Genomic DNA, 134,504 nt, shown 5'->3' on the forward strand with positions numbered 1-134,504 from the left:
ACTGCTCGAGGCCCCCAGTGGCCTTCCTCTGAGCCATGGCTGGATGGGCCCTGCCCACCCACCCACAGGCTCCGAACTCTGGCCATTCTGGGGGGCAGGGGCCTTAAGTCTTAAAGTTGAAGTCCAAGCAGACTCTGAGTGTATGCCCCAAATCAACAGTCTGCATTTTTTTTTTAATTATTTATGTGTCTGTATCGTGGCTTTGCCAGATACAGGAAGTGGCCCTGGGAACTAAGATTGGACCAAGGGAAGGAGAAATGGTGGGCGCTGTGGTGCAGCCGGGGTTAAGCGGCTGCCTGGCACCCTGCACCCCGTACCGATCCAGCCGTACCGATCCAGCCTCCTGCCGGTGCACTGGAAGACAGCAGCTGACGGCACACACGGAATTCCAGGTTCCTGGAACTGGGCTCTCGTGGCCGATGGAGTGGGAAGGGTGTCGGGAGGAAAGGTTCGGAGTACAGAACGCCCTGTTTCCCGTGCGTTTGTCCTGGTTTCTGCTTTCCCGGGTCGGCGTGGCTAGCCTGCGGTGCCCGGTGACTCAGCACTGTCATGTGGGCTGTGCCAAGTGTCCATCACCAGCTGACTGGAAGCTTGAAGGTCAGTGGGGTGGTCAGAGCGGGCCTGGAGCAGCCGCGGGACGGCCTGGGGAGCTGGGCCCGGGAGCTGCAGCTCCATCCTGCCCGCCGGGGGCTCCCGGGCTGCCCTTCCCGCCCGATCGCCAGCCTTCTGGGCTGTGGACCTGTCTACCAGCCCGTAGCTGCAGTCTGTCTCCTAACACCAGTCTTCACCCGGTCTGCTTCTCTGGTTAAATCCAGACGGGTAGATGAGGCTACCTGATTTTTTTTTTTAACCACCTGCATTGCTTAGGTAAACCATGCATGGAGGTCAAGCCAAGTGAAAGTTCAACCATTCGTGGAAAGAATGAGGGAGACCACGAGGCAGTGGCCGGGGAACGGAACGGAAGGAGAGGCCGTTGGCGCAGCTGCTCCGGGGCAGGACTGAGGGGTGCAGCCACAGGTCCCCACACCCGCCCCCTTTTTTTTTTTTATTTGACAGATAGAATTAAACAGTGAGAGAAACAGAGAGAAAGGCCTTCCTTCTGTTGGTTCACTCCCCAAATGGCCACTACGGCTGGAGCTATGCCTATCCGAAGCCAGGAGCCAGGTGCTTCTCCTGGTCTCCCATGGGGTGCAGGGCCCAAGCACCTGGGCCATCCTCCACTGCCCTCCCAGGCCACAGCAGAGAGCTGGACTGGAAGAGGAGCAACCGGGACTAGAACCCGGTGTCCATATGGGATGCCGGCACCGCAGGCGGAGGATTAACCAAATGAGCCACAGCGCCAGCCCCACACCTGCCCTTTTGTCCTGTTCCCATCAGGTACCAGCTTGCCATGAGACTTTCTTTCTTTGTTTCCAGAATATTCCTTTCATGAATCAGCGCCTACGGCAAGGGGGTGAGAAGTCAGGCCATGATGCCAAGCTGCCAGGGCTGTCACTCAGATCCTATCTCAGGGCTGCTGGGTGACCGCCTGCTGGCCCCACAGGGCACAGGTGCCGCAGCAGGCGCTGGTGGGAGGTCCCTGCTGCCGCACGTCAGAGTGGGTTCCACTGGGCGCCTGCCTTGACCAATACGGCAGGAGGGGATGTCGGGTGGGGGAGCCCCGAGTCATCTGCCTGCACCCAGTTCCAAGATGGCTGAGGAGGTCTGTCCTGGCTTCTCCCCTGAGTCATTCGGCAGAGACTCGCCACCCCGTCCACGGGAGCTTGTGCCTGGACACCCCGATGCACCCACGGGCCCAGGGACAGAGCAAGTCCTTGGGCTGCCACCTGGCCCAGCCGGATCCTTCAGGGTCTCTCGCTGGGACCCCGCATGTGGCTGCCAGGGAGCCGCTGGCTTCCAGGCCCCGCCTCCCCGCCTCCCTTTGATGTGAGCAGTGCCTCTCCCAGGGTGCCAACCTGCTGCCCTTGGGCAGGGACCGTCCCCCCCTGCCCACCCCATCCCAGGAGGGGGAGCTCACACCTGAGCTGAAGGGATTTGACCCCTGGGTGACCAGGTGCTGTCTTTCTCTTTGAGGTGGACTTGGGTTCTATAAAATGCACGTCTCAGGGAGGGTTTGCATTCACGCGAAGGCGCTGGCTGCTCGTGAAGCCCCTCCCCCAGCCCCGCCCCCAGTCCTCACTCGGCACATTTGTTCTGCCGGTGACTGAACTGGGTCAGGACGGAGCCCGAGGGGTGCCTGCTCTCTGCCCAACCGCCCGTGGACGATCTCCACTTGCTTGTTTGTTCTTTGTCTCTGGGTTCACAGCGACATGTACAGCAACTTAAAACAATACGAGAGCACCCTTCCCCTTCTGTCATCTGCAGAAAACACAAAAAAGCCGACTTGGAATGTCAGGAACGGCCCCAAATCAGTTTGTCCTCTCACAGAGTAAGGGAGCTCCGGGAGACTCATGGGAAGTGGGACGGGAAGTTTGGTTTGCTCTGTAGCACACAACGTCTGACACGCACTGCGTAGCTTTTCACACTGAGTGCTTTTCATAAACTTTTTGAAAACCCTGTTGTTGTATGTATGCATATCAAAAATTCTTTTGCAGGGCCGGCACTGTGGCGTAGCGGGCAAGGCTGCCGTCTGTAGTGCCAGCATCCCATAGAGGCACCAGTTTGATTCCTGGCTGCTCCACTTCCCATCCAGCTCCCTGCTAACGAGCCTGGGAAAGCACCAGGAGACAGCACAAATGCTGTGGGAGACCTGGAGGAAGCTCCTGGCTCCTGGCTTTGGTCTGGCCCAGCCCCAGCCGTTGTGGTCATTCGGGGAGTGACCCAGTGGATGGAAGACTTTTCTCTCTGTCTCTCCCTCTTTCTCTGTAACTCTGCCTTTCAAATAAATTAATTAAAAAAACTTTTTTTGCATCAAAATGAACTTATCTTTGAATTCTCCTTTGCATGAACGTTTTGATGCTCCTTGTGTGTAGACAGTAGGGTCACGGTGAGGGGGATGCGAGACCCCCTTGGCCTGGTGTCTGCTTCCTCCGGGCACCCCTGCCCCCCAGGTCCAGAATCCGGCAGGGCCAGCAGGGCCAGCTGGAGGGCTCAGCTGGGGCTGGTGCTGAGCACAGAGGCAGAGGGCTCCCTGTGCTTCTGGAGAGAACCTTACCTGGAGTCTGTGTGGCAGCCTGGGAGGGGCTGTGGTATGGGCGGAGCCAGCTGGAGGAGGAGGAGGAGGAGGGAGACGGGCTCAGGGTTTTCCAGCTTCCAGTTTAGCCTTGAGCTGCTGGTTATAAATTTGGCCCTGGGGGTTCAGGGACAGATCCCAGAGCTGAGACAGCGACAGTCGGGACAGCAGCATGCTGGCCAGGGGGCTCCCCTCCCGCTCAGTCTTCCTCAGAGGTTGCCAGGCCTCCCTGAGCACTGCCCAGGAGGGCCTGGGTCACCCGGGGGTGCCCACCCGTGAGGGAGTGGGCATGGCCACCCGCAGCCCTCGGCCCTACCACGAGATCCCCTCCCCTGGGGACAATGGCTGGCTGAACCTGTACCACTTCTGGCGGGAGAAGGGCACACACAGGGTCCATTATCGTCATGTGCAGAACTTCCAGAAGTATGGTCCCATTTACAGGTAAGCCTGGTGGAGGCTGGGGGCTCCGGCGCGGGGCAGGGGCAGGGAGGCCGGGGGCCTGCAGTCCGAGGTCTGTCCCGGCTGCTCCGCTCCCGCTGGCCTTCTGATCCACCTTCAGACATTCCTTAGAAAATGAGCATTATCCAGAAGCTGTGTGTGATTCCGTAACTGTTTTGCACCCAACAAAGCTTAGGTTTTCAAACCATTTTCCACCAATGTTTGGAGCCCCCTGCTATTTCTTCCAGGCCCTGGGGGTGGTGGTGGGGAGGAGGCAAAGGTTTCCAAAGGGAGCAAGCCCTGCCGAGTGCCTCCCTCCAGCTGCGACCCCCACCAGGGCGCCTGGGCAGGTGCCAAGTGGGGGATCCCTCGCTCAGCCCCTGGGGCCCTGGGGCAGCTGCTTCCCCCGAGGAGGACCCGGCGGATTGGGGTTTCAGCCCTGGAACCCCCAGAGCCTGGGTAGTGGAGTCCTGGGCGGGGCCTCTGGAGCCCACTTGGGTTCTCCCGCACCGCTGGGAGGTATGGGGGGGGGCAGTGCGGGAGGCAGTGGCTGGGGCACATCTCACTCTAATCAGTGGGTCTCTATCAACCCGCGAAGGCTCTCCCTTCCCCACCTTTCTTCTCTGACCCCCCCCCCGTTGGAGGAAGGGCACCCAGCCCACCCCCCACCCCCCAGGGAGCCGCTGCACCTTCCCACCTCTGCCCTCTCTTTCTCCCAGACCTGTCCTAACCTCCTTGCTCCTCCCGTGGGTCGCCAGCTCCTCCCTCCCCAGGGGAGCCCCTGGTTTTACGAGGCCCCTTTCTGGGTGCTGTGTCTTTGAGGGTGGTGTGTTTCTCCCCGTTTTATAGATGGAGGAAACCGAGGCTCAGGCGGGAGAGGGTCTTGCTGAAGTCGCACAGCTCGTCAGCGCACGGGCAGGGCTGGAGTCCGGCACCCCGCTCTGTGCGTCCTCCAGTGCGGTGGCCTGGGGCACAGCGGGAGGGCTCTAAAACCCCCAGTGGGGAGACGGCGCGCTTCCCACTCCTTGCTCAGCTGCTGAGGGCACACAAGCAGCAGACCCGACCTCAGCTCTGCCGATATCTTACAAGGTCTTAAGCTCCTGGAACCTGGAATTAAAGGATCAATTTCCTCTGGCACACAAGACTTTGAAATCATGCATGGGAGGGGGGTCATCAAAGACTTCACAAAAATTGCATATTATGCGAAAAATATGCACAGATTTCAAAGTTTTTTGCACCAAAATGTCTTCTCTTTTAATTCCATTTTCCACAACCTTTTTTTTTTAAAGAAGAGATTTATTAATTTATTTGAAAGGCAAAGAGAGAGAGAGAGAGAGAGAGAATGTGTCCGTCTACAAGTTTACTCTCCAAATGGCTGCAATGGCTGGGGCTGGGCCAGGCTGAAGCCAGGAGCCAGGAGCTCCTTCCAGGTCTCCCACGTGGGTGGCAGGGGCCCAAGGACTTGGGTCATCCTCTAGCTTTCCCAGGTTCATTATCAAGGAGCTGGATCAGAAGTGGAGCAGCCGGGACTCCAACCTGCACTCCTTAGGGATGCTGGTGCTGCCGGTGGCGGTTTTACCTGTGGCACCACGACGCCTGCGGGCCCCTTAAGCTCTATCTTCGATTTGCTCTCTAAGGTAGCTACCAGACAGCAAGAACGGGGTTTTCCTGTGGTTTCCTAGCTGTTGCATTTCCTCCGTCTCTGGCTTCAACAACAGAAATGCCTTTTTCACACGGGTCTGGAAGCTGGAGGCTGAGACCTTGGGCGTCTGCAGACTTGTTTGCATTCAGCCAAGCCAGCTCCGGTCTCCCTGTGGTCCTCCCGGCGGGGGTCTCTGAACCGCTGCCGCAGGGCCCTTCTGTCTGGCGCTACACCCGCGCCAACAGGTGTAGCCCTCAACTCCCAACACAGACCTCGGATAGACTTTCTAAGAGCAGGGAGGCCACTCCCAGAAGTTTGATCCTAAAGCGCAGTAGGGACCAGCCGGCTGGGAACATGGCCTAGTAGGGGTGGGCGGTGGGTGGGGAAGCCTTGCCAGGTGCCTCAGGGCGCGCCCTGAGGGATGCCTGCGCATGCGCTCTGTCCTGCGCTCTGCGCGAGGCTGGGGAGCGGCCGCGGGTGTGGACCCTAGGGGAGGGCTCTGGGTGAGGGTGTGGCCTGTCCAAGGCTGGCAGCTGCAGGGGTCATGCCACTGAACAGAGGTCAGCGTTATGCATTCCGTGTTGGCTCTACCTGCGCTTCAGAGAAGGGGCGGGGCCAGCAGGCAGCTGAGCCCTGCTGCAGACCTCAGCCCCTCCCCGACCCCACCCCCGTCCAGGGAGAAGCTGGGCAACGTGGAGTCCGTTTACATCATGGATCCCGAGGACGTGGCTCTGCTGTTCAAGTCGGAGGGCCCCAGCCCCGAGCGGTTCCTCATCCCGCCCTGGGTCGCCTATCACGAGTACTACCGGAGGCCGGTGGGCGTCCTGCTCAAGTGAGTCCTGGCCGGGTCCCCAGGGGCGCAGCGGGTGACAGTCTCCACGTCACCTCTCCTGTCCGGGCCTTTGCCGAGCCCTGCTTCGCTCATTAGGGCTGCGCCTTCCTGAGGCCCCACTGTGCGCAGGCCTCCTGCCAGGCGCCGGCGGGGGGCGGGGGCGTGGCAGCAGGGCCGGGCCGCCTGCGGGTGGGTAGCAGAAGCCGTTGTCTGCCAACCGCTCATCAAAGACTTCAAATACGGGGCGGGCCTCCGGAGCCATGGTTAAGATGCTGCCCAGGAGGCCTGCGGCCCTTGTCTGAGTTCCCGGGGTTCGAGTCCCGGCACTGCTCCTCTTCCAATTCCAGCTCTTAGCTTCCTGCCACCCATGTGGGTGGCTGGGATGGAGTTCCCAGCTCCTGGCCAACATGGAGGAGTGACTCAGTGGAGGGAAGGCCTCTGTCTGCCTTTCTGCCTTTCAAAAATGAAAAACAAAAAACCAAAAAAAAAAAAAAAACCAACAACAAAAAAACGCCAACAAACCAAAACTCAACAGGCGCTGAGACGGCGGGGCGGACGGACCTGCGCTGCTTTGCAAGTGGCTGGCCGTGCTCTGTGGGTGCGGGAGCCTCTCGTCCCCGTGATGCGGCTGCTGTGGAATCTGCGACGTCCTGACACGCGCCGGTGCTGCTCCGAGCAGCCGCCGCAGGCAGACAGCCCACAAGGGCCTTGCGGCGTGGAAGCACCGCCTCCCACCGTACCAGTGGGTCCGTGCAGGGAAGTCCCCCAGAGCTTGGCACTGTTTTTTTTTTTTTTTTTTTTTTAATAAAGATTTATTTATTTGAAAGGCAGAGTTAAAGAGAAAGAGATCTTCCATCCGCTGGTTCACTCCCTGAATGTCTGCCATGGCCAGGGCTGGACCAGGCCAGAGCCAGGAGCCAGGAGCTCCTTCTGGGTCTCCCATGTGGATGCAGGGGCCCAAGGACTCGGGCCATCTCATGCTGCTCTCCCAGGTGCATTAGCAGGAAGCTGGATTGGAAGTGGAGCAGCCGGGACTCCAACCGGTGCTCTCATATGGGGCGCTGGTGTCACAGGCAGCGTTTTAACCCACTGTGCCACAATGCCAGTCCCCAGATATGGACCGGGGCCATCTTCCTCTGCCTTCCCAGGTGCATTAGCAGGGAGCTGGGTCAGAAAAGGAGCAGCCAGGACTTGAACCGGCACCCAAATGGGATGCCAGTGGGCATTGCAGATGGTGGCTTTACCCACTACGCCATGGTGCTGGCCCTGTGTATATATATATATATTTTAACATTTTTCTGAAAGTACCTTTTAGAAAAGAATTGCACCTGGGCAGAACGATGCAGAAGAGAGGGGGAGGCCCGCAGGTCCCCTGGACAGCGAGGACGGCTGGGGGAGGGGCAGCTGTGACAGTCCCAGTGTCCCCCGGGGTGTGGGGGGTGTGGGTGGGGGTTTATAAGGACTCTCATCATCAAGCTCAGCTCCCAGAGCACAGGGGCACCTGCATGGGGGGGGGGGGTTTCCAGGCCCTGAGATCTGCCTCCTGCCCAGTGAATCCCAGGGTGCTCTGGGGTGCAGCAGAGGGGAGGCCGGGGCATTTGGTCTGGAAGAGTCAGGAAGGCCCCAGAATGGCAGCTGAGGCCCCGGGACAGGCGTGCGCACTGTAGGGTCTGCTTCCAGTGTGGGAAGAGTGGGGAGCAGGCGAGCCCAGGGTTTGTTCTCCTTCCTCCCTGCTCCCCCGGGCCAGGCAGGGCAGGGAGGGGGAGGAGGAGCGGGCGGGGGCCGCGAGCCCAGCTCTGTGCTCTGCGGCCGGGCCCAGGGTCTGTTATGTGCTGGGGGCAGCCCTGAGGGCCTGTGCTTTCGCAGGAAGGCCCAGGCCTGGAAGAGAGACCGCGTGGCCCTGAACCAGGAGGTGATGGCCCCCGATGCCATCAAGAACTTCGTGCCCCTCCTGGAGGCCGTGTCGCAGGACTTCGTCCGCATGCTGCACGGTCGCGTCCAGCAGGGGGTGTTCTCAGGCGACATCAGTGACGACCTGTTCCGCTTTGCCTTCGAGTGTAAGGGGCTGGCGCCTGCTGCCAGCTTGGGCTGGGAGCGTGGGGGGGCGGGGGGGGGGGCTGGGCAGGGAACCAGCACTCGACCTCTTACCCAAGACCCCGGCCAGACCCGGCCAGAGCTTCCACCCTCCACCTCCACCCGCAGGTTTGGGGGTCAGCCCTTCATTCTGGTCTGCTTCTCTAGGGCACCAGACTGTCCCCTGGAGGTCTGGCAGGGACACTCAGTCTGAGTTTTGGAGTCGCCGCAGGGGTCTGGCAGCACATGCAAAGGGCCTGTGGCTTGGTGGAGACCATATTGTCACTGTGGAGACTCTGGGGTGACCCCAGAGCTGGGACGAGATCAAATTCCTTACCTGCTGGCAGGGAATGCTTGAAGCTGTGGTGACCCCTCAGGTCCAGCCAGACTGGGCCCTGGACGGCTGCTTTCCCAGGGAGCACCCACCTGCCCTCTGCAGGAAGTACTGGGCCAACGCCGTCCACTACGGATGGGAACCGGCCGGGCGGAGGACAGCCCAGTCCGGGACCCTCTCTCCTGGCTCTTGGGAGCCCCTGCTTCCCAGAGACCCCTGCTGGGGGCCTTCCACTTGCCCCCTCCGAGGGCCCCTTGTCAGCCCTGCCTCAGCCCCGGGGAGCTCAGGCCTCTGTCTCTGCGGATGGCAGCTGAGGAGGGGTCCAGAGCTCCTGGCTGTGGTGGGAGGGGGCGCCGGGGCCCTCGGACGGCCCCGCTGGAAGGGCTCCCCCGCCCCCGCAGCCATCACCAACATCATGTTCGGGGAGCGCCTGGGGATGCTGGAGGAGACGGTGGACCCCGAGGCGCAGCGGTTCATCGACGCGGTCTACCAGATGTTCCACACCAGCGTCCCCATGCTCAGCCTGCCACCGAGCCTCTTCCGCCTCTTCCGCACCAGGACCTGGAGGGACCACGTGGCCGCGTGGGACGTGATCTTCACCAACGGTGAGGGGCAGGGTTGGAGGGCCCAGGCTGGAAGCCCCAGGCCTCGCCTGTGCCCGTGGGAACCCCAGCCCCCGGGGGTGGTGTTGGGGAGGCCCTGGGCGCCTGGCAGGCGGGGGCTGGGGTGGGCTGGGGGCTGGCAGTGGCCGGCAGTTCTAGATTTTTCTGGACAGAGAGGTTTGAAGACTGCTAAGGTGTGGGAGCCCACTCCTGTTGTTTCTCTACTCCCCCCCGCCCCACACAGCTGACAAATACACCCAGAGCTTCTACTGGGACCTGAGGCAGAAGCAGGACCTTGGGGGCAGCTACCGTGGTATCCTCTACAGCCTCCTGGGGACCAGCAAGCTGTCCTTCGAGGACATCAAGGCCAATGTCACCGAGATGCTGGCCGGAGGTGTGGACACGGTGAGGGGCCCAGGGCATCCCCTCCCCGATGTCCCAGGGCACCGAGGCCCCTGGCTCCAAGCTGGGCTCTGTTTGTGAGGAGGGGACAACCATCCCTCCCTTCCCCCCACCCCCAGCTCCATGGGGAAGACATGGCTCATGCAGGCAGGGCTGGGCGTTGCTGCGGTTGGAGGCGGGGTGCCCATGGCGCCTCCAGGCCTCGGCTGTGCCCGTCTCCCTCCCCCCATGCACCGTGCTGCCGACTCCATGCACCTTCTCATCCATTTCACAATGCGTAAGACGCCCCTTGCTGATGTGAGGGTGAGGGTGAATTATTGGGCCTGTTTGATGATCAGCTTTGTCCTTGGCTGGCCGGGAGGCGGGGCCGGTGCACACAGCCCAGGGCTGGGATCCCAGGAGCGGTGCTCCCTGTGGTGCTGGAAGCTGGAATTCCACATGGAGGGCTGGCATCCGCGCTGGCACCGGCACTAGGTGTCCCCGTGTGTGTACTCAGCTTTCATCTTTTCCTGGAAGGCACAGTGGGGTTAGATCCTTGCCCACTGCAGTTCCCGGACCTTGATGGCCTCATCCGAGTGCTATCTAGGTGTCTCTCATGCTCAGATGGGGGGGCTGGGTTCCCTCGCCAGTCTCAAGGGTACCACACAGCAGTTTGCTCTGAGCCCTGCACTCGGGTGATTCCGTGCCAGGGGGCGGGGCTTGGATCAGAGAAGGAGCGGCTGTGGAGGTGTGCAGGGCGGGGAGGGGCGGGCGGGAGACGCCTGTGCAGAAGCCCTGGGGGCTGTGGGCTTGCCTTCTCAGCTACTGTGTGTGCAGGTCTTGAACAAGTTCACGGAAAGACCAGTGTGATGGCAGGAGTGGGGTGGGGTGGGAAGACGGGGGATGACTCCACAAACTTTGAAAAAAGACTTCTTATATCATGGAGTGTCGCTCCCCCTCTTCATGGGGGAACGACACTAAACCCTGCCTAGGCTTCATATCCGAGTCACGGCACCATTATGTCGCTCCCCCTCTTCGTGGAGGAACGACACAGGACCCTGCGCTGTTCTTTTGTCTGCTCGGCCCTCCCCGGGTTTGCTGCTGGTTCTTCCCGGGTTGGCTACCGTCCCTTCCACCTCCGTGGAAGGGCAGTTCCCCCTGGCCACATTCCCCACTTCCGCAGGGGAGCGGCACACCGCCGGCCGGCTTTCTCGGGGGCTGCACAGGTGTTCCTTCAGCTAGATGTTCCCCTTAGATGTTCCTGGTGCATGCCGTCTCTCTCCTCCTTTATAGTCCTCCTCCGCCAATCCTAACTCGGCTGCCCACACGCCGAGTACGCTGCTCTCCAATCAGGAGCAAGTCCTACAGTTTATTGGTTGAACTGGAGGCAGCTGTGCGGAAGCTATTTACCTCTCTCCCAGCGCCATATTGTGGGAGAGCAGATGCATAGAATAAGTCTTAATTCCAGTAACTCAGTCTAGTCCGGTTTGCTCCCCACAATGGAGTTCATGATTTTTTTTTTAAAGGATTTATTTGAAAGAGTTAGAGAGAGAGAATCTTCCACTGCTGGTTCACTCCCCAAATGGCTGCAACAGCTGGGGCTGGGCAGAGCTGAATTCGGGGGCCAGGAGCTTCCTCTGGGTCTCCCACATGGGTGCAGGGGCTCAAGCACTTGGGCCACCTTCTACTGCTTTCCCATGTGCATTAGCAGGGAGCTGGATAAGAAGTGGAGCAGCCAGGATTCAAACCAGTGCTCATGTGGGTGCCGGTGTCGCAGGTGGCGGCTTAAACCACACCAGCCCCCGTTTCATGAAAATAAACTGATGGTTTAATTCCATTTCCCACGGAGCATGGCAGCACCCCTCGTGGGCACTTGTGCTTCCCAGGGAGGGAGGGGAAGCAGCAGGGGCGGAGTTCAGGCTGGAGCAGGAAGGGCAGGCGGGGGGGGCAGGCCAGGGCCTCTGCGCTTCAGCGGGGGCCCCCCCACTGCTGGGATGGGACCCGGTGAGGCTTTTTCCTGGCTGAAGGAGAGAGGAGGGTGTCCGAGCCTCTCCTTGGGGGGTCCCTGGCCCTGCAGCCGAGGGCTGAGGGTCCCAAGCTCTGGCTAGAATGGCGTTAGCCGGTCAAGTGGGAACCATTGCAGGAGAGGCAAGAAGGCAGGCTGGGCTGGTGCAGGGTCTAGGAGCTGGACTCCAGGCTCGGATGTGCAGGTGAAGGCTGAGGTTTGCAGGTCTCCTGGGATGGGGTGCGTGTGGTGTGTGTGCACGTGTGTGTGTGGTGTGTGCATGTGTGTGGTGTGCACACGTGTGTGGTGTGTGCACTTGTGTGTACGTGTGTGCACATGTGTGGCATGTGCGTGTGTGGTGCGCGCTCACATGTGTGGTGTGTGTACATGTGTGGTGTGTGCACGTGTGTGGTGTGTGCACATGTGTGGTGTGTGCATGTGTGTGGTGTGCGTGCACATGTATGCGGTGTGTGTGTGGTGTGTATGCATGCGCATGTGTGATATGTGTGCACGTGTGTGGTGTGTGTGCACGTGTGTGTGTGTGGTTGGGGGAGGGCTGACACTCAGAGGTTGGCCATCCCAGGAAGAGGAGTGGCCACCAACAGCCTCGGGAGTCTGGCAGTGCGGCTGGGCCCCCTGCAGGCAGACAGGCGGGGTCAGGGCAGGGCCGGGGTTTTCTCGCACATCTGCCCTTCCAGTTGTTGGCTTTTGTGGATGGCGGTCCTGGAGCCCGGGATGGGGGCCGGGGAGGAGGGGCAGGTCCTTGGCAGTGGGAAGTGTCGCCTGTCCTGGACCTTGGACCTTGGACCTTGGACCTGGACCTTGGACCTGGACCGGGAGTGACAGGCCCTCCCCTACAGACGTCCATGACCCTGCAGTGGCACCTGTATGAGATGGGGCGCTGCCCTAGGGTGCAGGAGATGCTGCGGGCGGAGGTCCTGGCTGCCCGGCGCCAGGCCCAGGGAGACATGACCGCGATGCTGCAGTCGGTGCCGCTCCTCAAGGCCAGCATCAAGGAGACGCTGAGGCAAGCACCCACCCACCTGTGCCCACTGCCCTGAACCCTGGGCGGGGCCGGGGGGCAAGGTCACGGGCCTGGGCTGGTGCAGGAGCAGCACCTGGACGCTGCCCCCAGGGCCCTCAGCAGGTGGGGCTGAGGCGGTGGGGGGCGTGGCCTGCGTCAGCTCCTGAGAACCCGCCTCCCGCAGGCTGCACCCCATCTCGGTGACTTTGCAGAGATACCTCGTAAATGACCTGGTCCTCCAGGATTACATGATACCTGCCAAGGTGGGTGAAGCCAGGGGCCCCGGGCTCTGCCAGGCACACAGGGAAGGCTGGGAGCTCTGCTCTGCCCTTGTACCTGGTGGGTGGGCTGGGGGGCCCGTGGGTGGCAGTGGCTGTCCAAGGCTGCATGAAGGGCTGCATGGACAGGACTGGCCCCTTGAAGGTCCCATGGCTGTGCGTCGTCTGGGGTCCCTGGGAGGTGGGCAAGGCTTGGGGACAGGCTGTCAGTGCGGGGCGGTGGGCAGCGCAGCCCATCCCGCCCGTCCGGCTGGGTACTGGGCTCGTGGCTGCAGGAGGGGCTCCCTCAGGCCTCCACCCCTCCCCCTTTGCCTAGACATTGGTGCAGGTGGCCAACTACGCCATGGGCCGGGAACCTAGCTTCTTTGCCAACCCAGAGAAGTTTGACCCCACCCGATGGCTGGACAAGGACAAGAACGCCACTCACTTCCGGAGCCTGGGCTTTGGCTGGGGTGTGCGGCAGTGCCTGGGCCGCAGGATCGCCGAGGTGGAGATGAGCATCTTCCTCATCCATGTAAGCATCTTCCTCCTCTTCATCATCATCGGGCCCAGGGCAGTGGAGGGAAGGGGCGGGGCTTGTGGACCAGTGAGGGTCAAGGCTACACCCAGGTTTGCAAGCACTGATGGTGTATTTGCGGGTGCCGTGTGCAGGGTTGAAGGAGGGGCTGGTGGTGACCCTCAAGTCACACCCAGCAGGCATTGCCTGCAGGTGCACAAGCCTGGGGCTACAGGAGTGTGGGGTGGGGGAGGACCTGCCCTGCCCCCACCGAAGCCCCCTCCCTCATCTCCCATCCTCAGATGCTGGAGAACTTCAGAATCGAAAGCCAACAGCTCAGCGACGTGGGTACCAAGTTCAACCTCATCCTGATGCCCGAAAAGCCCATCATCTTAACCTTCCGGCCTCTCCATCAGGACACGCCCCCCGCGTGATGGGAGGGGAAGGCCCCGCCCCACCAGTGAGGGGAGTCACGGCTGTCGGTTCATCTCTGGCCCCACCCCGCTCCTCTTCCCCACTCTGCCCCTTCCTCGCCCTCATCAGGACAATAAACGGCCGAACCGCACGGAGGGTCTTCCTTCCCCTGGAGCCCCTGGGGTGTTTGTCACCCAGTACAGAAGCCTCAGGGGCTCAGGCACCCACTTAGAGGCCCTCTCCGTGGAGACCTGCCTGCTGCTGGCAGCTCAGGAGCCAGCAGGGGGCTGGGGGCCAGGCAGAGCGTGTGTGTGGGGGTGCAGCTTCCCTGTGCCCGGGCAGCCAACAGAGGTGCAGGTGGAGCCCGGCTGTGGGAGCAGGGAGCCCGGCGCTGTGGGCTAGTCCTGCCCGCCTGGTGCGCCCACCTGGCTAGATGGAGACATAGCTCCTTGGCCGGCCCTGCTGCTAGCCCCGGGAGGCGGAGGCTGGCCCAAGGCCACGCCGCTCTAGGAAACGGGCCGACGCTCTTGGTGCTCCAATGTTTAATGAAGTCACAGGGTGGGCTGGGGCCGCGGGGAGACCCCCAGGACAGCGGGGGAGGCCTGCTCTGGAGCTCAGGTCTGCTGGGGGTCCGCGGGCTTGCCGAGCTTCGTGTCCGAGCCTGGCGGCAGGGGCTCCAGATCCGAGGGACGCTCGAGGTCCTTGGCGGGGGTCGAGGCTTTCCATGGCTGCAAGGCGAGGGGGGTGAGCGCCCCGTGTCCCGGGTGGGCCGGCCACAGCAGGCCTCCCAGGATCCAAAACCCAGGGGGCCAGCAGGTGCCCCCCACGGTGCCCAGGGGCGTCCCCTGTCGGTCCCCTAGTCCTTTGTGAGCCTCCCTCCCAACCCAGCCACCACGCCTCCGTACGTGAGCAGAGAGTGGACAGGCCGAGCGTGGGGGTTCTTGGGGAGACAGTGGCTGTGCCGTCTCCTGAGAAGGAGCCTGTGCCATCCCAGGCTGGGGGCCACAAGCTACCCATGGGGTGCAGGAAGCACCCGGCGTCTCCTGGTCACCTCCTCCAGGTGTCTCCTGGCCACCGCAAGGCCAGGGCGGCCTCGAAGGGTCTTCTCCGCTCAGCAGGGGCAGGAATGGGGCCAGAGCAAGGGTGGTGGGGACACAGCAGGACCCAGAGCCCAGGAGCGGCTCCGCCCAGTCTGTCTCAGTGACTTAAGGGGTGGGGTGGCTCCCAGCCCCAGCAGCTGCTCCCACGGAGGGGCCACTCACGGGGGCGTCTATGATGATGGAGTTTGAGGGGCGCCCAAAGCCGTGTTCCTGCTCCTGCAGGCGCATGGCCAAGTCCTGCTTCTCCCGCCCCCAGCGCCGAGCCGAGTCCTCCAACTGCGGGCACAGAGGGGGACAACTGGTGGGCAGTGGGCAGCAGGGCCTGTCCCTGAAAGCCAGGACAAGCAGGCCCGGGGGAAAGCAAAGCTCTGGGGAGTATGGCCTTGATCTTCCCATGACCCCAGGAGCAGCAGGGGAGGGGAGGGGGCCACCCAGTGAGACAATGCAGAGGGACCTCCCTGCATTCCTGCAGCGTGCTGAGCCCTGATCCTGGTCCCACACTGAGCCCCGACCCTGGTCACACCATGATTCTAGATCCTGGTCTCACACTGAGCCCTGATCCTGGACACCCCCTGAGCCCTGATCCTGGTCCCACACTGAGCCCCGACCCTGGTCAGACCGTGATCCTAGATCCTGGTCCCACACTGAGCCCTGATCCTGGTCCCACACTGAGCCCTGATCCTGGCCCCACACTGAGCCCTGACCCTGGACACCCCCTGAGCCCTGATCCTGGTCCCACACTGAGCCCTGACCCTGGCCCCACACTCAGCCCTGACCCTGGTCCCACACTGAGCCCTGACCTTGGTCCCACACTTGGTCCTGACCCTGGTCACCCCTTGAGTCCTGATCCTGGCCCCACACTGAGCCCTGATCCTGGACACACACTGAGCCCTGACCCTGGCCCCACACTGAGCCCTGATCCTGGCCCCACACTCAGCCCTGACCCTGGTCCCACACTGAGCCCTGACCTTGGTCCCACACTTGGTCCTGACCCTGGTCACCCCTTGAGTCCTGACCCTGGCCCCACACTGAGCCCTGATCCTGGCCCCACACTGAGCCCTGACCTTGGCCCCACACTGAGCCCTGATCCTGGACACCCCCTGAGCCCTGATCCTGGTCCCACACTGAGCCCTGACCCTGGTGCACACTGAGCCCTGACCCTGGACACACACTGAGCCCTGACCCTGGCCCCACACTGAGCCCTGATCCTGGACACACTGAGCCCTGATCCTGGTCCCACATTGAGCCCTGACCCTGGCCCCACACTGAGCCTGTCCCTTGACACACACTGAGCCCTGACCCTGGCCCCACACTGAGCCCTGACCTTGGTCCCACACTGAGCCCTGACCCTGGCCCCACACTGAGCCCTGACCTTGGTCCCACACTGAGCCCTGACCCTGGTCCCACACTGAGCCCTGACCCTGGCCCCACACTGAGCCCTGATCCTGGACACCCCTTGAGCCCTGATTCTGGACCCACACTGAGCCCTGATCCTGGTCCCACCACTGAGCCCTGATCCTGGTCCCACACTGAGCCCTGACCCTGGTCCCACACTGAGCCCTGATCCTGGTCCCACCACTGAGCCCTGACCCTGACCCCACACTGAGCCCTGACCCTGGCCCCACACTGAGCCCTGATCCTGGACACACCCTGAGCCCTGATCCTGGTCCCACACTGAGCCCTGACCCTGGACACCCCCTGAGCCCTGATCCCGGTCCCACACCGAGCCCCAACCCTGGTCACACCGTGATCCTAGATCCTGGTCTCACTGAGCCCTGACCTTGGTCCCACACTGAGCCCTGATCCTGGTCCCACACTGAGCCCTGATCCTGGACACCCCCTGAGCCCTGACCCTGGCCCCACACTGAGCCCTGATCCTGGACACACTGAGCCCTGATCCTGGTCCCACATTGAGCCCTGACCTTGGTCCCACACTGAGCCCTGATCCTGGTCCCACACTGAGCCCTGATCCTGGACACACACTGAGCCCTGACCCTGGCCCCACACTGAGCCCTGATCCTGGACACACTGAGCCCTGATCCTGGTCCCACATTGAGCCCTGACCTTGGTCCCACACTGAGCCCTGACCCTGGTCCCACACTGAGCCCTGACCCTGGCCCCACACTGAGCCCTGATCCTGGACACCCCTTGAGCCCTGATTCTGGACCCACACTGAGACCTGATCCTGATCCCACCACTGAGCCCTGATCCTGGTCCCACACTGAGCCCTGATCCTGGTCCCACCACTGAGCCCTGATCCTGGTCCCACACTGAGCCCTGACCCTGGCCCCACACTGAGCCCTGATCCTGGACACACCCTGAGCCCTGATCCTGGTCCCACACTGAGCCCTGATCCTGGACACACTGAGCCTGTCCCTTGACACACACTGAGCCCTGACCCTGGACACCCCCTGAGCCCTGATCCCGGTCCCACACTGAGCCCCGACCCTGGTCACACCGTGATCCTAGATCCTGGTCTCACTGAGCCCTGACCTTGGTCCCACACTGAGCCCTGATCCTGGTCCCACACTGAGCCCTGATCCTGGACACCCCCTGAGCCCTGATCCTGGTCCCACACTGAGCCCTGATCCTGGACACACACTGATCCCTGATCCTGGCCCCACACTGAGCCCTGATCCTGGACACACTGAGCCCTGATCCTGGTCACACACTGAGCCCTGACCCTGACCCCACACTGATCCCTGACCCTGGACACACACTGAGCCCTGACCCTGGCCCCACACTGAACCCTGATCCTGGCCCCACACTGAACCCTGATCCTGGCCCCACACTGAGCCCTGACCCTGGCCCCACACTGAGCCCTGATCCTGGACACACTGAGCCCTGATCCTGGTCCCACATTGAGCCCTAATCCTGGTCCCACACTGAGCCCTGACCCTGGCCCCACACTGAGCCCTGACCCTGGCCCCACACTGAGCCCTGATCCTGGACACACTGAGCCTGTCCCTTGACACACACTGAGCCCTGGCCTGGTTGAGTGCTGAGCCCCCTTTTGTTCATAGACTGAGCCTTGCTCCTGCCCACACTGAGCCCCAGCCCTCGCACGCCCTGGCGAGTCCCTGGGCTCACCCACCTGGCTCTCCAGGGCCAGGATCCGGCTCTGAGCGCGCTCCAACTTGGCCAGGAGGTTGAACTTGTCTGCACCGCCAGACAGGAGGTCCTGTGGGCAAAGCCGCAGCTCACGCAGGGCGGGGCCTGGAGGAGGGCAGCAGCCGCGGGAGCTGGGGCCGCCCTGGGCGGCAGCGGGAGAAGCCAGGCGGATCTGGGGGCCCAGGCCCAGGCTGCGCACCGATCCTGGCGTTCAGAACAGAGCTGTTTCCCCTGGGCCACCTGTCCTGTCCTGGAGCCCCCTTTCCCCGCCCCACACAGAGCGGCAGTGGAACCGGGAGTCCTGGCGGGGCGGGCCCCCTTCCCCGTCTTCACCTGGAGTCAGGTGCGCTCTCAAGTGGGAAGTGGGGCACCCACCTGTGCAGGCAGGGTCTCTGTGCCCCCGGGGTGGCCCGCACCATCCGTCCCTCGCAGCCTCTGTCCCACATCTCCTGCTCCCTGCTCCCCGGGGTCCACCTGGGATAGGGGAGAAGGGCTCCGTCCCAGGACATGATCCCAGGGGGCAAGGGGGGTGTCAGGGGCCTAGGGGTCAAGGGTCAGTTGGGGCCAGGAGAAAAAGCAAGGAGCTCAGGCCCCAGAGACCCCGGCCGCGGCTCTCACCGGCAGGGCCTGCTGCTGCAGGATGATGGGGGCCGACTGGTGCCGGCTCTTGTCCAGCTCTGCCCGCAGCCGCGAGTTTTCCGCCAGCAGCAGGGAGTACACGTCGGCGGGCAAGTTCTCTCCCTTGGAGCCCGGAGGGAGGCCGGGGGCAGAGGGCCCGGGGAGGCCTGTGATTGGCCACGGGTGTCTGTGAGATGGGTGCCTGCCGCTGGCCCCAGCGTTTTCCTCTGCTCTGCCCCCCGCGTGCTCCCGAGCCTGCAGTGGCTCCCCGCTGCCCAGGTGAACAGGTCCCCACCCCCTTCAGAGTCTGAGCCCAGCCTTCGCCCCGACCCGCTCCCCATTCCTGCTCGGCGGATCCCGCCCCCTCCTTGCCCGCCCCTTCTCGGCCCCTGAGCCTTTGCCAGGCTGTGCCCCTCCTGGGCTCCCTGTGCCCCTCTCACTCAGGCCCCTGGATGCTCTCAGGATCCAGCTTGCAGTATTTTCTGGAAGCGGTCAGAACCCCCGCCCCTCCCTCAGAGCCCAGCCCTGGGCCCTGGGGGGGGGGGGCGGCACAGGTGGCCTTTGCTTCCGCCTGCCCTGGTGCAGCGCCACCTGCTCCGAGTGCGGCTTGGCTGACACCCACGGAGAACAGGAGCCACCGATTTCATCAGGTGTTTGCTCTGTAGCGCAGAATCCTTAAAGGCACAGGGAGCTGGCGGCCGGGTTCCGGGGGTCCTGCTGGGGAAACTCCTGACCCCTGCCCTGCCTGTGTCCTAGGGTGCGGAGGAGCCGCAGGACGCCAGGGGCCCCGGACGCGCCCAGGGCCTTACTGGGCAGGGGAGCAGGCCACGCTGGGTCCCGCAGGTGCAACTCAGCCACGGTCCTGCGGTTGGAAGGCAAGGACCGGGGCGGGGGGTGAGTGCCAGGGACCCCCACCACTCACTCGCGCTGGGCTTCTCCTGCAGCCTGCTCGGCGCGGGGGCCTCGCTCCAGTCCCGCAGCATCCGCTCCATCTTCTGGATCACCTGCGGGCAGAGCACCGAGGCCGCGTTGGCCAGGGCTGTCCCCGGGCCGGCGCGGGGCGGGCCCCCGGCGGGCAGCCGGCACCTGCCTTCTCCTGGTGCCGCACGGTGTCTTCCAGCGCGCGCATCTGCTGCAGCTTGTCCTGGTAGCGCTTCAGCAGCGCGGCCTGCGGCGGCTGCGCCTGGTGCGAGAGCAGTAGCTCCTTCTCCCGGTCGTTCTTCTGCGGGTGCAGAAGAGAGACGCGTGGGTGCCCGGGAGCCAGCCTTGGCCCCGGGGTCCTCCCTGGCGGGGCCCCCGTCTCCGTCCCCGCTCACTCGAATCAGCTCGTTCTGCAGGTGCTGCACCTTGTCCCGCAGCTGGTTCACGTCCAGCTCTGCCAGCAGCAGCCTCTCCTTCATGGAGCCTGTTGGGGGCACAGGGGGTGGCTCAGGGAGGTGGGGGGGGGTCTCTCCCTGCTGAGTCAGCAAAGTCAGGGCCAGGAGGGCAGCGTGGACTCTGTCTTTCCCAGCAGCAGGGGCCGTGGGAGCGTCTGCGGGTGTGGGCGGAGCTCCTGCCCTCCCCTCCCACGTCTCCGTGCCTCAGCCCCCCCCCCCCCACCGGGTGAGCTCACCCAGGTTCTGCAACTCCTGGGCCTCGGCCTGCGCCTCCTCGGCCTCCCGCCGGGCCAGCCGGCTCCGCAGCCTGCGGTTCTCGCCGTCCAGGACGCTGGCCTGCTTCCGCAGCGACAGGATGTCCTCTGCCATCTTCTGCATGGCTCGCCTGTAGTTGTTCATCTCCTGGGAACCCCGGAGCCCAGGGCTGAGCCCCTGCACCACGGCTGCCCCCCGCCCGCATCGCCACCTCCACCTGGAAGTCCCGCGGGTCACCCCAAGCCCTAGGCTGTGCCTCCCAGGCTCAGTCCTCACCCCTGCTGGCCACCATGAGGCCGGCTGCTCTGATACGCTCTCACGCCCCCGACACCAGTTCTGGGCAGCAGGCCTCAGCATGGGCTACAGAGCCTGGGGAGATGCTGGACTGGCCGAATCACCACCATGTCCTGTCCTCGTCCCTCGTCCCTGACCCCTGGAGCCCAGGGGAGCCCCTGGCTGAAGCTGTTCAGCTGGCCCAGAGTGCAGAGGGGACACGGAGTATGCCTGGGGGAGACCCCGAGAAGGGCGCGGTGTTGAGGTCGGGACCCAGTGGTGAGGGGAGCGTGCCAGGGCAGGGAGCCAGACCCGGTCGCCAGGTTAGAGACGGCCCTCGTCCACCCTCCTGGTGGAGGACACCCCCTGAGAGTTTACCCCCTCTAAGTGGTATTTTTCGGTTTTATTTATTAGAGAGAGAGGAGAATTCCCACCCACTGGCTCACTCCCCCAAGGTCCAGAACAAGCAGGGCCAGGCCAGGCTGAAGCCAGGAGCCGGGAGCTCCATCCGGGTCTCCCAGGTGGGCAGCACTGGAGCTGTCACCTGCAACCTTCCAGGGTGCCCGTCAGCAGGAATGGGGGCAGGGCTGGGACTTGAACCCAGGCCCTGTGATACAGGGCATGGGCGTCCCGGGCAGGGTCTGAACCGCCACACCACACGTCCACTCCTCTCCGTGCTCAGGACAAGCCTGGGAGGGCAGATCTTGTCACCCCCCATTTTTCTGACGAGGGAAGCAGGGGCCGGAGAGGTGAGCGGTCTGCTCGGTGCCAGCACCAAGGCCTGGGGCAGCGGGGCCGGCGGGCGCCGTCTGGGCTCTGGTGCTCCGGGGGACCTCCACGGCGCAAACGCCAGCCTGGCTGCCCCCGGAGAGCCACGCCTCCCCAGGGGCTGGGAGGGAGGGACCTTGGCCAGGCGCCCCCTCCCCCCCACCGTGGGCCCCCAGCAGGACCTTGGGCCGAGCAGCTGGGCCGGGAGGCCGTAGCCTGCGGGCAGCAGCCCTGACCTCTCCCCACAGGGCCACGCTGTGCGTCACGGCCCAGTCTTGGACACCATGGCCCCAGATTCCTCCGCGCTCCTGGGCCCTCGGCCGCTGCTCCTGTTGGGGCGGGGCCAGGTTTCCCTTGGGGGATCGGCGGGGACCCCTCACAGCCCGGGTGAGTCTCGCCCCAGCCACGCTGAGAGCCTGGGGCACCCTGCAGACGACAAAGACGCAACTGTGGCTGGGGAGGCAGGCAGGGGGCGACTGTGGGACGCGGCGAGGAGGCTCACGTCTGCGGCGAGGTGGGGGTGTGTGGCTGGGGAGGGTCCACCCCCTGGCCCCCAGCGATGGATTCATGGGAGTTTGCTTTTCCCACAGTCGGTTCCCGTTCCTGTCGGTGGGTCGCCTTTTGCAGTTTATATGGTAAAAGGACTGAGCGCAATAGTTTCCAGTCTATAGAGACAGCCTCCAGGCCAGGGTGGAGAAGGGATGTGTGGGGGCTGGGGACGGAGGGGTATGTAGGGGAGGCGTGGGCATGAGCAGGGGCAGGGGTGGGGAGGGTTCTCCCAGGGGAGGGAAGGGGGCTAGGGGCAGGTGCAGACAAGGTGCCCACCTGAGGCAGGTGGGAGGCCCTGCAGGGGCTGCAGTAGGAGCATAGGGAGGGGCGGGGCCGGGCCGGGCACACCCTTCTCTCCTCCTTGGCCCTTCCCTGGGTGGCCACTCAACCTCAGAGTCCCCCCGGGGGTCCCCAGGGTCTGGCCCTGGCAGGCCAGGCCATCTGAATGTAGTTTGCCTTTTCCACCAGCAGGGGGCAGCAGTGTTGCGCAGACGCTCAGGCCACCCCCCACACCATGAAGCAGGAGCTAGGAAGGGTGTGTGCAGGGAGTCTTAGACTCATCCCCGAGCCCGGCACACATGGCCCTGCTCCAAGTGGTCCAGCTGCCTGCCCAGACCTGCTGTGCCCAGCTCTTCCCGTCTCAGAGACTCCGGTGGGCTGGCCACCTGTTCAGGGTCGCACAGAGAATCCGGATCTCAGCTGGGTCCTGTCCTGGGCAGGCGATGGGACTGAGTGGGGACAAGACCCAGCCTGAAGCTGCCCCAGCTCTTCCCACCGGCACAGCAGCGGCACCTGAGGCTCACCCACGTGCAGGGCAGTTGAGAGGGGCTTAGGAGCAGCTTGGGACGCATTTGATCACGCATGTGCACATGCACGCACACGCATGTACACGCCAGCCTAAACCACGCAGCATCCCCCTCTCACCCAGGACAGACCACGGGTGCTCAGCCCGGGGGGGGTCCTCACAAGGCCCTGTCTGCACCTCTCTGTCTAGTTGGAACTTGGGGTTTGAGGGGGAAGAGTCCAGCCCCGGTTTTCTGAGGGCGAGGTGGGGCCAGGTGCAGCGAGGGCTGCGTGATTTGGCCAAGGTCTCGTCCTCATACGGGGCAGAGCTGCCCTGGGATTTGGTTCTCTGGGGGCTGTTGGGAGTATGCGCCCCTCCCCCCGAGGCTCAGGGTGACGGTGCTGGAAGGGTCTGAGCTGGCCGAGATTCTGGGTCAGAGCAGAAACGTGCGGGCCCTGGCCTGGCCATCTGAGCCCTACAGCTTCCTCCTCCAGGAAGGCCCCCCAGCTGGGCGTCCTTCCTGCTGCCTCAAGACACAGCCTTCCGGGGGGCAGTGTGTGGCACTGGGGAGAGCCCCGCCCCATGGGAGCGCCCAGTCTGAGTTCTGGCTCCCTGCTAATGCACACCCCGGGAGGCAGCGGGTGAGGGCTCAAGTCCTTGGGCCCCTGCCGCCCACCCAGCAGGCCCACCCGACGTGGGAGACCCGGATGGAGCTCCAGGCTGCTGGCTTTGGCCTGGCCCAGCCCCTGCTGCACAGGCATTTGGGAAGAGTTATCTGTCTGCGACACTGCCTCTCTGTCTTTCAAATAAAATGGAAACAATAAATACGCAGGACCCACTGCCTCGCTCTCGGGTCGGTGATGGATGCTGGCGGTATCCCTACTCCCCACACGGAGAGGCGGGGCCTGGTTCCCTGCTCATGTCACCGGCCTCACGGGGGGCGGGATGCAGCAGAAGTGACCCCTGGGGACTGCCGAGGCCAGGCAGTAGGAGCCGTGTGGCACCCTCCCTCCCCCGGGACACCTGCCATCGCCCCACGGCCGCCATGCTGGGAGGAAGCCTGGGCCTACTTGCCCACCCCCAGCTGCGCCAGCGGCTGCCCCCAGGGCCTCCCAGCAGGGCCAGGCATCGTAACGACCCTTCTAATACTGAGGTGTGGGGGTGCTTTGCCCTGCTGCCATAGTGGCGAGAGCAGTCTCCCCGCCTCTCGGAGCCTGACTGTGGCTCCCACGGACAGGTCCAGCTTTCAAAGTCAAAGCCCTCTGTGCCAGCACAGACCCCACCCCTGTAAGATCTGAGCCCTGGCCACGCCAGGGTCCCTCTCGTTCCCTTTAAAGTTTTGTTTACTTGAAAGGCAGAGAGACAGAGAGACGGGGGGGGGGTTCTGTTCATTGGTTCGCTCCCCAAATGTCTGTAGCAACCAGGGCTGAGCTAGGCTGAAGCTGGGAGGCTGGCCGCCATCCAGGTCTGCCACGTGGGTGCCAGGGGCCCTCACCTGCTGCCTCCCAGGTGCGTCACCCGGGAGCTGCGGTGAGGAGCAGGCACGGGCTCCAGCCCAGGCGCTCCGAGGTGGAGGCAGTGCCCCACCTGGCGCCTTAACCACTATGCCCGCTGCCCGCCCTGGCGCCTTAACCACTATGCCCGCTGCCCGCCCTGGCGCCTTAACCACTATGCCGCTGCCCGCCCCTCCCTGGACGCCTTCTGTCCTCAAACCCTTGCCTACCTCTGCCAACAAGTCATCCCTGGCTCTCACCAGCCTGGCGCCCTCCACCTGCTCTCCTGGGGGACCCATTCCCAGGCGACCCTCTGACCACATCCTGGCTCCTGTCCAGCTCCTGCAGGTCCCCTAATGCCTGAGGCCTCTCTGGCTGACCGGACAGCTGTTAGCCCCATGTCTGTGAAATGCAGCTCCAGAGGTTGGGGCCACTTCCGAGGGGGCCAGCCGTGGGGGGGGGGGCGGAGGAGAGGGTGAGGTTGTGCCCAAGATGTGCCATGGGTATCTCCCCAGGGTTGGGGCTCCCTGCAGCCCCCTCTATTCCTGGGCACGCCCCTTGCGGCCCACTGTGGGACAATAGAACTACAGTGCCCGGCGGTCAGCGGCTGCCCAAGCCTCGTCCTCTCCCTGCACTCTCCAACCTCACCACCAGAGGGCAGGCAAGGGAGTCCGCAGGCCCCAGTGGCCAGGTGGGGACAGAGGCACAGAGCCGGCCCAGGCCAAGCAGGAGGGCGAGGCCACACTCCATGAGGCCATGAGGCCGGGGCCTTCACCCTGGGGACGGCCCCTGTGTCACCTGCCACCGCCCAGGGTGCCCTGAGCTTGCCAGGCCCATTCGGGGCTCAGCCTGGACGGCTCCCTTCCACCTGCTCCACCGTCTGTGCTCCTGCTGGGTTGGGGAGCAGCTCCGGAAGGAGGGAACAGCCTGCCTGGGACACCCTAGGAGGGAAGCCAGAGGCCAGAGGTGGGGGAGGCACTGGAGCTGGCCCTGGGCTGGGTGGGATTGGAGGGGTGGGGACAGCACGGACTTGGGCTGCTGTTGTGTGGCAGCAAGACACACAGGTCTGTCTGGCCGGAGAGCCGCAGCAGGCCTCGCTGGCCAGGCCAGCCAAGGAGGAGGTGCCAGGAACGTGCTTCTGAATGGAGGGTGGGCGGGAGCCACAGAAGATTCTAGAACCAGGGCTCTGCTCGCCCCGGCTCCCCCAAGAGAGTCAGCCTGGCTCTCCGCCACAGACCCGCTGTGTATAGCAGGTGCTCCTGCTCGCTGGACGCTGGACGCTGCCCTCTCGCGGGGCGGGGGCGGCAGGGCCTTTGTTCAGCCCCAAGGTCAATGCAAAGCCACAGCAGGAGTGCTTTTCTCTTCCTCTGGTTCTCCCCTCCCACTGCAGCAGAGCCGGGGCCCTGGGAAGCTTTTGTGCAGGGCTCGGTGCAGCGCTGAGGGGCGGCGGGGCCCTTGGCCGGCTGCTGACCCCGGCCAACGTAATAGCCCTCTGCGGGAGCCAGGAGGGCTAATTGGGCCAGGCAGGCACAAAGGGGCTGGGGCCGGGCTGGCGTGGGGGCGGGTCTTCCTGTCTTCTGGAACCCCGCCCACCTTCCAGGCTCCACCAGTCCCTCCTCCTCCAGGAAGCCCTCTGAGCCGTCCTGGCCTCCTCCTGGGGTGGGGACACCCTTGCCCCCGGCCCAGGGAAGTAAGGGCCTGGCACTCAGGGGCTGGTGCGGGCACGACACCCCAGCCTGTCCTCACAGGCCTAACTCTCCCACCAAGGCCCCTGCCCTGGGGGCCCCCTCCTGCCGGGATGCCCCTGGCTAGAGCTCTGTTGCCCACCTGTGCTGCATGGGGCCGAGCTTGGCCAGGTCCAGAACCCGGCTCCTAATGTAGCTGCGTCCCCCCTGCTGGCCGGGGCTGGCCCGTGGGTGCTAATGGGGACACTCTGGTCACTCCCCAGGCTGGCCTCGTCCCTGGCTGGGAGGCTCTGCTTCCCCCAGACACCCCCGCAGTACCCCCCACCCCGCGGTACCGCCCGCTCTTCCTCACCGCCCTGCACCGCTCACCCGCTGCCGGGGCAGCCCAGGCCCGGCCACTCTCTCCAGCTGGGGGCTGCCCCTCAGTTAGCTGGAGACCATGGTCACGGCTCTCTTCCCTCCCTGGGCACCTGTGGGTGCACGCGGGTGGCGGAAGCGGGGGCTGGGGGCTCGGCAGCCCCTGCCCTTCCCCCTCTGCTCCTCCTTGAACAGGCTCCCGGGCAGGTCCGCTGGTTGCCTGGCAACACACCCAACACACCTGCCCGCCAGGTGTGCCGCCCAGCCTCCCCCCCCACCCGCCCCCAGACTCACAGAGCAGCTGCCAGTGAGGATCAGGGCAGTCCTGGGGGCTGGCGGGGGCGAGGACCCTGCCTCCCCCATCTCTCCTGCCAGCAGGTCCTGCTCCCAGGGGTGGGTCCCCAGGGACCTGTTGCTACAACGGTGCCTGCCTGGTGACCAAGCCCAGCGGGCCCTGAGTGGGGTGCTGGCCGGCCCCTGGGGCCGTCTTGGGGGGGACACCTTTGGGGGGGGAGGGTTGAAGTCGGGTAGGTGCACACCTGCTCACTCAGGGCTGGGTGGGCTGTGGGGCTCCCCTGCCCCAGTCTCAGCATCCCTCACCCCCACCGTGACCTCCAGCTGCCCCTCACTCCCGCCCCCTCCCCGCCTCTCTCTGCTCCTCCATGGGCCTGGTCTCTGCGGGAAGCCCCGGCCCCTGCACAGGACCCCACGCTGCTGGCCCGGGCCTCCCACCCCTGCGCTCCTGGCAGCCTGGACAAATTCCTTTCCCTTTAGTTCAGCCAGCCGGGACGGATGTTTTCCAAAGACGCTCTGGGAAGCCGAGGGGAAAGAAACTCCCATAAACCAGCGCCCCACCCAGAGGCGTGTGCCCGAAGTGTCCAGCCGGGGCAGGGTGGGGTCTGTGTGCCTTTGTCCAGAGACGGGGTCGACAGGACCCCCATCCAGACCCGGTCAGAGCCTGCCCAGGCTGGGGCTCCAGAAACACCCCCCGACAGCAGGGAGTGATGACCACAGGGCTCTCTGGGGCCTCCGGGGGCGCGGGGCATAGGAGTGACCCCCGGCTGGAGGCTGCAAGACAGGCCCCTCCCCCTGACCTGTTACGAAATCTCTGCCCTGGGCCGATGCTGTGGCGCAGAGGGTGAAGCCGCCGGCTGTGACGCCGGGATCCCTGTGGGCACTGGTTTGAGTCCCGGCTGCTCCTCTTCCCACCCAGCTCCCTGCTAATGGCCTGGGAAGGCAGTGGAGGATGGCTGGGGCCCCAGCACCCATGTGGGAGACCCAGCTGGAGTTTGCTTTCTCCTCGCTCAGCGTAAGAGGAATAGGCCGGCGGTCGGGCAGGGTGCTCCCCACACGCCCTTCGGCTCCTGTTGGAGCTGCCAGGTAGAGGTGCAAGGCAGGGGCTCTGTGGCCGCTCAGCCCCGTGGCCTCGCTGGCTCTGGGTCCCTTCTCTACACAGAGCTGCCGGGCAATCCTGTGAGGTCGTCGTGGCCGCAGAGCCCCCGCCCAGGGGCCGCGCCCTCCCGAGGGGCCCCACAGGGGGCGTGCGGGTCCTGGCGGGGCCAGCCCCCTTCCTGACGATGACCTGGCCGGCACCCCAGGCACGGCCCCTCTTGCTTCTCCCAACAGACTTCCCACCTGGGGAATGGGCTCCCACCTCCCTCCGTGTGTGCCCCCTCCCAGCCCACAGACAGCGGGCCAGGGCGCTCCCCCCCCCCGCCTTCCCCCGCCGCCCGCCAGCCTGGCCTCCCGCGCCTGCCTGTGCGTGCTCCGATCGATCCATGGAATCTGCCGCATTCCCGGGCGCCATGAATTTTTCATCAAAGGTCTGTGGACTCTGGGAAGCACACAATTACCAGCACCATCACTTATGCAGGGCGCGGAGCCCGTGCCGGCGGGAGGCTGGAGCGGCGCCCCAGTGGCCCGCGGGTGTCAGCCATTGCCCGGAGAACAGGTGCCAGACATCCTCGGGCGGCCTGAGCCCCAGCCTTGAGGCTTGAAGGCGGCCCAGAGGTCGTGCCTGGCCTCAGGCGCTTCATCCATAGAATGGGCATTAAAGAGCCTGCGGTCCCTTCTTAGCTCCTTAAAATGCACCACGTCCACCCAGCTTGAATGTCAAGGTTCCCATGGCCCCAGCCCACGGGTCTCCAGCCTCACAGCCCAGCCTCTGTCCAGCGGCTGCCCCCACTCCCAGCCCCCGCAGCCTTAGAAGCCCCCTCCCGCCTCCACCAACAGGACTGGTCCCTGCGGCTCTGTCCGCCGTGCCCGGCTCCTGACCAAGGCCGAAACACCCAGGCGTGTTCAGGAGAGCCCACGACGGCTTGCCGTGCTTTCAACAGCCCCTTCCGATCACCCGAGGAGCTGCCACCCCTGTGCCCATTCCACAGAGGTGGAGAACGAGGCGCGAGGGGGTCCTGTCTTCGAGGGTCCCCATACATACTTCCAGGACAAGCCTGGGGCCGGCTCTCCTGTACCCAGCCGGCCTCGGCCTGCAGTCCACAAGGGCAGGGCCGTGCCTCCAGCTTCCCCCTCGGCATGGGGGGTCTCCCTTCGCAGGCCCCAGGCTCCGCCCACTGGGAGGACACTGATCCTCAGGCCCCGCCCCGCCGGCTCTGACGTCAACCTCGCCCGTGGCCCAGATGCCTGCCTGGTGCCCGTTGTGCCCTCCACTGGGCCCCACACCCTGTGCCCTGGAGCCCCCCTGCTGCTCTGCTCCCCCTGCCCCCCAAGTCTGGGTCTGAGCTGTCCCCCAAATGCTGTCACTCCTGCGCACGGGCTGGGGGGCATGTGGCGGCACCGTCTCTTTGGGCATTGCCTAGCTGGGGGCCTCCCCTGCAGCCGGGGAGCGACCTGGGGGCCCCTGGGCTCCTGTGCCCTGTCACACAGACGGGAGAGGCCAGCCCCTGAGGGGAGACCTGGGCGAGGGGCGGAGACACCTGTGCCAGTCTAGCTGCAGGCCTCTGGAGCTACTGCCCGCTGGGCGCTGTCTGTGGCAAAGCACCCTGCTCCTGGGTGCTCTGGGATGGGCCCAGGGCAGGCAGCTGCCCGGGGCAGGGCGAGCTGGGAACTTGGCTGAAGCCCCCTCCTCCTTGTGTGTGCCCCTCCCCCTCCTGGCCTGGCCCAGGCTGCCAGGACGGTATCAGGGGGAGCCGGGAGCAAGGGGTAGGGGTGCATGCTTGTCTTCTCTATGGGGGACACATGTTGGTAAGGGAAGCAGTTGGGGCCTCTCGGCCAGCTCCCACCCCACCCTCCTGGGGGGTGCAGGCACGCCAGGGCCACAGCTGAGCTCTGAGGGTAAGTAGCATCTGTCAGGGGGTGGGAAGGGGTGCAGTGCCTGCAGGGGCACAAAAGCACACGGGGATCACGAGATGGGGGCCATGAGGAGGGCTGGTGGGGGCGCGGCTGGAGCCCGGGGCCTCAGATGCCAGGCTGAGGCCCGAGCAAGGAGCCCGTGGCAGCAGGGACCCTCCCCAGCGGGAGGCCTGCTTGTCCCACGGTGGGCATGGCTGCCCGAGCATCCACACACACCTGCTGAGGGCTGGGAGCCTGGTGGAGCTGGGCAGGAGGCTAGAGAAGAGGAGGCGGGTGGGGTGCTGGGAGCGGGCAGGCAGCCTGGGGGAGGCGGCCTGGGGAAGCGTCCACCTGCCCGGTGCTGTCCAGGGTCGGACCCCTGCAGGGAAGCAGACCTGCAGGCGGTACCTCTCGGAGCATCAGGACGGCCACCCCGAGGGCTGCGGGCCAGAGCCCTGCCTCCCCACTCCCAGGGGCAGCCAGCCTCCCCGCCACGGCTAGGGCTGGGCTCCCGGGCTTGGCCTGCAGGCCGGAGGTCCTGCCTGCTGGGGCCAGGCTCAGAGGGGTTGAGCCATGCTTGGCTCACCAGGGCAAGGGGCTGGGGTAGGGAGGGGGACGGATGGCATGACGTGGCCTTGCCTTATGGGGCCTAGATAGAGCAGGGAGACAGTGCCCCACCCTGAGGAGCCCCAATCAGAGGGAGGAGGCCCTGCCGTGCCCTGAGACCCCTAGTCAGAGTGGGGAGGCACAGCCCTGGGAGCCCCAGTCGGAGGAGGGAGGCATGGCCCTGAGAGCACCAGTCAGAGGGGGGAGGCATGGCCCTGGGAGCACCAGTCAGAGGGGGGAGGCATAGCCCTGAGAGCACCAGTCAGAGGGGGGAGGCATAGCCCTGAGAGCCCCAGTCGGAGGAGGGAGGCACGGCCCTGAGAGCACCAGTCAGAGCCGGGAGGCACGGCCCTGGGAGCCCCAGTCAGAAGGGGGAGGCACGGCCCCGGGAGCCCCGTAGGTAGCAGGAGGGCTGTGTTGCCAGCTCAGGATCCCCTCTGAGGCGGAGGCAGACCCAGGAGCAGACAGATGGAGACAACAAGTGAAGTTAATCGAGCGAGGCCTGCGTGCACGCGAGGGTGGGAGGGCCGGATGAGGACAACGTATCGACGTCTCGCGGCTCTGCGGCCCCCGGCGGTTATCGACAAGGCTGTCTATAAATCTCCCGGCCACGTCTCCAGCAACCTTAATTACGGGCCCTCATTACCCCCCACACCTCTCGGCTGGCACAAGGGACCAGCCTGGGCTGGGGCGGCAGGTGACACCGCGGCTGGCAGGCTGGTGACAGCCAGGCCGAGCCTGGGGGAGAAGATGCCCTAGGGGCTGCAATCCAGGCCGGGAGCCCCCAGGGCTGGGGGAGCCTCTCGGCTGTGGGTGGTGAGGTTGGGAGGTGTGGAAGGGACTTTGGAGCCGGACATCTCTGGGTTTGCGGTCAGCTCTGAGGAGTGCTTTTCCTCGACCAGCCTCAGTTTCCCCATCTGTGCAACGGGGAGAAGGCTGAGAGAAGACTGAGTGAGCAAAGTCTATCTGGCGTCGAGCCCCAGGCCTGGCACCACCTGGAAAAGCAGAGCGAGGCCCTGCGGGCCACAGCGAGACCTGTCTCTCCTGTCCATCCCCGTCACCTGTCTCGGCACTGCCAGAACTGCCACAGAGGCCGGGCCTCCCCACTCCTGCCGCCCAAGCCATCACCGCAGCCCCCCGGGCCAGCCCGGTCCTCACTCCCGCCTGCCCTGACCACCCAGCCCCAGCCGGAATCTCACGTCCACCTCCGTTCCTGCCCATCAAAGGCCTTTGAGCTCCCACCACTCAGACGCCTGCTCGGGGCTCGGATTCCCACCCCCTGCTTTAGGTCCCTGTTTTCCTGAAGTGGGCGCCCACGGCTGCCCACCCAGCGCCCACCCCAGGCCTGGCGGGGAAGCCCTGGACACAGGCTGTGGACAGCAGAGAGGTCTCTGCCTAGGGGAAGGAGCCCTGGCCGGACACCGGGGCCTGGGGAGATCCGTGGGCCGAGGCAAGCCCTGAGGTGGTGGGGGGAGAGCCGAGGTGGTGGGGGGAGAGCCGAGGTGGGTGAGTGACAGCGCGGAGGCCTCCCCCAGCCCCGGTGAAGCCGGCCTGCGAGGCTGGTGGAGTGGGTACTGGCAGAGGCTGGAGCTGTGGGCCTACCCACTGGGGCCGGGTGTGGCTGGGATGTTGGGGGTTCAGGTGGGGGCTTGGGGTACAGGCTCCAGGGGTCCCTGCATGGCTCACCAGGCTGTGAACTGTGGACTGTCAGCTTAGGGGGAGCCGGCTTCTCCCCACACCAAGGAGGCGGAGAGAGGGTGTGGCCTGCGTGGGGGGGTCCCCAGGAGGAAGAGGGAGAGGCCCCAATCCCATCCCCACCCAGCCCCGTGGATGCGGGAGCCCCTTTTGTCTGCGGGAAGACAGACGGGCTAAGGGCAGGATAATTAGTCCCCCGAGGCGCGCGGCCCCTCCCGGCTTATTTAAAGGCACGGGGAGGGGGGTTTCCCGCAGCCCCCGCCAGCGCCTGCCCCAGCTCCACACGCACGGGGAGCCCGCGAATGGGCCTTTTATCTGATTAAACTGGGAGTGAACTGGCCGCTGTCTATTATCTGTGGGCTTGATTGGGTATTTAGCACCAACTGTGCGAGCGTGTGCGCGCATGCGCGCGGGGCCTGGGCTGCTCCAGTCCCAGGCGTCGGGAGGAAATTGGATCGCCTTGAAAAGCTTTTAATCAGGGCTGAACCCTAACCGAGTCCCGGGGCTGGGGTGGGGGCGGGGCGGGCGGGGCGGGGGCCCTTCTGTCCCCAGCCCTGCAGACGAGAGGGGCTCCTGCCTTGGGCACAAGCCTTCCCACGGGAGGGGAATGGGTCCTGTCCCCCCAACCGCCAGAACCTGCACCCCCCACCGTTTAGGGCGCCCCGAGGCGGCCGTGGCTGCCACAGCCCCGGGTGGAAGGCTGTGCAAGTGTTTGCCCAGGGCGGGGGGCAGAACAGGTGCCAACTGCGGCTGACTTTGGCAACTTTAGTTACTCGGAGGTTGGATGTGCCGCCTGCGGGGGCCCTCGCTGGCGATCACAGATGCCCTGGGAGGGGGCCTGGGAGGGGCCTGCAGCCTCATCAGCCTGATATGGGAGGGGGAAGGAAGGGGAGCAGCAAAGCACTGGGCATGCCCCGCGGACGGCGGCACACCTGGCACCATCACCTGGGGGCTCAGGAGGGGCGGGGCCTGGCTGCTCTCAGAGCTCCTGCTCCCCGGGTCTGGGGCCACCCCCACCCACTCGGGTCCATGCCTCCAGTCCTCAGTCTGTGTTTACTAACAGCCTCATGATGCCCACCCTTCCCTGGAGGGACGGGCCCAGAAGGGGGCGGGGCAGCCAGCAGCAGAGGCCGAACCAGCCGGTCTCCGGGTGTCGCTAGTGTCCAACTCTCCACCTGCTGCTCTTGTCCTGTGCCTGCGGTAGACCCTCTGCACCCTGGCCATTCCCTGGTTTATCCAACCCACTGCCCCACCCACCCCTCGGCTCCATCCTCCACGCCCTGCTAAATCATCCCATCCTTTGCTGGGGGGGGCATTCTCCCCACTTCCCAGACACAGAAACTGAGGCCCAGAGAAGAAGAGACTTGCCCGCTTGTCCCCTTTGAGGAGCCCCAGGCAAGGCCCAGGAGAGAGGTGCACACAGGAGCACAGGCGTGCACACACGCATGCACACAAACTCGTCTTCTGCCCAGGAGAAAGCTCTCCCACCCACACCCCCTCCCCGGCGTCAGGTCTGCGGGGGCTGCCACACCCACTCCCATGGGCACCCGCTGGGGTCCTCACTCCGCCCAGTGGCTTCTGTGGACTCCTGGCACTAGGAAAGACCACTCTGCCTGGGGCAGCTCCCCAGGCCTGGCCACCCCTTCTCCACCCATCCCCGGTGAGTCTCCCCTGCAGAGCTGAGCCTGGGCACAGGGCCCCTCGTGTGGAGCCGTGTGGACGGGGCTGCCACTTATCTGGGGGTGAGCTCCTAGCTGGGGGCCGGGGGGAGGGGGGGAGGGCTCTGGAGGAACTGGGCCTCGGTCTTCTTCTTCTTCTTTTTTTTTTTACAAAGATTATTTATTTGAAAGTCAGCGTTACACAGAAAGAGGAGAGGCAGAGAGAGATTGGTCTTCCATCCGCTGGTTCACTCCCAGTTGACCCCAATGGCCAGAACTGCGCTGATCCGAAGCCAGGAGCCAGGAGCTTCTTCCAGGTCTCCCATGCAGGTGCAGGGGCCCAAGGACTTGGGCCATCTTCCACTGCTTTCCCAGGCCACAGCAGAGAGCCAGATCGGAAGAGGAGCAGCCGGGACTAGAACCAGGGCCCATATGGGATGCCGGTGCTGCAGGCATCAGCTTTACCCACTATGCCACAGTGCCTGGGCCTCAGTCGTGAGGGAGCCCAGGGACACAAGCCCCTTCCCCATGGCACCTCCCTCTCAAGAGGAGGACTTGGCAACAGGGAGAGGGGATCAGAGAGGTGCAGTGACTGACCAGAGGTCACACAGCGCTGGCGTGGTGGAGGCGGGACTCCAGCCTGCTAGAGCTGCACCAGGGAGGGAAGGGGGGTCTGTGGGAAGAGGAAGGGAGGCTGGCACAGACAGACGCCTGAAAGCTGCCCTGTGAGGGAATGGAGGAGGGAGGGAGGGAGGGAGGGAGGGAGGGAGGGGTGCAGGCGCTGAGCGCAGGGTCGGCAGGGAAGAGCAGAGGCGGCCGGGGCCCACGTGGGGGGCTCAGGGCCAGGCCAAGCCGCCACTTCTGACGCCGGCAGCCTGTATGGGTGCTGGTTCGAGCCCCAGCTGCTCCACTTCCCATCCAGCTCCCTGCTAATGCACCTGGGAAAGCAGTGGAGGACGGCCCAAGTGCTTGGGCCCCTGCACCCACGTGGGAGACCCGGATGGAGCTCCCGGCTCCTCCTGGCTTTGGCCTGGCCCAGCCCTGGTTATTGCAGCCATGAGGGCAGTGAACCAGCGGATAGGAGATCTCTCTCTCTCTCTCTCTCTCTCTCTCTCTCTCTCTTTCACTTTCACACAAACACTACGAAGCGTGAGGCTCCTCGGTCCCCTGCTGGCTCCCTGGCTATGGCTGCTGTGGGTCCGAGTCCCCAGTCCCCCCCTCTCGGGGTCTCTGCAGGCTCCTCTTGTTGGGCTGGGTCCTTCTCCATGGGAGCTGCCTCCTCCCGGTGCAGCCTGGCACGAATGGGGCTCAGAGCCACAGCACAGATCGAGCCCTGGGCAGCGCCCCCAGCAGCCCGCGGCCCGGCCTGTGCCCCGGCAGCGGTCCTCTGGGCCTAGGGCGCAGCCCCTGCAGCGAGTCCCCTTGGGGTGGGCAGGGCTCCGGGAGAGGCCCGCACAGGCTCAGAAGCAGCCCGAGGCCCAGCAGGGTGGGGAATTCTGGGCCCAGAGTGGGGCCTGGAAGTACGAGGCAGGGGAGAGTCTCTGCAGGGGGAGGGAGGCAGGGGCCCTCCGAGTCAGCCTAGATATGCTGCTGTCCCATGCTGTGGCCTCGGGCCAAGGCCACCTGCCCACTGGGACAGGCAGTAGGGAAGACGAGGACCCTGGAGGCCAGTGTATGTCCCCAGCCACTGACTCCAGGGATGGGCAGGGTTGGGGGTGGGGGGAAGCCAGGAGGCTGTGTGGGGGCGGGGCGGGGCCCTGCCAGCAGGGGGCTGCTCACTCGCCAGCGCACACTGAGGGACAATAAATCGACAAACACTTAATCTCTGCAAATGGAACGGAGCCGTGAGTGTCGGCAGCCCGGGCGCTGAGTTATGGTCTCGTTTATTAATCTCTGTAGTCTCGTGATGGATGGAGGCGGAGCCGCCACCCAGGGTGTGGGGAGGGGGGTCTGGGGCAGGGTCTTGGGGAGGCTGCCGGCATTTGTGCTTTTATTCTCTCCCCTGCACAGAGCCCCCTCCCCCCTCCCCGCCTGTGGACCCTGCTAGACCGCTGTGTGAGGCGGGGTGGGTGGGACCCAGGTGCCTCCACTTATTGGGGAGAGGGCTCCCAAGAGGGGGAGTGACTGATCCGAGGTCACACAGCCAGGGACGGGCGGGGGGCAGAGACAGGGCTCAAACCTGCTCGAGGTGCACGGGTGGGAGGAGGGGTCTGCAGGTCTGTGTGGGGTGGGACCCTCGTTCCTTCCTTTCCACCTCTCTGCCCGCCCGCTTCCCTCCCTGGGGAGTGCGCTGTGTGAGTGTGTGTGGGAGCATGTGAGTGTGAGGGTATGGATGTGTGTGGGTGACTGTGTGTGTAACTGTATGCCTATGTGTGTGGGTGTGAGTGTGTGTATGACTGTGCCTGTGTGAGTGTAAGAGTGTGTGTGCATGTGTGTGTGTGTGAGCATGCGGGTGTGTGAGTGTGAGGATATGGATGTGTGTGGGTGTCAGTGTGTGACTGTGTGTGTGAGTGTATGTCTATGTGTGTGAGTGTGTGTATGACTGTGTGTCTGTGCCAGTGTGTGTATGGCTGTGAGTGTGAGTGTGTGTGTGCACTTGGGACCACTGCACCCTCACAGGTGTTCCTGTTCAGCCCCGCCAATCGCTTCTCCGCCTTGTGGCTAAGATCAAGTGCGGCCCCGCCCCGTGCCAGCATGCGGGGCTCCCAGCCTAGGGGCAGCAGGATTGCAGGGGCAGAGCTGGGAGGGGCTGGAGCCCTGGGGTGCTCCTGCTGCGGGGCTGGAAGTCCTCACCCGGACTTGGGGAAGGGGCTGGGGTGGTGGGGTCAGGGGAGGTGCTGGGTGACAGGGTGTCTGGGACCTGCCTGGCGGGCTGAGGGGCGCGGAGTCAGGGGCGTCCATTGTGCCTCACTTCCTCCTGCATTTTCTCTGCCTCTGCTGGCTCCCAGCACGGGGCTCCCCAGGGATCGTGGGCTCAGGGTCCCGCTTTGCCTCGGGGGCCAGCCCCAGGCTCCGGGCTCCTTGGGTGAGGGGTCCACCTCCTGCCACTGCTGGCCGCCGCTGCGGACTGTGGGTGCTCGGGCCCCGTCTGTGACAGCTTCCAGCAGCTGCGGGGGCTTCTGCGCAGGCCTCGTCCCTGCCACCAGGTGGCGCTGAGGGAGCTCAGGCCAGGCGGAGCCTCTGCCTCGTGGGGCCCCGACCTTGTCCTGGGGGTGGGCCTGGGGCGGGGCAGCACCAGGAGTCCCAGGGGACTTGGAAACAGCTGCCCTCCCCCTCTGGGGTCCAGGGAGCTGGAGTCCAAGATCGGCTAAGGAATAGCGGGGAGGGCGTGGGGGGCAGCACGGAGGGAACTGGGCGGGGCTCGCAGTGTGTGGCCGGGGCTGAGGACAGGGCTGAGGGTGTGGCTGGAGGGTGTGGGACAGGGCTGCGGGGCTGGGGCAGGGGAGGGGAGCCCGCTCAGGGTTTCCTGGGACATCTCAGCACCAACACGGGCTGTTGCCTATCTCGGGACCCGGGGCTTCTGGGCCGGCAGCCGCGGGCAGCCACCGGGCAGCCACCGAGGGCAGTGCCAGGAGGATGGGAGGGACCTGGCTTAAGGGGCGTCGCAGCCCCGCCGGCCTCCCCTCCCTCCCGAGTGCCCGGATGAGCACAGGGATGGGGCCAGCAGGGAGAGCAGCTCCACTGCAGGTGCAGGGACACAAAGGGCTCCCGGCCCCTGGGGGCGGGGTGTGCAGGGCTTGGGGCAGCACCTGCGAGGCCAGCCTGGGAGGGAAGGGGCCCCTTGGCTCGTGGACCTGAGCCCGCACCCCTGCAGCTGTGTGACCTGGGGGAGGCCCTGGCTTCCTTCCCTCTGCACCTGCGGGATTGGGGGTGGGGTGTGTGTGTGTCTCGGCCCCTGGAGTGGACGGCAAGGAAGTGGGGGTCCCAGGAAGCAGCCTGGGGTCCGGCAGGCCCAGGGCTGGGAGCAAGGCAGGGCAGGAGTGGGGGGGGCGAGGAGCAGGTGGGAGGGAGGGAGCGGCTTGCAAAGAAAGAGCGAAAGAAATGAGTTATTCAGTGCGGTGGGGCTGGGCAAACAGCACTGAATCTTTAAAGAGCCCTTGTCAATTATTCACCTCCTGGGGTGGGGCCTCTGGTCTGCCACAAATCTCTGAGCTCGGTGAAGAGGGGAGAGCGGGGAGCAGAGGCAGACAGACGAAATGCGGCCAATCAGAACAAGACAGAAGGGAGAGACGGAAAGAGGCGTGGGGCCATGTGCCATGTGGAGAGAGAGACAGGCAGGAGGGGACAGAGTGGGGGAGGGGAGCGCCCTGGGCTCCTCTGCCTGCTTATCCAAAGCATCAGAGGCCACCTCCTCCAGGAAGCCTTCCTTCCCTCCCCCACACTGGGGGCTCATTGGTGTGTCCTGCTCTGAATCCTGCCTGCCCCCACCCCTGCCACAGGCTCGCTCCTGCCTGCTGGGAACGTCCAGAGTTTGGAGCCTTGGCTGCTTCCTTCTCTCTGCACCCCCCGCCCCGCACAACTGGACACCAGGCGGTGGACGGGAGGACAGTTCCCAGTGGTAGGGGGAGCCCAGGCACCCCGGAAGTGTTTCGGGAGCCGTGGTTGGAGGGCCTGGAGCCGCTCAGTTCACTGCGGTCACCCTGAAGGTAGGGACAGGTCTGGCTCAGGGAGGGGGCAGTGTGCGGCAGGTGGCATGTTTGGGATGGCCGCTGCATGGCACCCTGGCCCCCGGGTGTCCATCAAGAGCACTTCTGGGCTACTCAGGGGGAGGCAAAGCTTCCTCCGGTTCTGTCTGGGCCCCTGCCCTTGACCCAAGACCACAGCAGGCCCTCCCAGGAACCGAGCTCTGCACCACAGGGAGCAAGTGACAGCAGACAGGCCTGTGTCCGCTTCCGATCCGGCTCCCTGCTACTGCACCTGGGAAAGCAGCAGGGGACGGCCCGAGTGCCTGGGCCCCGGCACCCGCGTGGGAGACCTGGAAGACGCTCCTGGCTTCAGCCTGGCCCAGCCCTGGCCATTGTGGGCATCTGGTGAATGAACCAACAGATGGAAGACCTTTCTCCGTCTCTTCCTCCCTCTCTCTCTCACTCTGCCTTGCAAATAAATAAATGAATCTTTACAAAATTGCGAACAACAGCTGTCCTGAGAGGTGTGTGAGTGTCTGGGTGCCTGGTGGTGATGGAGGAGGAGGAAACAGTGGGACAGGAGGCACCGGGGTGCTGTCTCCCCTCCCCCTCCCCCTGCTCCTCCCCCTTCTTCCCCCCCGCCCCCGCTCTTTTCTCCAGAAAATGCTCAATTTCCTATCAAGCCCAAGTAGGCTCTGGAGTCAAATCAGAGACAAAACAGCGTCCCGGGCTCTGGGGACTCCGCCACAGACCAGACAGAAATCAAGGCTGCCAGAGGCTCACGTCCCCGCCCGCGGGGCCTGGCACAAACCTGATCACGCCTGTGAGCCTGCCGTGGAGCCCAGGGCTCGTCAAACGCCCCACACGGCTCTCTGGTCCCGTCTGGCTGTGTGCTCCCGGTGCTAAGCACGGCTGTGTGACCGTTCTGCACCTGCACCTGCCCTGTGGCCTGTCCTGCTGCTCGGCCCGGAGCCCCTGGGTCGGTCGCACACGTCGCTCCATTGCTGTGTAACTCGGCCTGGTTGCCATGGAACGGTGACGCAGTGCTACACGGGTACCCGCAGCTGTCAAGGGGCTGGGGGCAGTTGCTACCCATGGCCCGGGACTGGGCCCAGGTGAGCCCCGCTGGGGCAGATCTGAGGCAGGGGCGCAGCGATTACGCTGGGAGTCAGGAACACAGAGGGCAGCCCACAGCCCCCTCCCCCTCGAGGGTGCCAGGCCTGGGAAGCTGTCTGGCAACAGCCAGGCAAGCAGGGGCTAGCAGCCAGTCCTGTGGCCTCACCCAGTGTCCAGCAGGAAGGAGTGGCGTGGGAACCAGGGGCCCCTGGGTAGGCCCCAGCTCAGCCCTGGGGTTGGTAGCCCAGCAGATCCCATGCTGGGGAGCCCCTGGCACACGCACAGGACCAGAGTGGGACCGGGCTGTGTCCCCTGCCCAGGAGGCTGCCGTGGGACGCCTGTGCAGCCCAACTGGGCATGAGGTCTCCCCGCTGGGTGAGCAGGGGCAGAGCCAGGTGGGACGGAGGCTGTGCAGGTGTGTGCGGGGGCGGGGGGCAGCGCCCTCACCTTGCCCCTTGCATCCTGCCCCCTCCCCATGTACCTTCCCTGTCTCCTTTTCCCCTGGCCTGCGGACCCTCGACTCTTCACTGCCTTTGCTCAGAGGTGCGAGAAGGGGGCACCGCATCGCCGGGCTTTGAGGTTTTTTCTTCAAAGCGCCGAAGGCAAGCACTCTGTCCTCATTTCCAGTGAGATTTACGGTCGGGCAGGAGGGCGGCCCCCGTGCGATTCTCCCTCCCCTGCCCTGCCCCTGGCTGGAGGGCGGAGAAGTTTGAGCCAGGGAGCCACGGACGACGCCAGGGCAGCCACGACACGGACGGCGGGGGGTGGGGTGGCGGGCGCCCCCCCCAGCGGGTGCCTCCCTTCCTATTCGTCGGGTGGCACTTGGTCCAGAAAGGTGCAGAAGTGCCAGGGGAAGATGAGGAGGCTGTCGGTGGACGGGGGCGGGGCCCGGGTCTTCCCTCGGGTCCGGGGGCCTCGCTGGGGGCCTCTTCTCAGGATCCTCTGGAGCAGTGCTCCCCACGGGATCCGCTGTGGAAGGGGGGCGGGCAGGAAGCCACAGGGAAGCCTCGTGGGCCAGGCGCCTCGGACGGGGACGCTAAGGAGCTGTCTTTCCGGGGCCAGCTCCCTAGCCCTCTGCACCAGGGTCTCAGCTCCCAGTCCCGCGGCCAAGGGCACCAGCTCCCTAGCCCTCTGCACCAGGGTCTCAGCTCCCAGTCCCGCGGCCAAGGGCACCGGCTCTGTCTGAACACGGCTCTGAACACCGTGCCTTGTTTCCCAAGCCCTGTTTCTCCTCCACGAGTTAAGACTCATCCCTTGGACAGGCTGAGGGAGGGGGAGCTCTCTGCAACCAGGGCAGAGTGGAATCTGCTCCCGGAACTCCCACAGGTGATGCAGTCGGCTGCAGACCCCTACCTGCCCCAGCTTGCGCGCACCGAGGACCTACAGAGGAGGTCGGCTCGGCCGGCACTGTGGCGTGGACGCCTGTGACGCCCCTGGCATCCCATGTGAGCGTCAGTTGGAGTCCTGGCCACTCTACTTCCCATCCAGCTCTCTGCTGTGGCCTGGGAAAGCAGCAGGGGACGGCCCAAGTGCTTGGGCCCCTGCACCCGCGTGGCAGACCCAGATGGAGCTCCTGACTCCTGGCTTAAGCCTGCCCTAACCCTGGCCATTGTGGCCATCTGGGGAGTGAACCAAGGTGGGCTCTCTCTCTCTCTCGATCTCGCTCTCTCTCTCTGTCTCCCAGTCCCTTCCCCACCCCGGCCGGGGAGATTACTCACTGCATCGCTGTACGACTCTGGTTCCAGAGGCTCCTCTTCTGCCCCCTGAGAGATGGACGAGCTGGAGTCCGCCGTTGGGCTGGCCGTGGCCTTGGACCAGGACTCACGGATGGTCCCCAGCTTCTCATCTAGGATCTTGGGGTCCAGGGTGGGCAGAGCCTTGCTGCTGTTTGGTGTCAGGAAGTTTTCTGGCCTCTGAGAAGAGAAGGCGCAGAGAAACGTGGTGCGGGCGGTTCCCTGGGACGCCCATCTCCCGCCTGCCCCGTGCTCACTGGGCCCCAGACATGCCGTGCTTACTGTTCCTCCTACATGCCCAGCTCGTTCCTGCCTCAGGGCCTTTGCATCTGCGGTTTCCTCCTCCTGGAGGGCCTCAGGGGTCTCCACAGCCCAGGTGTGACCCCCGCAGGGAGCTGTGCCTGCTCTACCTAAAGCCCCCCACTCCCACTCCCCATGGCCATTCCCTCGAGCCCACTGTGCTGTTTTCCTCACACCATGCCAGAAAACTAACTCCAGGAAGACGGTCTGTGGACCGCCCGCCTACTCCACAGCACCCCCAAGGCTGTGAGCCCCGGGTCAGACCCTCGGGGCCCTGCTTCCACCTGGTGTCTGGCTCACATGGCCTCCTCCTCCCTGCCCCCCTCCTCCCCTGGCGCAACTATCAGTCACTCTCACCTGACCCCACGCAGGGACCAGCCCCACCCCCCCCAGCATGTCCGGGCTCCCCAGCCCTGCCCCCACCCCCCAGGTGTGTCCGGGCTCCCCAGCCCCACTCCAACCCCAGCTGAGGTGTGTCCGGGCTCCCCAGCCCTGCCCCCACCCCACCGAGGTGTATCCGGGTCCCCCAGCCCTGCTCCCACCCCAGCTGAGGTGTGTCTGGGCTCCCCAGCCCTGCCCCCACCCCACCGAGGCGTGTCCGGGTCCCCCAGCCCTGCTCCCACCCCAGCTGAGGTGTGTCTGGGCTCCCAGCCCTGCCCCCGCCCCCCCAGGCATGTCCGGGCTCCCCAGCCACACTGCTCTCCAGCGCACACCGGCTACTCTGCCCTTCTAGCAGAACCTCGTGCTCCGTGGGCTTCCGGCTGCACCTGCACCCTCTTGGGGAGCGGTTATGGCAAAGCTCGTTTGCAGTCCCACAAAGTGCTCACTGCTCAAAGACTCATGGCTTGTGGGGGCCTCAAAGGCCCTCCAGGCTCAACCCATACCAGTGGTTGGCATCCCCTCTTGGCACAGGGCAGACCAATTGCTGTGCTAGGAGAGGGGGGAGAGAGAGAGAGAGAGAGAGAGAGAGAGAGAGAGAGAGAGAGCGCAGTGCCAGCCAGGACGGATGCACTTGGAGCTAGAGGTCCCTGCATCTCTGACCCTGAATGGCCACAGTGGACACAAGGGCAAGTGCCCAGGCCTCTTGGGTGTGTGCTCACTCACGTATGAGCCAGAGGAATTGGGACAAGGATCCTTCATCTCTGGGACCCTTTGATGATTCCTTTATGCCCTTCGCAAATAAGATTTGGTGCACAGAAGTTCCTTAACTCCTCGTGTCGCCACATGAGGGCAGGCCTGGCCCCACTTCCCCATCACCAAACGGGTGCAAACGTATTTAATTCCAATGAGAAAGCAGCTATAAAAAGACTTGGAGTGGGTGACCTTGAGGCTGACTTTGGCAGGTCACTCGCCCTTCATAACCAGGCTTCTGGGTCTGCTGTCTCTTCCTCCTGCCCCTCTCACAGCTGCGGTCCAGGGAGGGTGTGTGCACGGGGTGCTGCCCACGGCATGAAGCCTTCTGCCCAAGATACACTCAGTGCGGCTTCTGAATGGTATGGCATGGGGTTTTCTGGTTGTCTGAGTGTTTTAGGTAGAGAGAGGTACCACATTCACTTCCTGCTCAGAAAAGGTGGACACCAAAATGACTGCAGAATGCGTGTTAGATGATGGGTGGATGGGTGGGCGGTGATGGATAGGTGGGTGGATGGGTGCATAGGTGGGTGGATGGGTGGGTGAATGGACAGATGGGTGGATGTGGGTGGATGGGTGGATAGGTGGGTGGATGGATGCGTGCATAGGTGGGTGGATAAGTGGATAGGTGGTGGGTGGGTGGATGAGTAGGTAGGTGGGTAGATAAGTGGATAGGTGGTGGGTGGATAGGTGGGTGGGTGGATGAATGGACAGGTGGGTGTATGTGGGTGTATGGGTAGACGGTGGAGGAGTGAACGGCCAGATGGATGGCTGGATGCAGAAGAGAGGGAAGGAAAGAGTGATTACTCAGGGCAAAGACCACCTCCCCACGGACCAGGTGGCCCCGCGCTGGGTGAGACGCTGATTCAGGCCCTGTAATGACATTTCTCCTCATTTCCAGGCAGAAAGCCAGTCTGGATGCTCTGGATTTCATAGACTGCCCCCTAATCCAGTTAGGGGAGGAAGTGGGAGTAATGAAATCAGGAGAGAGGTCTCCAGGGTTGCCCCAGTGGCACTGAAAGCAGGCACAAGTGCCCAGGGAGCCCCTCCCCCACAGCCTGCCTCCCAGACGCACCAGCTGGGGCAACTCAGCGGCCCAGGACTGATGTGCACCTGGCCAGAGCGGGGCACTCACAGGTACTTTCGTACAGACGCTGGTATTCGCTACGCAAAATTAAGTCAATCTCATCACACAGCTAACATAAAAACGAGACCGACGCCTCGGGCCAGACGGTGCCTTCAGCTGCCAGTCTGGTGGGCCGGGGGCTGTTCTGAGGAGGAGGGGAGAGAGGGGGCCGAGGAGGAGGGGAGAGAGGGGGCCGAGCGGGGGTGGCTTTGGGTCTCAGCCCTTCCTGCGGTTCCTGCCAGGCTCAGGTGCTGCTCGGCCGGGATCCGCCAGGCCTGGGGTTTGGTGGCTTTTATGAAAAAACCATTAGACCTCCAAGGATGACAGGCCCTTCGCGGGAGGCTGGAGGCAGTGGCTTTTGTTAGGTGAGGGAAGGGGCACTAGGATGGCGGCTCGCCTCGGCTCCAGTCCGCCCACGTCCACTTCTCCTGGAAGAAAGCGCGCCTGAGACCCTGCGGAGGGAGCGGACGCAGCGTGGAGAAGGGCTCCCCCTCCTCCAGCCCAGCCTTGCCCCCGCTTTCTTCCAGGCAGGCTAAGGGCTTATTTGCTTTTCTCCTTGGCAGGTGTGGCCCTGCCTGCTGGGGCGTGTTGGGGCTGACAAGTGGCCCTTCGATCCCAGGCTCCGTGGCTGCGGCGCGTCCTGCCTCATTAAGGGCTGTAATTGCGGGCAGACTTTGAAAGCTCACAGGGATGCGTGGCCACGCAGTTGCTGCCCACGCCACAGGCAAGCACCACCCCTCCCTCCCTCACGCCTCCCAGCCCTCGCCGCAGCCTGCAGAGCCCAGTCTGTGGAGGCCCCAGCAGGTCAAGGGCATCCTGGCCTTGAGGCTCCCTAGCTCCTCCCGCCAGCGCCCTCTGCCTCCCTCCTGCCCTCCTCCATCCCCAGCTCCCCAGTCATGCAAAATGCAAGCCTTCCAGCCGGCCTGGGCCATTACAGAGCGGCCGGGCTGCAGCTGCCGTCCCCCGTGCTGTAAGCGCCCGCCTTCCGGCCGGCCCGCCTCTCAACCCACCTCGCGCCTTCTCCAAGCAGTGCCCAAGCTCTTAATTCAATTAGCTTGGCCCTGAACCCTCCCCGGGGAGCCGGGAGCGGAAACTGACAAACTCTGTTTAACAAAGACATTTGTTCCCCCCCTGCCCCACCGGCTCAGGGCTCTGCCTGCCTGTATTCCGCTCATTAGGAATCTAACAAAGTGCGTCCCGAGAAATCTGCTTCCAATCGCTAGTAATTCAGGAGGCCTGATGCAATTCTCTCCCTGATAAGGGTGTCTCGGCCGCTGGCGAGCGCGTAATGAGCCCCGTGCAGCGGCTCCCCGATCAGTCACTGCTTTGTCATTTCCTGCGGCCGCCTAGTACATTCTTATCTCTTCAGCTGTAGGGCAGGGCTCAGACAACACAGCAGCCCAGGGCCCCTGCGAGAGGGGCGAGAGGGGCGAGGGCTTGCTGCCTCCCCTACACATCACGGTCCTTATTTCGTGGCAGCTGCAGTGGGGTTTGAAGCTCCCAGTCTGTCTCCCAGCCAGAAAAGGCCTGTGGACTCACTCTTGTTGGTGAGGAACCTGCTGCTTCTCTCTCTCTCTCTCCCATTTATTTGAAAGACAGACAGAGAGCAAGCGTGACCTCACACTCTCATCTGTTGGTTTCACTCCCCAAATGCCCCCAGCAGCCACAGCTGGGCCAGGCCAAAGCCAGGAGCCTGGAACTCCATCCGGGTCTCCCATGAGGATGGCAGGGACCCAGCCCCTTGCGCGATCACTACTGCATTAGCAGGAAGCTGGAGCTGGACCCGAACACACGCAGTGGGCATCCGAGCGGCGTGTTGACCACCTTGCCAAATGCCCGGCCCTCAGCCCTATTTTCTGCATCTGATTTCCCCTCTGGGATCCGCCATTCACATCGAGAGAGACCTTGGTCATCGCCCCCTGACAGAGACTGAGCCCTGCACCCTGGAGCCCAGGCCCTCGACCACCCAGGCTCTGCTCACTGGCTGAGCCTCACTGCCCACGGCAGCCCCCACGTGTCCCATTCTCCGTGACCCTGTACACGCAGGTCTGGTTCATTTCCAAGCTGCTGTTAGAGACTGACCTCTGACCTGTGTGTGCTCAGTGCACAGCCTTAGCCGGGAGCCTTAGCGAGACGGCGGTGTGATGCCGTGCTGGGCACACGTGGGGAGCCGCACGTCCTCGGCTGGGCCAGGCATACACTCAGTGTGGCCGAAGGCAGCTGTGGGCTGGGTGGTCTGGCTTTGGAGGAGGAGTTCCAAGCATAGCCTGCGTGTTTTAAGAGGTTTGGTCATGAAGCTTCTGCCTTCTCTCTCTCTGCCTCCCCTGCTGCTTCTTCACTCTACCCATGACGCCCTGGGCTCACAGGGGAAAGGAGGGTCCTCGTATCCGGCGTACTGCGCCGTCCCTGTGTCCATTTCTGGCTGGGAGTCTCAGCAGCACAGTGGCCCGTAGTGGGGGAGGCCTTCAGGACGGGCCTGCACCAGGCCTCCTGGCTTGTCAGCACGGGGCAGCTCCCCTGGGGCCATCAGCAAAGCCATGTCTGCTCTCACCCCTCCCCCACCCGTTCCTTCTTGCTCTGACAGTTTGCTGGGAGACCACGAGGGCTGCTGGTGGCCTCCTGATGTCTCAGAGGGACGCGAGGCTGACGGAGCAGCTGTCAGGAGGGGTGGGTGCTGAGTGACGGATGAGCAGGGCTCTGGTGCTCCGCCCACCCCCCACCAGGAGCCATGCTGCCACCCTGATGAGGTCCCTGTGTTTGCCGGCAATGTGAGTGGATGACGGCGGAGTCCCCTGCAGCAGCGTGTGACTGCAGGACACTGTGCTGGTGTCACCGGCTGGGTGCCAGCTGCCGGGCAGGGGCTATACTGGCTACAGAAGAGGCCAGGGAGGCCAGGGAGGCTGGAGCCACAGGGAAGAGCCGGGCTTCGAACCCATGGCTGAGGCTGCACACTGTGCACAGCGCAGCCCCACGTATTCTGACCGCTTCTTGGGCCACCTGCAGCTTGGGGGGTGGGCAGGGGTGGGACTGTGAGTGTGTTGGACAAAATCAGCATCCAGAGTGATCATCAGCCTAGCGGATGAGCAGAGACAAAGCAAGCGAAATAGCTCAGGGAAGAGAAGCCTTGCCCAAGTCAGGCAGAGCGATCGGGCGAGGACCAGAGACGGGGCCCTCGCTGCCTGGGACGAGCTGGAACCAAACCAGCCAAACAAGGAGACTGCACTGCGGGGGGTGGGGGTGGGGGTGCTGTCCCACTGGCCAGTGCTGACTGCGCCCACGGGGGAAGAGGACACTCAGGGACGGACCCGGCGCGCTCAGAGGCAGGAGAGTGGGTTCAGGGCTGCCGTGGGAGCTGGGCTCAGGAAGGGCAGGCAGGAAGCTGAACCAGAGGCAAGGAAGTGGCTGGAGAGGGCTTCCTGGAGGCAGCGTCCTCCGTGTCACTGGCTGTGGAGGCCAGACCCCTCTCTCCCAGGCAGGAAGCAACCCAGAGACTGTGGGAGCCACCGCTGTCTCCAAGGCTGGCACACGCCTGGGAGGGGTGCAGGCTTTGTGAAAAGTGGGGTGGCAGCCCTTTAAGCTGGTGGGGGTGAGCCCTGTCTCCCCAACACACACGCACATACACTGAGCACCTGTCCCAAGTGCCAGGCTGGCCCTGGGGAAGCCCCGCCCTAATTCTCACCCAAGTGGATAGGAAGAGGTCCCCAGACTGGGTGGGGAGGGGACAGGGCTGTCTGCTCTGCTGTCTGCTGCGGGTCTGGGCTTAGAAGACAGGGTTGGGGGTTGGGGGGCATTGGGTAGAAGGGAGACGGGGGGTGTGCTGTGAGATGGGCCTCCCTTGCTGCATCCATCGCCATCCTCACAATGGTCAGAGCGAGGACAGAGTCAGCCGAGGACAGAGCCGGCTGAGGGTCTGGTGGTGCTGTCCGGGACACCGCGCGGCCGCCTAGGGCACGTGCACGGTGCAGGCTCTCTAAGGGAAGCTGGCCAGCACGTGTGGCTTTTCAAAAGCTTCATCAGAATTCACCAGCGGCCAGCATGATTCTGCCCGTCCCCTGCCCCCATTAGCTGGACAGCCACGGCCCTGCCCTGGGCAGCTCTCCAGAGACAGCTCTGTAAGGACACGGAGGAGAAAGCGCCCGGGCGGCCCCTTCCTGGCTTCAAAGGCTCGCCCTGCCCCCACCGCTTCCCTCGGTGGGTGCCGGCCGCGGCCACACAGGGAGGGCCGCCCTCTGAGAAGCCGCGTCTGGGCAAGACACTGAATCCCAGATGCCAGCCCCACGTGAGCGTGCGAGCCTGTGGGCAGACATGCAGAAGTGCGTGGTGTGGACCTACTGCGTGTGCCGCGCTAGCCGCCGCCGGTCAGCCCGCGAGGCCGCACTTCAAAGAGGCTGTGGCACACTCTGGATGCCAGTTCATTAAAGAGAGCCAGGCTGCTTTGCTCGGAGAAGTGGGGACTCCCGGGGGTCCACGTTGTGCTTTTCAAAGAGGACAGTCCAGAGCAGAGCAGGCGGGGGATGGTGGTGAACCAGCGTTCATCCGTGCCTGTGTGTGTGTGTGTGAGGGGGTGGCACAGGCTCCTGGGTCCTCAGAGCCTGGGGGTCTCCAAGGCCCACCCCAGTGGCTGCACTAACAGCAGGCACCTGTACAGGAGCAGGTGTCTGGTTCTCACGGGCCTGTGCCTGTGTACACACACTCACCTACACACCCCCCTCCAGCCCAAGGACGGTTGCCTTGAGCCAAAGGTACCCATGGTGAAGACCCACTACCAGGCAAACAGCACCCGTCTCCCACAATCCACCGTGAACCGCTGCCTGGCAGCATCTGCAGACAGCTCGGTGCCATCCGTGCCGGGGGCTTGCCGGGGTTTCAGCCGCTGATCCGTGGGACGGGCAGCTCCCGCAGGGAGTGAGCTCTCCGTCACGGCAGTGCAGTAGGGCCGGCACGACCCCCCGCGGTAGATGTGGAGAGGCGACTCCCTTCCCAGGCTCTAGTTCTGAGAGCTCGGAGAGGGAGACAAGGAGACAGGAAGGCTGCGGAGGGTGCGTTGATGGAGATGTCCCACAACGCGGCTGCTCCGTACCCGAGCCTTGCTGCACACCGGGGCTCGTGGGAAAGGGGCGTACGCATCTCTCCCGAGCGCTGCCCCTCTGAGCATTCGGATGGGGCCGACAGCCGCCCCAAACCCTCCTGCAGCTGCAGCTGTCTTCGTCAACACGCTGTCCCCAACCCCAGACGGTGGCGGCTCTGCAGCAGGCACTCCGAACGCGCGCAGTGGCTGGAGGGCAATGCCGCATCATGGCCAAGATGGTGAGGCGGCGTGCAGAAGGCGGCGGCCCCGCAGGCGCTCCCCTGCGCCTGAGGGAGGGGTGCCCAGACACCAGCCGAGGGTCGTGTCCACGCCAGGCGGAGCTGAGCTCCAAGGCACATGGGCTCCAGGGCTGCCGGCTCCACTTCCGGCCATTTGAGTTCACAGCAGCTGCCTAAATTCTACTTCCTGCCAGACACCAGGGACCACCTCTCGAATCTGAGCCTCTCCCCGAGAGCCCACCCACAGGGGCTCCTTCCACTTGGGCCCCCGAGACGGGTCTCCACGACTACAGAATCAGAGCGACTCGGCTACTGGCCAGCTCCCATTCCCACCACCACCAAGAAGCGATTCAGCTCCCAAGCGAGACAGCCTCTGTGTGCATGTGCCAGTGCAGTGCGGTCGGCGTCGGCTGCAGGCGAGCAGCTCGGAGCCCACGGGACGCGGGCGCCCGGGTCGGCCGGAGCATCTGAATTCTGGATCGCACAAAACGACTCTGCACGGGCCCTGTTTGCCTGCTGCACACCCGTCTCTGCCCCCTCTCTTTTCCTTTCTTCTCAGAAATCCATTGCTAAAAGGTTTATTACCGGCCTCCGGGGTGGGGGGTCTGGGGGAGGCGGCGGCTAAAACCGCGAGGCCCAGATCAAAACACTCGGCAGTGATTTCCCGCATGACTTGGAGGGATAATTTAGTGAGCCCGCCAGCTGGAAGGAAAGGGATTAATTCTGCACTTAGCACAGCTCCGGTGAATAATTCATCACTGGGGACCTTTGTGCCCAGCCCCTGGGCGACTGGGGAAGTGCTCTGCCCGCCTGCCTGTTGCCTGCCCGGCTCCACCAGTCTCCTAGCCGGGGGGCACTTGACAGGACAGGAGAAGCCCCCGTGGAGGGAATGCGAGGTGGAGGGAGGTGAGCAGGGGCCGGCGGGGGCGCCTGGGAGACTCGAGGCCCCGGAGGGCCCCTGTGACATTTTCCCGAGGACTGTACTTCCCCCTTGCTTGGGGGTCTTCTCTTTCCTCCTCTGGTGGTTTGGGGGTGCTTTCGGGGGTCTATGACAGATGCTTCCCCAAACAGGAGTCAGGGGCGATGCTGAGTACTCACAGCAGGGGGCGCTGGTGGGACCCTGCAAACCCTCACCAGGGGCCCTGTGAGGAGAGGGTCCCAGGCTGGCCCCTACCCCTTCCCTGACCCACCGCGTGACCCCTCGGGTAGGGTCTCAGGGCCACGGACCACCCCAGAGATGGCGGCTCTTTTCTCCGTTATGGGGCATTGTCGGTCTGGGCTGGAGCAGACGCTGGCACCTGCAACACGGGCTGGGCCCCCGTCCTAATGTGCCCGGGTCCCAGCACCAGCAGGTCCAACGAGCGGGGTCCGTGCTGGACTCTGACCCCAGGCCTAGCCATTGGAGGGTTCAGTGCCACATGGCTCCCCCTTGGACAGAGCCAACGTGGCTGGCAGAATCCCAGACAATTCCAAGCGTCCCCACCCAGTTCTTGGAGCAGGGATTGTGCTGTGCCAGCCTCCTGTGACTCTGTGCTGTCACCCGGCACCCAGGAGGTTCCCTCGGCTGGGGTCCGAGCAGCCCTGCTGGCTTCAGGGAGGAGGCGCTGTGTGAGAGGGAGTGTGGGTGGTCTTTGGGACCAACTGGGGCATCAGACCCTCTGGCCGGGGACCCCTCTGGAACTCCGGAAGGGGCAGCCCTGCACTGTCTGCATCTCAGCCACACTGGGGAGGGCCGTCTGCCTGCAGGACGCCAGCTAACCAAGGGTGCGTGCGCAGCAGCCGCCCCACCAGGTGGCTCGCGGAGGGCCATGAGGCCGGCACCTTACCTCGGAGGAGCACAGCTGGAGGGAGATGTCCACCGTGGGCGCCTCCCCGCCTATGGTTTTCAGGCTCGTGTCCTGGGGAGGAGACAGGAGCTGTGTCACTGCCTGCGCAGTGCCAGCCACGGTTCTGGGCTCCCCAGGAAAGGGTCTGCAGGGGCTGTGCCCAGAAGGAGGGACCTAGCCCCTCCCTCCTGGACTCCAGCAGACTGGGGGACCCTCTCTGAGCAGGAGGGGGAACCCCATGGGTCGAGTCTGTGAGGTCGGTGTAGTAATGGGTGACGGTGACAGAAATGGGGCAGCCCCTTCCTGGGGACGTCTCACTGCACTTCATGGCAGCCCTACTCTGCACGCATTTCACATGCTAGGAGACTGAGGCAGGGAGACTGGAGGCCATGTGAGCTGAGGTCATGTGAGTGGTGGTCCCAGGCAGCCACCCCAGGGAAGCAGGGAACCGAGGCGGGGCACAGAGCTACAGGGTTCACAGGGGGTGAGGACACAATGAGGACAGGGGCAACCCAGGTTTCGGCTCAGGCCTGGCCCTGGCCTCTCCCTCCAGGGTCCCTGGGGCTTGGGGGCAATGCCCGAGGCTTCCTTCCCGGTTGTTCAGAGGCTGCGCTGGGTTTTGGTGGCTGCGGGCGGTGGCGGGAGTGGGGGGCCCTCTCCTAGCTGGTCCCGGGTGGGAGACCTCAGAGGACTTGTGGGGGGCGGAGCCGGGCCAGCGGCGAGCAGCCGGGGGCGGGGCTCACCGTGATGGGAAGCCGCTCCACACGCAGCCCTCTCAAACCTTGCCCGGCCAGCATCTTGCGGTACAGACGGCTCTTCAGCGGCAACACGGAGACGCCCAGGGGCTGGCCCAGGTTCCAGGGCTCACTGCCCTTCCCTAAGGGGAGGGACCAGGCGGGCTTGCAGACCCCAGTGTTTGCCTCCCGCCCCCAACATCACCTGCCTGTCTTCCTGGCTTCACCTGAGCCTCTGCCCCTCCCTCCTCAGTGGCAGGTGCGCAGCAGGAAGCAGCCCACCGGCTCTGCCTGGGCCACAGTGCCCTCACTTGGGCCAGGAAGCCGCTCACCTCCGAGGCTGCCCGGACACCTGGGGGCCCTTGGGCAGAGGCGGCTAGCGAGCGGCTGTGCTGGCCTGGTGCGGGGCACACGCACCTGAAGCCGAGGAGTAGTACTCCAGCACCAGGGCGGCGTCTTCCGTGAAGTTGGTGGCTCCGTCCCGGCCTTGGAAGAGGAAGGGCTGGTTCCACAGGGGCTGCTCTGGGGGGCTGCCAGGCTGGGACAGCTGGAGGGAGAGGCGGGGGCGGGGGGTGGGGCTGGGGCTTCTCCCACACCGATGCACGTCTGCAGACTTGGCAGTGTGTCTACCCACACCACAGGTGCACATCACAATTGTAAAGACAATACATGTTCAGCGAATAAACGCTGGGAAAGGCACACAGGAGGGCAGGGACTGGCCCCTTGTTCCCACAGTAAAGATAACCGCCTCTGGGGTGGTTCGAGTCCCGGCTGCTCCATTTCCCATCCAGCTCACTGCTAACGCCCCTGAGAAAGCAGTGAAAGATGCCCCAAGTCCTTGGGCCCCTGCACCCATGTCGGAGACCTGGAGGAAGCTCCCGGCTCCTGGCTTCAGATCGGCCACAGCTCCAGCTGTTGCAGCCATTTGGGGAGTGAACCATCGGATGGAAACCTTTCTCTCTGTCTCTGTCTGCCTGTCTCTCTGTAACTCTGATTTTCAAACAAGCAAACAAATAACTCTTTTTAAAAAAAGATGGCCACCTCACTTTCTAATTTCTTTCCTGTGCCTGCTTTGTGTATAATTGTCACTCTAGTATCCTGTCTTTTTTTTTTTTTAAGTATGTATTTATTTGAAAGGTAGAGACAGAGGCCGGCGCCACGGCTCAGTAGGCTAATCCTCCGCCTAGCGGCGCCGGCACACCGGGTTCTAGTCCCGGTCGGGGCGCCGGATTCTGTCCCGGTTGCCCCTCTTCCAGGCCAGCCCTCTGCTGTGGCCAGGGAGTGCAGTGGAGGATGGCCCAGGTGCTTGGGCCCTGCACCCCATGGGAGACCAGGAAAAGCACCTGGCTCCTGGCTCCTGCCATCGGATCAGCGCGGTGCGCCGGCCGCAGCGCGCCGGCCGCGGCGGCCATTGGAGGGTGAACCAACGGCAAAAGGAAGACCTTTCTCTCTGTCTCTCTCTCTGTCCACTCTGCCTGTCAAAAAAAAAAAAAAAAAAAAAAAAAAAAAAAAAAAAAGGTAGAGACAGAGAGAGAGAGACAGGGAGGGAAGGGAGGGGTGGAGAGAGAGAGAGAGAGAGAGAGAGAGAGAGAGACAGGGAGGGAAGGGAGGGGTGGAGAGAGAGGTCTCCCATCTGCAGGTTCACTCCCCAGTGCCTGCAGTAACAGCTGGAGCTGGGCCAGGCCAAGGCCAGCAGCCAGGAGCCTGTCTGGGTCTCCAGGTGAGTGGCAGAGACCCGAGCTCTCCAGCGGTCACCGCTGCTCCCAGGGTGTGCGGGAGCAGGCCCCAGGCATGGGGAGCAGAGCCGGGACCGGAACCTAGGCCTTCCGACGTGGACACGGTCGTCCCAGGCTGTATCTCTGTTTCACCAGGGAAACCGGGCCCTGGCCCAGACACAAGGACTTTTCGCTGCCCGCGACCCCAGTGACCACGGGACATCCTGCCACATCCAGGAGCCCTGGCGTCCCCTCCCTCTTTGTCCCCAGGGTCGTTGTCTGAGCTGCTCTGGGGGACTTTGTGGCTAAGCCAAGGGGGGCTCCAGGGAAAGGTGGGGACGGGGAGGTGGGAGGCGTGGGCCCGGCATGGGGAGGGGCTGCAGGTCCTGGGGCAGACTCTCCAGGGGGCACAGAGTCTGCGTGTTGTCAGCCTCCATGGCCGGTCCTCCCACCCCCCGCTCCCTCCCCCTGCGGGAATCAGGCAGCTTTGGATGGAAAAGGTCAGCATGGATGTGTCGCAGGCTGCAGGAGCTGTGGGCGCAGTGGCGGGGGTGTGGGGAGGGGAGGGGCACGTCACGTGGCAGAATGTCACACTGACACGCCTGTCCCGGGTGGTCCCCCGACGCCCGTCACTGCAGGGCCAGGGTGTCTTAGCAGCGAGACAGTGACTGGGATGGCAGGGAGGATCTGTGCCCCCGCCCCTGCTGCCCCCCAGCCCACCTGGGTCAGACTGGGTCAAGCTGCTCTCTGGGACCAATAATGTAAGAGGCAGTGCGTGGCTGTGAGCTCCAAAGGGACAGCGGAGGCCCCCGGGCAGGGCCCCCACAGACCTAGACTGAGGGAGGAGGCTGTCCCCTGTGCTGGGGGGAGGGAGGACTCAGGTTTAAGGGACCTGGGAGTCTGATGCCAAGACTGTGGTGCAGGTGCAGGTGGCTGGTGTTGGGGTGGGGGTGGACACTGCCTGCAGGGACCGACGGGAAAGCCATGGTGGCTTGGAGCTAAGGGATGTGGTTAACCCTCGGCTGTGCTCCTCAGAAAAGCCATCAGCCGCAGCCACACAGGCAGACCTGGCCTCCTGGGGGCACAGCCTCACCCCATGGCTCCTGGGCCCTCCTGCCCTCCCCCCGGGGGCTGCCCACTCCCACCAGGTCCAGGACTGCCATGCCGCAGTGGGAACCCCAGGAGCTGGGCCCCGGGTCCGCCTCCGCCTGGCTGTGGGACCCTCCCTGCTCTGCGCCCCGGGAGAGGGCCTGGGGCTGCCTGTCTCGCAAGCCTATGGCGCGGTCAGAGGGGACAACAGAGACGTCACTGTTCCGATGAAGGTTCAAGTAAATCCAGCCGGTGCTGACCGGGTCACCTCCTGGCCCTGCCCCCAGGAGCTCATGGCCTTCCAGGGGAACAGGACACTCGCACACACGATGGGAAACACATGCACTAAACACGCGTGACAGGACCCACGCGTGACAGAATGTGCATGCCGGGACACACATGACAGGACATGCATTGTGTGACAGAGCACGGACATGTGAGAGATGTACATGGGGGGACACGTGCACGATAGGACACACTCGGGCCCCTGACACATATCAAGGGACAGGCCCTGTGGGCGTGGCTGAGAGTGGAGGCTTCATCCCGTGGGCAATGGGGGAAGGCCCAGCCCTGGGTGGGGACGGGGGGTGCGTGTGCCCTGGCTGCTTCTCGAGGGACAGAGGAGGAGGGCCAGGAGGTGTCGCTCCCCCTCTTCATGGAGGAACGACACTAAACCCTGCCTAGGCTTCATATCCGAGTCACGGCACCATTATGTCGCTCCCCCTCTTCGTGGAGGAACGACACAGGACCCTGCGCTGTTCTTTTGTCTGCTCGGCCCTCCCCGGGTTTGCTGCTGGTTCTTCCCGGGTTGGCTACCGACCCTTCCACCTCCGTGGAAGGGCGGTTCCCCCTGGCCACTTTCCCCACTTCCGCGGGGGAGCAGCACACCGCCGGCCGGCTCTCTTGGGGGCTGCACAGGTGTTCCTTCAGATAGATGTTCCCCTTAGATGTTCCTGGTGCATGTTGTCTCTCTCCTCCTTTATAGTCCTCTTCCACCAATCCCAACTCTGCTACCCACACGCCGAGTACGCTGCTCTCCTCCAATCAGGAGCAGGTCCTACAGTTTATTGGTTGAACTGGAGGCAGCTGTGTAGAAGCTGTTTCCTCCTCTCTCAGCGCCATATTGTGGGAGAGCAGATGCACAGAATAAGTCTTAATTCCAGTAACTTAGTCTAGTCCGAGTTGCTCCCCACAAGGAGGCTGCTGGGACACAGGTGCAGGCCCTGCAGGAGCACGGAGCCGGCCCAGGAGCCCACGGGGCTTGTGCTTCAGCTCCTGGGGGCCCCCCTTGGCTCTGGGACCCCGCCCCTGCCTGTGCTAGGGGCAGCCTGCTGGGTGGGCAAGAGTCTCCTGTGAGGGTCAAGGGCAGCGTGGGAGTCACCCGTCCCTGCCTGGGGCAGGTCCAGCAGGGGGCTCAGGCCTGACCGCCTGCCTGTCCCTGAACTCACGGGAGTGCAGGGCCCTGAGACAGGTGAGGAGACAGGGCCCTCCCCTCCCTGCCTCCCAGCCTACAGGGCGGCTCCGCCTCAGGTGGCCACGCCCCTCCTCAGTGATTGGCTCAGGAGAGGGCAGGTGATCCCACTCTGGCCAATGAGCCGAGGGGGGTGGAGTCTGCAAAGGGATTGCTGGGTGGGGCTGGTCTTGGGGCCTGGTAAACTCACCTGGATGAGATGCCCAGAAGGGTTTGCCCATGTGAGCTGCAGACCCCGACAGTGGCAACTCTGGGACGTGGGAGAGAGCCCCAGGCCTCCAGGCTGAGCTGAGGGGGTGGGTCAGCCTGACCCCTATATGGGCACTTGCGATGGGCACTTGGTGGGCCAGTGTGTGCAAGCTGAGGTTTCTGCTGCTTGGGCCAGGTGGCCAGGCTGGCCTCGGAGGGGCATTTGGCCCCTGGGAAGTGTGGCTGGAAGAGGAGGAGGCCTGGGCAGGGACGTTTGGCCCTAACTGTCCTTTTGGCTAGCCCAGGAAGAGGGGTGCAGGGCCAGGGAGGGGAGCAACTTGCCGTGGGGCACAGGGCTGGCAGGGTGCAGAGCTAGGTCAAAACCAGTTGACCCAGCCCTCCCCTGGCCACAATGCTCGGTTTGGACAGCACCCAGCAGGCCCTGGAAATGACCCCACCCAGCCTCCCTGCCCCAGAGGGGTTGGGCAGGGCTCCCCATGGCTCCCTGGCAGCAGGACTGCTCTGTGCTCCTGGCCAGTGAGTTCTCAGCCTGGCCCAGCTGCGCGGCGCCGCGTGACCTACAACAGGTGCCCTGCCACCGCTGCCCCTCCCGGCCCCAAGGCGCAGTGGGGGGCACCTCCCCCATCCGGCCCATCAGGCAGGGCAGAGGGGCTGGGGTGGGAGGGGCTTGCTCACTACAGCAGGCTGGGGGCGGGGCGGGAGGCGCCTGTCCCCTGGGGAGGGCCTGCTGATTGGTTCATAATTTCCCGGAAAATGCAGGGCCATGTGCGAGTGCCTCTGGGGAAATCAGGCCGAAGATTGGTTTGGGTTTGAAGCTTCCGTCCCCGGGGGGCCCCCTTCATCCCACCAGCTTCCCCACCTTCCCTCTCGCTCGCGCTCTGTTCTAATGTCTTTTCTTTTGAAGCAAGGCTGGGTTCCTAAGGGGCGTCTTGGGCTGGTCATGAGCTTTGGGGGGGCAGACAACCAGAGGCACCTCCAGGAGCCCCCACCTGTCCTGGAAGCCCCCTAGAAGGCTGGGGCCATTGAATGGGGTGACTCCCACGGCAGACCATGGTCAGTGGCTCCCCTGGCCCAGCCACGATGTGTAACCCTTCCCTCCACTCAAACACACGGCCCCCCTGTCCACCCCAACACAGCTCTGTCCACCTTGCCTGGGCCCATATGAGAGGCAAGGCCACCCTCCCCACTCCTCTCCCCTGACTGATTTGCAAAAATCTTATTGTGATAAAATATGCCTAACAGAAAACCGAGCACTACAGCCCTTCTCGGTGCACAGCTGCGGGGGGGGGGGTGGCGGCGGCAGTGGCTTCCCCGCGGCGGCAGTGGCTTCCCCGCGGTCCGCTGTTTCCAGAGCTCACTCTCCCCCTCCTCCCTCTCCCCAGCCCCCGGGAACCCTTGCTCCATTTCCAGTCCACGTGGGAAAGTGGAGTTGGACAGTATCTCCGCGGTCCCTCCCTGTTAGGTCACTTGAGACGGGCGCTGGAGTTCACTCCCACGAGGTGCCCACGGCCACCAGGCCCAGCTGCCCGGAGGCAGCACGGACAAGCACGGCCCTGGGTGTGCAGCAGGCCAGGGAGCGGATAAATGAGGGTGTGTGGGAGTCACCAGGCGTGTGAATGAGTGAATGTGGGGGCGTACCCAGGAGTATGAACGAATGAATGGATGTGTGGGGAGGGTTACCAGACGTGTGGCCGGCAGGGGCTGCGCGAGGGCAGGGGCTCACCTGAGGGCACCCGTTCTGGCTGACCCGGGGCACGTCGAAGTTCATCACGGACGGGATAGGGAAAGACAGCAGGGTGATGGGCAGCCCCACCGAGGCCGGGTCCCGGTTTGCCTGGCTGACCCTGCAGGGGCGAGGAGTCGGGGTCAGTGCTCTGGGCTCCGTGCCCCAGCCAGCAGCCCGGGGTCCCACCTGGACACTGCACCGATGTGAGAGGGGAGAGCGCAGGGCTGGCTCAGCCCCTGTGGTGTGGCTGCTGGGCCCTGGTGCTCCTGACCCTGGCCCAGGCCTCGGGAGAGCTCGTGGTGGTCAGGAGGGAGGCCGCTGCGCTCAGCCCCCGATCTGTGGTGCGCTGCGGCCTGGCCAGCCCCTAGGCTTCCGCTCTCCATTTAAAAGTGGGTCTCGAGTCAAAAAGGCTCGTTGGGATGGTCCCCCGTGCTGTGGGGGACCTGCCGCGGCAGGGCCCAGGTGTGTGTGCGTGTACTGCACATGTATCACAACGTGTGTTGTGTGCACATGTAACACACATGTTATGCACACAGGCATTGCATGATGTGTGTGTTCGTATGTTGCACTGCATGTGTGCGTGTGTGTGTGCTATGCTCTCTGGACTGGGGGGCTAAGCTCTCCCCCCCAAGGACCATGAGCCCAGCAAACTCAAAAGGATGTCTGGGGGAGGGGAGGCCTGAGGCATGGCTGGGGCCAGGAGGAGGCCAAGGTGAGGGTCCGAGACAGCCCGGGGCTGCCTTCCTTTGGGGACAACTGCCAGCCAGAGCCTGTGGCCCTGAGCTAGAGCAGGAAAGGGGACACTGGAGGTGACCTGTGGGATAGGGGCAGGTCTGGGGGTGCTGGACAGACAACGGGGACCCCTCTGGTCCTCCTCACACCTGGCTGCCCCAGCTCCGCAGCCTGATGCTGGGCCCTCCTCTCCCCCACCCCTGCCCTTCCCTGCACATTCGTGGGGACACAGAGGCAGGGTCCACTGCAGGAAGCCCCCTGTAGCCTCACTCCCGGTGAGGAGGCCTCCAGGCCCCTGACAGCCTGGGTCCAGCCCAGGACCCACTCACTTAAACTCCGTGTAGTTGGGAACCACCCGGGCAATCACTACCATGGGGCTCCGGTTGTTGATCAGGGGCTCGTTGACTCCCCGGAGAAAGATCTGGAAGGAGAGAGGAGGCAGGTGGACCCCGTGTGGCTTCAGCCCTGAGAGACCCCTGGGCCTTTCCCCCAAGCCCTTCCCCCCTCGGCCACTGTTCCCTCTCAGCTGGTTGCCAGTTCACTGCACACAGCGGCTTGGGGGCCCTCACTCGTGTGGGCTGACTGCACCTGCTCTGTGCTGACCGTGGCCAGGTGTGGCCGAGACAGCGACCTTGTGGGCATCGGGAGCAAGGTCTCCTGCTGTGCCCCCTACCTGAGGCTGGGAGCAGGAAGCCCCGCCCAGGTCACAGACAGGAAGTCAGAGGACTGGGGTGGATCCACCCGGGGTGCAGCCCCCTGCCTGCCCTGCGGAGCCAAGCTGCTGCCTTGTTGGGTGCAAAGGACGAGACAGACGAGAGGGGGGCATGTGGTGGGGGGCTCGTGCAGGGCGGACCCGAGCTGACGTGTCCACCACACCCCCTTGGGCCTCAGCGTCCTCAGCTGTGAGCTGGGTCTGAAGCCCTTGCCCTTCTGGGCTCACAGTGCCAGGGCCGGGAGCACAGATGGGCCACGGGGTGGTGAGGGAAGCGAGAGTCAGGGTCTGGGACTCCCATCCTGATGGAACCCAGGCCACAGCCGGATGTGCCTCTCACACATGGCCTAGGCCGTGCCTGTCTCAACCAATCAACAGCTTGGGAGGGTGGACAGGCCCAGGCTGGAGCCTGGCTAGTGGAAATGACGGGCAAAGAAAGAAGTGCACTCCTGCCCCACTCGCCAGCACAGCGCCGGGGAGGCCAGGACTGGGGTCACTACCCCAGAGAGAGGGGCGGGGCAGAGGGAAGAGCCAGGGACGTTGGGCCATGGCAGGCTCCCGCAGCCCAGGGACGGTGCGCGAGGGGCAGAACTGGGGCCAAGCCTCCTTCCTCCGATTTCCGCAGTCGGCGAGGCCGGGAGAGGCCAGGGCATCTCTGCCCAGCTGCTTTTCCCCTGCTGAGTCCTTCCCCAGGCCCTCCGCCCAGGCCCGCCGCCCCTGAGAGCCCGGTGCTGGTACCTCCAGCGCCGTGTGGGTGCAGCCGATGTAGCGGGGGATGCAGCTGCCCTTGCGAATGACCGTGGCGTACAGGTGGGCGCTGGCCGCGGCTTCGATGCTTTTCCTTTCACTGCCTTTCCTGGACTCAACGGGCTGGACACAGGGAGGACACAGGAGGAGGAGAGTGGCCGAGGGGCAGGCCCTGGCCGTAAATCCAGCCCCTCACAGACAACCACTCGGCATTGCTCCTCTGGGCCTCGAGCTCATAATGAAAGCTCATGGTCCCTGTGCGCCCTTCTAGGGGATCGATAACATAAATCCTCCCCCTTTCCACGTGAATATTTCAACGCCTTCACAAGGGTCCCCTCCTGCCTGCTCTCATGGTAAAGACGTGATAACGGGCCTAGAGCTGCAGCTTAAGTGCTGGCTCCCCCGGGAGGCGTCACTTGTGTCTCGGGGCCTTTGCTCCCCTGCCTGGCCTGGAACCCCCATCCCAAGGCCTATGGGAGAAGAAGACCACGGGGCTGGGGAGAGTCGGGGGCCAAGGCCTGGAGGGGGCAGGAGGAGGACAGCCAACCGGGACCCACCACCTCCTGTGCACCAGGCATGGACGTCACCGCACCAGCTGAGCCGGGAGGTGAGTCTGAGCAGCTCGCCTGTGCTGGAGGGCGTGGGGTACGGGTTTAGGAGCTTCCTATGGGCTGGCGTCCTCTCTGAGCAACAGGCCTGGGGTAGGAAGCCTCATTCTGGCCCCACACTGCTCTCCCTTCCAAACCCCAGGGGAGGGGAAAGGAGGCTCCTGTTCATCTCTGGCCAGGACCCAGGACACAGTGGCTGCTTTTAGTCTGAGCACTGGGACAGCAGTGGGCAGGGGGGCTGGGCTGGGCGTCCCTGCCAGGGACTGCTGAGGGGCCCTGAGGCTCCTACTACTCCAGGTGCATACCCACTAGAAGGGCGCATGCTGCGAGTGTTTGACCCCTAGACATGCTCCAGCCCCCTTGAGCCTTCCCCTCCTGCCCCGGCAGCGTGGGCACAAGAAGAAGTGGACTGGGAGGCAGCTCGCCCTCAGCAAAACCCGCATCCCAGGCCCACAGGTGCAAAACCAGCTCCACCTTGAGGGTCAGCCCCGGCGCCCAGGACACAGAGGGTGCTCTGCACAGAGGTCATTCCCCATCATCAATGTGTGCATTTAATGCGGTCACTGTGTCACATACACAGGGCTGTTACAGAGCTGAACCTGGGGCTTCCACAGGCTTGGGACATCTCCCTGTCTGCCTGCCAGGAGCTGTGGAGTAGTCATGCTGTGGGGTGGGTGTGGGCTGCCCCGCCCGCTTTGCTCCATGGCCCTGGGCGACTCACCATCACCAGCTCGAAGTGGTAGGGGTGGAAGACACGCAGGTACTTGATGGGGACTGTGCAGGACACAAGCTCCTCCTTCTTCTTTTTGTCCACCACCTTGAGGACCACATCTGGAGGGAGTCAGGCGATCCCGGGGTCAGGGCAGGGCCCAGCGCACCGCCCTCCCTCTCAGTGTGGCCAGGCGCATGCCCACAGCCCCACCCTGTCTGAGCCCCCGTGGCGGGGCAAGGCTCCATGCCAGGTGCAGGTAGGACCCAAGAGCAATTCCCTCCTATGGCCCGAGAACGCCCAGCCCAGAGTGGATGCACACAGCAGTGAGCCCAGGCCCCAGGGCTGCACACGCATGTGCACACACGTGTGCACATGCAGATCCATGGGAAGACTGGAAGGGTACCCCTCTCTGAGATTTCTAAAAAATAGTTTACACCAAATTCAGTGTGCATTAGGAAACAGAAGTGATTCACATATATAATGAGTTTTTTTTTTTTTTGACAGGCAGAGTGGACAGTGAGAGAGAGAGACAGAGAGAAAGGTCTTCCTTTTGCCGTTGGTTCACCCTCCAGTGGCCGCCGCGGCCGGCACGCTGCGGCCAGCGCACCGCGCTGATCCGATGGCAGGAGCCAGGAGCCAGGTGCTTTTCCTGGTCTCCCATGGGGTGCAGGGCCCAAGCACCTGGGCCATCCTCCACTGCACTCCCTGGCCACAGCAGAGGGCTGGCCTGGAAGAGGGGCAACCGGGACAGAATCCGGCGCCCCGACCGGGACTAGAACCCGGTGTGCCGGCGCCGCTAGGCGGAGGATTAGCCTAGTGAGCCGCGGCGCCGGCCTATAATGAGTTCTTTGTGATTTCATGGAAATAGGGGACATCAACATTTCATGGAAAATGGAAACAAAATATATTTGGGGGCACAAAAAAACCCAGCACTATTATTTTCATTACATGCATTTCCACTAACTTTTTGAAGGCTTTGGCCCCCAAATAAACTGATTTTAAGGATTTATTTATTTGAAAGAGTTACATGCAGAGAGAGGAGAGAGACAGACAGACAGAGAGAGAGATCTTTCATCTGCTGGTTCACTCCCCAAATGGTCACAATGGCCAGAGCTTGGCCAGACTGAAGCCAGGAGCCAGGAGCTTTTTCTGGGTCTCCCACATGGAGATGCACTCAGGCCATCTTCTGCTGCTTTCCCAGGTGCATTAGCAGGGAGCTGGGTTGGAAGTGGAGCAGCCGGGACTCGAACTGGCATCCACATGGGTAGTTTAACCTGCTGTGCCACAGCACCAGCCCCTAGACTTATCTTTCAAGCCTGTTTCTGTGCACTTCTGAAGTGCTCTGGTGTAGCTTGCTCAACTCCATGCAGCTAGGAAGTGGGTGATGGGGGAGGCTGCACTTGGCACACCGTTCCGGAAATCTGTGATCAGAGGAGGAAGGAGAGGGAGGGGGAGGAAAGGAAGAGTAGGGTGGAGGAGGAATGAGGCGGAGGGAGGAGGGGTGAAGGCAAAGGGAGATCCAGGGAGTCTGGAAGGAAGGAGAGGAGGGTGAGGCTCTCTGTCTTCCGAGAGCAGGAAGTTTCAGTACCAGGGACAGCGCCGGTGAGGCAGCTGAGCAGGCAGGGTGGCGTGGGGCTGGGCCGAGCAGGCAGGGTGGTGTGGGGCTGGGCTGAGCAGGCAGGGTGGTGTGGGGCTGGGCCGAGCAGGCAGGGTGGTGTGGGGCTGGGCCGGCGCAGATACAACAGAAGGAGAGGCAGCTGAGGGTCTTGCTACCCAGCGTTCCCTCTGTCTCCTCCCACGCACACAGACCCCACAGAGGGCAAGGCACTTGCTAGGCTCTCTCAGGAGCTGGCCACCTGGACCCACACTCACAGGAAGGAGACGGCACAGCCGGTCTGGAGACTGATTGGGGAAAACGGGTCGGGTGAGGGTTGCGCAGCCAGCAGACGCAGCTGCTCCCAGACACCAGCCTGCCGCGGGGCCTTCAGTGAGTCACAACCTTTCCGGGCTTCCTGCTCTTGCTCTTTAAAATGTTAATGTGAAAAAGGAAAAGAGCCCGGGACTGGGTTGTCGTGCAGGGAATCTGAGTGATGGCTCCAGTGCCTGGGAAAGCAGCGGAAGGCGGCCCAAGTGCTTGGGCCCCTGCACCCCTTGCGAGACCCAGGTGGAGCTCCTGGCTCCTGGCTTCGGCCATCTGGGGATGGCCCTGACTGTTGTGGCCATCTGAGGAGTGCACCAGCAGATGGAAGACCTCTTTCTGTCTCTCCAACTCTGTTACTCTGCCTTTCAAATAAATAAATAAAATCCTAAAAAGAAAAAGACCTCAGCCCTCTCCCAGGACAGTTGATGGAGGAGTGTGTGTGTTTTTCAGGCTATGAATTTAGTGCTGGCTGTCCTATGGAGTCACTGGGGTCCTCCTGGGGTCCACCTGTGGCTCACCCAACCCAGACAGACCTCAGATAACTCAGCCAGATGGAGCCGCAGCAGGAGCTGTGGCGGCGCAGCCCCCACACCCAGTTGCCATGGACCCTGAGTCTCCAAATCCAGCCAGCATTGGCTGAGGCCGAGCAGGAGAGGGGGGCCCTGCAGCCCCCGCCCGTCCTCTGGAGCTGCGTGTGGGCAGCCAGCAGCTCCGCCGCCCTGTGCCTGTCTCCCTGTGGCAAGCTCGCTTCATCAGCTTCCACTGTGGACACTGTGCCTGGCCAGCCCCCTGCCGTGCCCTCTGTGCCGCTGACAGGCTGTCTCTGCTGCCCGCCTGACCCCGGGGGCTGCAACTCCCCCTCGATTTTCATTAACACATCCTCGAGCTCCCTCCTACTCTTCCCCCTTCTTGGCCCGGCCCCCATCTCTCCCACCCGCAGACGTCACCACAGCAACCGCTTCCAAGCAGGTTCCAACAGGCAGGCAGCCGCCCCCATCTGCCGAGAGGCGCCTGCCAGGGCTCCCGGCCTGCCCCTGTGGCCTCCTCGCCCTCCTGTCCCTCCCACAGCCTGTCCTGTCCCCTCCCTGCTGCATATGCATTGCTGACCTCCTCACACCCGGATGTGCTGGGCCCAGGCTGGGTCACTCACCGACACATACTCACGCTCTCACTGCTGTCCACACACACACAGGTGCCGACAGCCCTGACACTGCACATGCTCACACACACACACACACAGGAGCCAGCAGGCAGTTGCCACAGACACGTGCACCAGCGTGAGCGCCTGGGTCAGCTGCCCTCCATTCTGCGCCTTCTCAAACCATCCCGACTGCTCCACCTGTTCCTTTAAAGGCAAAGAGTCTTTTCCACTTGACCTAGAACTTGCCCCTTCCCTTTCTAGGCAGGCTCCTCCCTCCTGACAGTCCTCTCCCCACCTGCTGACTCTTGCAGTCCCTGGCAGGGTTTCTTGGGGACCGGGGAAGCCTGCCCTGGTCTGGAGACCACCTGCGGGGAGCGAGCCCCAGGTTCTCTCTCACCAGCTGAGCACAGAGACATCGCTGGGCACCGCTGGTTCCCGCTGGCATCAGCCATCAGCACCCCGTCAAGTACCCAGCCTAAGTTCCGCCTGAGAGTGGATGGCAGACAGGCCCATGGTGTGGAGCCCACACGTGTGCACAGGCGTGTGTGTGCCCAGGGACCTGCGGCTCCGTCTGACCCCCGAGGAGGAACCGGCAAGGATCCGGAAAATTCCCAGAACACCAAAGCCGTGGCTCAGCGTGTAAAGCCACAGCATTCCATATGGGGGCTGGTTCAGTCCCAGCTGCTCCCCTTCCGACCCAGCACCCTGGGCAAGCAGCAGAAGATGGCCAGGGACTTGGACTCCTGCACCCACGTGGGAGACCTGGATGAAGCTCCTGGCTCCCGGCTTCAACCTGGCCCAGCCCTGGGCAGTTGCAGTCATCTGCGGGAGTGAACCAGGGGATGCAAGACCTCGGTCTCTCTCCGTGACTCTTTCAGATAAATAAATATTTAAAAAAAATAATAAAAAGCAAAACCTGAGCCGGCGCTGCGGCTCACTAGGCTAATCCTCCACCTAGTGGCGCCGGCACACCGGGTTCTAGTCCCGGTCGGGGCGCTGGATTCTGTCCCGGTTGCCCCTCTTCCAGGCCAGCTCTCTGCTGTGGCCCGGGAGTGCAGTGGAGGATGGCCCAAGTGCTTGGGCCCTGCACCTCATGGGAGACCAGGAGAAGCACCTGGATCCTGCCATCGGATCAGCGCGGTGCACCAGCCGCGGCGGCCATTGGAGGGTGAACCAACAGCAAAGGAAGACCTTTCTCTCTGTCTCTCTCTCTCACTGTCCACTCTGCCTGTCAAAACAACAACAACAACAACAACAACAACAACAACAACAAAACCGAACTGCATGGGTACCGCAGAGGGGTGCAGAGCTGGCCCTGGGTGCTCTCTTCCCAGCCCTGGGAGGCCGCGGTGCCCCTCGGAGGCGGTGACCCCGGGGAGCAGTGAGAGGGACGGGCTGGGGAGCTGGAACGGCGCTTTCAGCGGGAGGCGCGCCAATAGCAGCCGTGGAAGTAATAACCATGGTCATAAAAAAGGTAAGCGCGCGTCACCCCGAGGATTCATTTATCTGGAACAACTCATTTTCCGAGCAGGCCGGGCGGGGAGATGAGGCGTGACGTGTTATGATGTCTTTTCTTTAAGTGCTTTGTACTGCGCCCAAGGAGGCGTTCAGGTAGCACCCAGCTGGGGGTGAGAGCGGATGGCTTCCGCCTTAGCCGCGGGGTCTGCGATCAAGGCCCTCACATGCGCATGCGTGCACACACCCACTCGGGCCCCCCAGGCTCACCTTCGCGCCCAGCGTCCTCCGCTTCGATCTCCACTGTCACCGTGTCCCCCCAGATCGGGGCTCGGGTGGGCTCCGGGGTCACGGAGGTGACTGCGTGGGAGCTCTGCTCCTTGGCTTCCTCGGATGTGGTTTTCCTGGGAGAGGGGCGAGCCAGGGTGAGTCGGGGGAAGCGTCCTGCCGGCCGCGGGGCGCTCCGCGCCGTCCACTGCCGGTGAACAGCAGTGAGAGGGGACTTGGGGAGCCGCCTCTCACGCACGGATGCTCAGGGGGTCGCAGCCCACTGTCCGCTGAGGCCTCTCCCAGTCCAGGGCACCAGAGCTCAGGGGTGGACACCTCGGCCGTGCGCCTGCCTGGCCCTGGCCACGGAGGGCACCTGCAGGAGCCTGGGGGTGGACCCCCTCTGGTACCTCCTGTGGGATCTGTCCAGAGGGAGGAGGCCTCCCGGCAAGGGGCCGGGGCAGTGCCCCCCTTTCCCCAAGGCTTCTGGCCCAGCCCCCAGCTCCGCCCCCTCAGCGAGCACACAGCTGCTGTGCAGAGCAGCGTCTGCTAGGTACAGGATGCCAGGCTGGCCCCCCAGAGCCCGGCACAGGGCACCTGGGACCGGAGCTGTGAGCGGTGCCACTGCTCCAGCCACTGCACTGTGGCGTGAGGACTCAGCCGAGGGACTTGGGCCCCGGGAGCTGCACCCCCGCTCACACCCCTGGGCTGGGAGGAGGCACAGGAACAGCACCCCCAGGAGCCTCTCATCACTCCTGCGGGGCAGGCCCGGGGAGGGGGCAGTCTGCCCCAGGCCTCGGCGCAGCCCACCTGTGGCCCTGGCCAGCCCAGCTTGTCCCTCTCCCCTCCAGGAAGACTTCTGGGATGCCCGACCCTCACTACCACCTCTGTTCGTCTCACAGAAGTGACACTGGGGCTCACTGCAGCCCTGCCCTTATGGCAGGGGGTCGGAGGGCCCTAGCCCCCAGCTCCGGGGTCCACTGAGGACTCCTGTTCTGCTCTCATGGAGAGGCAGGGCGGCACAGTGAGAGCCACAGGGATCTTGCTGTCAGACCAGTGGGCTGCAGATCCTGGCTGTCCCCCAGGCTGGCTGTGTGACCTTGGGCAAGGTGCGCCCAGGCTGCAGGGTTGTACCGGAGGGGAGGGAATGAGTTCTTAGGTACAGCGCCCATCACATCGCCAAGTGCCACCCGTGCTCAGTAACTGTCGCCTTAAATGACTCACATACAAGCCTCACCCCTCACCTCTGCCCCGTGGCAGGGGAGGTCTGCCTTTTCCTTACTCCTAGCCTGGTTTCTCCCCATTGTGACCCCAAAATGGGGCCCATCGTTGGGGTCTGTGGCTGCTCTGGCCAAGGTATGGAGTCCTGGAGGAGAGCCCAGGCCTGGGAGTCCCACCACAGCGAGTGTCCAGCCCGGATGGAGCCTGGCAGGGTGCCCGCCCCTCCCTGAGATGCGAGGCCTCCTGGCAGAGGGTGCTCAGGGATGCTGGGAGGACAGTGTGGACGGCGCCCAGCAAGGAGGCTTCTTCGGGGTTTGTCAGACAGCCTGGCATCACCAAGGGCAGGGGGAAGGAGCTGGGGGGGTTCTGGGCTGAGAAGGGGGTCCTCCCCCTCACCAGAGTCTGAGTCCCCCCCAGGAGTGCTGGGGCCACCCCTGCCCCCCACAGCTCCCTTCCTGCAGGATCTGAGCTCCCCGGGCCCTGGTTCTCCCTCCCCACAGCCATCCCCCGACCCTGACCTGAGCCCTCAGAACCTCTGCCCAGGGCTGGCGCTCTGCTCCCAGCTCTTCCTGGGGGACCAGCACGGGGGCAGCAGGAGGTACAGGCAGGGAGAGAGGCAGGGAGCAAGACGGGCCGCTGTGCCCCAGTGTCGCTCCCCGTCTTCGTGGAGGAACGACACAGGACCCTGCGCTGTTCTTTCATCTTCTCGGCCCTCCCCGGGTTTGCTGCTGGTTCTTCCCGGGTTGGCTACTGTCCCTTCCACCTCCGTGGAAGGGCGGTTCCCCCTGCCACTTTCCCCACTTCCGCAGGGGAGCAGCACACCGCCGGCTGGCTCTCTCGGGGGCTGCACAGGTGTTCCTCTTAGATGTTCCCCTTAGATGTTCCTGGTGCATGTTGTCTCTCTCCTCCTTTATAGTCCTCTTCCGCCAATCCCAACTCTGCTACCCACACGCCGAGTACGCTGCTCTCCTCCAATCAGGAGCAAGTCCTACAGTTTATTGGTTGAACTGGAGGCAGCTGCGTAGAAGCTGTTTCCTCCTCTCCCAGCGCCATATTGTGGGAGAGCAGATGCATAGAATAAGTCTTAATTCCAGTAACTTAGTCTAGTCCGGGTTGCTCCCCACACCCCAGTGTCACAGCCCACTGCTCCCAGACTCCCCGGGGAGCGCAGAGCAAGGGCGTGAGTCTCAGGCAGGATTCGGGCCAGCCAGCCTCTCTCCTCCCAACCCCCCACCCCCAGCGAGAGTTCCAGGCGGAAAGGGGTGGGCCAGGCCGACAGGCAGGGTCCAAAGAGCCCACCTGACCCGCTGGAGCGGGAGCTGGCCCGGCGTCCCTCAGGCTGGAAGGAGTTAAGCCGGTGTCCCCCGCCCCCAGCACACACACCCCAGGTTCCTCAGGGCTGCGTGAGTGCAGAGGGAGCCCAGGGGGAGGGGAGGCTTTTAGCAGGGGGAGGCTTGTCAGGTAATGGCTTTTCCTGGTACAGCTGCCTCCCCTGGGCCCTGACGCTATTCTAGTAGCTGAAGAACAAGAAGGGCACCAGCTCGTCATAGCAAGCTGGGCACGCGGCGGAGTGAGTCAGAGCCCAGATCTGCCCCCCCCCCAACTCGCTCCACCCCCCCAGGCCTCCCCTGTGGTTCCTTGGCAAGGTCTGAGTCCCCTGCGTCCCTGCCCCCAGAGCCCTCAGGCGGGGGGAGCCAAGGGTGGCACCTGCTGTCCAAGGCCTCTGACTCCGTCCAGATGGCCTTGGGGTGGGGACGCAGCAGGCCTGGGCCCCACACCACAGGACACGGGATCCTCCCAGCCCAGGCCCCACCTCAGACACTGCAGGGGCGCATGTGTGTCTTGGACCAACTCCGAGCCCAAGCCCAGTGTCCCTGGGGCTGTCTCCAGGGCAGCTGTAAGTGGGAGGGAGGCGGAGGGACTTTGCTCTCCTCTGCAAGGTCATGGCCAAGGGAAAATGCGCTGCGCCCAGGGGCTGCCTGGTGGATACAGGTGGGCAGTGGGAGAGCACAGGACGGGATAGAGACAGGGGGCACTCTGTGCCACCCCCACCCTGCTCCAGCAGACATACCGGCTGCCCCAGAGGGGTCTGCATGCCACCAGCCATCTGCCAGCCTTCGCGTGGCTGCCCTGAGCCACCTCCCACTCCTCTCAAAGCAGCAAGGACACAGCTCCGCCCAGGAGGCGGGGCCTGACTCGTGCAGCCACTGGTGTGTGTGGGTGGGGGGGCGCATCTGTTTGGCTGCTTGGGGTCCCGGTGCCCAGGTGCTATTTCCAGAAGCCCCTGGGTAAGGAGGTGGTCAGGCGTGCATGAGGAGGAGCACAGGTGGTGGACAAGAGGTTCCCTGTTGCTGGCTCACCTGGGAAGACGGAGAGGGAAGCTGGGGGCACGGGTCAGAGTCCTCAGGCCAGGTGTCCTGCCCCAGAAAGCAGGGTGATCTCCTTCTACCTGCCACTTGCACCCAGCAGCCCCCTCCTCCCCACAGGCCTCTGTCCACCCCCGGAAGGACACACAGTGGCCTCTCAATCCAGCAGCCCAGGCTCTCACAGTGGTCGAGCCGTCAGAGCCTGCCTGGGCTGGACCGGAGCGGGTGGGGCTCACACAGGTGCACAGGACCCTCCCAACAGGAGGATGGAGCTGAGGCTTGGCCAGCGGGAGGCGCTGTGGCCCGCACACAGGATCTGGGTTGGGAGCGTGAGTTGGGGGCGTAGAGGCGAGTCTGTGGCCCTCCCTGGCTAGGCTTCCTCTCGGTGGCTTCTCTCTGAGCCCATGTGCAGTGTCCCCCTGGGCCCCTGGGAAAGCCCTCAGCCTCGCTGCCCTAGGGTTACTGGGCAGGCACAGAGTGGGGCTGGGGAGGTAGGGAGAGGCAGCCGCCCCCACCCCTGCCTCACCCAGTCCACGCTGCAGAAGGCGGGCAGCTGGTCCCGAGAGCTCCCAGGGGCTGCCACCGGAGGCACAAACTCCGTGGTTGTTCCAGGCCGAGTGGTGGGCTCCCGAGCCCGGGCCCGCGTATTCACTGGCCTCTGATGAGCTGTCTGCTGCACGCTGTCCCTGCCCCAAAACCAACCACTGCCCCCTGCTCTGCAGATTCCAAGTTGTGCCCACCCGGCCCCCTCTGCTGGGCTCGGCCCCTGCAAAGGAAAACTCACATTCTAAGGAACTCTGGGATTCCAGGGAGCTGTGGTAAAGGCAAAAGACTTGTCGGCCCCGACCCACTGCCCAGCCAGCATGGTGGCCCGGGTGTGTGTCGGGGGTTAAGCTGCCCCTGGTTCGAGTCCCGGCTGCTCCACTTCCTATACAGCTCCCTGCTAATGCGCCTGGGAAAGCAGCAGAGGACGGCCCAAGTGCTTGGGCCCCTGTACCCAGGTGGGAGACCCGAATGGAGTTCCTGGCTCCTGGCTTGAGCCTGGCCCAACCATGACTGTTATGGCCGCTTGTGGAGTGAACCAGTGGATGGAAGATTCCCCCCGCCCCATCTCTCTGCTTTTCAAATACATAAATAAATCTTTAAAGAAAGCAAGACTGCCACTCCCCCTCCCCCAGTACTCCCTCCCACTCATCTGAGTCAGCCCCCCTGTTCTGGGGCACCTCCATGACAACACACGCCCCTCATCACCACCCACGGCGGAAAGGCAGCCCTGCCCCAGGGTGTGCAACCTCAGGCCAGAGCCCTGGTGCCGGGGGCGTGGTGGAGCCTCCCCCTCTGCTGTGGCTCTCCAGGGCTCTTATCTGCCAGAGGCTGCAGCCTGCCCCGTCTGCCAGCCCCTGGAGGCCCACGCTGGAGTCTGCCCCGAGGCACAGCTGCGGGGGTCCCTGGGAGCAGTATCAGGGCAGAGGAGGGTGTCCACCTGTCAGTCCACACCATAGCTGAAGACGGAAGGGACAGCGTGGACGAGACAGCTTTGGGGGGTCCTGTGGTGACTGGGGACCCTCCTGATGGGCCGGTCACTGTGAATGTCCACTCTTCTGAACTCCCCCTTTCTCACACGGGCAGCCTGGGCATAGCGGGAATGTGGGCTGGGCAGAAGGGGACCATGCCAGCCTGCCTCTGCCATCTGACTGCCTCCGCTGTCTGACTGCCTCCGCTGTCTGACTCCTGGCCTCTCTTGGTGGAGTTCAGGCCATGTGCTCGGACCTGCCGGGGTGTGGGGTCCTGTGCCGGGAACCTGGGCCTCAGCGTGGGCACGGTCACGGACAGTGGGTGGGGCCTGCTGGGAGGCGGCCGTTGGTTCTACCCTGCACACGTCCGGGGCCTGCCGCGTGCTGTCCCCGCCCCAGAACCAACCACTGGCCCCTGCTCGTGCTGGCCCTGGACACAGCTCTGCAGATTCCAAGTTGTGTCCACACAGGGAAGGCAGAGCCCAGCTGTGGGGCCTGGGCTGCCCCAAGGCCTTGGTCCTGACCGCTCCATCCCAGCCTGGGGCCCCAGAGTCTGATCCTGCTGCCCACAGGGGACTGCCCTGTGAGAGTCCCCAGCCCCAGTCCTGGGCTGGCCCCTAGGCCTGCTCCTCCAGCATGAGTGTGTGGCCTGTACACAGAGCCACCTGGGATCCAGACAGTGAGGGGCAGGGCAGGGGGCCACCCCACAGGCCCTCCCTGCACCCAGGGCCAGCTGCCTCTGCCCCTGCCTCTCTGTATGAAGACAACCCACGGCCCCCAGGGTCTCCCCATCTACGCTCGTGGCTGAGGGTTTGAGTCCCTGGTTCTTGCTCCCCTGCTATGGACTCTGTGGCTCCTACCCTGGACGTCTCTGGGCCCAGCTCCTGCTGCCGGTACTCAGGGGACCTGCACTGCCCGGGGCAGGAGAACCCGCCAGCGAGGCTGGGCGCAGGGGCGAAGTCCCACCTGTGCTGGGGGCTCAGGAGGGGCTTTACCCGCACTGGACCCCCAGGGAGCAGGCAACCCTGGCCGGCCTTCCTCCACTCTGGAAGTCAGCGGGAGAGGGCTGGAGGCCACTGTGGACCCGTCCCGCCCAGCCGCGGAGCCGTCCACTGGTTGTGCCCTGAACACACTGCGTTCGATGTCCCTGCTGGGCTTTCCTGGCGTGGCGGGGCTGGGGCACCCCCCTTCCCTCCCAGGAGGTGCTGGGCCACAGGAGGTACCGAGCTGGAAGTTCACCGGGCCGGGCAGGGCTGGGGGAGGCCGGCACAGGCCTGGAGAGAGGACCACGCCTCCAGGCTGCTCACCGTGCCCGGGAGGGAAGAGGAGCCCTGTGCAAGAATGAGTGTGGGCTCAACAGGTGCCCAGGACAGCGGGGACCCCTGCCTCCCTCAGCGTCCCTCTCGGCCGCCGCTCAGGGCTCCTGGGGGAGGGCTTGTGCTCTGGGGCCTAGACGAGGAGATGCCCCAGGGACCCGGAAAAACATCTGGAAAGAATCCTCAGGGCTTCAGTGTGGCAGGAGGCCGTCTCCAGCCCAGCCCCACCCTAACCGCCGACGCCAGCTGTGTTTATGGCTCTGAGACACAGGGCTGTTCTCACCAGACAAAAACCCTGAGGCTCTGGGCCCCAGGGCGACCAGCGTCATCCAAACAGGTGTGGCCAGGAAACCAGGCCATGTGCAGTGGCCCTGCAGGAGGGGAGGGACGGAGACCACGGACTCCCAGGCCCCACCCAGGGCCTGCTCCCAACCTTGGCTCCCTCCCTACCCCCGCCCGAATCCTGCTGGGGGAGAAGGAGCCATCAGGCTGACAGGAGTGCGGTCCGCCTCCTGGGCAGTGATGTGGCCCCTGCCGGCCGTGCACCCTCTGGGCCTGGCCTCCTTGGGGGCCCTGTGGGAGAACGCAGCCTGGCCTGGGCTGTCCCCGGGGAGCCAGCGTGCATGGAGAACACCGCCAGTGCATCCCGGAGGGGCGGAAAGCAGCAAATGGGGCTGCCATGTTCCCAGCTCTCACTCGGCCACAGTCACCACGCTGAGGCCAACCTCCCGGCTGCTGGGGCAAACCCAAGGTCCCCGGTGAGTCATGCCGGGCCTCCACCCGCTCCACCCGGATTCTTGCTCCCTGGGGCCCTTGGCCAAAGGCCCGGATTTGGACAGGGAGTGGAGGGAGTCCAGAGTGGCGAGGACTCTTCTGGGTAGAAACCTGGGTTCCAGTGCCTGTAGTCCCTGTCCAAGCCAGGCAGGCAGGGAGGGGCTGGAGCTGGTGACAATTCACAGAGATGTGCAAAGCCTCAAGCATCCCTTCTGTAAGATGGGCACAGCACGTCTGTGCAAAGTGGAGAGATGAGCTGACTGCGGTGCCCTGTTTTGTCATGGAATAGGCATTTTCCCCGACCTGTTTTGGAAGGCCCCGGGTACACGAAGCACACACACTGGCACCTCCACTCCGGCCAGGACTCCCCGGAACTGTCCTGCCTTCACCGTGCCTCTGTGACCAAGGTCAGCCTCAGTCTGGGGCCAGGCTCGGGGCTCGTAGGCTTTATGCGAGAAGGTCAGGAATCTGAGTGTGACTCTGGCTGGCCCAGGTCTGGCCCCCTCGGGGCCTCCAAGCCCGGGCCCCAGCGCCAGCCACGCCTGCCCCTGCGCAGAAGGAGCAGTGCCTTCCCCTCCCTGTACTGGCTCCATCCCTGCTCATTAGCTCGGGCCAGCAGGTGGCCAGCGAAGCAGCTGCCAACCCTGGCAACCCCTGCCACGTGGCCAGGGCCGGGACCTCCCAGGCCATCTCCTGCATGACTGGTTGCCCCCACCCTGTGCCTCCTCCTGCCCACTGGGGCTCCTGCTGCACTCTGACGGGCGGATCTGTCTGTGCCAGGCTGGGAGACAAGTGCTGGGTGCTCTGCCCGACCCGACTGGCCCCTGGCCCCGACTGCGGGGCCGGGGCGCTTGGTCCTGCCAACCTGGGTGGGAGGCCTGCCCGCAGCAGCGCGGCCAGGGCTCTCACTGGGACTGGTTGCTGGGTTGGAGCACAAGCCGGCCAGGCAGGCCTGCGCCAACCTGTAGCTGGGGCAACTCGGAGGCTCAGCGGGCTGACACACAGGGGCTCGGGCAGCCGGCCAGTCTTGGAGTCCCCCTGGTCCCAGCCTGGCCTCCTTCCATGGACAGCCCTCGGGCTTTCTTCTGACGGGTCTTCAGGGCACGCCAAGAACAACCCCCAATCGCTGGGCCAGCAATGGAGGAGGGAGCCGGGGGGCAGGTGCCAAGAGGAGCCAGCTTCCCCAAAGTCACGTCACAAGCTGGGCTCGTCTGGCAACCACTTCCTGCCAGTGTCTTGCATCCCTAAACAGGGACACGAGGATGAGCCAAAGGGATCAAAGCCCGCCCTCCAGCCCGGAGCCCCTGCGGGCTGGGGCAGGGCATGGGCAGGGGCTGGGATGGAAGGGAGCAGGCCTGCCCTGGGAACTGGGTGTGGCCACAGCAGAGGAAGGGTCGACAGAGGTGCCCCATGGACAGCGGACCTCACAATGCCCAAGGCAACCCGCCTGGGGAGGGGGCTGGCAGCACGGAAAACAGAAGCCCAAGTTCCCACCCAAGCGGGCACCTCTCTGTCTGGCCCATCTCGAGTCTTCCCGGCTCGCCCCTGCTGCACGGAGGGCAGCCTTTCTTTTGCAGGACTGAGTAATACTCCAGCGTGCACCTGCCCCCATGCTGCGTCTGCTCTGTCCGTTCAGCTACACGGAACCCACACACGCCACGTCCACTTCCTCTGGACGCATGTCCAGAAGCTGGACGGCTGGATGCTGAGGTCCCCCCACCCTTCGCTCTTGGAGACCCCCACACCGTGCTGACGGCGGCACTGACCCACAGTCCCCCCTCCCCGAACGAGGGCTCCCCGTTCTCTGTGCTGTCCAGCATCACCCTCCCAACATCTCCTTATGGCTTCCATCTGCATTTCCCAAGAACCAGTGAGATCAAGCGACACCGTCTTTCTACGAACGCTGGAAGCAACCGCTTCATTTAAGTGTTTCTAAACAAATCTGGCTTAAAAGCCTCGAGATCAATAGGTCCTCAAAGCAGTGGATCCGACGAGCCTGCACACTACGGCGGCTTTCTTGCGGCCAGGGTACGGGGCCTGTGAGCACCACCTTCTAGCAAGCGTGGCTGCTGTATCTGGGGTTCCTGCCTGGGGCTGGGGGCTGGCACTGGGCCTTCAGGCTCTGCAGCCCTCTCTTCTCATTTGCATCTCATTAGCGCCACGTGGAGCTGGTGGCAGCTCTGCTGGGGGGCCAGGAACCCAGCCCTGCCTGCTTCCCAAGGCTGCAGCCACAGGGTGGACCCAGCTCTCAGCTCTCGGAGCTCTGGCCCAGCACGGGTCATCCGGGCTCCAGTGGTGCGTTCCCATGGCAACGGGGTGGTGTTGGCTGTTTGGAGGTGCCCCCGGAGCGCCCTGCCCCTCCCCACTGCCCTGGCGGGATTGGTGACAGGCAGGGTCTCAATCTCCCCAGATGATCTGCGATAATTGGTTTATGGAAATGAGTGGGGGGAGAAGGCGAGTGGCCTGCTGGGGGAGGGGAGGCTGGGAGTGGGGCTTGGGCAACCTGTTGGTGTCCCTGTGTGTGGGGGTGGGGTGGGGGTGTTGGCCTCTTGGTCAGTCCTGGGCCCCCACAGCTACGTTGGGTGCACTATCGCAGACATGCAGCAGACCTGAGCTAACCGTAACCCTGGTTCTATAGAATGTTTCAGATCCGTGTCACCAGGCTGCCGGGCTCCAGGGGAGGGGGAGCTAGCTCAATCCTGGTGGCTGCCTGGAGGAGGAGGAGGTGCCTTGAAGATGGGATTTTGGCCAGTGCTGGTGAGAGGGCTGGTGCAGACACACACACACACACACACACATACACACAGAGACCTAAGGAAATATGACCAGCGTTTGCAAGACACTAAATGAGGAAACTCAACAATGCCAGCACCAGGAGCGGGGGCTGGGGGGCGGCTACAGCTGGCTCAGTGCCTTCCGGCTGCTTAGAGGGGTCCCCGCCAGTGCTGCTGGGGAGACGTGGAGCCAATGTTTAGCGTCCGTGGGGAGGCTTGGCAGAAGCCCCTGGAGGGGATGGTGGACACCTCGTGGCGGGCCTCGGGCACCCCTGCAGACAACAGCACCTGCCCACGGCGGCTGGCGGGCTGGCAAAGGCCCAGAGTCCGGGGCGGGAATGACCAGGTGTGGGCCAGGGCCCCTCCCCAGGGCTGGCCACAGTGGGCTGGGGGTGCCCAGGAGCAGGAGACCTCGGACTCCCCCCCTTGGACCCTCACCCTGGACAGAGCCCAGCCCGAGGCGGCGCCGTGGCCGTGCCCCAGGAGCGGCTGTCCCCAGGCCAGCCCTGGCCAGCAGTCCCCACACAGCAGGTGGGCCCTGGCGCTGCCCCGTGGGATTCACCCCCCGACCTGTGTCAGCTCCAGCCCTGGGTTCTCACAGCTGCGACAGCACCCGCCCCCGCTCCCCGGTCACTTACACCACCACGTAGGGCCAGGGCTCGGAGCCGTCCCCGCAGGCAGGCAGGTGGGTGGCCCCGTGGATGGTGACTGCGACCACCTCCTTGTTGAGGGGAGCCAGGTGGCTGGCGGTGGGCTCCGTGCTCGGGGCGGCATCCAGGGGCTCCTTTGGGCCCTCGGCAACCTGCGGGGACAGCAGCATTGAGTGGCCCCCCCTCCGCTCTGACACTCTGTCCCCTATAAGCTGCCAGTTCCCTCGCTCTTCCTCCACCTGCTCTGGGGCGGCACGGCTGTCGCCTCTGATCCCCGTTCTCTCCCCGGTCCCACACCACGCGCCACATCAAGCGGCCGGTCAGTCTCTCCCATGCGCTCAGCTCTGCCCACCCGTCCCGCCAGGTCCCTCCTGTGCACAGCACTTCACAGTTTACAAACGTCGGCCACCCCCATGCCGGATCGCACACAGCAGACACGCAAAAAGCCGGAATCAGAAGTGGAGCCAGATGGGATGTGGGCATTCCCAAGCAGCGTTTTAACCAGGTGCCTGCCTCTTGCCGGTAAAGCCCCTTTATAGCTGGGGGTGGGGCACTCAGAGAGACAAAATCCCCGCCCCCAAGCATACAGCAGGGCCCGCAGCCGCGGAGCGGGACCTGGAGCACCTGTTTGCAGTTGGGGCCCATCCTGGGGTCCGCCTCATGGAGGCCTCGGAGCTGTGATCTTCGGGAGGGCTGGCAGCAGCCAGAGCAGTGGCCTGTGTGGCCAGCACTGTGGCATAGCGGGGTAAGCTGCTGCCTGCCACGCCAGCATCCCACAGGGGTGCAGGTTTGAGTCCCGGCTGCTCCACTTCCGATCCAACTCCCTGTTAATGCACCCAGGAAAGTAAAAGAAGACGGCCCGGGGTGCCCAGGCCCCTGCACCCATGTGGGAGACGCAGAGGAAGCTCCTGGCTCCTGGTTTCAGGTCAGCCCAGTTCTGATGTGGGCATTGGGGGGTGAACCAGTAGACGGAATCTCTCTCTCTCTCTCTCTGTAACTTTGCATTTCAAATAAATAAATTCTTTTTTTTTTAAAGGGACTCAAAGCAGGAGACCATCAAGGGCAGTCTGAGGGGTGGGATTACATTTGAAATTCCCCAGAAATTTCTAGAATGGCTGCAATTCACCACAATGCAGAGAAAAGACACGTGGGGGCAAATAGGCGCCCCGTCTACAAAAAGACCAATGTCCCCAGTCCTCAGGGATCCCTGAGCACCATTAAAAGGTGTGGGCCGGGACCGGCCGGGGAGCGGCGGGGTGCAGCTGGAGCCCGGCGCAGCGCGGGGAAGGCCGCCACCTTCGACCGCGTCCCGGCTGCTCTGGCTCCAACCCAGCTCCTTGCTAGGGAGAAGGCGGCAGGTGCTGACCCAGGCACTTGCGTCCCCGCCACACACGTGGGAGACACAGGTCCAGTTCCCGGCTCCTGACTCTGACCTGGCCCAGCCCGTGTTGTAGTCCTTCGGGGGAATGAGTACATGGAAGAGCTCTCTCTCTGCCTCTGCCTCTCAAATAAACAAAATAAATCTTAAAAAAAAAGGCAGGAAGATGTAACCCTCGCTACACATTAGGAAGCTCCTAGGGAGTTCCGACCGCTGTCAAATGTGTTCCCCGGAACCACGAATCACACTCGAGGCCACGCTCTGCATCCCTGAACCCAGCTTGGTGGGGAGGGGGCCCCAGCCGACAGCTTAGGGTGCCTGGGGGGGCCTGCTCTGGGCACGGCAGCCCGGAACCAGAGGTGTCGGAATCCAGGGTTGTGAATGTAGGTGCCACAGGGGGCTCTGGGCCCCCCGGGAGAGCCCAAGTGCAGAGGGGGTGTCCCTAGGTGCTCAGAGCCCTCAGCCCCGTCTGCTGCCACGCGGACGTGACGCCGCTGTCCCAGGCTCGGCAACGAGGAGGACTTGGTCCCACCCGAGATTCTGGATGTTAGACCTGCGCTCGGCCACAGGGTTCATTAAGCACCTGCTGTGTGCAAGGCGCTGGGGACACAGCAGTGAGCACAGCACAGCTCCTTCTCTCCAAGGGCCCAGGGCAGGAGCTAGGAGCCGGGGGCAGGAGCCTGGAGCCTGGCAGCCAGCCCTGCCGGGGAGGGACCCAGGGGAGGCCCTATCTCAGGGGGCTCTCTGAGCCCGTGTGACCCCAGCAACCAGCAGTGTGGGCAGTTGTAGCCAGGTATCCACTGGCCCATGGTGCTAGGACACCCACCCTGGAGGCACCACAGAGACCCTCTGGGGCCCCATTTCACAGATGCGAAAGCTGAGGCTGTGAGAAGGGACGTTGGTGCGCAGGCTCGGGAGTCGTCAGAACGAGGGGCTGCACGCGAGGGGCAGTGTGCTGTGCACACACCGTGCACCCCCACCTTACCTTTTTCTTCTTCAGTCCCATCGCCTCGGGGGCAGGGGCATCCAGCTTTGGTCAACAACCCTGGGGAAGGGTCCCTGGTGCTGTGAGTGACCAGGCGTCCGTCCTGCCTGGACAGCTGGCCCTGCAGCCTTGGTGTCTTTGGGGGTGGCAAGTGGTGCTGGGCGTCCCTGCGCTCACAGGGGTGCCAGATACCAGTCCTGGATCTGAGCACGGGGCAGGGGTGGGGCGCAGGTTGGGGGCAGGGGTCCAGAGCTTTCTCAGGAGCGAGAGGGGGTGGAGGTGGGGGCGACTTGGGGGATGTGGGCCATGGCCAGCTGGGCAAGGGTCCCCAGCCAGGCACTCGACTCCAGGCACCCTCAGGAAGGTGACGAAAGGGGAGGCCCTCTCTCTGCCCAGACCTAGAAGAGACCCGGCCAGGTCACCTGGGCAACGCTGTGTGATGTCACAGGCCAGGGCCAAGTCACACATGCCCCTCCGCAGGTGCAGGGGGTGGGCTCAGAAGCCGGAAGCTACGGGTGCTGGCTCAGCAGCGCGGGCAAATCTGAGTGGTCTCACAGCTTCGGCCATGGTCCTGTGCAGCAGGGATTCGAGGCTGCCGTGAGGGCCCCGTGAGACCACGCGGGGGCAGGCGCTGCACTTGGCACTGACAGTCTCACCCTTGGCACGCGCTCACAGCTTTGCTGCCACCAGCCCTGGCCGCGGCAACCAGCACAGAGTCTGCTGAGCCCTCCCCCCAGCCCCTCACCCCTGTGTGGGAGTTCACACCCTGTAGGCAGTGAGCGCCGCCCCCTCGCCCGCCCGCTGCCCACGCAGTCCCCTCCCTCAGGGCCCCCTGACCAGGAACGCCTCTGCCTTCTGCGGGGAGCCCCGCGCCTGGACCTGAGCGCCTCCGGTCACCTCCCCGCCCCTGCTGCACGGCCTCAGCTCATCCTCAAGTCTATGCCCCCTCCCTCGAGGACGCACGTGTTCGGGGGACAAACACTCGCCAGGGTCGCCCACTTGGGAGTGGCAGGGCCGGGCTTCTGGGTCCAGGCCTGCTGGCTCCAGCCTGTGACCACTGAGCCTCACTGCCTTTTGCTTTCACTTGAGGGAAAGGGGCTGTGTCTCTCTCCTTCCCCCCCTGCAAGCTGGGCGAAGCCCAGAGGTGAAAGCCGCCCAGCTCTGAGACGGCGCAGCCCGGACACTGGCGGCAGGGAGAGCGAGGTGGCACAGCCTGGAGGCTCTGCTGTGTGGGCCCCTGTTAGCGGGTGCAGACACAGGGCATCTGGGGTGGGCCGGTGACATCCAGCCAAGCCCCTTGGACGCCAGCTGTCATTTCAGGGCCGTGGTGGGATCCCGGAACCTCTGGGGGGCTGCCCTCTGACCTCCCCGGGGTTCCTGTACAGGGGTGACCTCTGTGAGCTTGGCGAGTGGCTCTTGGCCTAAATGCGTGAGCGTCTGCATTTTGCACAGGGCATGCTCTGTGCTGGTCCTGCCCAGGACGGCCTGGTACCACCAAGTAGGCAAAAAACAAAAAACAAAACAAAACAAATGCTGATGGCGTAGAATCCAGCAGACTGGGCTCAACCCTGGCTCTGCAGGACAGGTGAGCATTTGGGGGCGGGTTCCTTCTAGCAGACTCCCCACCGTGCAGGACACCACCTGTGGTGGGCGCCCCGTATGAGCCCACTGTCCTGTTCACCACAGTTCACGCCGAAAGGGAGCCCCCACGGCCCCAGTCTTGGTGATGGGGGCCTGGGGCTGGCTGCCGAGGGCGCGGGCTCTTGGAGTTGGCCGCACCACGGACACCTGTGCACGCAGCAGGTGCAGAATTCCTCTCCGCGTCTGGCTTGGGGAGGCCCAGGTCCTACTGTCAAGACATAAATCACCTGGCTAAAGATGCGACCTGGCTTCAGGGCATTTGTCTCAAAAAAATCAATAACTCGTTAACAAGGAGCTGGGTACGGGGGAAGCGATGAAGCCCCCTCCCCACCCAGCTGCCTTCCATGAGGAGGGGCCCGGCTGGGGCTGGGTGCTGCGTCCACTCCCAGGGCAGGGGCAGTTTCCAGCAAACGCGTGCCTCTCTACCTTGATTCTCCCAACCCACAGATCCAGGAAGGAGCGCCCGGCCCCGTCTCCTCCCCCTCCCCCCCCCTCACACCCAGGCTCCACCCCAGTGGGCGGTGGCCTCTGCAGCCTCGGGAGGGCCTTCCCGTCTGCTGTCCCACCCTCCTCCCACGCCAGCCTCAGCTAACCCAATCCTCACAACTACGAGTGAAGTGGGTACCGCTGCCGTACCCGTTTCAAAGATGAGAAAACTGAGGCAGAACTGGCATCGGGAGACGCAAGTTTCAGACAGGGCTTCTGGGCGCTTGCAGGGCCTGGGTTCTTGGTCTCAGCGCTGCCCTTGTCTGAGGGCCAGGTGGGGAGCTGAGGCTAAGAGAGGCTGCCCTGAGCCCACCCCCCACAAGACAGGCCCCTGGGGTCTCCAGTTCAGGACCTGGCCTGTTCAGCCCCCGTTGGCCTGGATCTCGCCCAGGTCAGTGCCGGCCACCCCTGGGCCACCCGGCCTGCGACTCTACCAGGGAGCGCAGCCCCTGGCCCCGGCCTCAGGGAGGCCAGGAAACCCCATTTGCAGTATTCATGCCACGTGGAGCTGGCCCCGGATCCCGGAGAGGGAAGGGGCCCGGGGAGCCGTGGTGGCCTGGAGCCAGGGCTGGGGTTGGGGGCGGCCCCCAGGACCCCTGGCGGTGCTCTGAGAGGAACCGGGAACTGGCCCCCCTCCCAGGGCTTTGTGGGCTCTACTTGGTGGGGAGTGATCTGTCGGGGGCGGGGGCTGGGGAGCTCAGGGCCACAGGAAGAGCTCTGCTTGGCCCGGCCAGGGGAAGCCCCCGCTGATGTCAGCTGGCCCGGTGCAGGTCTCCCTGGGACAGGAGGCTGGGGGTCAGCCCACCCCAGGTGCTGGTCACTGACTCAGAAGGACTGAAACCCACAGTGGGCGGAGCCCTGAGGCCATCCCGGGCCCTGTCACTGGCAAGTCAGGGCCTGCTGGCCATAGACACACTCTCAAGGCCACTGACCGAGGCCACGCCCGGGGGTGGGGATGGGGGCTCTTCGGCCATCAGGTGCAATCTGAGGGACAACCCCTGGAGGTGGCTCCTCCTCCTCCGGCTCCCATGGCAACCCTGCCATCCCCCCATTCCTGTCACCTCCCTCCCTCCACACTCAGCTAACACGCCCCCCACTCGAAGACCCTGGGGGCCTGGCAGAATTCCCCTGCACACCCCAACCCGAGGCTCAGGACCTAAGTGACTTGCTTCCTGTGCAGCTGGGAAACCAGGCTCGCTCTAACCCAACGACTTCCCACCGACCCACAGACCGCGACTGCTGGCCAGCGCTGTCTCCCCGGGCAGCCTGGACCACGGACCACCCAGCTTGCGCTCCGGCTCCTCCCGCTTCCTCTGTCTCTGCCCAGCCTGGCAGCTCCCCAGCTCTGTCTGCTGCTGGGGGAGAGAGTTGATGAATGAATGAAGGCCACTAGATGCCACGGCACGTGGCAGCACTGGAGCCCAGGGCAGGCTGTCAGTCCCAGAGGCTGACCCCCGCACTCTGCAGGCCCAGGCTGGGTGGCCGGGCTGACCCCCAGGGGCAGGCCCCTCCCAGGGACTGTCAGAATCTGTGTGCCGGGCAGGTCTGTGCACACTCACGCCCATGTGTATCCTGTGTGTCTGAGTGTGCATGGGGGTGGCTACACTCAGGAGTTAGGGGCACACCCACCTTCCGGGGGTGAAAGGGCCAGAAAGAGTCACCAACACTGAGCCTTCTGCCCCTTACTTCCCCGTGACCCAAGGGTCCCTGTCCTGGAGCCCACCGGCTGCTCACTGGGGTGGGCCAGGGCTGGCAGGTGGCTTCCCACATGAGCGTGTGCGCGCGTACACACACACAGGCACACACACAGCCTCCAGGAGGTGTGAGCTGGCAGCCCCGCCCCGGAGGGGGGCTGGAGGGTGGGGGGACCATCTGGTGTGTTCCCTCACTGCAGTCTGCTCCAGAGCCTCATCCCAGACCAGCACCCGGGCCGTGGGCCTCCCCCGCCTGACAGTGAGACACGGGGTCCCGGTGGCGCCCCCTGGAGCACTGGCTGGGCAAGAAGGAGCCACCTTGCCTTCCAGGTGCCCAGATGGGCTCGGGAGCAGCACGCACGTACCCGGCCAGCTCCTCCTGCTGGGCACGGCTGACCACGCCCCGCTGCCCCCTTTTACCGACGCGGAGGTGGAGGCCGAGGCGGGGGGGCCGTAACCTGCACCAGGTGGGACAATCGCCAGATAAATACCAGAGCCACAGGCGCACCCCGGAGCCTGACCCCAGCGCACCTGCCTCTCCCAGAGCTGGCAGAATCTCGAGCTAACCAATCGTGAGGACCCACCCGAGGCCCGCCCAGGACCCCCGGGTGGAAAGTGCTGGGAGGAGGCGAGCCAGGGCTGGGGTGGTGCCTTTAGCCTGGTCCCTCTCCCTGACTTAGGCTGGAAGTGCCTCCCCCACTACTCCCCAGCGCCAGGCTCAGCCTCAGCCCTCTGCCAGTCCTGGTGACAGACCGCACCCCTCCCCGCCTGGGTGACAGCGCTGGAACGCCTTGACAGTGCCTTTGTTCTCCAGAAGTAAAAGAAAATCGAGCTACAAAGGGAAACCTCAGGTAGCTTTTAGCGGGGCTCAGCTGCCTGGGGCAGAGCGTGTTTAAGCTGCAGGCGATTGTCACTGGAGCTGAGCGGGGCGCCGCCCCGTCCCTCCCGCCTCGCTCCGGGCCGCCCCTGCGCTCCCTCCCCGCCAGCGACGCCCACAGTCCCGGACAAAGGCGAGAGAGGTGGGGCGGCCGTGCGCGCACGCGCGCCGCGCGCCTGTGTGCCGCGCGCCGTCCTGCGGGAGCGCGCCATCCCGCGCGCCCCCGGGCCCAGGAGGGGGCTGGGAGCCGCTGGGCCACGTGCTGGGGGGAGGGGCGGCCGCCGAGTCCCTAACGCCAGTTAAGAGAGAGATTAATATATTCAATCTGCTCCGGGGTAATTGAGGGAACAATTGCGGTGTTTTTCTAAAGCACATAAAACGGTCTCATTTGCGAGGAGGAGCTGTGGGCTTGGCGTTTGAGGAGCTGGGGCAAGGAGGAGGGGCACCCAGGGACCCCAGGGCCGGACACGCGTGCACCAGCCTGGCCCAGCCTGCTGTCACCTCTCCTCCGACCCCCACCCCAGGAGAGAAGGCAGAGGGAGGCTGCAGGAGGCAAGGGGAGCCGGGGACTGGCACCCAGGGCTGGCACCCAGGTGAAGGGGTCCAACTCCCCCCCCGCCCCGAGTACAGTGAAGGAAATCCAGGCCCCGGGGCTCTCCGGGGAGGCGGAAGCAACGTCTGCAGGGTCCAAGGACAGCCGGGCAGCGCTGCTGGGCAGAGACCCCGCACGTGGGCGCCGAGGGCAGAGGGGACGCTGGGCCAGCCCCTGGCAGCTGGGAGCAGCTCTGCGTTCCCCTCCACTTGTCTTTAACCAAAGCCCCAGCCCGTGGTGCCTGGTCCGTCGCAGTCAGGGCCCAGGGGCTGGGGGCCAGGTGCGCGGCAAGGCGATGCTTCTCTAGTGGCTGCTTTATTCCTTCTTTTTTTTTTTTTCTCCTCCAGGGCATGGGGGGAGGAAAAAAAAAGGTGTTTTAAATGGAAGGAATTAAAAGAAAAAAACCTTGAGAGCACCATTTAAAAGACTCCTGGGAAACACAACGGTTTCCACGGAACAAAACTGCCATTGTCTGGTGGAGGTAGATGCCGGGAAGGCCGGAGCTCGCCCCTCCTCCGCCTCCGCCACCTGGAACCCGGCCTGGGCTTCAGCCGCGTGGGAGGAAGCGGGGCCGGGGGCAGGGATCCCCCCGCTTGGCTGCAGGTTCCTGTTTCCAGAAATCTCACCCCCGGGGATTTCCAGCCTGGAGTTTCTCCATCAAGCACTTGAGGCTGGGGAGACAGGGGCGCACCTGGAAGGCATGGGGGCCCCGTGGTCCCTCTGCCCGTCCGAACCCCTCTGTGCACGCTGCTTAGCCTTCAAAGAGTCCCCTAGAGTCCTCCGGGATGGCCTGAGCCCCCCACGGCCATGGTTCCAGAGTGCCCCCAGGCCCGGAGTTTGGCCTGCATCTTCTTGCCCCCACCCCCTCTGAGCACTGGATGGCCCGCACTCCACCCCCACCCTGCCCCGTGTGACAAACACCCCTTGTGCTGGACACGGAAGGGCCCTGGGGTGCCAAGGGGGCACCAAGAGGTGACAGGAGGCCTGGGCCTTGCGACAGATGGCCACCGCCTGTGGCTGGCGGGAGACCTGAGCACGGGCCCCTGGCACTGGCTCCCCTCCCTGCACCCCCGGCCGTGGCCCCAGGGAGCGGCCCCCCTCCTGGGCCTGACTGTCCAAGCTGGGAATCTTCATGGAGGGGGTCACAGAAGGGGACTTCAGGCCCGCGGAGAGCAGGTGTTCCTCCAAGACCCCAGGGCTGGGGGAACGGTGACGGCAGCGTGGGGGTACCCGCCTAGGGCTCGGCCCTGCTCCAGCTCACCGCCCATTCCCCATCTTCTCATCACAGTTCCTCCTCCCTGTGCGCCCTGCCCCCACCCCACGCCATCACGACTCTGCCTCAGCCAAGCATGGCACACAGGTGAGCCCGCGATGGCGTTCTCCGTGGGACAGTCTCCACGGCTGCAATGCCTGATGCCGATGGCACCGAGGATGGCTACGGAAAGGAGGAAGTCAGCACTGGGGGGCTTCCTGGAGGAGGCAGACATTTGTATCTGGAGGCCAGATCAGATTCCTGGCTTTGCCCAGGATTCTGCTAAGACTGAACTGCGGCCTCTCCCAAGCCCACCCCCATTGCCTTTGTCCCCCCCTCCCCGCCCCCAGTTTCTGAGCTACCCCCTAGTCTAGGCCCTGTCTACTTTCCCAAGGGAGGCAGCCACGGGGCCACAGGGGCCACAGCACGGGCTTGGCCAGGCCCTGTGCTCTCTGCAGGAGGCGCCCTCCCTTGTCTGCCCCCCCCCGCCCCCCCCCCCCTGTCAGGGCTGCCAGCTCCGAGAGGGGACTGATTTTCCTCTCTCCTGAAAGCCATTCCCTTGTCTCCTCTTGGTGGAAGAGACATCTGACACTTCAAGGGGGGCGGGGGGGGGGGCTCTGAACCAGCGAAGTGAGAGCTGCCCAGCCCCCTCACTTAGGCAGCTTCTCCCTGAGCTCCGCCCCCCCCAGCCTCAGCTCAGGGAGCTTGCGGCTGAGGGGACAGTGTCCCCGTGTCCCCGGGGCGGCTCCTTGGCCCCCCTCATGCCCAGCGCCGCGGGGGCTGCACAGGAGGTGGTCACGGGGGTGTGCTGACGGATGAGGTCCCTGCTTGTCTCTGCACTTCTTGGGGACACACTCTGTCCCCGCCTGCCTGAGCCACAGCTCAGAGCACCTCCTCCAGGCTGCCCCCCGCCCACCCCCTCAGTCCACCAGAGTGCCGAGCACCCTTTGGCTGGAAACGTTTGAGTCCAGACCCAGCTGTCTCCCTACTGTCACCCAAACCTCCGCCTCCTCCTGGGAGCCCCTCCCAAAGCCTGGAAGTGCAGCCCCTAAGTCATCCCCCCACCCCGCATTCTGCATTCTGGCAGAGTCAGCACTGAACAAATGTGGGGGGGGGCGTGAATGTATACTCAGGGAGCAAAGAACAAACCAAAGATTCACCACCAAGGTTGCCTCTTCCAGGAAGCCTTCCAGGTACCCACGATGACACACCCTCCCTCCCCGCTCGCCTCCCAGCAGGGGTGTTGCAGGGTGATGCCGGATGCCCCCTTGGGACCCGTACGTTCTCTGAGCCAGGAGACCCCTGGATTCCAGGTACTGCCCTGCACTGGGGTTCCCAGGAAGTGCCTCCTTGGGCCTGGTTCTCCCCCTGTGAAATGGGCCACCTGGGAGATGGCCAGGCCAGGCCAGGCCGCAGGGCACTGCCACTCCTGGGAAACCCCCACAGCTCTGCGAAGAGCAGAATCCCTGCCTCTCCTTGCCCCTTAAAAAGACAGAGACCTCCCACTTCCCAGATGCGTGCGGGCAACAGCCAGGGCTGGGCCAGGCGGAAGCAGGGAGCTGGGAGCTCCCTCCGGGTCTCCCACGTGGGTGGCAGGGACCCATCTGCTTTCATCTGCTGCTAGGGTGTGCGTTAGCAGGGAGCTGGGTCAGAAGCCGCGCGGGGACTGAAAGCGGCAGTCTTAAGCACCGTGCCACACGTCCCTTCCAAGTGGGCCTGCCCACCCCTCCCCCCAGGCTGAACAGGGCAGGCTTGTGGGTCTCTGCTGCTCTGCTCACGGAGGGGCTGGGGACAGCCAGGCTACCCAGAGAGGCTGGGGTCTTACGCCAGGACTGGGATCCAGGCTGTGCCCACCTGCAGCCCGGCCGGCGGGGGCTCCGGATGCGGCCGGCGGGGCGCACGTGGAAGGCCATGCTGTAGGCCAGGCCCCCGCCCGCAGTGGCGCACCGTGGGGTTTGCGCCTGCGTGGAGCAGAGCCAGGTTGCCACGGTGGCGATATAGGTCCTCGCGGTCCTGGGCGGCCAGGTTCATGCGGGGTTGGTCAGGCTCGGGTAGATGGGGACGATGGCCGTGCCCGCGTGCCAGGCTGGCTGTCCCGGACTCCCCCCGTTCTGCCCACCGTTCCTGCAGAAGCCTGGGTGGGGGAAGGGGCAGACACGGGGCCCCTGGGCTGCCCACCTTGGAGTCAGGGCAAGCAGGCTTGGGCGAGTTTCCCCTGTGAGTGACCCCTTGGGGGCCCCCTCTTCCCGTGCGGGGTCCATGCTGACAGGGGTGAAGAAGGGCGGGCTCCTAGCCTGCGGGGCTGACCCTGGGTCCAGCCTGCCCTCATTTCTGGCCACCTACAGCCTGAATCACTCCTTTTCCTCCAGGAAGCCTGCTTGGGTGGCCTCGTGCCCAGGTGTGGATCTTCTGCCCCACCCAACTCACTGCTTCCCTGTCCAGGAAGGCGCCCTCCCAGGTGCTCAGGGGCCGGGCACCAGGGCTGGGTCTGATGCCATCAGTGTAGCGATGACTGCCCAGGGCTGTCCCCAAGCCTGCACTCTTAACACACAGTGCCCCTCCTTTACTTGCCTCTACGTCCTCTCCTACTTGGCCAGCCTTGTAGGGCCCGTTGGAGGAGCTCGATGTCGTGGGTGACAGCCAACAGGCGGGCAGGGGTCCCCACCGTTCACCCGCAGCTGCACGCCAGGCCCGGGCCTTCCTGCAGGGCGCACCTGGCCGCCTTGTTAAACCGACGCTCAGAACCTCAAACTCCAGCCCCGGCGTGTGCTCCTCGGTCTTCAGCCTCAGATTCTGTGGGGATGTAGGGGCCCAGGGCTTGGTCCCCTGGAGGCCATGGCCACTGCCAAGGACCCCACCGCAGTGCAGACTGCACACCACCCCCACCCCCGCCCCAGCCCCGCCTGCCGTCCCAGCCTGGGCCCCGAGGGCCACACCCCATCCTTTTCTGTTTGTTTGGAAAGAAACCAAGTAACGGGCCAGGAAGCGGGCCTGCCTGGGGGAGCAAAGACAGCCAGGAACCTTCTCTTTCATCAACAGATGTTTGCTGACCACCTACTGTGTGCCAGGCAGCCTCAGGGACTTGGGAAACAGATGCAAAGCCAACAACATTCCAGCCCTCTGGCCCTCAGGCCCTCAGCGCCTGAGCAGGGAAGACAGGAAGTGGGTGCCTGCGCTGCAGGAGGAGAGGAGGTGCCGGGGTGTGCAGCAGGCGGAACTTCCTGAGAAGCCGCGGGCCCTGGGGATGGGGGTACCCGGGACGGAGGGCGGCAGCGTGTCCCGGGAGCCTGCCCTCAGCACCTGCCTAGCCAGGACTCCCAGGATGGGGCACGCTTCACCCCACAGAGGGCCCAGGGTTGTCAGCGCTGGACTCCACCCTTGCTGGTCCTTGTTGGCCCCCCCGGGGGGAGAGGGGAGACTCTGGACAGACTCAGAAACAGCCGCCTGTCGTCACCACCGCCACTCCAACAGCGACGGCCCTACCACTGCCACCGACACCACCCTTTCACCACCATCTACCACCACCAGCTACAACCACCGTCAGGCCCTGTGGACAGTGCAGGTTGGGGCGCATCCGTGAGGGCCTGTGTGGCTGCGTCTGTGGGCGGTCATGGACAGCACCGTCTCGTTCACACAGGCTCCCTCGAGCTCACGTGGAGTGGACGGCGCCGTGCGGCCCGCCCCCAGCTCCTCGATGGCTTTGCGCCTCCCTCCCTGGCCATGGCTCGCCCACACTGCCTGTTGCTAAGGGTGACAGGTGTGTGCCCAGGGCAGGGCTGGCCAGGGACCCGGGTCCGGGAGCTGGTTGGCCCTGTGTCAGTGAGCGGAAGGGTGAAGACGGGCAAGTGAGCCCGGGGGACACGCCTGCACCAGCGTCCGCTCTGCCCTCGGGGATGCTAACCTCCCCCCTGGTGCTTCCCGGCTCCGTCCCTGGGTGGCAAGCACTGGGCTGGCAGCTTCCTCTACCCACCCCCACACACAGTGTGGCTGGGACCCAGGTCGGGGAGGAGGGCTGCTGGGGCTCCCAGCACTGGGGGGGCTTCTCTAGGCTGCCCCCAGGCCTGTCCCAAAATCCTGGCAACCCCGAGGGAGTTACTGAGACACTGGGCTAAGGTGGGGGCTGGAGGTGCCTTGGGGGGCCAGGTCCCTGCTCCCCTCCCGGGATTCCTTCCACTGCCGGCTGGGCCCCACCCCCAGTGGTTTTCCAAAGGTGGGAACTGCAGGGAGGGGCACAGGGACCCCAGGAGGAGCCGGGGAGGGGGAGGGGTGGGCTGGGGTGGGGAGGGGCGGGCCCAGCCTGCCTTCTTGAGCCACCTGCTAGGGGCCCCATGACAAAGGCCTTAATGGGGCCCTGGAGTCTTCTCCCCTCCCCGCTCTGCCGCTGCGCTGTGCGGCCAGCTCAGAGGCCACGGGCTTTGTCTGAGGGGCTGTAATTAGCCGTCCCCAGGGGCCGCTTCCGCCTTCCCACAAAGGCTCCTTTCAGCTTCCCCCTCCTCCTGAGGCCTCTTAGACCCCCTTGCCCGAGGACCCACCTCCAGCTCCCCCCACCCCTGGCGGCTGTGCTGGGAGCCGTCCTCCCAGCAGCCACCGGGACTGGATCACCAGCGCCTTCCACGGAGCAGGAGCCGGCCCGGAGCCGTCAGGTGGGTGCTGAGGGGACGGGCAGATGTGGGTCTCCTGACGCCCGGGCCCACGTGCTCCCGTGATCCTCCTGGGTGCCACCCCCGCCGGACTCCCCTCCCAGGCCAGCTTCACTCCTGGAGGGTCCCACGGGGGCTGCTCTGTGCCCCCCGAGTAGGGGAGGATGAGTGCGGGTAAAGACAAAATCAGAAGTGTGGTCTCTTCCCTGAGGGGTCTGGGGGCTGTCCCCCAGGCATGTGCCCCCTCCTACTGGCCCCCTGCTGCAGGCTCCCTTCTGGGCACCAGCAGGAGAGCCTCGGGCCGCCCCACATCCGCTTGCTGAGCTGCCCCTGGTGGCCCATGAGCCGGCCTTGCCTGGAGAGGCCGAAGTTCCCAGGGAGGTAGAGGGCGAGGGCAGCCTAGCGGGCAGCGTCGGCAGCCCTGACCTTCGCCCGTGTGTGCCCGACGGCTCTGGGACTCGGCCGGCTCTGGGCCCTGCGGACTCCGGGGTCTGAGGTCAGTGCCAGGACTGCAGCAGCACGGGGCACAGTCAGAGCAGGTGCAGGGTTGTGGGGGAGAGGGCAGGGGCTGGCTGGGCAACACTGACTAGTCATGGCCAAGTGGAGAGGCGTAGGCAGGCCAGGGGCCATTGTGGAGAAAGAGAGACAGGAAATGGCCAAGCCACGAAAGAGACACAGAGCTAGGAGAGGAGAGAGGCAGAGAGAGCAGAAGGAGAGGCACCCAGGGCGCCAGGGGGGAGTGACTGGAGAGGGTCAGGGACAGGCAGGACGAGCAGACGGGCAGAGAAGGGAGCCGCCTGGCTGGGGCGCCGCGGCGTCTGTCATCGGCTGTGGTTTGGCGAGGTCTGGCCCAGGCTTGCCATGTGCAGGGCCCAACTCGGGGGGCCTCCCCAACCACAGGGGGGCCTCCAAGCCCAGATGCCACAGAGTCCAAGTTCAAGACAGGATTTCCAGGGAGAGCATGGAGTGTGTTCCCCCAGCTAGGCCCCTGACCCGAGCCACAGGGCCCCTCTGGGTTCACGCTGCCTTTGAATGCGATAGTGTCGAGTAAAGCAAAGCTCTGAGACTCCAGCCTTGTCGCCTGGCCTCCTCCGGGGCTGCCTCCCTGCAGCTAGCCTACTGCTCTGTCCTGTCTGTCCTGCCTGACTTCCTCACAGCCCAACAGGGGCTGCTTGAGATCCAGCAATCACAACTGCATTTCAGCTGGCTGGCAGGCAGGAGGAAGGGTTAAAGAAAGCATCATTTATTTTTAACAACCCATCCTGGGAATTACTCCAACACTGTTAGATTTGCCTCCTGCTTAGCACAAACCCGTGAGGCAGCTTCCTAGGTACATCAAGCAAGTGATTATTTTGCCACACCCCCTCTCCCAGCGTGACCACTGCTGCATCTGCCAGGTCCACTTTTTATGTGTGCACACTCACACATGTACACACCCACACGCATGTACAAGCACACACACGGACCTGGCGAGGGCAGCTTGGACTGGGGTCATGATTGCTGTACCGGTCAGGGCTTCGTGGGCTCCTGGCAGCCTGCAGCGTGGCCGGGGTCTCCACCAGTCAGCCCGGGAGACCCCTTACCCTCTCTGCAGACAGAGCTGCAGGTGCGTGTCGGGCTGGACACCGCGTCCTGCCACTGCCCGCAGCTGGGGCACCGCCTCTGTGCGGACAAGGGGTCTTTGAAGAAAGCAGTCGTGGGGAGTGGGGTTCAGACCTGGGTCCGCTCTGGTGCAGAACGATCTGAACGCCACGCGCGGCTTCCCACGCGCTCTGCGGAGGACGTAGGTGCCCCATGGAGTGGCCCCCACAGTGAGACGAAGGTCCTGTCTCCACCCAGGGTTGGCCTGGGCTCCTGCTGGGGGACACAGCCCGGCCGCCGTCCTGGCCGCGGTGCCCTCCCTTCTGGGTCTCTGTTGCCGCGGGGGGGCAGTCGCACCCTGCCCCTTGCTGACCACAGCCCTTTCTCCCCAGGGGGCAGAGGCTGCCTCCCCGGCTCCCGTCCCCTGGGCTCTGGGCCCCCTCTTCTGATCTTGGTCCGTCCCTCCCCGAAGGCAGCCAGGTTCCCCTTGGAGGGGCATGGGGAGCCTCCACGCAGATGACCAGGAACAGGGTCAGGGACCAGGGACCAGGACCAAAGGGTCAGTCAGAGACCAGGGTCAGGTTCAGGGCCCAGGTTCCTACTTAGGGATCAGGGATCAGGGTCAGGGGCCTGTAACTGGGACCTAGGATCAGAGTCAGAGACCAGGGCTCAGGACCCAGGGCCCCGGGATCAGGGTCAAGGACCAGGGCTCAGGGCCGCTGTCACTAGCGCCTTGGGGGTTGCAGAAATGTGCTTGGGCCGCTGCCCACACCCCAGCCGCTGTCCCTGTCCACGGTTGGAAGAGAAAGCTCCCTGAGGGGCCTATTTTGCTGCTCCTAGAACAGGTCACACCCGGAATTCTGGCCCCAAAACCCCATGGAAGTTTGGTCAATGCCCCCCTGCCCTGGCCGGGTCCTGGGCTCCACCACCAGCCGCAGGGAGCTGATGGGTTACGAAAGGCTGGCTGGGGGCTCCCCTCCATGGCGGGGTGGGTTCACGCTGGCTGGGGGCTCCCCTCCCGTGGGGGGGCGGCCTCACGCTGGCTGGGGGCTCCCCTCCATGGCGGGGCGGGTTCACACTGGCTGGGGCTCCCCTCCCATGGGGGGCGGGCTCACGCTGGCTGGGGATCCCCTCCGTGGCGGGGCGGGCTCAGTGGGCTGCAGGAATGAGTGACAGTGAGGAATGACCGCAGGTAGGGGTCCTGAGCCCCTTCCTGCTGTGCAGGCCTCTCCTGGAGGAGACTCTGGGCCAAGGGGATCAAGTTTCGGGCAAATGGTTTTGGGGGAAGGGAGGCCTCACGGCGGGAGAGCAGCTGTCTGTGTGGGGCCCCAGCCCAGGGCTGGAGCTGCGAGGTGGGGGTAGGGTGGGCTTCTGGGATCCACGGACCCAGGAGGGAGGTCTGGGGGTGGTAGGAGGAGGGGCAGGGCCGGCACTGGGCAGGGAGGGGCTGCTTTCCAGGAGGAAGTGGTCACACACCTTCTGCAGCAGGTGCTGGGGACACTGCAGGGCCAGCTGGCCAGCGGCTGAGACCACACGCCCGCCCCCCGCCCGCCGGCCCGCCCGAGGAGGCGAGGAGGCGGCCCGGCAGTGGGGAGCAGCCTGCCTGGAGGAGGAAGGGGAGGAGGAGGAGGATACAGAAGCCAGAGGGCAGGAGCCACTCCTGGACGGCCAGGTTGGACTGGGGTGGGGGGCACGGTGTGGGGAGGGGGCAGCGTGAAGCAAGGTTTGGAGGCAGGGAGGGGAGGGAAGGGAAGGAAGGGGTGGGTGGTAAGGTGGGGGACCTGAGCTCTGAGCGGGGAGGAACACGCCACCGCCCCCTCCTCACCCATGCTGCCCCTCCCCTCACAGGGGGCCACGTGGTTGGTGGGGGGCCTGGCGTGCAGAATGAACCAGGCAGCCCTCCCCTCTGCCTGGGATTCCCGCTAGGCTGGGGCCAGAGCCTGGCGCCCTCTGTTCCCGTGTGTGCCGTGTGCTCACGGGCAGACCCCCAGCATGCTGCCTGCCTGGGTAGGACCCGCCTTGGGAGCAGGCCCCTGGATTCTGGGGGCCGGCTGGGGGGGGGGTAAGGGGCTGCCCAGGCAGACAGTGGCCACCCCTCCCCACCCCACCCACCTGGCGCGCTCCCCGCTGTGCTCGGGGATGAGGTCTGGCTGAGGTTTGTGCTTCCGGGGTGCCACTGGATGGACTCAGAGCCCAAGCTGGGGTCTGGGGTGGGAGGCGGAGAGCCACAGGGTCTGGGGGCTTCTGGCTGCAACCCGCGCCCGGCGCCAACAAGTCCCAGGTTCAGCCCCAAGGGTACAGGGTCTTCGGGAAGGCTGCACAGGCTGCTGGGGGCCGGGGGAGCCCTGGGGAGCCCTGCGGGTGCTCCTAGGATTCCGGCCACGCTGCAGGCCTCCCCCGCTCCCCCCGCTCCTCCCGGCTCAGCACTTGGCCCTCTGAGGATTTTGATAACCACAGACGGCAGGAGGCGGTGCACGTGGGCCTCTGATCCAGGACGCGAAAATTCCTTGGGTTTAATCAACTCGAACGCAAACACGGGGCATGGGGCAGGGGCGGAGGAAAGCCCTGACCCCAGGCCTTCCTGAGCCAGCCCCTGCCCGGGGCCAGGGCTGCTCCGGCTCCAGGCCCCGAGGCAGTGGCCTCCCTCCGCTCCAGTCCAGAGATCTTTAGCCCACCCCTGCCACGGTGCGTCTCTGTCCAGCTGAAGAGTCCGGCCTGCCTGGGCCGCCCCTTGGACACTGGCACTGGCCACATCACGTGGGCCCCCTGGGCTCAAGCAGCGGGGCAGCCTGCCCTGACCCTTGACCCCTGACTCGTGCTCTCCTTGCCTCCCAGACTTCCCTCCTCAGCTCTCCTAAGACTCTCAAGCTTCACCGGTGCCACCACTCCTGACCCTTTGTGGTCCCCAGGCCCTGGTCCAGACCCTCTCCTCCAGGAAGCCTCCCCGGCTTGCTCCTCCTCTCTGAGCCTCCACGGTGCCCTCTCCCGATGGCAGGGGCTGGCCAGCCGGCCTCGATTCTTCTGGGTCTGGGCGCCCTAAGCCAGCCAGGCTTGGAAAAGGGCAGCGGGCAGATGTTTGGCACAAGGATCGAGCCGCCCAGGATGCCCACGTCGCATGCAGCAGTGTCTGGGTTGGAGTCCTGGCTCTGCTTCTGATCCGGCTTCCTGCTAGCGGCACTTCCTGGGAAGTGGGCGTTGAAGGCTCCAGGCCTTGGGTCCCCTGAGTTGCTGGCTCCTGGCTCCAGCCGGGCCCAGCCCTGGGCATTTGGGGAGTGAATGAGCAGCTGGGAGACCTTTCTCTGTCTTTCTGCCTTCCAAATAAATAAATAAAACAATTTATTTAGAAAAAAATACTCCAGAAAGGAAAGAACCGAGGGGGCCGCCCTGTTCTCCCCGGCTCTTTGACCCAGCCTGCCCTCCGCTGCCTGCGGCAGGACACCTGGGCAGCCTCCACTTCCCTGTCTCTAACTCTGCATTCCTGGCCACGAAGTCACCCAGGGCAGGGGGTGGAGGCCCTGGGGGCGGGGGAATCCACAGTGGGAGAGGGTCCAGGCCAGGTGTGGTGGCAGCTGCAGGGCGAGCTCAGACCCAGACGGGGAAGGGACTTACCCAAGGCCACACAGCCGCCCCGGCCCGGCCCAGGCAGGAGAGCCTGCCCCTTCCCCCCACCCCCCGCTCCCTCCCACTCCTGCCCCGGCACCTGGACATGGCCGCCCTCTGCCCTGGGGGGCCCACGTGTCCCGGGTGAAAGGGGAGCAGCGTCGTGGACACTGGGCTGTCCCTGCAGAGATGGGATGGTGTCCTCTGGTTGATGCAGGGAGATTGGGGAGGGACAGATGGAGTCTGGGCTTCTCAGCGCTCAGTTGGGTGCCCCCCTTCAGGTAGGAGCCGACCGTTACCTCCTCCATGCAGTCTTCCCTGGCCGCCCCCGGGACAGCCAACCCCGGTCTGCTGCCACCGTGTTGCCGCATACGGAGCACTGCCCGGCCCGGAGTCAGCCTGCAAGGAGCGTCAGTTGAGTGAACGATGAACAAACTCGCCCGGGGAAGGCAGAGCTGGGTGTAACACACAGCTCTGACCATGAACCTCTCTGCCTTGTGCGGGGAGAGAGCTCCCTGTCTGGGCTGGACCCCAGAGGGAAGCAGGGTGCCCCCTGAGCTAGGATCTGAGCCCCTGAGCCGTGCAGGGCAGGCTGGACCCAGAGTTGGAGCAGAGGGCGGCTGGGGCACCCCAAGGCACGACGGCCAGGCCCTCGAGGGATGCCGGCCACGGGTCTGCCATTGACCCTTTGCCCAGGGCCAGGCTTGGGTGGGCGGCCGGGAGGAGAGGCTTGGAGAGGCAGCATTCTCCCCCGGATCCGGGATCAGGTGGACCGCCGTCGCTGTGGGATTGGGAAGGGAGGCCCAGAACCCTCTTCCTGCAAGAGGGAGCCTTTTGGGGAGGGAGGGGGCCAGGAGTTCTGGCCGATCCTGAGCCTCCCTGGCTCTGGCTCTGCCCGCCCCGCCCCCTGGCTCCTCGGGCCCACTCTACCACCCGCAGGCTCCTGGCCTGCTTTCTGTGCCCCCCACCTGGAGCCTCTCCCCTGCCAGGACCCAGCACCCCGCACCTGGCACCTGGCACCTGACAGGTGTTCACTGAATTCACATCTTTGAGCAAACCACTGGGGGACCGCATTCCTTAGCTGGGGAGGGCCACGACCCCAGCCCCCTCCCCGTGCAGCCTCAGGGACCTGGCCTGAGGACGTCTCTGGGACTCTGCCCCTCCCTCCCGGCTGGGGCAGGGAGCGGGGGGAAGCACCCAGGGGCCCCGTTCTTCAGGGGCGGGGGATGTGGGATGGGGAGCGACCCTCGTGACCCTCAGCCCCCTCACCTTTGCCCCAAACTCTGGAGGAGCCCAGGGCAGGCGTGGCTTCCCCGCCCGCCCGCCCGCCTGGCGCGCGCAGGTCTGGTTTGCGTTTGGAGGAGGGTTCCGCCTGTGGGTGTGGGCTATCTCCTTGTGAAATCGAGTTGAGGGAACAGAAAGGTCTCACCAGGAAGGCACGTGTTGCTCCTTCATGGAAGCCTGTGGGGACGGAATGGGGGGGTCCCGCCTCCCCGCCTCTGCCGCAGCCCCAGGGCACCAGCTTCCTGGGCTGACAGCCCCGTGGGGCACTGCAGAGGCGCCAGCCAACAGGGCCGAGGCAGCAGGACAGACAGCACGGGGCAGGTATGGCCACGTGTGCGGCAGGTGTGGGAGGGGGTGCTCCTGGCCACACCCCCTGGGCTCAGGCCACACCCCCAAGGTTCAGGCCACACCGGCGGGGGGGGGGGCTGGGGTCTGTACTTTTGTGGGGGTTGTGGAGTATTCACATTCCTGAGTCCCAAAAGGGTTTGAAGGTGGCTGGCCAGAGCGAGGGGGGCTCTCAAGGGAAGCAGGAGGGACCCGGGCTGGACCCTGGGGGGCAGGAGAGGCCGGGAGTCCCGCTGGGAGCCGAACTGCAGCCCGCCCACCCTTTGATCTCCACAGCGCCTGCCTCCCTGGGCCCCTCCTGTTGGGTCTGGGGGTCAGTCTGCCCGGTAGGCTTAGGAGAGGGGAGCTCTGGTTTAGACATGGCCCTGCTGGTGCTTGGACAGACAGACAGATGGATGCTCCGGCAAGGCCCCAGGGCCCCAGGGGCGTGCGCTGTCCCTGCATGGTGGCGGGCGAGGCCGGGCGGGCAAGGCCGGGCGGGAAGGGACAGGAGAGGACAGGAGAAGCCCTCCCCCACCCGCGACGGGCTGCTGGGCTCCCGGGCGGCCCGGGCTCCCGGCTTTTCCCAGACAGCCGAAGGCAAGAAAGTAACCTTTAGGATTAAAAAGAAAATGTTTCTTTGTTTGGATTTCTTTCTTTCTTTTTTTTTTTCCTTTTTCCCTTTTAAACCTCTTTTCCCATTTGCAGTGGCATTTTTAGCCCGGCCATGTCCACCCAGGCGGCCGGGAACCAGACGCCGTCCGGGCAGGCCGAGGAGGACGCCTATGGCAGCTGGTACATTGACGAGCCCCAGGGGCCTGGCGCATCCCAGCCGGAGGGGTGAGTGTGGCCGTGGCTGGGGCCAGGTGGAGGGGTCCCCTTGTAGGGGGGAGGCGGGCGGAGACCCTGGTGGGGGCTGCTCCTCTGACCGGCCCTGAGCTCGCGTTCATTTGCTCTGTGACTCTGGGGAGGTGCAGCCTCTCTGGGCTTTCATCACCACGTCCCGCATGCTTGTCTCGCTGTCAAGATGCTCCAGGTTGGCACAACCTGGGCCGGGCTGCTCGCCTCGAAAGCACCTGTGCCGGGTGTGAGATTACAGATTCCCGGGCCCCAGCCTGGCAGAGTGTGGCCCAGCAGGTCCAGGTGCTCCTGGGGTGACCGTTCCGGGGCCATGTCTCAGCACTGAGTTCTCTGGATGGTCCTGGGGGCGCGTGGTGGGGCGGGGGGGCTGAGAATGGAGGATAAGGCCTGGGAGGATGGGGGAGGGGATGGTTCCTGTTATCTTTGGCAGCAGTGCCCAGGCCAGCCTGGGGTGGGCAGGTGGAGGGAGACAGCCATGGCCCCCCTCCCCCGCTGCCCCAGGCCTCGGCTGCCACCTTTGCCCAGAGCCCAGCCTCTCTGTGCAGTCTGGGTGCCCTGAGGGAGGAGCGGAACCTCTCAGAGCCCCCCACCACCTGCTGCCAAGGACGCCTCTGTGGGGGACCCGGAGCTCCGCCTCTCCTTTGTTGTTGCTGGCCCCTGCTCCAGGGGCGGAGGGTTTGAGGCATGGCAAAGGTGAGGCTGGGGGGGAGGTGCCTGAGCCAGATGTGTGCACATCTGTTCCCCATCAAATCTGCAACCGGAGAAGGCAAACGGCTCACGTGCTCCCTGGGAGGCGGGGGCTGCTGCCTGGCCGGGCTGGGGTCACCCAGCGGGGACGCGGACCCCACCCAGCCTGGGGGAAGCAGGTGGTGGGAGGCCTTGAGGTGCCGTCCACCTGGCCCTGCCTGGCTTGCCTCCCTCACTGACCTGGGCAGACCCTGGGCTCCCTGTGAGCACGGCTGCTGAGGGGAGGGGGGAGGGGCCAGGACCTCCCGCGAGGACGAAGAACCTGACCGTGGCTGGGTCCTAACGGGGGCCTCTGGGCGCTGGCCCTGGCTGGGGCTCTGTGGCCTCAGGATAGAGGTCGGGGACAGGGCGATGGGCAGCTGACTCCTGTAGCGGTCTGGGGTGGGCCGCTCCCTGCTCTCGGTACCGGTGGCTCAGCTGCCCTGGCCCCAGGGGTGCGAGCAGGAAGCTGGGAGTTCAGGGGAATCCCGAGGAGTTGAACTTGAGCTCACCCCTGCCTGCGTGAGTCAGAGGCTGGGGTGGGGGGGGGCGAGCATCAAGGCTTTGAAGAGCCCGGAGGCCCGCCCCTCAGAGCCTCAGCACCCCGCATTGTCCACGTGGTGGACCCTGGTGACTTCAGCCGAGTCCAGCCCCAGGGACCCCTCTGACCTCCACTGTCCCCTGGGCTGCACACAGAGGTGCACCCACCCTCCCACCTCTGCCTCTGCCTCTGCCTCCTGGGGCTCTTCCCTCCCACGGAGCTTCCGTTCCCCAACTTCCCTGAGAGATGCCCCAACCCCCACCTGCCTCGCTGTCTCTCCTGGGGTCAGCTCCCGTCTCCGGGTGTCTGTGCCAAGACACAGCTCCTGGAGGGCATCCTGGTGGGAGTGGGGGGTGCAGAGCTTCTGGTCTGGAGTGGGGGCCACAGGGAAGGCTGCCCGGTGCCTGCCCTGGCTGCGCCCCGGGAGCTGGGACCATGGCTGAGCAGGACTGTGGGCTGGACAGGAGCCCAAACCCTGGGTGGGGACAGGGAGCGCCAGGCCTAGGCTCACACAGGGCACCCGCCAGACCCCAGGTGAGAAACAGCGCAGATAAGAGGCTCCCTGCCTCTCTACCCCCCGGACGTGACTTCCTGCCTTTCCCAAGGGGTTGGGGGCTGGGGCCGTCCTAGAAGAGGGGTCCGGGCTGTGTGCTCCCTGGAGGAGGAGGCCTTGGTTCCTCCTTCCCCAGGCCAGGGGGGCCCAGGTGGATGAGCTGAGCCCCAGCAGCGAGCCCCAGCTGCAGCACCGGGCTGCTCTGAGCTCTGCCCGCAGTGGTGCCCAGAAGCCTCCCCCTGTGCAGGGACCCCGTCCCGCCTGCCTGCCCTCCCAGGTCCAGCTCCAGCCCAGTCCCCCTTCTCTGCCACCTGAGGCTTGGACCATCTTCCTTGGTGTCTTCCTTTCTTCCTGGACCCCATTTAGCTATCTTGAGCTCGGTAGGTTCAGGCTTCGGTGAGCACTGTGGTGTGGATTTCCACACCCATTCCCTTGGCTGGGCATCCTTGTGCAGTGTGTAACCTGTGTGAGGCCAGGAACAGTCAGGAAGCCTTCCTGGAGGAGGAGAGCTGGAGAGGTCCGTAGGGGAGGAAACAGTGAGTGATGGAGAACAGATGTTGGGCCACGCTGGCCCCTCTGCTTCCCCTGGGGGTTTCCCATCTTCAGAGCGTGGTGTGGGATGGGCGGGTGTGCCCCGAGGACAGCGACGAAGCAGCCCTGTGTAGGACAGAGCAGGAGGTTCAAGGTGGTGGTGGGTGGGGCCTCGGACCCTAGACCCCCGGCCAGGCCTGAGCCAGCCTGCGCTTGCTCCGCAGGGCAGTGCCCGCCTGCCACCCCAGCGTGTCGCCCGGCCTGCTGCACGCCTGCCTGACCTCGTTGTCGGTGAGTCCAGCCTGTCTCAGGGAGTGGGGGTAGGGGCGGGGCCAAACCAGCCTCCCAGCCTCCTGTCCCCACGATGTCGCTTGAGTGTGCGCTGGGCGGGTAGGGGTTCCTGAGGCTGGCAGGGGGCCAAGCTCTCAGACCCAGGCCCACAGGGAGAGCCTGGGCCCCCCGAGCCCCGCTGAGCCCCCTGTGCGAACCTTCCAGCTCCTGGCACTGTTGCTGCTGGCCGTGCTGCAGAGGCGCTCTCGGCTCTGGCCCCACTGCTGGAGAGGCAGGCCTGGACTGCCCAGGTGGGTGCCGGGGCCTGGGCACCCCAGCTCCGACAGGGCCGGGGGCCGGAGTGTTGGGCTCCTAGAAGCCACTTCTCCCCCATGGGACCTCCCTTCCCTCTCCCCAGGGTCCCCAAGGTTAGCCAGGACCCCAGAGGGAGGGGTGTGGGGAGCCAGGAGTCCACCCCAGGCCCTAGGAAGCAGCAGCCTGCTGGGCAGCCCTGGGGGCGTGCACTGGCCTCTCTGGGACTTCAAGGATAGCAGGCCCTGCCCTCCGGCCGCAGGGCTGGGACTCTCCCAGCATCCTCCTGGCCCTGCAGCCTGGCAGCTGGGGGCACCAGACGCTGCCCTGGGCGGTGCCTTGGTGGAGACGGAAGCCGGATGGAGTGCCTGGGGCGCTAGGGCCAGCTGGGACACAGATGCCAGGACCGCGCAGCCTGCCCCGGACAAGCGGGACGTGGCCGGGGGCTGCGTCGGCCCTCAGCCAGGCCCACGCCCAGCCCGCGGCGGCTGAGTTTTGCAAGGACACCGTGACTGGTTGAGCTCTCTGAACCTCTGCCAGCCCAGACACGCGGGCGGGGGCCTTGCGGGGGCGGCCATTTCCTGGGGCTCCCGCGGTGGGCGGAGGGGGCCGTGCTGGGGCCTGTTCCCGCTGTCTGTGCCTCTTGGGACCCTCGGCTACCGGGACCCAGAGCGTGGGAGGCAGGAGGTGCTGCCCGGAGGCTGTGGGCTGAGGAGCGCTTGGGCGAATTAATGAATGAGTGAATGAATGCCAGCAGGACGGACTCTGCCTGGCCAGGCTGTGGAATGCGGCCTGGAGGCGGCGGGGGGCGCTGGGGCTGCACGGCTCCCTCCTGTCCCCCCCCTGCCTCTGTCCAGCCCTGTGGATCTGTTGGCCAAGGACGGCCCCTGGGCGGTGCCGGCTGCCGCGCTCGTGGTCGTCTTCAGCTCGCTGTGCCTGCTGCTCCCCGGCGAGGACCCGCTGCCCTTCCTGACCCTGGCCTTGCCTCCAAGTCCAGGTGCCTGGAGCAGCGGGACTGGCTTGCCGGGTGGGAGGGAGGCCCGGAGGCCGAGCCGCTGTCCCGGGAGGCGCCGTGGCCTCCTTGGGGCTCGTGAGCACCATTTCCGGGGAAGGGGAAGGGGACGGTGACAGAGCAGGGGCCTCATCACAGCCCCCCACCCCGACTCTGCCCTTGCTAACCTGCTACCACGGTTTCTACTTCACAGATGGGGAACCTGAGACCCCAGGAGGTAACCTGTCCCACATCACAGAGCTGGTCCCTGTCCCGGCCTGGACTTGAGCCCCGGGCCAGCTGAGGGCTTTGGGGGATGCCCGGCCCAGCCCTGCGCCCACCCCTGCGTCACGCGTCTCCCTCTCTCTGCCTCTGCTGCCTTCCAGGGCCCTGGAGGATGCTGGCCTTGCTCTACTACCCTGCCCTCTACTACCCCCTGGCTGCCTGCGCCCCGGCCGGGCACAGAGCTGCGCACCTGCTCGGCAGCGTGCTGGCCTGGACCCACCTTGGGGTCCAGGTCTGGCAGAGGGCAGAGTGTCCCCAGACACCCAAGGTAACCACTGATGGCAATCGCCTGGGGCGGAGGGGCCTGCTTGAGCCCACGGGGTCCCTTTGGTATCTGCACGCACTGGGATTCCTGCCACCCTACCTTAAGCTCGGGGTCCCACATGCCCGGCCAGGCTCCGCCTACCTGTGGGCCAGCAGGGGACAAAAAGTGTAGGGAGGGGCATGGGGTTGGGTGGGTACCGTAGTGAAGAGCAGGGGAGGGCGGCCTCAGGGCTAACACAGAGTTCCAGAACCTTCCAGCCTGGCTCACGGCTGCTGGGGCCGCTGTAGGGCCACTAGGCGAGGACCCCCAACTGTGATCCAGGCCGCAGAGCCGGACAACCTGGTCTGAATCCAGTCTCCCCACTTCCTTCCCTCCCTCGTTCAGCTGCTCAGCTGCTGTGAGCTGTGGGCACTGCCGCACAGAGCCCCTGGCACCTAAGGACATTCCGGAAATGGGGGGGGGTCAATTAGTATGCGAGAGGAAGCCAAGTGCTGCTGGGTGCTTGGAGGGCATGACGTCACCTCTCTGAGACTTGGTTACCTCCCCGGAAGTGGAGTTGATAACTCTAGTCCCGGGGTGTGGGGGAGGGTAGGCAGAGACTCAGAGGGTTTTTGGGGGGATTACTGGGTCTCTTCCACCACTCAGAACCTGGTTCCTGCCAGGCTCTTGATTAACAAATAAGCGAGTGACCAGGGGACCCAGGGAGGCGGGGCAGACCGCCAGGGGGGCCGCCTTCAGCCTCTTGTTTCCAGGGCCTGAGCCTGGCTCTCCTGGCCATGCAGGGTCTGCACTGTGGCCTCATTCCCGGTGGGAGGCAGAGGGGAGTCCAGGAACCTTGGGAGGGGGACACTGTGCAGGCCTCAGGTGGAGGCAGGAAGGGGCTAGGGGCCGGGGGCAGAGGGCAGACGGTGAGTCTGTCTGTGCGTCCGTCCGTCCGTCTGTAGATCTACAAGTACTACTCCCTGCTGGCCTCCCTGCCCCTCCTGCTGGGCCTTGGATTCCTGAGCCTTTGGTACCCGGCGCAGCTGGCACGAAGCTTCAGCCGCAAGCCAGGAGCAGGCTCCGAGGTACAGGCCCAGGCTGGGCTCCCAGGACACTCAGCCACCCAGCTTTGCCGTCCCAAGTTCAAGGCCTGGCACACAGCAGGTGCCCAGGGGATGTTTGCTGAGTCCCCGAATGATGGCTCCCCATCCAGACAAAGCCTGGGTCGGGCCTGGGCTCGGGCCGCAGCTCCGTGAGCACCCACGTGGGGGACGGGCAAGTCCGCAGCCACTGCCCCCCAGAACCTCCCAGCGGCAGAGGCTCCGACTGGAGGAAGCTGAGGGAGCAGCCGTCGAGGGGCCGCAGGGAGCCGGGAGGGCATGGGCAGGGCTCCAGGCCCTGTATCTGCTGGAGCATCGGCTGTGTCCTCAGGGGTGGCAGAGCGGCTCCCACGAGGAGTATCTGAGGAGCCTCCTGTGCCGGAAGAAGCTGAGACACGGGTGAGGTCCCAGGCCCTCCCTGGGGGCTGGCAGACAGGGCTGGGCCGCAGGTGTGCCTGGGAGGGTGGCTCTGGGCCCCACAGGGGGCAGAGACGAGGCAGGGGCTGCCCTGAGGGCCTTCCCTGCCGGTCTCTCCGCAGCACCTCCAAGCACGGCCTGCTGTCACGGGCTTGCCTCGGCACCAGACGCTACATCTACACTCCCCAGCCAGGTACGCGCCCGGCAGAGGCTGCGAGGGACAGGTGGCCTCTCCTGGCCCGGCACAGGGCAGCCGCCAGTTGGAGACAAGGGCGGGACCCTGGCCTGTGAGCCCTGTCCCCTCCTCTGGGGTTGAGACGGGGTCCCGGGCCCCAGGCAGCGCCGCCCACCCCTCCCTTGTCCCGGGAACTGCAGGGTTCCGCCTGCCTCTGACGATGGTGCTTTCAGCCACCCTGACGGGGACAGCTGTTTACCAGGTACGTCCTGCGCCCTGCTGCCCACCTGCCTCGGGCCCTGCCCCGACCCCCATCCCAGCTCTCCGCATGCCCCTCCCACAACCTTGCGCACCTGCCCCTGGCCCGCCCAGGAGGAGAGTGACACACACACACACACACACACACACAGATCTTCCATCTACTGGCTCACTCCCCAAATGCTTGCAATAGCTGGGGCTGGGCCAGGTCGAAGCCAGAAGCTGGGAGCTCCATCCGGGTCTCCCATGTGGGTGGCAGGGGCCTGAGGACTTGAGCCACCCCTGCCCCCCCCCGCCCCCGGTGCATTAGCAGGAAGCTGGACTGGAAGTGGAGCAGGCGCTCGGTCCCAGGTACTCCCAATCATATGGGATGTGAGCTCCACCCACGGCACCCAGCTCCTGCCCCAGCCACGGATTGAAATCCCAGCTCCCTGATTTGCCTCCTTGTGACCTGGGCGTTCACCCTTTCTAGAGGAGGTGGAATTGCCTCCCTCTGCAGGTAGTGGGGGGAGCCAGTGAGATAGCGTGCTGGCAGCCCGCCCCCGGCACCCCAGCACCACCCCAGCAAGGCAGCAGACAGTAAAAGTCCTGGGGCGCGGGTCTGGCCCCCACCCCCGCTCCCCGGTGTACAAAGGGGGAAAGTTGAGGCTCAGTTGGCGGGGGGATCCGACTAGGAAGCTCCCACAGCTGATAGCCCAGTGTGGACCCAGGCCTGTCCGGCTCTGGTGCCCAATGTTCGTCTGCCCTCCTGAAGCTGAGACTGGACGACAGATGGACAGACGGAAGTGCAGACAGACAGCTGTCAGTGCAGCCTGTGCCGCGGTTTGCACGCCCTTCGTAGGCAGGCAGACCTGCTCTAGGGTCCTGCGGCTGTGGCCTGCGTGCTGCAGGGGTTTCTGACCCGACGTGTCCGCTGTTGGCACAGAGAGCGCCTCTGGGGTGCCTGTGTGAGCGCCCCAGGCCCTGCTCCTCACCACGGGCTCCTGCAGGTGGCCCTGCTGCTGCTGGTGGCTGTGGTCCCCACCATGCAGAAGGTGAGGGCGGGCGTCACCACGGACGTGGCCTACCTGCTGGCCGGCTTTGGGATCGCGCTGTCTGGGGACAGGCAGGAGATCATGGAGTTGGTGAAGCACCATCTCTGGGCTGTGGAAGGTAAGCCCCCCGCCCGGTCCCCCAACACGGAGCAGGGACGGGGCGGCAGTGGGTGGGGGATGTGCAGTGGCTGCTTCCTCCCTGCCGACACTGCCGGCCTCTGCTGCCGAGGCCCCGAGCTGGACAGGTGACAGGTGGGCTCCTCTAGGGACGCGTCCCAGGCTGGCTGCCCCCTGGCTCGCTCACAGGCCCGGCTCGGCCCACGCCCACGCTGAGCCCCGCGCTTGTAAGAGGTCCTGTTAGGACAGAGGCGGACCCCAGCTCTCACAGGAGCAGGAAACGGAGGCTCCGAGGCAGGAAGTGAGACTCAGCCCGGGCCACGCCTTCCCTGGCAGGTGGCCCTCGCCAATTCCTGGGGCTCCCACCGTGGACCCTCTTGGACGCGGGGGCTGATCAGAGCAGCGTTTACTGCCAAGGCCAAGGGCAGGCAGGCTGCTGTTAGAAGCCACACTCGGCCACCAACAGCTGCGCGACCTTGGGCAAGCTACTTCTGCCTCCTGGCCTCAGTTTCCCTACCTGCAAAATGGGTGCTGACACTCAAAAGGCGACCTTACCCTAGAAGACAGAGCTGTCCACCCAGCGGGGCCCAGCGCGGGCAGGTGCAGGTCCTGCAGGCGGCCAAGAGCAGAAGGTTTCGCTGCAGCTGGGCTTTGGAAGGAACCTCATTCAGAACGGGTGGAGGGAGAGGCAGGAGGCACACGAGGAGATCCAAGGCCAGGCCTGTGGGCGGGGCTTGCACACCTTCACCCTGGTGAGCTCTGCCAGGCACCTGGCCGGGCTCAGGGGGCAGGCGCCTTGCTCCCCGGCTCCGGAAGGGGTGGTGCAGCCTCACCCTGCAGAAAGGTGTCCAAGAGGGCACTGGACCAGCAGCGGGGAAGGTGGGACAGGCGTCCTCGGCACACCTGGTCACGGTAGAATCCCCAGTGCCAGAACCCCCCTCCACTCAGCAACTCCGCGGGGGGCTCAGCATCTGGGAGGGACCCTGGCACCCAGAAGCGAGCAGAGCGAGAGACGCGCGGTAGGGGGCGCTCGGTGGGAGCTGGCTGGTTGCAGGCCTGACCACAGCCCTGAGAGAGGCGGATTGTGCTGGCCCAGGAGCAGCCTGGCGCTGGGGACTCTGGGCTGGTGCCGTGCTGGCTCTCACCTCCTGGGTTCTGTGGGGACACAGCACTCTGGATTCTCCCCCAGGGCCGGCCGAGGAGACCAGGGTGCCAGCGCCCAGGCTTATTTTGATTATTATTACTGTTATTCTGGGGTCTCTCCTACCTCTGTGGGCCCAGAGCGAGGCTGGTGTAGACGCAGGTGGCAGGTGGCAGCGGCGTGGCTGTCGGTCCTGGGGGACCCAAGTGCGTCCACGATGCACCACGCTCTCTCCCAGCGGCTGTGGCCTCACCGTCCGTGAGCACGGTGGGGGTGAGGGAGCTGGGGAGAAGGAGCAGACCCCAGAGGAGGGGGAGCAGGGTCCTCGCCCGCATTCTGCATGCACCCGACATGTATGTCCCATGCAAGGTCACGGACGCAGCATGGCTGGGGCTTCAGAGCCCCTGTTCTCCTGGGCGCTGGGCAGAGCGAGGCTGGGGGGAGGCGGGGTACCCCCTGAGGGCCCCACGGCCCGAGCAGTGGTGGCAGCTCGGACGGAGTCTCAGCCATGCATCTGTGGTCCAGCAAGACCAGGACGAGGCTGGCTGTGCCGACTCAAGCCAGACCTTCGCCCTGGCCGAGGCCCTGTGGTCACCAGGCGGGATAGGGCGGCCAAGGCTGTCCGTCTACTTGCACTGGGTCTGAGAGTCTGGGAGGGGGGCCGCCGGGACCTGACCCCGCCTCTGCCTCCAGTTTGCTACATCTTGGCCTTGGCCTTGTCCTGCTCGCTCACCTGCCTGGTCCTGGTCCGCTCGCTGGTGGCACACAGGTTAGTGTCGGGGAGGGCTCAGAGGCCCCTGGGCCTATGGGACCCCTGACCCCGGCTGGTTGTGGGGAAGCTTCAGGGAGGGCTTGTGCAGGCCAGGGAGAGGGCCAGAGTGGGGCGGTCTTGGCTTGGTCGGGGTCAGGGTTCCTGCCGGGGCCTCTCGCCTGCACAGCCCTCAAGGCCCCTGCTTGAGCTGTCTCCGCTCCTCAGCTTAGAGCAAGCCGTCTGCGGGTTCTGTCTCCTTCCTGCACCCCGGGGGAGTCTACTCAGCTAACCCCTTCTTCCAGGGAGCCCTCCCTGCCTTCCCACTTGGGCTCGTGGCCTCCTGGGCTCCCGCAGCCCTGAACTTCCTTGCCGATGGCCGTGGGTGTGATTTCGGCTGCGTGGGTGTTTACGCGTGTGGCTTCTCCGCAGGGCCAACCTACGGGCTCTGTACCGAGGGGCTGCCCCAGAGCTGGGCCCCCCGCCCCAGAGACCCCAGCCTTCCCGCCGAGCCATATTCTGCTGGATGAGCTTCAGCGCCCACCAGATGGCTTTCACCTGCCTCGGTGAGCCCCTCACCCACCACGCCGCCCCGGAAGTGAATGAGACTCCTGGTGCTGGGGGCAGGCAAGGAGAGAGCCTGTGACTTTTGGGGGGGCTGCAAAGGGGGCCCCTGCCTGGGAGAGTGGAGCCCAGAGGACTTCCAGGTCTCTCCCAGCCCCGAGTTGCTGCCCCTCCCCCCGGGCACTGCGGTGAGAGGCTGGGGCCGGTGTGGCGGCTGCAGGAGGGGGCGGGGGGGGGGGCAGAGGACTCACAGGCCCCGCCCACAGGGCTCCTGGTGCAGCAGCTCATCTTCTTCCTGGGGGCGGCGGCCCTGGCCTTCCTGCTGTTCCTCCCCGCAGTGCACTCCAGCAACCGCCTGCTGCTGCGGGCCCTCCAGTCTTCCTGGTGAGCGGGGCTGCGGCCGCCAGCCCGGGCAGGCCGCTCCGGGGCTGCTTCCCCAAGCCAGCACCTCCGCAAGCCACCGCCCTCCCCGTCCCACCCACAGGCACTTCTGGCTGACTCTGGCCCTGGCGCTGATCCTGCAGAATGTGGCAGCCCGCTGGGCCTTCCTGGACACTCGCCACGGACACCCAGAGCTGACCAACCGGTGAGACAGCCTGGGGCTGGGGGCTCCCTCGGGCCCCGGCCTCTCGTTCTGCACCGCTCTCCCTCTACCGCCCTCTCTCCCCTGTCTCCATCAGGGCCCACCAGGGAGTGGAGAGGGCTTCCTTACCCACAGGGCAAAGGGGCGGTGGCCCAGCCGCTCCTGGACACCTGTCAGGGGCCCCGCATCCCTGGGGGCGGCTCTCACGCGAATCCTCCAGTCCTGCAGTCCCCGTGTCTCACCCTGGTGGATGGCAGGAGGGGCTTGGAGCCGGGGGACCCACAGTGGGGAGGTGGACAGCCCCCCCAGCTCTCCTCGGAGCCGCCTAGCCTCTTGGACCTGAAAGTTTCCCTCCTATAGAAGGGAGTGAAACTGCCTGTCTCCCAATCAGTAAACAGCAGGTGCCCAATGAATGCACAGGGTCTGGCACCCACAGGACAGGCCTCAGCCTTCTCCCCGCCCCGCCCCGCCCCCTGCAGGCGAGCGCTGTACGCGGCCACCTTCCTCCTCCTCCCCGTCAACTGGCTGCTGGGCGCGCTGGGGGCCGCCTGGCGCGTGCTGCTGTCCGCCCTCTACAACGCCGTCCACCTGGGCCAGATGGACCTCAGCCTGCTGCCGCCCAGAGTGGCCACTCTCGACCCAGGTAGCGCCCCTGCATGCCTGGCTGGGCCACAGGCCGTGGCCCTGTGGTATGTGGCACGTGGGGCAGGCGCCCTGTGGCCTGTGCCTGGGGGATGTCCGGGTTTGAGTGGGGGGGGGAGTGGGTGTGTCTGCAGCAGCCACTCCCCCAGCAATGCCACGCCCCCCACCCCCCAGGCTACCACATTTACCGGAACTTTCTGGAGCTGGAGGCCAGCCAGTCGCATCCGGCCGTGTCCGCCTTCTGCAGCCTACTGCTGCGGGCACAGGGGCGCCATCCCCGGCCGACGTGGGCTCCTGCCGCCCCCCAGGACAGCCTCAGACCCAGGGAGGAGGAGGAGGAGGAAGGTGCAGCAGGGGTCAGGGCCTCTCCCTCCCCACGTGTAGAGTACGGGCCAGGAAGCCCCATTCCCTGTCCCGTGGCTGCCTGTGGTGCCCCCCCCCCCATCCAGTCTCAGGGTCTTGTTACCGGAACCCCCACCCCGCCCACAGGTATCCCGCCCATCACTGCCCAGGACAATGCCCCACTCCCACCTGCCAACGACACTCCCACCCCAACCCCCACAGCAGCCTCTGCAGCCCCAAGCTTCTCCCTGGCCCTGGGACCCCAGCCTCAGCCTGTCACTCTGCCCGGGAGTCCAGGGCCCCCTACTCAGGTCTGGGGGCTGTGCGGGCTGAGCCGGGTGTTTGTTGAGTGACTCACAGAAGGTCTGTTCCTCCCAGGGTTGCAGCTGCTACAGACAAAGGAGGCGGCGGCCAGGGGAGCAGGGCCCAGGGCCGGCCGCTGCAGGGCCCGCTGGGGCCTGGCCTACACGCTGCTGCGCAACCCCGGCCTGCAGGCCTTCCGCAAGGGGGCCCTGTCGGCCGCCTGGGCCAATGGCACGCAGCCCTGAGGGCGGGCACGGCCCACCGCTCTCCCTCCCACACATCCTGCTCCCCCACCCTCAGCTCAGCACAGCCCCGCCAGCAGGACCTGCCCCCCGCCCCAAGGCTGCTTGGGTAGGGAGGGGCCATCTGTGCTGAGAGCCTGGGGAGAGCTTGGCCTGCCCATGGCCTTGGGGGCCAGCCAGGACTCTGACCCGTTAGGCGCTTGGTCCAGGAGCCAGCAGCCAGCCACTCCCGGGCCTCTTCCCCACCCTGGCTCGGCCGCCAGCCTACAGGCCTCACCAAAGCCTTCTCCTGACCGGCCTTTCGGTGCAGCCCCGCCGTGGGCCAGCCGCATGTTCCCTCCGCACCCAGCTGCCCTCCCCTCTGGCCCGCAAGCAGGGAGCCAGGCCAGGCCCCTGGGCAGCAGGTGTGTTTGCAGTTTCGCTGCCCTGAACGAGGCCACTGTGTTCCCTGCAATAAACTCGAACCGAGGAACAAGCCTCCTTGTGGGGGAGGGCACCAGGCAGGAGCTGGGGAGCAGGAAGGGGCGTCCCCCACCCCTGGGTGCTGGGGGCTGACCCAAAGGCAGCTTGGGGGTGCAGATCGGGGCGTCTCTTAAACCCCACCACTGGATGTGTGAGTGAGGGAGCGGCTTGCGGTGTGGCCCCCACCCTGGGGCTGGGACTTGCAGAGGCTGGGGGACCGCGGCCACCCGACCGATGTGGCTCCAGGAGAGATGGGCGCCCCACACCCATACCCAGGCTCTCACCCACACCGTGGCCGCCCTGGGCCAGCGAGCTGGAGGCTGCCCCCACCTCCCAGGCTCTGGCCCCACTGCAGCCAGTTACAGAATGTCCCAGTCTGTGGCCACAGGGAGAAGCCCAGGAAGCAGCGGGCGGGCGGGGCTGGTGAGTCAGAGCCCTGGGCCTACTCCACGGGAGGGGTGGGGCACACGGCTGACAGCAGCCGTGAAGGTGCAGAGGCTGGTGCTGGAGATGAGTGGCTCCAAGAAGGGTCAGGGAGGGGTGGGCAGCCCCAGAGGGGCCTGTGAGCCACAGGCCAGGGCAGCAGAGACATCAGAGCGGCACAGCTGCGGCCCTTCTCCCGGAAGCCACGCCCACTCCCTGGGACCAGGGCCGGAGACAGTCCAAGTCCAGTTAGAACAGTGGTCAGGCCTTGGAGCCTCACCCAAGGCGGCCCAGCGCAGGGCCTTGCTGCCCCTTGCAGACTGGAGTCTTCCAGGAGCTGCCGGGGCCGGGGAGGAGGAGGGGGAGGCGAAGGCGCTGTGTGTGCACCAGAAGGCAGGGCGGGGGCTGGCAGCTGGCCAGGCCCCATGGTCCTCCAGCCTCCACTCTGCTGAGCTCAGCAGTCCTGGGGGCTCCGGGCAGGGGGTGGCGCCTCTGCCATGGTCCCTCAGTGTTGCAACTGGGAGGGAAGGAGGCGGCAGGGAGACGCAGCTGTCACCCAGTTCAGTCGGGGGCTCTGACCCCACGTGGGAGCTCCCCGTCCTGGGAGACCCCCACCCCCGGCACCTTCCTGCGGGAGCGGCTTTCCCTCCTGGCCTCTCCAGGCATCCTCCGTCTCTTCCCTCTTCCGAGGGCCCCATCTCCTCCTCGCCTTGGCTCTCACCTCCTGTTCATTCCTAACACCTCCCCCAGGACTGGGCGGGGCCAGAGATGCTGCAGCCCAGGCCCCTCTGCTCCCCCCACCCCTCCCCATTTCCCAAATGCCTGAGGCCGAGCCGCAGCTGGCTGAAAGCCCTGCTCCGGTCACCAGCGCCGGTGAGCCTCTGCGGCTGGCGTCAGGAAGCTCCCGGCGGGGGCTGTGTGGGCCCGAGTAGGCAGGCGGGCTGGCCGTGCCGCCCCTGCCGCCCGCGTGCCAGCCCTGCCAGTGGCTCCTAGCAGCAGACACAGCTCCAGGCAGACGCGAGGGAGCATCGGCCATGCTGTTTATTGCTCTGCAGCCCCCCCCGGCCAGCCGGCTTCCCAGGAGCAGGCTACAGGTGTGCGCTTGGAGAGGCAGGTGTTCCAGGACTGGGGGGGGGGGGTGCAGCTGAGGGAGGAGGAGCGAGAGCAGAGGAGGGAGAGGTGCTTGGGACCCTCAGGTCCTATCGGAGGCAGGGACAGAAGGAGCCCCCAGCCTGAGTTGTCAGAGGAGCCGGCGCGGGTCACGGGGGCCCCAGCGCCGCCTCACCGTCCCCACATTCTGTCCTGCCCTTGCCCCTGCCGTCTACTTGTGGCTGCCTCCCCACCGGCTGCTCAGCCAAGGCTCCTGCAGTTCCGGCACCCAGGCCCAGGTGGGGGTGGGGAGGGGCAGGGCAACCCCCCAACGACACCGCCTGCAGCAGTGGCCCCACAGTCACTGAGTTCTGGGGTCCAAGTCTGTCCTGTGCAGGTCTAGAAATGGGGTGGGGGTGGCAGCAGGGGGCCACAAGATGCTGGACAGGGAGGTAGGAGGATATGAAGGCACCCCCAACCCCAGGGGTGCTGGTGAGGGGCTAGAAGGCAGCGAGGAAGAGGAGGAGGAGGAGGGGGCTCTGGCCCAGCAGCAGCAGGCCTGGGGGCCGTGGCCCAGGGACGGCTTCCCCTACCACGGCAGCCTCGGGGCTGCCGGGGCGGCTGAGGTAGATGATGACCACGCTGTCCTCGGGCCCCGACGGCTGCACCTCGTTGTCCACGGTGTAGCAGCCCCTGCTCTCGGCGGCCTTGCTGTGGAACCTGCGCCCCAGTGCGTCCTCGCCTCCCTCCCCCGGTGCGGCCAGGGCCACGTTCACGGAGCTCTGGGCGCTGCCCAGCTCGTTGGTGGCCAGGCAGCTATAGGTGCCCTCGTCCGGCTTGCCGAAGCCGGGGATGAGCAGGCTGCCGTTGGCAAAGGCCCGGAAGCGGGGCTGGCCACTGGCAGCCAGAGCGCGCCCATCCGGGCCCACGTTGGGACTGGCGATCTCCATGGTACCTCCGGATGTCTGAATGTGCCAGTGCAGCTGGGGGGCCGGCTGCCCGTCCGTGTCACAGTGGAGCGCCAGCACGAAGCCGGGCCGCAGCTCTGTGCCGTCCTGGCTCGGCTGGTAGCTGAGCTGCGCTGAGGGTGCCGAGCAAGGCAGTGGCGGCAGGCGGCTGAGTGGCGTGCCCTTGAGCACGTGGGGCGAGGAGCAGGCGACATTGTCCTGTTCCGGGATGGACACGGCCGTGGCCAGGGCCCACGCCTTGAGCCACACGATGCCGCAGGTGCAGTCGAAGGGGTTGTCGTTGATCTGCAGGTGGGACAGCGCGGTGAGGGGGGCGAAGGTGCCCTCGGCCAGCGTGTGCAGCCGGTTGTGGTTGAGCTGCAGCGAGCGCAGGGCGCGGAGGCTGTGGAAGGCGTCGCGGGGGATGGCGGTCAGCTCGTTGCTGTCCAACTTGAGCAGCTGCAGGGCCCCCAGCGCGTGCAGGTCGCTCCAGGCAAAGTCGGACAGGAGGTTGTGGCTGAGGTCCAGGCTCTTGAGCTGGCCCAGGGAGGCCAGGGCGCCGGCGGCCACCCTGCGGATCTCGTTGTGCGCCAGCCACAGCGACTGCAGCAGGGGCACCTCCCGGAAGGCGCCCTCCGGCAGGCTCGGCAGCCGGTTGGCCGACAGGCTCAGGGTGGTCACGTTGGCTGGGAAGCCGTGCGGCACGGCCTCCAGGTCCCGGTAGGCGCAGTCGGCGATCTGGAAGCCGTACTTCTCGCCGCAGTCACAGGGCTCGGGGCAGGCCCGCACCATGCCCAGGAGAGCCGCCCAGCAGAGCAGACGCAGTTCCGGCATCCTACCTGCTGCGGAGACCCCGCGGTCACCCGGGAGGCCTCCGGCCCCACCCCACGCCAGCCTGTCCCGTCGGAGGCCCCGCTTCACCCTGCTGAAGCCCAACACCCCCCGTGCTGCAGAAACGGGAAACTGAGGCACAGGGAAGGGCCCCGGACTTGCTCAGGTCCCGCGGCCAAGGCAGTGCGAAGACAAGATGGAGAGGTCCCAGGCTCCTCCCCCTCCTCCTCCTCCTCCTTCTCCTCCTCCTCCTCCTCCTCTGGCTGACTTTAAATCTGTTTTGCAGCCCTCCCACATCCTGGCCGCGGTCCCTCCTCTCCCCAGCCCGGCGGGCTCGCCCTGCCCCAGCCCCAACAAGGCCCCTTGTACGGGGCACTCCGCCCCCCCTCGTCCCACCTGCCCCCTCCAGCCATGACCCCAGCCATCACACCCAGGCCCCTTGCGTTCCAAAAGCATGGGGCAGCTGCCTAAATGAACGCCCCTCTAGGACCCCTCTGCCGACGTGGGCTGGGCTGGCTGCCGGGTTTTCCAGGGCCTGGCGTGGAGAAGTAGCAGACACCCCTGCCCGGCACCCAGCGAGGTGGCCTCCCACGCCCCTGGGTCCCACGGAGGTCCACTGTTCCCCCCTCACCTTCACGCGCCTGGTCCCCCGGCGGCCGGGCTCACCCTCCTCCAAGATGGAACCAACCGACAGCAAAAGACGCAGTTGACCCCAGGCTCCAGATGGCCTAGGACGTCCACGGGAGGACTGGACAGGGCGGGAAGGGTGTCTGACCCCTGACCCCGCTCCACCGTCACTCAGCCCGCCCAGCACCACAGGCTGCCCCCCAGTCCAGGCGGCCCACACCCTGCCTCCTTCCAGCCTCGGCAGCCAGGGCCCCGGTGACACCGGAGTGGACGGACGGAAGAGACGCCAGATTTGGGGGTTGTGTTTTTCTCGGCCTCCCTCCCCCGGCCCTCCCTCCCACTTTTAGCAGCTTCGACTTCCTTAAAGACACAGCACTGTCTGGACGGGGTCCCGGAGCCCAGGAGGCCTGGGGGGGGGGCGGATCCTGCGGGGGTGGGGCGGAACCTCGGGGAGGTGGGGGCTCGAAGTTCGGGTCCAGCTCCACAAAGGGCATGTGTGTGTGTCCGTGTGTGAGTGTGCATGTGACATTCCGTGTCGGTGTGTGTGTGACTCTGTGAGAATGGGTTGTGTGTGTATGCGTGTGAGAGTGGTGTGTATGTGTGTGAGTGTGACAGCCCATGTCTGCCTGGGTGTGTGTGAATTTGTTGTGAGTGTGAGGATGGTGGGTGTGTGTGCATGTGTGTGTTTTGGTCTCTGTGTGTTCCTGTGTGTGTGAGGTTGTGTGAGTGTGAGAATGGCATGTGTGTGTGTCTGTGTGTTCCTGTGGGTGTGACAGCCATGTCTGGTTGTGAGTGTGAGAATGGTGTGTGTGTGTTCCTGTGGGTGTGACAGCCATGTCTGGTTGTGTGTGAGTGTGAGAATGGTGTGTGTCTCCGTGGGTGTGACAGCCGTGTATGTGTGTCTGTGTGTGTTCCAGTGGCTGTGACGGCCTTGCCTGTCCGGGTCCGTGTCTCTGTGTGTCTCAGGGAGAAGCTGAGGGCAGGACAGGAAACCGTCCCCAGCGCCAACTCTATGGGAAGCCAAACCGGGTGTTTGTGTAAGGGCGTGGATCCTGCCACACGAGAGCCTTGCGTGGCCGTGCGTGTGGCAGGGTGGGGGAGGAGGCACCAGCGGCAGCCGCATGAGCCTGCACACACAGTCAGGACCCGCTGGGCTCCAGGGTGCCCGGCCGAGATGCCTGGGCTCACCCCGGCACACACAGGCGAGGCTGAGGCCCCTCTCCTAGTGCTCTCTGTGGCCTCCTGCAGTGCCGTTGGCGCTGTGTGTCCCTGCCTTCCCAAGCCCCTCTCTGGGCTGCACTGTCCCAACACCAGCTGCGTGGTGGGGCGCGCGCCTCCAGGGAGAGGGTCTCTGACTCCCCAAGCAGGGGCTGGGACTGGGGCTAGGAAAGAGGCAGAAGTGGGGGGCCCAGGGAGCCCCTTGCAGCCCGCGTCCCCAGCTGCTGCCCCAGCCAATGCTCCCGACTCAACTTGCTCTCTGGGCGGGCTGGAAGCCTCTGGGGAGGCCCAGGCGGGCCCCGCCCCCTTCAGCGTGTCACCTGCAGGTGCCGCCTGGCACTGAGAATGTTGTCACCAGCTCCCATCACAGTCTTCTCTTGGACTTTCCCGACTGCCAGAGAATTTCTGCAGAAGTCCTGAACTTGGGGCCTCAACCAGAGACTGGACGCCTCCACAAACTGGAGGGGAACTCAGTGACCTCAGTGGCAGTCAAGGAGGGCTTCCCGGTGGAAGGAACTTCACTGTGCTTCTGCACAGCCCATCCACAGACCCTCCATGGCCCGATGGCCGTGCCCCCAGCCTCACTCTGGGGTGCTCTGAGGAGCTCACAGCCCCACCCCAGCCCTCTCCCCACAAGCAGACCAGGGTCAGAGTGCAGCTCTTCCCTCCTATCCCACTCTGTTCCTCCCAGTGAGGCAGAGTGACGGAGAGAGGGAGAGGCAAGAGATCAAGGTCTTCTGTCTGCTGGCTCAGTCCCCAAATGACTACAAGGGCAGGAGCTGGGCCAACCCGAAGCCGGGAGCCAGGAGCCAGGAACCAGGAGCCTTTTCCAGGTCTTCCATGTGGGTGGGACCTGGGCCATCTTCTGCTGCGTTCCCAGGCCGCAGCAGGGATCTGGCTGGGAAGTGGAGCGGCCCGGCCAGCACCACAGGCGGATGCTTAACCTACTGTGCGACAGTGCTGAACCCAATAAAATAAATCTTTTTTTTTTTTTTTTTTTTTTTTGGAGAGGCAGAGTGGACAGTGAGAGAGAGCGACAGAGAGAAAGGTCTTCCTTTGCCGTTGGTTCACCCTCCAATGGCCGCGCTGATCCGAAGGCAGGAGCCAGGTGCTTCTCCTGGTCTCCCATGGGGTGCAGGGCCCAAGCACTTGGGCCATCCTCCACTGCACTCCCTGGCCACAGCAGAGAGCTGGCCTGGAAGAGGGGCAACCGGGACAGAGTCCGGCGCCCCGACAGGGACTAGAACCTGGTGTGCCGGCGCCGCAGGCAGAGGATTAGCCTAGTGAGCTGCGGTGCCGGCCAATAAAATAAATCTTAAAAAAAATCAACATCTCTGCGTACTTTTCCAAAGCGAGCATTTCTGTGCACTTGTTGGCCCTCGTGCACCTCTTGACTGGGTGGGTGGACACGGCAGGTGCTCCTCAGGTGCAGAAGAGACCGTGCCCCAAGATGGCTGCTCCATGGCCTCGCTGCACAGGTAGGGCCTGGGGGACATGCCCAAAGTCACGCTGTACTTAGAGCAAAGACACACAGAGCCGGAAAGAAAGACCCACATGCTGCAAGGCGGTGGGTAAGTGACCATCTGTGCTGGGGGCGGGGCTCCACGGCCCTGTCCCTGCCTATCATCCAAGACCCAATGGTGGCCAAACCCCAGGCTGCCTAACAACCCTCGGGGGACTGAGGACGGGTGAAGGGACAGGGGCCCCAGGTAGAAATGAGCCTGCACCTGCTGGCCACTCTGCCCAAGGTCGGCCACGGCCCCATCAGGAGGGACAGCGGGGCGAGGGGGCATCAGCGGAGTTGCTTCAGTGGGACCTGCAGGCCGCCCCCCACCCCCACCCCCAGGGCCAGGAGCAGTGTGGTGTGAGCTCCGGGGCAGCTCCTGGCTGTCCCTTCCTGTCCACCACGCATGGGCTTCCCACCAGGGCCCGGGCCCGTGGGCAGGTGCAGCAGGTGCGCCCGAGGAACTCCCGAGGGGCTGCCCCCTCCAGGCTGGGCTCTGGTGGAGTGTGGGAGACCTTGGCTGTGGCCTCGCTGGATCCCGGGAGCCTAAGGGCACGTGTGTGCCCGCGTCATTACTGCTACCCGTCGTCGTGTGCATGGCGAGCCTGCTCTTATCTCCCGTGTGTGCGTGTGCGCGCGCGCGTGTGTGTGTGTGTGTGTGGTGCCTGCATGCTTGCTAGCAAGAGGGTCCCCACAGACAACATGTGCACGGGGACAAGTGTGGTGTGGACGACTGCGAATTCAGCTGGGCTGACACCGGTGGGGGTGTCCCCGTTTGGAGGCGGGGCCTGCCAGCGTCTCCGGTGACTGCTCTCACGACCCCTTCCTCCCCACAGCCGGGTTCGGCTTGTTTCTTGTTAGGGCTGACACTGGCGGCTCCGTTTTCGTTCTAACGATGTTCACCGCCAGTGACACAGGTGAGCTCCTTGCGTGGCTGCTGTTGCCGAGGGCGGCAGAGGCGGGGCCTGAACCCTCAGACCCCGGCTGACCCCACTCCAGGTGCCCCCTGCTTCTCTTCCCCACTCTCCACACACCCAGGATCTCCCACCCTGGACGCCCCGGCTACCCCTCCTGCCTCTGCCCTGCCCTGTCTCCCTGGGTCCAGCCCCAGGTGTCACCTGCTCATTCCTTGGGGCTGATTTTTTTTTTTAAGATTTATTTATTTATTTGGAAGGCAGAGCTACAGAGAGGGGGAGAAAGGGAGACCTTCCATCTATTAGTTCACTCCCCAAATGGCTGCAACGGACAAGACTGGGCCAGGCTAAGCCGGGAGCCAGAAGCTTCATTCGGTCTCCCACGTGGGTGCAGGGGCCCAAGCCTTGAGCCGTCTTTCTCTGCTTTCCCGGGGGCATCAGCATGGAGCTGGATCAGAGGTGGAGCAGCTGGTATTTGAACTGACACCCATATGGGATGCTGGCGTCGCAAGCGGCGGCTTTGCCCGATGCGCCACACCGGCCCCTCTTACCGATTCGCCACACCGGCCCCTCTTAGCACTATGCTAGAGCATACTCCTTGTGCTTATTCAAAGTTGACTGTGTGATCACCACCATGCTACGTGGCCATGGCCTCCCACGACCCCTGTTAACAGTGTCTCTTGGTTGTATCGGGCCATGGCCAGTGATCATCCTACCTTCCTCTGCTTGCCTAGGTGGCTGGGTCACATTTGCATGGTGACAAAATTTCCTAAGGACACAGCCCTCAGGAAGCATCCCTGCTGAATGAATGAATGAATGAATGAGTGGCCCCCAGCCTTCCATCAGGAGGCCCTCTGCCCCCTTCCCGAGGGTCCCTGGCCCCTCTCCATCCACACTTCCACTCCATCCACTCTCCCGGTCTTGCTCTCAGCTCCATCCTCCCCTGCCCCTGGCCCTGATCCCCAGGTCCCCGGGATCTACACCTGCAACACCACCCCCAGGCTGGCCACGGAGTGCTTTGAACAGGAATGTGCATCTGGGTTCAAGTTCTAGACTGGAAACAGGGCCCCCGGGGCAGGATCCTGAGCTGCTGTGAGCAGGCAGTGGGCGGGGTTCAGCTTGAATGGCCAGACATGGTGCCATGAAGCGGTGTGTGCGTGTGTGTGTGCTGGGGCTGGAACAGGAGAGCAGTGACTGTCCCTCTGCCCTGTGGGGACTTGGAATGGATGCAGAGGGCAGCAGGCTAGGAGGTCCAGCAGAGAGAGAGAAAGGAGGACCCGAGGAGGGGGAGGGGAGACTGAAACCTGAAGACCGAAAGACAGCAGAAGGCAGGCACCTGCTTCTAATTAACAGGTCAGGCCGATGTTTCCACGCAAGCCCAGCGCTGATGAAGGGGGCAGACAGACGGGGCTGGGGGAGGCACAGGCAGGGGCACCAGGCAGAAGGCGGGGGCCGCAAGGAGGCAGGGTGACACGGCTGTGCTGAGCTCAGCGCAGGGAGGAGACGCCAGGTGGCCAGGCGGCCTGGGGAGGTGGTCCTGCCTCTCGGGGGCCTGGGGTGGGGGTGGGCAGCAAGTGGCAGAAGTTCAGGGAAGGGAGGGGAGAGCACGCGGTGGGGGAAGGGGTGTAGGGAGAGCGGGGACAAGAACTTGAATCATTCCCTGGGTTTTCTCTGAGTGCAGTGTGTAGATGGTAGACCAGAAAGCCACGAGGATGGGGCGGCTCAACATGCCACCCTCCCCTTGCCTGCCTAACCGGCCCCAGAAACCACAGCTGCCCGGGTTTCTGTCCCCATGTCTGCTGCGCTGGTGTGGCGGAGGCCCACGCACCTTCTGCCTGAACATGGATGAGTCACCCGTTCCACAAGCCATCTGAGCGTTCTCTTCTGGCGAAGGCACCTTCCTAACCCCGGGGAGGAGCAAGTTCAAGGTGAGGATTCTGGGGCAGTCTTTGGAGCATTGGATGAGACCGCACGCCGCGGTGCCTGAGTTCCCGGCTGGCTGACAGCTCCACTCCCGCTAACCCACCCTGGGAGGCAGCCCAAGCCATGGCTCACGTAGCCGCGTCCCTGCCACCCACAGGGAGACCTGGCTTCAGGCTCACCTCGGGGGAGGTTGCAGGCATTTAACAGATGAGGTTTTTTTCCCCCTCTCTATTTTGCAAATACATTTTTTTAAAAAAAGATTTATTTACTTATTTGAAAGAGTTATAGGGAGTGAGCGAGCGAGCGAGAGATCTTCCATCTTTTGGTTCACTCCCCAAATGGCTGCACCAGCCAGGGCTGGGCCAGGCAGAAGCCAGGAGCTCCCTCCTGTACCCATGTGGGTGCAGGGGCCCAAGCACTTGGGCTGTCCTCTGCTGCTTTCCCAGGTGCATTCGCAAGGAGCTGGATCGGAAGTGGAGCAGCCGGGTCTTGAACCCGTGCCCATATGAGATGCTGGCACTGCAGGTGGAGGCTTAATCTGCTTCGCCACCACGCCAGCCCCAGCCTGAAGCTTTCTCCAAGGAGCTCATTAACGAGCTGCACCACACCCCGGCAGCCCCACCCCCGGCCGCCCAGCCACACTCTGGATTCTATAGCAGAGAAGACGTTCAGCTCCCGTGCCGGGGAGGAGCGTAAGTAAGGAGAGAGGAGCTCGGGATGCAGGTGACGCCGGCAGCAGCGAGGTGTGCGCAGAGCCGGCTATTTTTAGTATTTAGTGAAGCTCATTATTCTTTTGACAATAAGAATAAAGGAAGCAATTAGAAACGCCAGGAAAATCAAAAGCTGTTAAAAAAAATATAATAGCCCCAAATAGAAAGCAAATGGAAGGAGGCGAGTCTTTGTGCGACTGACAAAGCAGAACAACACTGCCTCCCTGGACTCCTGGCCCTGGGAAGCCCTTCCCAGTGGCCCCAGAGGCCGGGCGCTGGGTCGGGGGGCGGCAGCGCAGCCCTCGGCCACCCCTCAGCTCAGCGGGCTGTGAGCTGGGCTCTCGCGGGCAGTTCTGCTCTGTGTTGTTGTTGTGTGTGTGTGTTTTTTTTTTTTTTTTTTTTTTTTTTTTTTTTTTTTTAGCATTTAAAGTCAATGTGTTGACAAAACTGCAAGTGCTGCAACTAGGATTTAGAACAGTATCTAAATACTATCTAAATAACATGTTAACATGTGAAAGGCAGGGCTGGTGCTGCGGTGCAGTGGATCAAGTCGCTGCCTGTGATGACCGTACCCCACTTCCAGGAGCACCAGCTCCAGTCCCAGGGCCTCCCCTTCCTATCCAGCTCCTTGCTTCTGCTCCTGGGAAAGCAGTAGAAGATGGCCCAAGCGCTTGGCCCCCGGCCACCTGTGTGGGAGACCTGGAAGAAGCTCCTGGCTCCTGGCTTCCACCTGGCTCAGCCCTGGCTGTTGGGGCCATTTGGGGAGAGAACCAGCAGATGGAAGATCTCTCTGTCTCTCCCTCTGTAACTCAGCCTTTCAAATAAATAAATCTTTAAAAAATGAAATTACGAGGAGGAAGAATGAGAAGGGCAGGAGAGACAGATGAGGTATTTGAGCAGGAAGTCGTTGCACGGGGTCTCCTCTCTGGACTGGGAAGGGAGGCATCCCCAGACCACGAGAAGAACCCAGAGCAACTCAGCTGCAAAACCCGGGAGGAGGGGGTGAGCCGGGACAGAAGCAGGAAACAGGATGCACACAAGCAAGTCCCTCCCCCACTACCCTATCCGTCTCCACCCCAGACCAACCAGGAGCAAGGCACATCGCACCCTAACTGCAGAAGACCCGCCCACTGCGCTGCTAGGGACCTCCCCAGCCTGCATCCGTGTCCAGAACAGCCCACTGCCACCTGCATGTGAGTGACCTTGACATTTCGAGCACGTGGTGTGCACAAAGCACCAGCGGCGTCTGTGCAGAGCCCTGAGCCGGCTGCAAACCGAAGCCCATGTGGGAGCAGCCATGTCCCCCGCCCCACCCAATGAAAGCTGCCGTTTGCTGTGGCTGTGGCTACGGGGGGAGGCAGCCATGTGGTGCGCTCTGTGCTCACACCTGATGCCCGGCGAGCCTGGGCTGGGCTGCAGCTGGCCCCTGCGATCTCTATTTCCAAGGCAGCCAGAAAACCCAGGGTGCATGACAGCAGGGGCCGACGGGCGCCTCCCCTGGGGCTGTAGCTGGCACCACCCTGGTGCTCTGGTCCTGTCAAGGTGCCTTCGTGTATTTGTAGTGTCCCCTCTGTGTCCACATTTCTCCTTTTCGGTGCGAGTGCATGGAGAATGTCATTAAAAGGGAAATGTCTGAGTGGCTTTTTAAAAAATTGAAATCCATGAATAGTTTTCATATCCTACACATTTTCTTAAACTTTTTTGAAGACTCCTTGTATAAGGACAGCAAGAATATCAAATTTTTAAAAACTTATTTTTGGGGCCGGCGCTGTGGTGTAGCTAGTAAAACCACCCCCTGTGACACCAGCGTCCCACATGGGCGCCGGATGGAGTCCTGGCTGCTGCACATCTCATAATGCCTGGGAAAGCAGTGGGAGATGGCCCAAGTGTTTGGGCTCCTGCACCCACGTGGGAGACCAGGAGTAAGCTCCTGGCTCCTGGCTTCAGCCTGGCCCAGCCCTGGCCATTTTGACCATTTAGGGAGTGAACCAGCAGATGGAAGACTTCTCTGTCTCTTCCTCTCTCTCTCTCTAACTCTGTGTCTCAAAAAAATAAAAAAATCTTTAAAAAAGAAAAGAAAAGACAGTTTCCTGCATTTACATTTGCACCATGGTGACACCCACAGGCAGGTCGGCCGAGTCCGGGCCGCGTTTGGATGAGATACCAACCCTCTTCCGCTCATCGGTGGTCGTCAGCTCCCCGCCGACCTCGGGAAGACAACTGGAGACTCCACTCCAGCTGCAGACACCTGGGCTGAGGTGGGGAGGCTGTGCTTCTGCGGCCACAGCCCACCACAGGGCGCGGTGCGATGCAGACAGCACGGCTCGGCTCGTGGCTTCGCTCTGGAAGGCAGAGGGTCCTCCCAGCTGCTGTCGGAAGCCCCCTTTGGGGGCTGGTGTGGTGGCGCCGTGGGCAAAGCTGCTGCTTAGTCTCCAGCACCCCTTATCCTAGCACCAGCGGGAGTCTGGCTGCTCCGCCTCTGATCCGGATCCCTCCATCCGGGATAGCAGCAGCGGACGGCCCAGGGGCATGGGCCCCTGCCACGTGGGAGGCCCGGATGAAGCTCCTGACTTCTGGCTTCCGCCTGGCCCAGCCTTGGCTGTTGCCTGCATCTGAGGGAGTGGACCAGTGGATGGAGGATCCTGTCTCTCTCCCTCTCTGCCTATCAGATAAATATGTAAATGGACCTTCATTCTAAAACCCCCCCTGGTGTTCCCTCATGGGACCTGTGAGTTGCGCTGGGTCAGGAATAGAACTTGGTTTCTCCGATGTCGCTGAGCAGAGATGTGATCCTGGGAGTCCCTGCGCGTGGTTACCCCAGGCTCGTGCTGTGGCTGCTGCCCCCGGCTGAGTGATCCTGTACTTTTGGGAAGAGGAGAAAGCCTGATTGAGGGGCGGGTTCCCCATCTTGTAGCTGGCTGGGGAGACTCAGCTTCCCACCCCCACCCCGGGGGCTGCTGCTCCAGGGCCACAGAGGGGACCCCCTCCAAGATGGAGTGAGTACGGGTTTCCAAGGTGACTTTTCTAGAGCGATGCACAGCTGTTCGCTCGGCTGTGTGGACGCAGAGGTGGGAGGTGAGGCTGTGTCCTCGTGACCACGCACCAGGGTCCCCCGAATTCTGCCCTCAGACGCAGCGGCTAAGACTCGGGAGGGAGGGGGCTGGACACACAGGGTGGGGCAGCTTTGTCATCAGCTGTCTGTGGCAGACTAGTGTCTGTGTTCCTGCCCCCTGGGGACCAGGAGGGGCTCCATCCGGTTGGGCGGGACCAGGCACAGGGCGGCCGGTTGGAGGTTGGAGAGGATTCGTGGGGAAGACAGCAGCTTAGGCTGCCTTGAGCAAGGCCAGGGTGTGTGTGGGGGGGGTGGGGGGAGTCACAGTGCTCAGCCTGTGTGTGCCGTGCGGAGAGGAAGCGGCTTGTGCCGACTCCCGGCTTGCTGCTGCATTCCGGAGGGCACGATCCGCTAAAGATGGATTTAAATGATTTTCTTCAACGTAAAGGGAACAAAGAAAAAAATCCATCAGAATGGGAAAATGAGATCATCCAAATGCTGCAAGATGCATACAGACGTGGAAGCCCGTGTGCGGGGGACGCGTCCCCCGGGTGACTGGGCACCCCCGGAAGTGCCCAGACTGCTGTGGGGGCGGGGAGGAAGCAGGTTCTGGCGCCTCTTCAAGGCAGTCCTCCGGTCGGAACGATGGAAAGACACATGAGGTTGGCCATGCCGCCAGCGCCAGCCAGCTGGGCCTCGGTGGCTTTGGGGGGGGGCAGGGCACAGACCGTAGCCCCCTCTGCTCTCCGCAGAGACCCACACATCCCTGCCTTGCTGGGAGCCCGGCTGCTGGGGAGCGGCATGGGGAGGGAGGCAGGGCCAGCGGCGAGCACGGGTAATAATTTCTGCCTCTCCAACCCTATGTTTTAGCGCCACGTGACACGGCCGTGGTTAGCCACGTGGACACAATTACTGTCCCCAGCCGCTGACTCCCGCAGGAGAAGGCTTTTAGAGCTCCCCGCCTCTAAATGCTGCAACCCGGAGATGGCCCTGCCATTTCTCTGCCTGTGCCCGCACTCGTCCCGCCGCAGCAGGATTCCAGAACCCCAGGGGGGCTGCCATGGCGGGGGACCCAGTCCCGGGGCGGGGGGCTGGACACCAGGTCTCCCTTCCGGTCCCCTGTGCTTACCGAGTGTTCATTCCTGCCGCCATCCACTTGTTCAGAACACACATGTGGAGTGCCTGGCACGCTTCCTGCACAGCCTAAACGCCAGGAAGCAGCAGGGCACACAGGTCTGTGTACCCAGACAAAGGTGGCGTTTTCTTGTCAATAAAAGCAAATCCACACTCGGACAGGGAGGGAAGGCTAGGCAGAAAGACGATTGTCATCTCAGAAATCTACAAGCCTCTCAGGACCAAAGGGCGAGCGGTGTTTCAGCTTTGATAGGCACAGGCGGGCCGGCAGGAGCGGCAGAATCTCGGGGTGAGGAGGGGCAGGCAGTGAGGTCTGAGAGAAGCACCCAGCTGTGGGCAGAGAGAGGGAGAGAAATCAGCCTTCCCTCCGCTGATGCACTACCCACGTGGCCGAACCAGAAGCCGGGAGCCGGGAGCTCCACCCAGGCTTCCCACGCAGGTGCACGGCCCTGAGCACCTGGGCCATTCTCCGGCTCCGTCCCAGGCGCCTTAGCAGGGAGCAGCATGGGAGATGGAACAGCCGGGTCTCAAACTGGAGCTCCCACCTGCCGCCCCCTGCACCACAACGCGGCCAGGCCCCCCACTGCCCGGTCTGCTTTCCTGTGCTTGCTCAGACTGGGAGGGAGATAGAGCCTAGGGCGGTGGGAGAAGCCAGCTTGACGCGTGCTGGAGGCGGAGCGCCGGCGGTGCCCGGCCTGTTTCCAGGCTAAGTGTCAGGTGCGCACGCTAAGCACTAGGCGCTGCTGCCACTGCGCCCTGGGCCATTTCCCAATCACCTCCGCCCACAGACCCCAGCGCTCGCTGCCTGCCGGGTTCATGATTGCTTTGCGGCCTGAGTGACAGTTTTCTAGGGCACACAACTGGTTTCCCATCTGATGGCTGGAATCCAAGCTAATTCAGCCCAGAGCACGTCCCACAGCCGGCGAAAACCGGGCAAGCAGAGGCAGCCCTTTGTGTCTGCGCCGGGAAGCCCCCAAGAGTAGAAGCAGCAGTGGTAGCTTCCAGAGCTTGAGAAGAAAAATGCAATCAATAGCACGTGACCTGTGTGACAGAAGACCCCAAAGAGTGGGCCGGGGGCGGGACAGACAGCAAGACAGGCAGAGGACCACGGAGAGGGGCGGGGCAGACCTGTGCGGGAGCCGCGGTCGCTGCCCAGCTCTGGCAAGGCCGCTGTGACCACCATCTGATCCTGGTCTTTTCCCACGGTGCTGTGGGTTGGGAGTCTGCACGGCTCCCGTCCTGGGGGGTCCCGGAAGGCCTCGGGCCACGGCTTGGGGTTGGAGGGGCTGTGGGTGTGGCAGCCGCCGGCGGAGCACAGCTCCGGGGCCTTGTGTCCTGAAGGGGCAGGAGTGCGAGGGAGACTCCAAAAAGTCCGTGGAAGACGCAAACGCCGTGCGTGGACTTCAAACCTTCCACGCCAAAAGAAACAGCTTTCAATTCCTCTTTGCCATGAACTATTTCTAGTGAGGCTTGCTTCTTCTTTTATTTTTTAAGCTTTATTTATTTAAAAGGCAAAGAGAGAGAGAGAGAGAGAGAGAGAGAGAGAGAAAGAGAGTGAGTTAGTTCTGTCTTCCACCCCTGGTTCACTCCCCAGATGGCTGCAAAGGCCAGGGCTGAGCCAGCCTGAAGCCAGGAGCTCCATCCGGGTCTCCCACGTGGATGCAGGGACCTAAGCACTTGGGCGTCCTCCGCTGCCTTCCCACGTGCATTAGCAGGGAGCTGGATCGGAAGTGGAGCAGCCGGGACTGGAACCGGCGCTCCCACAGGGGACGCTGGCGTCACAGAGGTGGCCTAACCCTTTGAGCCGCACTGCCAGCCCCCAGGGACCTGCTGCTGCTTGAACTTGGGCTGATGTGGAGGCGCTCAGAGAGGGAGAGAGGGAGAGAGCGAGCGCTACTGCAAGGCTGTCCTCCAGCTTCGCGCGGGACTTTGGCCTGGACTTTGTGGTTTGCAGATCATTGTTGTCATTTTCAAAAACTGCAGTTGGTCACGATTTCTTTTCTCACTCTGGAGATGTTTTCTGGGATGTGCAATTTTCCGTTTGTGCTTTTGTTTGATTGTGTGCATGGTAGGCCCTGTGAAAGCAGGATCCTCTCAGCGCGGTGCGCCGGTCGCGGCGGCCATTGGAGGGTGAACCAACGGCAAAGGAAGACCTTTCTCTCTGTCTCTCTCTCTCACTGTCCACTCTGCCTGTCAAAAAAAAAAAAATCAGGATCCTCTCCTGCTTCCCATCAAAGATAGAGAAGGAGGCGGGTGTTGGGCCGAGGGCTAAGACACTGGCTAAGACGCCCGGGCGCCACGCTGGATGCGGCACCTGGCTTTGAGTCCCTGCCCTGGCTCCTGCCTCCTGCTAATGCGGCCCCTGGGAGCAGTGGTGCTGGCTCAAAGAGCTGGGCTCCTGCCACCCACGTGGGAGACCTGGACTGGCTTCCGGCTTCTGGCTTTGGCTCGGCCCACACCCGGCTGTTGTGGGCATTTGAGGAGCGAGTCAGTGGACAGGAGAACTCCGCCTTTCTCTCTTGTGCTGCCCCTCAAATAAACAAACAAATAAATAAGCTCTAAAAAGAGGGGATTAACCACAAGGAGGAAAGCAGGGGATCCAGGAAGCTGAGCGCAAGGAAGTCCCAGGACAACGGCCCCACCGCTGGGACAGCGGCCAGCCCGGGGGGAGCCGAGGGCTGGGAGCCTCCCAGGGCGGGAAGGGCAGGCCGAGCAGACCCCAGCTCCCGAAACACAGACCTGCAAGGAAGTGCATTTGTCTGCAGTAAGGTTTGAGACACAGTAAACAAAACAAAGAAATGTGGGGAAAACAAACCAAGGTAGTCCCAGCTCCAGGGGAGCCACCAGTGCACAAGGTGAGAAATGGCAGCCGGATTCAGCGCAGCGCCAGCTGTGGCCGGTGCCCGGGGAGCCGGTGCCATGTGCTCACAGCACCGGTTGGTCCCAGTGGAGGTGGGGGGTGGGAGCTGGACAGAGAGGCGCTGACGCCTCAGCCTGCGCGGTGGGTCGCAGAGAGGTCCACGGTGACCCGGAAACAACCCGGCGGGAAAGGCTGGATCGGAGGCGAAGCACCGGCTGTTTTTTTTTTTTTTTTTTCATTATTAACCTTAGAGAATTATTTAATCAAAAATAAATTTAGGAAAAAGAAATTCATCTGAGACAAGGAGAGAGAGAGCGAGAGAGAGAGAGAGAGGCAGAGTTAGAGGGACAAACAGAGACCTCCCACCCTCTGGTTCGCTCCCCAGATTCCCGAAACAGCTGGGGCTGGACCAGGCAGAAGCCAGGAACCAGGAGCTTCTTCCAGGTCTCCCTCGTGGGTGCTGTGGCTCAAGGACTTGGGCCATCTTCAGCTGCTTTCCCAGGCACATTAGCAGGGAGCTGGATCAGAAATGGAGCAGCCAGGACTTGAACTGATTCCCACATGGGATGCCAGTGTTGCAGGCAGTGGCCTTAGCCACTGCGCCACAATGTTGGCCTCAAAACACAAGCTTCTTAAAGGAACATTGCAGGGCCGGCGCCGCAGCTCACTAGGCTAATCCTCCGCCTTGCGGCGCCAGCACACCAGGTTCTAGTCCCGGTCGGGGCGCCTGATTCTGTCCCGGTTGCCCCTCTTCCAGGCCAGCTCTCTGCTGTGGCCCGGGAGTGCAGTGGAGGATGGCCCAAGTGCTTGGGCCCTGCACCCCATGGGAGACCAGGAGAAGCACCTGGCTCCTGGCTTCGGATCAGCGCGGTGTGCTGGCTGCAGTGCGCCAGTCGCCGCGGAACACTGTGGGGGTGGGCACTTGGCACAGCGGTTAAGGCTCTGCGTGGGACATCAGGGAGACCGGGGGTGAGCCCCCACTGCACTCCCAGTCCCGGCTTCCTGGGAGGCGGCTGTGTGACTGAAAGAATGGGGCCCCTGCCCCCCCCCCCAGGACACCTCCACTAAGTTCTTAGCTCCTGGCTTTGATCCTGACCCACCCCACCCATTGTGGGCATTTGGGAAGTGAACAGGGGATAGGAATGCTCTCTCTCTCTTTCTCTCTCTCAAAGAAGGTCTATCTAGAAAATCCCAAGGAAAACACAAAAAATTCTTAGAATTAGCAGTAAGTTCAGCAACAAGCGTTGTGGTTCCCCACATCCGTATTTGCAGAGTGCCTGGTTCAAGTCCCAGCCACTCCGCTTTGGCTCCAGCTCCCTGCCAACTGCCTGGTTCAAGTCCCAGCCACTCCGCTTTGGCTCCAGCTCCCTGCCAACTGCCTGGTTCAAGTCCCAGCCACTCTGCTTTGGCTCCAGCTCCCTGCCAACGCACCTGGGAGGCAGCAGGTGACAGCCCAAGTACTTGGATCCTTGTCACCACGTGGGAGACCAGGACGGAGTTCCGGGCTCCTGGCTTCAGCCGGCCCCAGTCCCAGCTGCTGCAGGCATTTGGGGACTAAAAGAGTGGGTGCAAGTTCTCTCTCTGTTTCTCCCTCTCTCTCTCTCTGTCACTCTTTTGAATAAAAAAAAAAAAAAACTATACTTCTGATCCAGCTCTCTGCTGTGGCCTGGGAAAGCAGTGGAGAATGGCCCAAGTGCCTGGGCCCCTGCACCCACGTGGGGGCCCTGTTGGAATTCCAGGCTTTGTCTTTGGCCTGTGCCAGCCTTGGCTGTTGCAGCCATCTGGGAAGTGAACCGGTGGATGGAAGATCTCTGCGTCTCCCTCTCTCTGGAACTCTGCCTTTCAAATAAAATAAATACATCTTTTCTAAAAAAAAATTCTTTACCAGCAAAATAGCATCCATAAAGTGGAAACATGATCAATTTAAAAGTCTTGTTCGGTGAAAGACCCAGCTGAGAGCTTTTTAAGAAGCCCTGTATATGTGGATTCCAAAAGCCCTATGCACCAGATTCACCGTGTATCCTAACTCCACCTTCCCACAAACATTTGGAGGGGAAAACAGACACGGAGGACGGCACGTCACCTAAGACACCCAGAGTGTTCGCGTTCACTGATCACCGGGAAATGCCAATTAAAACGGCCGTGCAATACCGCTAGACACCGAGTGGATAAGCCCAGATGTGACACCGCCGGGTGTGAAAAGGCCCCTCGCTGCTGGGCCAAGTGTAAATTGGCGTGCATGGAACAGCCGCGCGGGCTGCCAGAGCCAGCACACACCATCTGTAGGGCCTGGGGGTCCCACCCATGCAGGCACAGGTGCGTACCCCCGGAGACGGCCCGCAGGGCTAGCTCAGCAGGGGCCCTGACTGGGGAGACAGCTCACGCACCCCTCCACGGCAGGGCGAGTGGACCCAGAGCCGTCCATCCACACCCTGGGGCCCTGCTTGTGCGCTGGCCGTGACTCTGAGGATGCAGAGGGGATGGCTGCAACTACATGAAGTTCAAGTTCAAGTTCAGGCAGCACTCATGGGCAATGCTAGTAGGCAGCAGAGTGGGGGTGGAGCGCAACTCCCAGGAGTAGGGGTGTGTGTGGGGGACTCCCCTTGGTAGGGGTGTGTGTGTGACTCCCCAGGAGTAGAGGTGTGTGTGTGGGACTCTCCTTGGTGGGGGGTGGGGGTGTGGGACTCTCCTTGGTAGGGGTGTGTGTATGTGACTCCCCAGGAGTAGGGGTGTGTGTATGTGACTCCCCAGGAGTGGGTGTGTGTGTGTGGGACTCCCCTTGGTGGGTGTGTGTGTGTGGGACTCCCCAGGAGTAGGGGTGTGTGTGTGGGACTCTCCTTGGTGGGGGTGTGTGTGTGGGACTCCCCAGGAGTAGGGGTGTGTGTGGGGGACTCCCCAGGAGTAGGGGTGTGTGTGTGGGACTCTCCTTGGTGGGGTGTGTGTGTGGGACTCCCCTTGGTAGGGGTGTGTGTGTGGGACTCCGCAGGAGTAGGGGTGTGTGTGTGGGACTCCCCTTGGTGGGGGTGTGTGTGTGAGACTCCCCAGGAGTAGGTGTGTGTGTGGGACTCTCCTTGGTGGGGTGTGTGTGTGGGACTCCCCTTGGTAGGGGTGTGTGTGTGGGACTCCGCAGGAGTAGGGGTGTGTGTGTGGGACTCTCCTTGGTAGGGGTGTGTGTGTGGGACTCCCCAGGAGTAGGGGTGTGTGTGTGTGACTCTCCTTGGTAGGGGTGTGTGTGTGGGACTCCCCAGGAGTAGGGGTGTGTGTATGTGACTCCCCAGGAGTAGGGGTGTGTATGTGACTCCCCTTGGTAGGGGTGTGTGTGGGACTCTCCTTGGTGGGGGTGTGTATGTGAGACTCCCCAGGAGTAGGGGTGTGTGTGTGACTCCCCAGGAGTAGGGGTGTGTGTGTGACTTCCCAGGAGTAGGGGTGTGTGTGTGACTTCCCAGGAGTAGGGGTGTGTGTGTGACTTCCCAGGAGTAGGGGTGTGTGTGTGTGGATTACACAAGCGATTTCTCTCTCTGAGATGCTTTTTGGCACTTTGTTAGACGTCAATAGAAAGCATTTCACTGAGAGAGCACCCCCTGGAGTTGGCCCTGCGGCACAGCGAGCTAAGCCGCTGCCCAGGATACAGGCATCTCACATCAGAGTGCTGGTTCGAGTCCCGGCTGCTCTGCCTGAAGCAGGCAGATCTCTCTGGTGGGAGACCCAGATGGAGCTCCAGGCTCCTGGATTTGGCCTGGCCCAGCCCCCAGCCATTACTGCCATATAGGGAATGAACCAGCAGGTGGAAGATCTCTCTCGATGTCTCTCTCTTTTTTCCCCCTGCCATTCAAATAAATAATTTTTTAAAGAAGATACACTTGTGATAGGAACCGCGCGGCCTCCAGTGAGTCACTGGGCTTCTCTGCACCTGCATTTCTTTCCCTATAAATTGGAGCAGTAACACAGCTTCCTCCAGGTCTCCCATGTGGGTAGCAGGGGCCCAGGGCTTGGGCCATCCTTTGTTGCTTTCCCAGGTGCATCAGCAGGGAGCCACATCGGAAGTGGAGCAGCGGGGACTTGAACTGGCGCCCGTAAGGGAAGCCGGCACTGCAGGCGGTGGCTTTACCCGCTGCGCCACAGCGCTGGCTCCTAAAGAGCATTTGACCACCGATTCCTCATGTTCCTTGCCGTTTCAACGCTGGCCGATTCTGACCGGTTTCCTCGCTCGGTTCTGCATTGATGGCGATTTTTCCCTTAACCGGCCTGATGCCTTGAATGGCTTTCAGACTCAATTCGCAGCCCAGTGTGCTGGGGTGTTGCTATGGGAAAGTGCATGCAATTTGCCAAAACCAAATTAGCGCGAATACACAGGGGCTTTGTCAAGCAGCGAGCAGTTGATAGAAATCTAAACTCTTTTATTCTTCTTGTTCCATGTGGACCCCAAGTCAGTGATCATTAAACTTGGACAGGCACAGGCCCAAACCGAGCACATCCAATTAGCACAATTTTTAAGGTCAGGCCATCTACAAATTGCTTATTCAACCAGGGGATGACACAAAGACTTTCCTGCTAATTGAGTCCAAGTTTGCTTTATTTTCTACCCAGCGTGGAGTGTTTGCACAGGGGCCTGTGTTGTGGCACAGAGGGGTGAGCCACTGCTCCCGATGCCACCATTACATATCGGAGTGCCCATTCGAGTCTCAGCTGCTCCACTTCCCATTTAGCCCTCTAACGCGCCTAGACAGGTGGCAGAAGATGGCCCAAGTGCTTGAGCCCCTGCACACACACGGGAGACCTGGATGGAGTTCCAGGCTCCTGGCTTCCGCTCGGCCCAGGCCTGGTTGTTGTGACTATTTGGGGAGTAAACCAGAGGGTGGAAGACCTCTCTCTGTGTCACTCTGCCTTTTGAATAAAAAAAGAAAGAAATCTAAAAAAAAATCCATTTCAAGGCTTATTTAGAATATGGTCGTTACGTTGGACTAACTGCTAATAGTGCAAGACATTTTATAATTCATTCTCTTCCGTGAGCCTTCACTTTCAGCATAATGGCATTCTCCATCGAGTCCTAAGACAGCGATCTTTCATTGGACATAGCCGCCTGTGTGGGGGGGCTGCCTTTCAAATAAATCGATTCATCGACACGTCGCCACTCGGATGGCCCTGCTTGCGCCGTCCACAGTTGTCCTGCAGAATTCTTGCCAGCATCAGTGAGAAAGAGAAAGACAAAGAGAAGAGCGCTCCCATCCGCTGGTTCAGTCCTCCAATCGCGGGGGCCGGGCCAGGCCAGAGCTAGGAGGCAGCTGGGAACTCAACGTGGACCTCCGTGTGGGTGGCAGGGACCAGAGTACCTGAGCCCTGGCTGTTGCCTCCCAGGGTCTACACGAGCTGGAAGCTGAAGTCAGGAGCGAGAGCCAGGAACCCAGCCAGGCACTGCGATCTGGGATGCAGGCACCCTGACCAGCGCCCACCCCTCTTTGTTAAATCTCTACGCTGGAGGTTCAGAAGGTCCGGTCGGCCAGACGAGGGGCCTTTCTTATGTCCTGGTACCAGGGCTTGGCTGCCCACAGAGCATGGAAGGACAAGGCCCCCGGGTCCCTGGCTCCGTGGCCAGCCGGGGACCTTTCTCCGCCAGTGGTGCCTCCTGCAGTGTAGACAGTGGTGGAGCGTCCACAGAGCTTGGATGTTAACGGATCTGCGGTGAGCCGGAAGGAAGAAGTCGCTTTCTCCTTCCATCTGCAAAATGCCGTGCTCGGGACACAAGATCTGCCCGCTGCCCCCTCCCAAGGAGGTCCCGCCTTTGTTCCTCTATCTCCGTGGACTTTCTGCGGTCTTCCCAGGAGGCCTGTGCGTGTGCCTGTGTGGGAGCGCTTCTTTCCTATCACCTTTGCACAGACAGGCTTCTGATCTGCTCAAGGCCACGTCTGGGCATCTGTTTTCTGTCGCACAAAGAGTGATGGCCACGGATCCATCGCTCCGAGTGCAGAGGCTGCTGCTGTCACGTTGCATTTTCTGACTGCTTTCCAGGTCCCTCGTGCGCAGTTAGAGATGTGTGTGCGCACACACGCCCACCATGCACACCATGCACACACACATGCACACCGTACATGCACACACACACAGGCACACACACAGGCACACACATGCACACTGTGCATACACACATGTGCATGCACACACAGGCACACACGCACACCATGCACACACGTGCATGCACACACACAGGCACACACACACAGGCACACACACACAGGCACACACGCACACCATGCACACAGAGGCACACACATGCATGCACACAGAGAGGCACACACATGCACACTGTGCATACACACATGTGCATGCACACACAGGCACACACATGCACACCATGCACACACACAGAGGCACACACACCAAGCACACACACACACACACCAGCCGCCTTCCTGTGTAGCACCCACGCCCGCTGGATGACAAGCGCCCTGCCTCAAGCAGAGGTGGCACGACGCCTGAAGCTCACAGCGTCCCCTTCCCTGGGGACCATCCTAGGGGATCCCCGGGAAAGCCCCCAACCGTAGGGCAGGGAAGGAAAGGACCGGGCCTTCTCCCCACCCCAGGCCCATGACCAGAGGCCAGGACAGGGTGGGACCAACGCCACTGAGCCCAGCCTGTTCCCACGCAGCCACCAGCTGACCTCCTGGACCATTTGGAGGAGCTGAGCCCACCTGTGCCCGTGCCCTGGGGCGAGGTCTGCAGGTAGAACGCGGCGGCCGTCCTGCCAGGAGAAGACACTCCTGAGCCACCCTCTGGCGTGGGTGGGGCGGGGTGCACCAGGGCTCAGGCTGTGGCCCTCAGGAGGGCTGGTCTGGGCAGGGAACCAGGGCTGAGGCCCAGGGAAGGTCACAGCCGGTGCCACCACCACTTCTGCAGGGAGGCTGGGCTTCTGGACCTGGGCGCCTTCCCCACCAGGGCTGGGTCAGGCAGGAAGCCCCCCACCCCCAGAGAAGGAGGAGGTGGGGGGGGCAGGAAGGGTGGGGTCCGTATCTGCTCCCACCCCAGGGACCTCCGGGCTTCTCTCTTGACCCCCCTCTCTCCTCTTCCCCACCTAAAAGAGCTCAATTTCCAGGGCTATTAAATCTGGCAGCTCTCAACCCTGATTGCTGGTACGCGGTGTGCCGGGCTCAGCCCCCGCACAGCTGTCCCACC

At 64.1% G+C, this 134,504-nt stretch overlaps 4 protein-coding genes across 8 annotated transcripts; 2 read left to right on the top strand and 2 right to left on the bottom strand.

The window, feature by feature from the left end:
- The first annotated feature begins 3,244 nt into the window (after window positions 1–3,244).
- Window positions 3,245–13,842, top strand: CYP11A1 (cytochrome P450 family 11 subfamily A member 1). 2 transcript variants are annotated; one of them, XM_008253734.5, is made up of 9 exons: window positions 3,245–3,613; window positions 5,929–6,084; window positions 7,951–8,141; window positions 8,893–9,096; window positions 9,338–9,498; window positions 12,340–12,506; window positions 12,688–12,766; window positions 13,098–13,295; window positions 13,580–13,842. In XM_008253734.5, exons 1-9 carry the CDS (start codon window positions 3,345–3,347, stop codon window positions 13,709–13,711), a joined length of 1,557 nt encoding a protein of 518 aa, XP_008251956.1. In that variant the 5' UTR covers window positions 3,245–3,344; the 3' UTR covers window positions 13,712–13,842. The 2 variants fall into 2 exon arrangements, with proteins under 2 accessions (XP_008251956.1, XP_051690621.1); XM_051834661.3 differs by lacking the exon at window positions 3,245–3,613 and adding an exon at window positions 4,957–5,247.
- An 82-nt stretch (window positions 13,843–13,924) lies between these two features.
- CCDC33 (coiled-coil domain containing 33) lies at window positions 13,925–78,710 on the bottom strand. Its single transcript, XM_089311026.1, has 21 exons — window positions 78,690–78,710; window positions 76,315–76,478; window positions 69,825–69,984; window positions 65,715–65,961; window positions 60,937–61,046; window positions 59,599–59,730; window positions 58,478–58,569; window positions 57,414–57,534; window positions 51,623–51,752; window positions 51,215–51,348; window positions 50,472–50,543; window positions 40,767–40,961; window positions 20,133–20,298; window positions 19,837–19,925; window positions 19,611–19,742; window positions 19,443–19,524; window positions 18,521–18,687; window positions 18,278–18,376; window positions 17,886–17,972; window positions 14,954–15,067; window positions 13,925–14,419 (listed from the first exon to the last, which is right to left on the bottom strand). The coding sequence occupies exons 1-21, from the start codon at window positions 78,708–78,710 to the stop codon at window positions 14,306–14,308; spliced, it is 2,628 nt and encodes an 875-aa protein (XP_089167152.1). The 3' UTR covers window positions 13,925–14,305.
- An 11,067-nt stretch (window positions 78,711–89,777) lies between these two features.
- On the top strand, window positions 89,778–110,115 carry STRA6 (signaling receptor and transporter of retinol STRA6). 4 transcript variants are annotated; one of them, XM_070053403.2, is made up of 20 exons: window positions 89,778–89,874; window positions 92,938–93,124; window positions 97,369–97,500; window positions 100,097–100,163; window positions 100,368–100,453; window positions 101,312–101,451; window positions 101,660–101,683; window positions 101,832–101,998; window positions 102,940–103,062; window positions 103,409–103,476; window positions 103,617–103,687; window positions 103,870–103,931; window positions 104,917–105,079; window positions 106,913–106,988; window positions 107,400–107,533; window positions 107,798–107,915; window positions 108,016–108,117; window positions 108,594–108,757; window positions 108,931–109,101; window positions 109,477–110,115. In XM_070053403.2, the coding sequence occupies exons 3-20, from the start codon at window positions 97,388–97,390 to the stop codon at window positions 109,644–109,646; spliced, it is 2,019 nt and encodes a 672-aa protein (XP_069909504.2). In that variant the 5' UTR covers window positions 89,778–89,874; window positions 92,938–93,124; window positions 97,369–97,387; the 3' UTR covers window positions 109,647–110,115. The 4 variants fall into 4 exon arrangements, with proteins under 4 accessions (XP_069909504.2, XP_069909500.2, XP_089167033.1 ...); XM_070053399.2 differs by lacking the exons at window positions 89,778–89,874; window positions 92,938–93,124 and adding an exon at window positions 96,365–96,657; XM_070053408.2 differs by lacking the exons at window positions 89,778–89,874; window positions 92,938–93,124 and adding an exon at window positions 96,792–97,007.
- A 1,436-nt stretch (window positions 110,116–111,551) lies between these two features.
- Window positions 111,552–113,398, bottom strand: ISLR (immunoglobulin superfamily containing leucine rich repeat). The gene has a single exon (XM_002723844.6). The coding sequence runs from the start codon at window positions 113,396–113,398 to the stop codon at window positions 112,118–112,120; it is 1,281 nt and encodes a 426-aa protein (XP_002723890.4). The 3' UTR covers window positions 111,552–112,117.
- Window positions 113,399–134,504: the final 21,106 nt, after the last annotated feature.

Source organism: Oryctolagus cuniculus, chromosome 12 (genome assembly GCF_051225735.1).
Source record: "Oryctolagus cuniculus isolate XC-2025 breed Fujian yellow rabbit chromosome 12, ASM5122573v1, whole genome shotgun sequence".
Lineage (NCBI taxonomy): Eukaryota > Metazoa > Chordata > Mammalia > Lagomorpha > Leporidae > Oryctolagus > Oryctolagus cuniculus.

What these genes read in the sequence shown, in the direction of transcription:
- CYP11A1 (XM_008253734.5), top strand. Translation starts at nt 3,345, where the DNA reads ATGCTGGCCAGGGGGCTCCCCTCCCGCTCAGTCTTCCTCAGAGGTTGC. An exon ending in AAGTATGGTCCCATTTACAG is followed by an intron (nt 3,614 to 5,928) that starts GTAAGCCTGGTG and finishes ACCCCCGTCCAG; the next exon opens with GGAGAAGCTGGGCAACGTGG. An exon ending in GTTCCGCTTTGCCTTCGAGT is followed by an intron (nt 8,142 to 8,892) that starts GTAAGGGGCTGG and finishes CCGCCCCCGCAG; the next exon opens with CCATCACCAACATCATGTTC.
- CCDC33 (XM_089311026.1), bottom strand. Translation starts at nt 78,710, where the DNA reads ATGGGACTGAAGAAGAAAAAG. An exon ending in CCTTCTGCAGCGTGGACTGG is followed by an intron (nt 65,962 to 69,824) that starts GTGAGGCAGGGG and finishes TCCGTGCGTGAG; the next exon opens with AGGCGGCTCCCCAAGTCCCC. An exon ending in TGCAGCAGCAGGCCCTGCCG is followed by an intron (nt 18,377 to 18,520) that starts GTGAGAGCCGCG and finishes CCCCTATCCCAG; the next exon opens with GTGGACCCCGGGGAGCAGGG.
- ISLR (XM_002723844.6), bottom strand. Translation starts at nt 113,398, where the DNA reads ATGCCGGAACTGCGTCTGCTCTGCTGGGCGGCTCTCCTGGGCATGGTG.
- STRA6 (XM_070053399.2), top strand. Translation starts at nt 96,506, where the DNA reads ATGGAAGCCTGTGGGGACGGAATGGGGGGGTCCCGCCTCCCCGCCTCT. An exon ending in GGCCTTGCCTCCAAGTCCAG is followed by an intron (nt 101,452 to 101,659) that starts GTGCCTGGAGCA and finishes TCTACTTCACAG; the next exon opens with ATGGGGAACCTGAGACCCCA. An exon ending in GGAGGAGGAGGAGGAGGAAG is followed by an intron (nt 109,102 to 109,476) that starts GTGCAGCAGGGG and finishes TGTTCCTCCCAG; the next exon opens with GGTTGCAGCTGCTACAGACA.